The sequence below is a fragment of the Erigeron canadensis genome, chromosome 7 (genome assembly GCF_010389155.1).
Source record: "Erigeron canadensis isolate Cc75 chromosome 7, C_canadensis_v1, whole genome shotgun sequence".
Taxonomy (NCBI): Eukaryota; Viridiplantae; Streptophyta; class Magnoliopsida; order Asterales; family Asteraceae; genus Erigeron; species Erigeron canadensis.
In genome coordinates, this window is record NC_057767.1 from 38,022,094 (window position 1) to 38,166,272 (window position 144,179).

Here is a 144,179-nt window from a genome sequence, read left to right on the forward strand (position 1 = left end):
TATACTTTTGAGAACGGCAATTGTCGATATTTTAAACCACGGATCGATAGCTAGTTCTATGAAAACCAGTAGTATTTACTAGTTTCAGCTTTTTATCGAAGGTGTACTTAAGTAACCTAATAATTAATTTGTGAAAACAAAAAAAATGCAGCAATTCAAGTTAATTAGTCGTCAACTAAGTTTTAATATAAGAATCTGTAAAATTGTATAAAATGAGTGACATGTTGAATTTGAACTTAGATATTAACTTATTTTTATATGGTAATTCTAAAAAATTGATATATCGTAGTTAATCTTGTGTGTTCCTTCGTAATGATAAAATGTAATGTAATAGACGATCAGTTAACATGTATAAAATAAAGAAGAAAGAAACTGTTTAATGTCGTTTTTCGTAAGTTTTGAGCCTCAATATCTCGACAGTGTATGAGGAAAATTAAGATGTAGACATACCTTACGTCTATATAAATACAATTAACATGTACGTTAACTAAAAAGGATCGATGGTTGATCCCACTATTTACAATAATAGATAGAGCCTGTATATATTCCAAATAATTTACAAAGCCCAAAATCCCAAATCATATTATCTGACTAGTTTTCAAAGTTATAAGTCCCATTTTTGCGTTTAAACTTTTAACGAAAAAGAGAAAAGAATTAAGAACTATAAGGTAGGAAGGAGTGGAGTCGGAGAAGGCATCAGGTACGTGGAACCCGATCGGCTACACCACTCCTTGTGTTCGGGTAGGGTTCAGCTAAGGCCCGATCGGCTAAAGTGTTTGGGCAACAATTTTGAACGTTGGCAAGGAGTGGGTCCCCCCCCCCACCCCAAACGGCTAGATCTGAAAAAAAATTTAAAAAAAATATTTTTTAACCCACTTTTCTACCTTTTCACCCATAAAAACCCCATTCTTCTTCCAAAATTTACACCACAACTTTCATTTTCACCCAATTTTCATTTCATCAACAATTTCCTTTCAACCAAAATCACTACAATGAACCTTCGTGAGTGCAAAATGGCTATCCAAACTCACCTAAATCACGACTCCAAACACCTCTCAGATATCATTAACGTCATTCAGGGCGTTTCTGAGAACAAAGTGGCTTACGAAGCTGCAATCAACCGACTTACTGCCCCGGGTTATGCACGTAACATTGCGGAGAATGAGCATCTTGTATATCTTCGTCAGAAGATCGACTGGCTGAATCAAGTTATTTTTCAGTTAAGCGTCGCTTCTTCAACATTGACCCGGACGCTATACCACGGGGTATTCTCGCAAGCCAATGTGGGTGGTGGTCAGGATGTACCTTACTACTCTGACCCGGGTGAGGAGTACGTTTCTCCTCTTCCAGGCGCGGCTGCCGAGTCTCCTGAGCGCTACCCCTACATTCACCGTAATGACGGTGACAACACTGTGGACTCGGATTATTCCGATGCTTAGTTTAAGTTTTATTTAACACTGTATTCTCGAGTTTTTATTAAAAGAAAAGAAATGGGAAGATTGGATAGGGGAAGAAAAGATAGAAAATTACATAAAAAAGAGGCATTCTCGAGTTGAAAGAAAAGAAAAGAAAGTTGATAGTTGAATGTATTCTTGAGTTAGAAGGGAAGGAAAAGAAAGGATAAAAAGATACAATTTTACATTTATGGCCTTGTAGTAATTAAAACATTTATATAAGTTTGAAGGGTATAATAATAATTTCACCACTTTTCCTTCCAAATCTTGCCAAAAGTGGCAAGAAAGTTTTGGGATCAAAACATATTATTTTTCCCTTTATTTCCCTTCCCTTTCTTTTAAAACAAAAACTCAAGAATACAAAAACTAAAAGTTTCTTACCATTTCTTTTCTTATCTCTTCAAAATAAAACTTAAGAATGCACTCTAAGTATTTTAGTTTTATTTAAGTGTTTTTTAGTCGTATTTAAATATGTTTTATTATGTATTGTGGTTTTTAGTTTAATGAAATTATGTTTTATATTTATATGGTTTTAATTATATGTATTAAAATTAAATGAAAAAGAAAATAAAATTGGGTATGTATTGTCAGTGATTTGGGTAAGAATTGGGTAGTTGTGAGTTGTAGAGTTTTGATTGGAGGATGAATTGGGTAAGAATTGGGCAAGAATTGGGTAAGAATTGGGCAAGAATTGGGTAATGAAAAAGTACTCCTTCCTACCTAAATAGCTAGTCTAGAAAACAAATGAAATATAGCTAGTATTTTTCGAATTTACGTAACTTTATATCACAAGTAGAGTAATATATATATATATATATATATATATACATAATAAAACAATAGTTATCCTAACTTTATAAGGCTATCCACCTCAATTTAAAACTATGTTTAGACTTCGCCACGTAGGATTTTTCCTACATGGCATCTCCATGTTTATCTCTACAATATTTTTATCATATATAAATATCAATATCAATATATATATATATATAATAAAATTAGATTACTATAAATAATACCCCATATCAAATCTTATAAAGCTTGGCAATATATACTCAAATATATTTATTATCGATGTATAAATATAAAAATAAAACTAACTTAACTAAGTTAAATATTAAAGCATGGAAAGAAAATTACTATCATAATTGATAGTTCAAATGAGATCATACGAAGTCTTATAATTATATGATTTTAAATTTTGTATTATTTATTATTAGTTGCATATTTTATAAGGGTTATTTTTCACATAATATGTTATTTTTTAGGATTTCATAATCATTATTATGATTTTGTTTCATATTATATCTTAGTTTATATTATTGTTTTTTTATAGCTTTATTCGTAGTTTAGGATGTCATGATTTCTTCTAACAATGTCATCATAGTTATAATATGTATTTTTACATGTATTTTAAAGATTTTTGTAAGGTGATTGTGCTTTTTTCCGAGATGGGTTCAACATTAACGGTAACTTAATTTATTTTATTATATTCACATCTTCTTATATTTATGATTTTATTTTTTGATGAAGTTAAATCTTTTATGAAATGAATATGATGAAATTGCAGAGATCATATATAAGTTTGTCAAAACAATGTTAATTATAAATTATCTAAAAGTTGTCATGTTCTTAATTAAATTAATAATTATTGACTCGCGCATCGTGCGGGTAAAAAATCTTAGTATATATATATATATATATATATATGCAAACTGACATGAAATATTGTAATTGTAAGAAATTCTTATTCAAGAGATATAGCTAGTATTTTTCGAATTTACGTAACTGTTTTACAATCGATACAAACAAGAAAAAAGATCAAATGGAAAAGTGAACCTTAAAACTTGAACAAATCGTAATAGTTTATAAGTTTTTTACCGCCATGTGGCTGGCTTGGTATAAATAACAAAAAAGAATGGCTAGTAATAAATGAGTAGATTTTAGATTCATGTCCAACATTGAATACGAAATTTATGATATTATCAATATTAAATCTTCATATATTTAAGTCATAAACGCTTATAATTTTGAAGATATAAGGTTCTAAGTGTTATATTTTGCAAATTGTAGTACAATAAACATATGTTCTTCACTATAAGCTGAGACATATTGATGAATTTGTTTGTCGTATTCATTCCATATGCATGTTATAATAATTTATCTATTATATAACTTTTTAAAACCAGATGTACTCATAATATGATATTATTATGAAAGATAATTAAGATTTAAAATATAAACATACTTTTGATCATGTATTTGACATTCAAGTATATGTATTTGATCATGATACGGATCCATAACACTCATAGGTTTATTTTCAATCATCTGTCCTATGATAATTAGATAACAATTATGATTGTTTTCATACTCTTTGATAACAATTAGGTTTCTTGATTTGATTGACAATTGTACTTTAAACATTAATACGCAAACCTAATATATATATATATATAAAGAGAAAATTATGTACCTCTTTTATTTGAGAGATATAATGAAGCGTGAATGGAGTTAATATTGACTATGATTTAGTATTCAAGTAACCCTCTGTTGTAAATCGTGTTTTGTTCTGTGACCGTCTCATGTTTTCTGATTTATATTGTGTTTAAGATAAAGATGTTATATATCGTCATCTGTTATTATTTTTGGGATATGTATCTAAAGTTCAAATCGTGTTTATATTAAATATTAAACTAAATATGATTATTTATAATTTATAAAAATCTAATTTAATATTTGTTTATAAATCATTAGGTTTAATTTGGAATGATTTTTTAAGACAATAATAAATATGCTAAATTTTTTTTAAACTAAATTAAATGATTGTAAATTAATTTTTTTTTCTCAAGTTGATGGCTAAAAATAAATATAAATTAAGTATCCAGGGCTAAAAAGTGTTAATTATTAAAGAAAAATTAAAAAATGTAAATTAATGAGACTTTTTCTACAAAATAATATAAATACTAATATAACAATATATTTGTATAATGATTATTAGGAATTTTAATTTATAGTTAATCTAAATGATGACATAAGCGAAAAGTCAATTTGATGAAATTGAACGATTTGATTGGTTAATAAGTCATTAGTTTAACTGTCTCATAGTATATACTAAATTTTAGACCCGTGTCCAACACTGGACACGAGACTTACGACATTATTAAAAATAGATATTAATACATGTAACTCATAAAAGCTTATAAGTTCAAAGTTGAAGATATATGTAGATTTTATGTGTTTAATTCAAATGTCAAGAATGTTAAGCTAGTAGAAAGAAAACTAATGTAAAAAATAATATTGGAAGCATATACCCTCATTCGGCAGCTGAAAAACTTTTTTTTAGACGAAATTTATTGTAATGTCTTTTCTCTTCTCATATTTGTTACATATTAACACCTTAGAGCCCCTTCTCGACTTAACTCGAAATACTGCGATATACAATTATTCTTGTGTGAAAGTTGGACTTTGTAGATAGAAACCAATTTTAATAACATTGTAAAATAATTATTTAGTTATTTGTTTTTTATTAATTAAATAAAATTATGTAAAAAACTAAATGGTGACATTATCGAGAGTCAATTTGATGAAATCGAGCGATATAATTGGCTAATGAATCATAAGTTCAATTGTCTCTATTAATATTAAAATATTACAATTAGTCAATTACTATTAAGATCTTGATATATATATATATATATGTATATATATATATAATAGAACATATTATTAGATATATATTAGTTATTATTTTATTGGATAATATTAGATATTATTCTATTTGATATATATTAGGTATTATTATTTATTTATTTATTATATCGAAATTATTGGATAAAAAGTGTAAATTTGTAATGGAAAACAAAAAAGTGTAAATTAAAGTCAAAATTGAAAACAAAAGTCAACATTAAGAAATCGAGAGCTATGATTGATCGATAAGTTATTAGAGCAACTGTGTTTTAGTATAATAAAAGATTAAGTTATAGTATATACTAAGACACGACGAGGATGTTGCAAGTGGAAGAGAAAGTAACGACCCACTAATTTTGTGAGATCACCGTCCTCTATATAAAAAGGAGGTAACATTTATATTCATACAACAAAACACAACACAATGGTAGCAAATATAGTATATGAAATTCATGGTACTTAATTTGTTCATGATATGAACCCCATACTAACCGCTCACCATCAACAAGTAGCTATGCTTCCAATCCGCTATGTGTCCCAGGGGTGAGTTTACCCAAGGTTTCAAGTTCGAGTCTTGAAATTCTCATCTCAAATGAATTTTTCATGAGGAGGGTTTGGAGGCCTAGAAAATCTCTGGTTAAAATTGCCTCCAACACGTCTGAATTGAAACTCACTTTACACACACACAAAAAAGCACTATGCATCCAATCGTGGAAGCAAAATACCCAAATGAAAATGGCATTTCAAGATATATACGAGTTTGGTTATTCAAGATTAATATATTCACAACACCTACCAAATTGTTGTATGTCCGCTGCTTGTTGTTTTAGGCCCAAATAACACAAACAATGAGCTTAGAAACTATGGGCTTATGTGGGCTTATGTGGGCTTATGTTCCTAGTCGTTATTTTGAAAAATATTATAAGGCTATCTCCAATGGATGTGTCTTTGGGTGTCCTTAGGTGCCCTTAATTATTCTTTGACGTTGAAGTTTGTCCAACACTAAGGATTTTTTGAAGGATGCTCTTACCTAAGGGTATGTCCTTACTTGTCCTTACCTAATATATTTTATGTTTTTAGTGGAGGTAAAAGAATATGTAAGGATGTTTGTATGGTTGGAGATAAAATTATAAGATTTTGTAAAAATATAATGTGCCAGCTCAAAAACACCTAGCCCTAACATTGGAGATAGTCCAACTTTATAAGGAATTAAATGGAGTGGTGGCTGGGAGTTTGAACCGTCAACTGTCAAAGGAAAAGGAGGTTGGCCAATTGTCATCAAAGCCAAATGAAACTTAAATGACATATGGCTGGGCCAGTAAAAAAGACCATCAAAATTTAAGTTTATGCCAAGACTTCAAATTCAATATCCGGAAAACACCACTTCACTAGGTCACTTGTATATCATTTTAAACCATCTTTCATCCATTTTAACTCCAAAATAGCTCTATAAACATTCTAAGTCACATAATAAACCTACAAGGCTACACAAAATACATATGTAAGTAATAAGCAACTTAAATGCATCAAACGAACATAAAATGCATTCAGATAAAGAATATTAGCCTTAAAATAAATATGTAAAATATGCATAGTTAGGCTAATATCATTTGTATTTGTATATTTGGAAATAGCCCAAGACATATTTTCACAAGTTAATCACCACTAGCTCAAACGAAAAATTTACGTACAACCCAAACATAGATACCACCCAATAAACCTGTCACAACCATTATTACATACAACTATTTCTCCACGTTTATACATACAACTATCTCTCATAAGCCACAATTTACGTACAAACCCACATAAAATTTACATTACAATATGCCCACACACACAAATGGTTTTCGAAATGCGTAACAGGTCAGGTGTTTTCATCTAGAAAAATAAGTTGATCTTTCTATATTTTGTAATCTTTTGTACAATTTTTTGTTACTATATGTTGCAATATTTATATTTCTCTATCTTTAACTTTGATATTTTATTGTTTGTTTTTGTGATAGTATTTTTTTCTGGTTTCTTTTTTGTTTATGGCTTTACAATAATAGTTATGTATTTTAAAAAAAATACTGTATATGATTATCCTTTGTATAATTAATGAATAATGAAGTGTTTGGTTATCTAAGTGTAATACTACGTATATGTTCAACTACATATACAATACTTCGTTAACTATATATATTTTCAAATGTTATATGATCATACACAACTTTAAATACACGAAAACCAAGTTGGCCTGTGTATTTGTATATTTGGAAATAGCCAAATACATATTTATTCAAGTTCAATCATAACTAACTCAAACGAACAATTTACATACAATCCAAACATAAATACCACCTACCAAACCTAACACAACCATTACTACAGGCAACTATCTCCCAGACTCCCATTAACTACAACGAGCATGGTACTCGCGCAATGCAGCGACAGTAGTGGAGAAAGCGGTCTGCTTTATTAGAGATTGTGAGTAGTTACGTAAATAAAAAAAACAAAAAAGTCCAAGGGCAAATAAGGTATTTCAAAGACAGAAATATTTAATAGGGGGAGATTTGCTTTATTAAGGAGTAAAGATACTATATACAACACTTAAAATAACTACAATACCAGCTTTAACATTAATTACTTTTACATTATACCATCATCGTCGCCCCCATGACCGTCCCTATTGTCTTCCTCACTGTCGCCCCCACCACTGTAACCATCATCACTTCCACCATAACTACCATCATCGTTGCCGTATTATACAAACATACAAGTCTAGTAATAATAATGCCTTAACCCCAAACAACTAACCATTTATGGACTACACACCCAGTCACCCACCAATCCCATAGCTCGTGGTCCAGTTAATTTGTTTTAGTTAAATACACCTAAAAAAAGCAAAGTAAATATTTACTCCATCCGTCTTATTAAAAGTGTTACATTTTAAATATTTAAAGTCTTTGTTATTTAAATTTGACCTTAAATATATATTTTTTGTTATATAATTGTTAATGAAATTTATATCTAATGAAAATATATCTAAATTCAATCAATTCATATAACTTTCATCAACTATTATATAACAAAAACAAAAATAATTAAGATTGAAGTTGATAAATAAAGACTTTGAATATTCAAAACAAAACACTTTTAATGAGACGGGAGAGTATTTAAATTTTTGGATCTCAAAGTCCATATCCAATACGTTTTTATAGTTTCAATCTCCCCACTTTAAATTCATATTATATCTCTCTCTCTTTTTTTATATACTTTTATACTTACAAACCAAACCCCAATTGAGTTCTAGCCCAATCTTCTCTGAGAGTTTTTGGTGGTCATCTGGTCTTTTATTTCAGGTATACTATCATAATATATTACTTATTCAGATCGGTATGTATTCAGCCTGTTTGATTGGTCAAATTCTTGTTTGAATGATTATTAGTTTGGATTTAGTATGTTTATTTTATTATTACATAATTTGAAACTATTGTTTGGAGATGTGTGTTTTTGCTGGGCTTGAAAACCACCATACAATCAATTGATTTTAGGAAAAATTAGACTAATAAATAATAAAAGAATAAACCCATATATCTGGATTTTGAGCCTATATAATTTGTTGAAACTTGCAAGTGTTATGGTTTTGACTTTTATGTCTAACTTGTTAATCACTTATTTTTTTATCTCTCGTTCATAAATTATTTTATTCTTCTAATTCATTAAAAATCTTTTATCTCACAATCCGTACATCAATAAATTATAAAGGTTACGTGAGTGTTCTTAAAATTTCATGCTCTTTTATTAGAGAGTTCATTCGATATACTTTCGACGAATTTTTAAATTCGACGACGGAACCCGTACGACTAAGGCATTTGACTATCACACTCTATGACCTATCACCTCCTATAACCTATCACACTTTATGACCTATCCCCCACCATTTTACTAGACCGAAAATGTACTTGTGGATATATTTTGATTTTTTATTAGCCCTCCAATAATCTACCCCTACAAATATAGGAAGTGAGATGCTAAACATGGTAGAATATCCCAAGGTGAAAGACCTTACCAATTAGCCACCAAGCTCATTTTATACCCATCCATGAAGACTACAAGATGGAACAACATGCATGATTATATCTAAAAGATATTGTAGCCCAGCACAACGTTTCGGTATCGATCATATGAGACAGAGATAGCCGATTTACGTCACGATTTTAGAAATCTATGCAACAAGCTTTGGGAACGCAGATCGATATGAGCATAGCCTTTCATCCACAAACGATCATGTCTCGATCAATCGATCATGGTGAAACTATAAGGGTTATGAAACTAGTAAAAATTTCATGATATGTCAATCATTAAAGGCAAATAAAAGATAAGAAAGAGCTCTAAATGAAACATAATCTTGGGTGTAGGAAAAGAAAGAAGAAAAAAAAGAAGCAATTTAAACCATCCCAAATTCACAATGGCAACAAAACCCTTGAAAAAAAGAAAATTTCTAGAATGATTGTGCATCAAAATTTCTTGAAGGATTCGACATCGAGGGGTAAAACTACGCAAGGTGATGAGCACCGTAAGCTGCAATAATTGGAAAGTAACACGCCTTTGCGATTCCAGCAGTCCCATTGGCATTTTCACATTTCTTTGAACCCGGAAATATCCATTCTTTCCTATCTGGGTGCCATTGCTATCTTGACATAGCCAGAAAATCTATCACATTTTCAGTCCCAAAACCAGTGATTAGAACACAATGATCAACAGGTTCATTGGGGTCAACTTCTGAGGCCATGATTATATGTTGGGGATGAAAAAAAAACAAATTATTAGAATGATTTCTTTTAAGAAAGAAACATATTATTTGACATGTAACATCAAATTTTTACCCTCGCATCCCACATAACAAAACGAAGTGCCGAATGAGCAATCTCGCTAATCACAGGCTGAAAGGACACCTTTTTTATAAGTCGTGTGCTTCATCCCTCTTAACCACCCCAATTGAATCAATCCTGGCACATGAAGCTTTCTGCACGTTATAGTTGAATTGAATGTAGGTTCAGACCCTAAACAATAAAAACTCAAAACTCACAATATGAAAGAAAAGTTTGTTGTACATGCAAACAGAAAAAATACTGATAAAAGATGCTAACTTTATGATACATTAAACAATGAAAACATATGGGCTATATATAGCCTTACAAAACATCACAGGTAAACATATGCAAATAAAACTACCTAGGCCACTAAATAAAACTACCCATGTTTTACTCGTGATGTTTTGTAAGGCTATATATAGCCCATATGTTTTCATTGTTTAATGTATCAGAAAGTTAGCATCTTTTATCAGTGTATTTTTTGTTTACAAGTACAACAAACCTTTTCTTTCATATTGTGAGTTTTGAGTTTTTATTATTTGGGTCTCAACCTACATTCAATACAACTATGATGTGTAGAAAGCTCCATGTGCTAGGATTGATTCAATTGGGGTGGTTATGGGGGGATGAAACACGACTTCTAAAAGTGGTGTTCTTTCAGTCCGTGATTGGCGAAATTGCTCATCCGGCGCTTCGTTTCGTTATGTGGGAAGCGAGGGTAAAAAATTGATGTTACATGTCAAAAAAATTTGTTTCCTTCTTAAAAGAAATCTCACTAATAATTTGTTTTTTCCTTTCATCCCCAACATATAATCATGAACTCAATTATTAGCACCAATGAACCTGTGGATCATTGTGTTCTAATCATTGATTTTGGGACTGAAAATGGGATAGATTTCTGGCTATGTCAAGATAGCAATGGCACCTAAATAGGAGAGAATGGATATTTCCGGGTTCAAAGAAATGTTGAAAATGCCAATGGGACTGCTGGAATCGCAAAGGCGTGTTACTTTCCGACTATTGCAGGTTACGGTGCTCATTACCTTGCGTAGTTTTACCCCCCGATGTCGAATCCTTCAAGAAACTTTGATGCACAATCATTATAGAAGTTTTCTTTTCCGACTGTTGCTTCTTTTTTCCTTCTTCTTTCTTTTCCTACACCAAGGATTATGTTTAATGTTGAGCTAGAGCTCTTTCTTATCTTTTATTTGCCTTCAATGATTGATATGTCATGAAATTTTTACTAATTGCATAACCCTTATAGTTTCACAACGATCGATTGATCGAGACGTGATCGTCTTTTTTTGGATGATAGGCTATGCTCATATCTATCTGCGTACCCAAAGCTCGTTGCATAGATTTCAAATTTTTTTAACATAAATCGGATATCTCTATCGCATATGATCAATACTGAAACGCTTTGCTTGGCTACAATATCTTTTAGATATAATCGTGCATATTGTTCTATCTTGTTGTCTTCAAGGATGGGTATAAAATGAACTTGGTGGCCCATTGGTAAGGTCTTTCACCTTGGGATATTCTACCAAGGTTCGAATCTCACTTCCGATATTTGTAAGGGTAGATTATTGAAGGGCATAAAAAAATCAAGTTATATCCACAAGTACATTTTCCGTCTAGTAAATATTCTATAAACATGTTTGTCATCTTAATTTTAGTATCTATATCTCTCTATATAACTAAGAGATGATATTTTTTTTTCCTAAGTGGACATTGTAGTCGTGTTCAAGGTGTTCATACGGCCTAGAGACGATCTACTATCTCGCAGATAATCTGAAGGCGAGTGGTTCTACTCAACTTGTTTAGTAGTAGTGTATCTTATGATACATGATCGAGTCATTGTGTTAAGCTCTGGAGACATGCTTCATGATGTGCATCACGTATATATAATGTATAGGATAGGATTCTAATTCATTTTTTTTAAGAGTTAACGGCCAAAATCGTCATTGTAGTTTACCCTAATAATCAGGTTTCGTCCTTAATTATTTGAAATAACACTTACATTCCTTTTGGAGAGGATAAAGATCACATCCAGTACTTTATACAAACGTCTATTATTTTTCATCAGTTATCCCCTCGCGTGTTTTGCACGTGAGGGTACTATAATCATTTGCAAATCGAAAGAAGGAAACTCAACAATTTTCTCATGGTCAATCTAAGAAAACCCTATTTATATTATCATCATCACATTCTATTTTAGATCTGAGTCATTTTTTTTCTAGATCCAAATCCAATCTAACACAATAACTTGTTAAAAATATAATTCCCAGTTGCTAGCTAGTACATCTACTAAATAAAATTAATGTTCATTATACATCACACCCGTTTGTGAAAAATACAATTAATGAACCTTTGAAAAGGAATTAAACAACTATTGGAAGCATGTGTATTTCTTTCATGGCTGAGAATATACGACTTAAGCCAATGATCTTTTGCTAGTGGCTCTTTATTTGGTAAAGAAAACCATCGTCTCCGACATCATCTTCATCGGAAACGGCATCGGAGAAGACGACAGGTGACGGTGGCATAGATCTATAAACCATCTACTGATTGGTACGGTATACATCTAAAAAACAGAGAAACATGTTTGTAGGTGGTTGTAATAGTCGGATCTTGGTAATGGTGGTGGCCTTTGAAGCACCGGCGGCAGGCGGTTTTCTTCGAGTGTTTACTATCCCTTCAAGACTCCCAGCCACCACAACTATCGACCACCGCCACTATCGGCCATTACCACTACCCTTCAAACAACAATCCTGACCACCATTATTCTCACAATCTAATCAACACCACCTTTTTCACACTTATCTAATCAACACCACCATTATTCAAATGATACAAATGTTTCTTGATTTCCAAAAAACAAATGGAAAGTTATTTGGGAGTTGTTTTTCATATGATATTTGCCCATTCTAGTTCAAGCTAGTGCAATAGAGACATTTCCCACTTTATGCCACTTTTTTAATCCATTTCCCAAAGTATGCTTGTTTTTGTAACAATAGAAAAATTTATACCTCTTTTAAAGTCATGTTCCCATCTTATGCTTTTTCTCCTATATGATCAAACGTTCTTTAAAAAAATGTTAATTTTATCAAATTTCATTTACAGTTTTCTTTAACTAATTTTTTTATATATAATAGTTTAATATTTTCTTTTAGTAGTATTAATTACTTCTTTAGTTTTCTACTTACTACACATTACCACATTACATGAATACATTCATGTAAACATTAAAGGAAATTTTTAATTAAGACTACATCAATAATACTCACATTCATCATAATATAAAACATAGATAATTAAAAATACACTTAAAAAGAGATTACAAATCTATTATCTAGGTTGAGATTTTGGACAATTTCTTTTATTATGACCACTTAGACGACATATCCCACACTTACGTGGTTCATTAGGGTGACGTTGGTCCATCTCATTTTCTATTCGACTTTGTCGTCTTCTACCACGACTTGTAACAAGTTTTGAGTAATCTGCTTGAATCTTCCACCCAGGATCTGTCCAATAATCATTATGAAGAAGAGGAACAAAATCAGACTCATATTGGCACTTGAAGGTTGAAGTGCCATAAACCCCGTTCACAAGAGTAAGAGGATTGTCTCTTCTCTGTCGACAAATTGTGATTGCATGTGAGCAAGGAAATCTATGAGCTTGCCACTTACCACATGTGCACTTTTTGTCATGATAATAGACAATTTGCACATTTCCACCATGGCCATTGGTTTTTCTAGCTGTAACTATTCGATACACTCCCTTGGTATAGTCAAACTCTTCTATATGATGGCTTTGTGCAAGAGTGTCAACTTTCCTGTAAATTTTCCATATATTTGGTGGTAAAGAAGTTTTACAATTCAAACCAACCATAGTGTATCTTTTGAATAGTTGCACTGTCCTCTTAAATGTTAATCCAATACAAGCTCTAATAGGCAATTGCCTAGCACCTCGTAGCACATTATTGAAGCTCTCTGAAATATTTGTTGTTAATGAACCCCAACGAAGATTGTTATCGAATGCAAGACACCATTGGCTTTTGTCAATTTCTTCAAGATATTTCCAAGCACTGGGGTTAAGTGCTTCAATTTCTCTCTTATATCTGGAAAATTTACGCTCTTGAGTAGTGCTTCCAATTGCCCAACAGAGTCTTTTTAAAGTCAAGTTCTTGAATCTTGACATTAAATTACTCCAGACATGTCGTAAACAAAATCGATGATATGCAAATGGCTCTTTCCATTTTTCTAAATATTTCATTAAATGTATTATTCCCCGATGCCTATCGGAGATAACACATAATTGCTTATCTTGTACAACACACCTCAATTGCTCAAAAAACCAGCACCAACTATCAACGGTTTCCTCATCAACAATGGTAAAAGCAATCGGTAATATGCTGTTGTTAGCGTCCTTAGCTACAGCCACAAGCATATTTCCCTTGTATGATCCTTTTAAATGTGTACCATCAACACTAATAACAGGCCTACACATTTGAAAAGCATTTATTGCAGGACCAAATGCCCAAAATACATATTTGAATGTCATCACATTAGATGAACTATTTGGATGGTGCAACCATTTCAATATAGTATTTGGGTTGGTTGTTTGTAAGGCCATTATATAGGCAGGCAACTCTACAAAATTGCTCTCCAAAGTTCCATAGACACTCTTGCTCCATGACATCGTTGCATTTAGCTGCCCATGTATTATATCGACTTTCAACGACTTTAAATTCACGATTTTGAGAAACAGACCAATATGATATGGCTTTTTTGAGCTGCTTTTTACTTTCAAATCTCATTCCTAGCCGGATTTCATTTCTTGATTCATCCCATGAATCAATGTGAACGTTGTCGCAGAACCTTTGTGCATCATTTTCATTATCATCACCTACATCATTCATGAAGTGTATTACCCTTTCACTATATGGAGGAATGCTTACAATATTATGAGTTGCATTTTCACCTAAATCTTCATTTTCATCTTCATCGGATTCTTCTCCGACTTGACTTAAAGTATCGTTATCATCTTCCGTTGGCTGTGACTCTTCTGGTTCTGCAAATCCATTATCGACCTCATATGTATCCATAATGGGTGATGACTGCGTGCTTGGACTTGCCATGTAAACTCCATATTGAAAAGATGTACATGATGAAGATCCCATGCTTGACATAGGATTTGTGAAGTTGTTTAAAAGATCAAGAAAACTTGTATGAGCTTGTAGATTTAATTCTTTTTGAGAATGGTTTTCTATTTTTACAGGAACTAAAGAAAAATATAAGTGATGATAATGGAGATGGAGGAATGCATATTTGTAGTTAGATTTAATAAATGATGAATGTCACCATTCATGTAGCCTTCATTACTGATGGATGTTACCATAACATGTAGCCTTCATTACTACTTTCTTTAAGTTATACATATATTCATGTAATGTGTAGTAAATAGAAATATAAAGATGTAATTAATATTGTTAAAAAGAAATAGTATTAAATGTTATTTATAAAAGATAGTTAAAGAAGTATCTAAAATTGATAAGGTAAACTTTTTTAAAAAAAGTTTGATCAGGAAACATAAAATGGGAACAAAGTCTAAAAAGTGGTATAAATTTTTCTAGTGTTTTAAAAAGAGGCATAGTTTGGGAAGAAGATAAAAAAAGAAGCATAATCTGGGAATTGACTCAGTGCAATATCCTTGTCTTCTTTCAATATTTATAGATAATCAAATAAATTTTTTTTTTTGAATATAAGTCGGTAATTATATGTGTAAAACGATATAAGTAATCCCGACCACTCATTTTTCTTTGTTTCCTCAAATTTCAGCCATTCATTTTTCTCTCCGCTTTATAAATCATTTTATTACTTTAATTCATTCAAAATATTTTATCTCAAAAACCGTGCATCGATAAATTATATGGGTGTTCTTAAAATTTCATGCTCTTTCATTAGAGATGTCATTGGGTATATTTTCTACGAATTTCAAATCCGAGGGCGGAGTCCATAAGGCTAAAACATGTGGTTATGACACTCTATGACCTATTTCCTCCTATGACTGAAACGACACGACTCGAAAACACAAAAGTTTTTTTTTTTTTTTTATGTCCCCACTGCGCCGCAGTGAGGTCGAGTACTCCCACTGCGCCGCAGTGGAAATTCTCGGACCAAAACTGGAAGAACCTCCACTGCGCCGCAGTGGGCTAGGCCCGCTCCCACTGCGCCGCAGTGGGAAGAAAAGAAATTTGGGCAGTGGGATTCCACTGCGCCGCAGTGAGCTCGGCACGCTCCCACTGCGCCACAGTGGGAAGAAAAGAAATTTTGGCAGTGGGATTCCACTGCGCCGCAGTGGCCCACAACCCAACAACATCAAATTTTGCCCACATTAAGACTTAACCAAAACCTTTGAACCACAACCAAAATTATAAGGAAATTACGTTCCAGAATTGAAAGTAAGAGAGTTAACCCGAAAACATTCATATTTGTCAAATTAGTTTGATCCATGATCGACCACGCAACTATATGGGTCGATTACCCATTTGACATGCTACAACCAAACCAACTATCCTTATCAACTCCAAAAGACATGAACATGACCAGTTACAAAACATATCAAAATATGGCCAATAACAACCAAAATGTACCATGAGCCAATGTCAAGAGGGACAACTAGGTTTCTAACCGAATCATGCTATTCTTCCGAGAATAGCCAAGATACCTTCCAACTATCTACAGTCCCTAGCAACTTCGTTCTCTATTCTTCGAGACAAGCAAACCTAGTTCCTTCTTCCGGAACCACCTATAATTAAAAGGGTAAACATCTGAAAGGTAAGCGAATGCTTAGTGAATATGCTTGTATAATATCATATAAACGAAGGAGGGCAATGCTCAAGGGACTGTTGCATATGGACTATGACACCGTCGTGTCATATCCATAATACTCACCCTTGGGCTAGGCATTACATGGATCCATATAAGCAAATGATTACAATCACACAATTAAAACAATAACAGATGCTCCATATGAGCCTATGGCCACCAATTAGGCCTGTAATCAAACTCAACCATAAACATGGGACTTAACGCCAAATCAATTACCACCATGGACTCACTCAACATGAATGGTAATTGACCCGACGAATATACAATTTATGCAAGTATACTCACCTCCTTCGCGACACAACAAATAATCAAGATAACCGCAAATGCACAAAACCAAGCTTTCAACCTATCAACATATCATAATGCACATATAAGACATCATTCACATTTCCTAGCTATTTCACTATAGCTAAACCAACCTTTCACTAGCATTCCTAACCTTAACCCTTCCCATTAAGTCATTGAGTTGCTTACTTAACAAAACCTCATATTAACCCAAGGATTCATCATCATCATCAACATCATCATATAGCTAGTAAAGTCACCATTTCCTTATTTGGAGTTTTACTACTAACATTCTCATTATTAAAGATTTCAACATGCAACTCAATGACACAATCATAATATACAAGAATTTTGGGGAAAAACTCATATAGACACTCATTACTAGCAAAATCCCCAATTTCACCTTACAAGAACCCTAATTCAAAGAAAGGAAAAGAAATTAGGTTAAGAATTCTATACCTCAATGATGGAAGATAAAAGATTAGAGTTTTCAAATCACAAACTCTTCCCTTTTTCTTTAAATAATTCGGCCACCACCACTACTCCAACTCAAACCCTAACTTTTCAATTTCTTGATCATATGAGGTTATTGTTATGATGATTCTTGGATAAATTAGTAGTATTGCATGAAGGATTTAGTTGAGGTTTTCTTTGAATTAAGAAGAAATATGGAGATGAAGAAGAAAGGATGAGTTAGTGGAAATATGAATGACCCACAACAATGTGGCTGGCACTCCATATGGATGCCACGACCCATTTAGGATTTCTGATGATAAAACACCCGTTATCCGTTAACGTTCCAACTAAATTAACCCCATAATCAAAAATAAAATATTAGGAACTTATTTTAATGTCAAACTACAAAAAGGGTTATTTTATTACCTTAAAATTATTGGGGTGTTACAATGACTTTTCACACTATATGATCTATCGCCCCCACCATCTCACCGCCAATTTGAGGATGAATCTTTCGATCTTGATTTCTACACTTGCTTCATAATTTCATTGGCACTATTCTGCAAATATAGAACACGTTATATAAAGAGTGTATCTTTCATGACTTAAACCACGTAAAATCATTATGACACATAGTTGGAAAAACAGAACTTTAAAAGAGTATACCTTTTTGTTGTATCTAAAATAAATTTGGGAAGAAAAGGCAGGGGCATACTGAAAGAAGGAGCTTTGACCAACAGGAACAACTTGGAAGGTACTGCGAAGCTTCAATATTAGCTTTTGAGTATTGAACTCTCCCGTGTTTCTAAAAAATTATTCGACACATATCTGCATAAGAATCGGATATGGCACCTTTGGATACTAGTGTTCTGATGAACTGTTATTCAAGTGAAATCATTGGTGGAAAAAGATGGGCCAAATTTGACTTGCTTACCTATAGATAGTTTGACTTAAATGATGTTTTCTCTAATCGATCAAACGGGTTAAGCTAGAACATTTAACTAAATCCCTTCTCCTGCTCTTATTTTAGTAAACTCACAGATATCGGAGACGGCATTCTGTCCATGTGAAAAGCAGAGGTCGTACAAAAGTCTGAGCCTAACTGGACTAGCTCCAAGAACCAAAATGACAGCCTCAACACATGGGCATTCACTGAAGACCAGTTGAAGCGGTAAGAACGAATGTAACCCCTATCGAAGATCCATCATTCCTTTTTTGCAAAATAATGATCAAACATGTTTGATGATGTAGCCAATTAATACATTCATGCATGATTCAATAGTAAACCACTTGAAAGGTGTTCACAAGATATGATTAATCACATTAATGCAGCGTATAACTTCAGTTGAAAACTACCAGCTTTTACCCTAACCCGCTGTCCTGTTACCCAGCCTACCGACCCATCATTTTGCTACTATTAGCTGTCATTCCAAACACAGGAGTGACAAAGTAACCGAGAGTCATTCGGCCAGTAAACCAAGGTTCATTCATAGTTCATACAACAAGAGAGTATGTAACTAACTATCTATAGTGAGAATGTTTTTATCTTCCTCATTTTCAGTACCTTAAACTTTGTATTCTTCATTTCAAGTCCTTAAACTTGAAAATACTTTTCAAATATGTACCTGAATTAAACCAAACCAACATTACAATTAGTAATAATAGCTTCTTATCTTAATAAAATAATATTTGGTACAAGATTTTGATACACACTTGTTTGTAATTGTAACATCCCTTCTCTGTTCTTTTTCACTTTTGGTTCGTACAACTGTTTTATTCGTTTGCGAGCACACCAATTTCAACAATTGATGAGTCTGGACCTTCATGACCATTATTGGTTACATCCTCTTTATCTTGTTGCTGGAATAAATGTAACAAGTAACAACTAACCAAAATAAAAAAAATTTGTGAAGATCTCAGCCCTTTTGGTAAACAAAGTTCTTAAAACTTTCGGAGATATACTTTCCTTTAATAAAATGAATATCAATCACTATATTATGTTTTCTTCTTTCATTTACACTTTGAACAGAACCATTTTCTTTCATGGTTGAATTTATTATCATTTTATTGTACGAGAACGGTATCCGCACGTTGCGGAGGTGACGGAGATGATGGCAGGGATTATAGAAGAAAACATAATATAGTGATTGACAACTATTTTGCATGTCTTGTGTGTTGTAAATTAGTTCATAACTATTTTTTTCAGCTTATTACATCACTAAATTATTTGCACATCAAGGTTGTGTTTTTTTTTACTTAATATATTAAGAACTTGATGTATTCAGTCAAATTTAATTTTCTTTCTTCACTTAAAACAAAAATAACCGTCAATTATCTTTTTTTTACTTGATACATACAGACATTATTTATACATTCAATATTTAATTACTAAAAAAAACCCCTAAAACGGGTAAACATGTCATTTTTTCGCTATTTATATTACCTAGGACTGCAATTTTTTTTTTCCGACTAAAATGTATGCGGCTTAAATTTGGATATGCAATTTTCGTTTCCAAATCTTTCAATGACCACAACCAAGATTATATCTAACGAGGTTTAAATCTAAAACGTATCATAAAAATCTCATTATGTTAACCACTACGGGTTACACACTACTTACATTCTGACATGTAAGTTGTATATATATGTTTGTGTTCCAACGATCATTCTGTATCAATGATTTAGAATTTTAGATGAAGATCAAAACGTTAAAGACGAAGTTGTATGTGTACGTCATTCAGACATCATTAGGATGTCAGCCAACTACTCCCATTAAAAGATATAGTGGACGCTCAAATCATCTTCCACTCACATCTTTACAAAGATATAAATAATATGACTAATGGTTTAAGTAACTAAAAGTAATTGCGCTTATAATTTTACTCTGCATGCATATATAATGTGCGCCACATATTAATAGGGAAAGATTTATTATTCAACTTTGATTAAAGTATGTGATATTGTAATTATATTTAATTTGTTGGTTACAAATTCAACTCACGTTTATAACAGCGAACTGACCATAACATGTTGTGGTATTGTTGGAAAAAAAAAAGATTTAATAAAGCTCAGGCATTTGTTCGTGTTGTTACAAAGATATGACTCGATTACTAAAAACATAAAAGCTATAAAACAGGTAAACAAATGAAGTTTTTTTCTTGTTGAGTTTACATGGGTGGTGAGTCTGTTTTACTAAGATATATATTATATATATGCGGCCAACCCAAAGTATCTTGTAACACCCGTTTCTGTCTATTTTTTCCGTTACTTTCACAATGTTTACTTTAAAAGATTTCAAAAATGAGATATATTATGGAGATATAAGATAATTAATGATTAGTTATATGCTCGCACAATGCGTCGGTATAGTGGTGTTGGTGGTGGCAACGGGTGACGGCGACGGGTGGTGGCGGAGGTGACGGTGGAGGTTGTGGTGGTATTTGTGTGGTTATTAATGTTAAAATAATTGATGTAAAAGGTGGTAGTGTAGTTATTTTAAGGGTTGATGTATGTTGTAAATTAATTTTATTAATACTATTATACACATATTTCAAATGCAAGTATTCAAAATATTGAATAAAAAGAGAGACATTTTAGGATTATTAACTATTTAATTAAAAAAATAAAAAAAAACAAATATAGATAATTATTGATATAGATATAGATAGTGGTTATACAAATATATATAAGAAAAAAAAAAGAAAAGGAATAACTAATATGCTGCAAGAAACATTTAATTTAGGTGTTTTCAAAAGTAAAACAAAGATTACATGTATATTTTCAGAGAAGTTGGAGAAACAAATATATAAATTTGTTTTACAAATTTGCTTTGAAAACATCTAAGTTAGGTGTTTCCAGAAACGTATTTGATTATCTCTAAAAGAATATTAATTAAAAAAGAAAAGTTTAACCCTCCCTAGACAGCTATGACAAAACCTTATCACTAGTGAAAACCTTATCACTAGTGAAAAAGAGTACAGCATGAGTAAATTGAGATCTCAAACATCAAACTACACTTTTTGTGGAGTGGGGGTCACAATACCGTCATCATGACTTCCGCTATACTACCCAAAGTGTCATAGAAATGGATAACATTAAGAAATATACCAAAAACTTGTTTATGCACAAACATATCATAGGGCATATACGGAGTAATTGAATTTTTGGGTAAAAAAGTTTACCCGGATGAAACTATAATACTTTCAATTCTTTATTATACTCTAAATGATGAATAAATTATATATTACCAGAATACCAGTTACTATAAATCTAAATCTAAATACCCAACTAAAATAGAATTCAGAATTCTCATAAAATTAGGATATCTGAATGTAAATTCCATTAACATTAGACTAAATCATAACTTACCTATAACTAATTTTAATAATTAAATACTCCCACAAAACTTTATAAAAACAGTGGTACAGGAGAACATTATGATAACTAACTACAATGTTATTTGGATAGAAAAAGAGAACACAATGCCCCCTTTTATGAATGGGATACCAACACAATCACCTCCACCTTGTCCCTCCCTTAATTGTATATAAATAATATTACTCGTAGTATGTATGGGAAAAAGATAATTTGCGTACACTCATCTTAAATCGGACAAAGGACAAATCTCATAAACTTATTTTTCTTTCTTCCCTTCTTTCTTTTCAATTTTTCTTTTAAATTTAAGTGTGTACCCATAAGGCGAGAGGTGAAACCCATTAAGTAGATCACTTCATTACCAGTCATCTCTATGACTTATCATTTAGCTACCTTTTATTAATACTCATAAAGATGAGCCGTATCGTATCAAAGGAAAAGAAAATTTGGAATGAGCTTTTATTTAAAACAGATAAAAAAATGAAAAAAAATAAATAAAGAAAGTATAAAATCATATAAAAAAAAAGAAGAAGAAGAAAGGGGGAAATGAGAGCCTAAAATGTCTTTTGTCCTTTCAAAAGGGGTATCCTCATATTACCAACATAATTTATTAACATAATGTACAACAATAACATTATCCAATTCAATCATAAAAAAAAATATGAAGACGCTAACCAATTCCGTCGTAAAGATAGTATCGAAATGGTAAGATATAAATAGACTGCAATAAAACAATAATTTAATAACATAATTTTAGTTATAACCGAATAAAACCAAAGTTATATATAGGCTAGTGATGATTTCTTATAAAAAGTACAACAATTAAAAACAATTCGAACCACAACGGATTGAAAATGAAAGATCATGCCAACATTTGAGTGGGAAAACAAACACAATCATATACGCTTTCTTAGTGCCCCCCATTGGTTCAATTCTCACACTTAGCACACTAAACACAAACTAACTATGTGAAAACTACACCTCCCATATTTTCTCTCATGAACCTATTTTTCTCACTTGCATTACTCATTCATTTCTCAACTCACTTTTATGGCCAATGCACCACTGATAACCTTCAGCTTGGTGCCCAAACTACTCTAGTCATACCCGGTTTATACATTATTGGCTTTGTTGCACGAGCATTCGTGCTCGAGACTAGCCAACCCGTGCCTAATTTTCGGGGCGGTCTCAGCATTGAAGCCATTGAAGGAAAATATGTTTGTTCATTAGATATTTTTCTTGGGGACTTTAAGGTTTGGAGTTCATCTCATTTGTCCCGATTTTTTACTTCTGAGAAATGTGTACTTGGTCTTAATTGGGATGGTGACTTGCTACTAACGGGCCATGATGATGAGATGGGATGGCGAACCGCGACATATGGACAAGGTATAAAGGTAAATATAGTCTATATGTTTTATGACTTCAGAAATACTCATCTATCTTTAGTTTGATTTCCAATTAAATATTGGTTTGACCAGTAAAATATGACGTGGTCAGTTACCAATTTTCAAGACATTGCTTTACACTATTTTAAGTACAAGTGTTTTATGCAAGTCCGAAACTCATAGAAATGGAATTTACGGTATGATACACGATATGCAACATTTTCAGAATTGAAACCTCATTAACTTAAAAAATTGACAATCGTATACTAGTTCATCTTTTTTTGATAAAAGAATATTTGTACACATTTTTTACATGTATATATCTATAAAATATATGCCTTAATTTAAGTTGTTATAATATACGCATTAACAAGATAACATTAATATGATGTAGATTGTCTTTAGATTTTGTAAATCACTTTCTTAGATTGTAATTTATTTATTTATTTTTCAGAGGTTGCAATTATCAAACACTGGAAATCTTGTTCTTCTTGATGAGTTCAACAGAATCAAATGGCAGAGCTTTCATTTCCCCACAAATGTAATGCTTTGGGGACAAACACTAGATGTTGGAACAAAGCTAACTTCCTTTCCTACAAATTCAAGTTCATTTTACTCATTTGAAATTCATCTCGAAAAACTTGCACTTTACTTAAATTCGGGCAAGTATAAGTACTCGTATTGGGAGTTCAAACCCAAAGAATCGCAAAACATCTCATTTATTCGTTTGGCATCAGACGGGTTACAATTACTTAACGATGATAGTCACAAGATCGCTCAAATCCCTTCAAAGAGACTCCAACTTTTGAGAGTTATAGCGATAGATAACACAACGGGGCAACTAGGATTTTACTACTTTGATAGGACAACAAAAAAATTTGAAGCCTCTTTCCAAACTCTAAGAAGTAAATGCAATGAACCTAATTTTTGTAAAGTGAGTGAAATTTGTACATTTCATGAAAAATGTTCGGTTTTAGAAATTAACAAGGGATTTTTAGGTAACTTTTGTGGGATATCGTCCGGGGTTGACATGAAAGAGATACGGGGCATGATGAGCGTTTTGAGAGACGACGACAAGAAGATCATTAACGCGACAAAGGAGACTTGTGCGGCCTCGTGTACGGAGGATTGTACTTGTGTTGGTGCATTGTTCACAAATGGGAATAGGAATAGGGAGTGTTATTTGTATGGGGAGATTAGAGGTGTGAAGGAGGTTAATTTTAGTGAAGAAATAAGTTTTTTTGTTAAGGTTTTGAAGAGTGGGAAGACAGGGAATGGATTGAAGAAATGGCAATTGATTTTAATTGTTGTGGGTGATGGAATTGTTCTTTTTGTATGTTTGGGTGGAATTGGATTTTATATGTTATGGAGAAAGAAAAAAGAAGCAAATAATAACTAAGTTTTGAAGTGTGATTTTTTTGTTGGGACATCATTGTACATTGTAGTTCAATTTTGTTTTACAAGTTGTTTATAAATTTAAATCATCCTATTTAATTTTGTCATCCTCACGTAGTCACGTTGATCATCACCTAATTGTTTTTCTTTTAAAATAGATCACGTTTAATTCCCGTGTTAAATTCTTTTGGTATATTATTATTTCATGTGATAATGATATTGTTGTGTCATTTTCGTAATCATTTTCTATTTTTCTCTAACAACTTTGTCATGATAACTAACAAACATATGACTCATCCATATATCTGTTTTTTTCTCTTTTCCCCCTTCAATTCGTATTTCTCTTTTGTCTATTGGGTTGCAAAAATGCTCATAGGTATCAACAAATATACACAATCATGATAAGTTTCTTCCTTAGATATCATCATGGCATATTAATTTTGACCATCTAAAATTAAATAAAACTTCTTTTAGAAAACGACCACTTTTATTTCATATGTATTTGCATATTCAGGGGTGTTTTTCTCAAAATTTAGATTTTATCATTTATTTTTAAATTTTTTTTATAGATTTTTAAATTTCTCTTATAGGTTTTTTAACATTAGAAGTTTTTTGTTTTCATGAACTTTTTGATTTTATGTTTTTTGGGATTTTATTCTGGTAATGCCTATGAGCCTAATTAATTTATATGGTGTTTGGTTTTTTAAGCGACTACTCGTAATTTGAATTATTGATAGGATTATTGGAGTATCATTTTATGAGAATCGAATTGAAAATAAAAACCTGATCCATCGACATTTAGACTTTATTTCATCGCCGCACTTGATCGAAGTTATGTGTTGTTAGTTCTCAAAAGCTATACACCCTTTTTCTAATCATATGCTTACTGCTGACTCACTAACGCAATTCTATCACTATCTCTAGTGGTATATATTCAATTCGATAAAATTAGGATGATGTACAAGTGTTATCATAAAATATATCTTAAAAAAGGAAAAAAAAAATTCTACCTAAAAAACTTTTAACTTATATACTATAAAACGCATTGAATGATACAAAGTGACCCATGCTTCTTCGCTGTCCCTTTTGTCTTGATCTCTAAAATAACATATCATCTTTCTTTCTTCTTCATTTCCATATATCATAACTTCAATCGTAAAAAACTGATCATAACGATCACGAAAAATGCATCGATTCGTGACATCGAGTTTAAGGTTACGATCAGCAAGAGAACAACTCTCTCGATGTCACGTTCGTTATTTTTCTCGACTACATGAACATGTTACATCTTTATCAGACAATGAAGAAGAATCCATACATAATGTTCCTACGATACCGCCTTTTGAATACTCTCCACCGCGATATACGGGGCCTAAAGCCGAAGAGATTGCTCGTAAACGTAAAGAGTTCCTTAGCCCTTCTATGTTTTGCTTCTACAAGAAACCCGTGAGTAGTATATTTCTTTTTCAGTTACAAATTAAAATAAATTTTAGTATAATTTTATTTGACTGTTTCATATTGTTCCTTTGATGATCGATATTTAAATTTGACTATTGAGTATTGACCTATTGTGATAGAAGATCAATAATACTGATTATTGAGTTAGTACATATGAACGTATAGTATCTATCTAATGTGTTACATAGAGATAGTGTATCCATATGACCATATATTAGTATGGCATTTTATATATTCCAAAGTACCTAACAGCCCCTTATGGTTTGGTGGGGAAAAAAAAAATTCTTATTGTTAAAATTTGTAACATTGATAGTCAATATATTCCCAATTATTATTAAGGAAGGCGATCGACTAACCCCTAACCAATATAGACCGTTTCCAGAGAGACAATGGGTCTTCCAAGTGACCCAACCCGGTTTGTTATGTAACGTTGATAGTCCCTATTAAAGTGAATTTACTATTGCATTTACAAAAGGGATCTTGACACAATCTAATAAAATTAGGTATACTTTTTTTTTCGGAACTCAACATTTTTTTTGTAGCAAAGAAATTTATTTAGTACAATAAAAATTTTGTAAAAGGACTGTATGCCTTTTGGCTAATATTTTGTTGTTGAAAAACAGTTGAATATTGTCCATGGAAAGATGCAATATCTGTTTGATGAAAATGGGCGAAGATACCTTGACGGATTTGGAGGAATTGCTACAGTGAATTGTGGGCATTGTCACCCCGATGTGGTCCGAGCCATCATAAACCAAACCACCAACATACAACACTCGACCATTCTGTATCTTAACCATGCCATTGCTGATTTCGCCGAAGCCCTTGCCTCCAAGATGCCCGGCGATCTTAAGGTTCTGCTTCATACTTGTTTGGCCCATTTTATTGTTTCTAACTTTTCTACTTGACCCGGAATGACTATTTAAGTACCGCCTTTCAACTGGTTGGATTTTGGCAGGTGGTGTTCTTTACAAATTCGGGTACTGAGGCAAATGAGTTAGCCATGATGATTGCAAGGTTGTACACAGGGTGTCAAGACATTATATCGTTAAGGAATGCATACCATGGGAATGCAGCTGGGACAATGGGCGCGACCGCAATGTGTAACTGGAAATTCAATGTTGTTCAGGTAAGATGTGTTTAAGTTTGTAACACGAAACTTAGTACTTGTATATTGATTTACGATGTGAAACCATATTATCTCATGCATTTGACACCAAGTTTATTGATGTATAGTTTTGGGATGATTTCTTGACTTGACTGCTTAACATAAATGGGCAGTAGAAAGTAAAAACCATATGATTTTTACTTTAGACTAAGATACTATGATAAAACAGTTGTATACATCATATTTCTTATAATGTGCTCAATTAGAGTGGAGTGCACCACGCACAAAATCCGGACCCTTATAGAGGAGCATTCGGGTTGGATGGAGAAAAGTATGCCAAAGATGTTGAAGATTTGATTCGGTTTGGAACCTCGGGTCAAGTTGCTGGTTTTATTTTTGAAGCCATTCAGGTCATAAGATTTTCGTTTACATATCTTTTTATTTCTTTTGGTTTGTTTAACAATATAGGTGATATAGAAAATGTTTTTCATTCATTGTAGGGGGTGGGAGGAATCGTTGAACTGGCGCCGAATTACATGACTAGTGTTCATAGTACCGTTAAGAAGGCAGGAGGGCTTGTAATTGCCGACGAGGTTCAATGTGGATTTGCGCGAACTGGAAGCAACTTTTGGGGATTTCAGAACCATGACATAGTACCCGACATAGTCACAATGGCAAAGGTATTTTGCCCACTTGGAAAGTGGGTGGATCGGATATGTTGGGAATAGGCCCAGAAAGGATAGTTTGTTAGGGTTGGTCATATACAAATTATTGTAAATACATGAAATGGGCCCACGTTCAGCCCATATAACTCATTTCCTTTTTTTTTTTTTGAACAGCAAATTATTACACTATATTTAGTCTACTCCTAAATTATCCCAAATGCTCCTATGCCAAGATTTGAACCTTATAGTTTTCTCCCCAGGCATATGCCTCTACCAAGTGGGCTAGTCCCACATTTGCTAACTCAATTCCTTTTAGCCAACTTTTCCATTTAACAAATTGCCAGTTGGGCCAGTTTTACCCCTTCAATAAGCATAACCTTTTATTCTTACTCATATAGGGCATCGGAAATGGGATTCCCCTTGGTGCAGTAGTGACAACCCCAGAGATTGCAAAGGTTTTAACTCGTAGAAATTACTTCAATACATTTGGAGGAAACCCCGTGAGTACTGCTGCAGGTCATGCGGTTCTTAAAGTTATCGAGAAAGAAAAACTTCAAGAAAACGCACATATTGTTGGATCATATTTGAAAGAACGTCTCAATTCCCTTAAAGATAAACACGCAAGTAAGTTTGTTTTTCTTTTCTTTTTGGATGCTTTACCATTCAATTTAAGTTTTAATTCGTGCAATTGATGGTCTTTGAAAGTTATTGGAGATGTGCGAGGAAGAGGCTTGTTACTCGGAGTAGAACTTGTCACTGATCGCGGGCTAAAAACACCAGCAATTGCAGAAGTATTAGAAGTTATGGATAGCATGAAAGGTACAAATAATATTTTACTAGACATGTAGTTCTGTATAAAGAAACCTTATGGATCAAAATAAAAAATGTTACTCGTACAAATTAAATGACATACAGCACAAACACTTGCAACTTAAGGCCAAAAAAGAATAATTAATCCATTATTGGTTAATATAAAAAAATCTAAATCACTTAACACAATGGTTAAAAAAACACGGGCGAAAATTGAATCCCTAGCCTATGTTCCTATTTCTATGTTGTTTGTTGCTCATCAATAAACTATCATGATGAAAGTGAAATTTGATATGATTATATTGTTATGTAGATATGGGAGTATTGATAGGCAAAGGTGGGTTTTATGGTAATGTTTTTAGAATTACTCCTCCACTTTGCTTCAACAAACAAGATGCAGGTGTGTAATTTATTTTATTTTATTTAGTAGTAACTGTGATTAATTTAAATCAACTTACTTAAGTTTTGATATCTTTTTTCTCTTTAATTTTTGTAGATTTTCTTGTGGATGTTATGGACTATTCAATGTCTAAGCTTTGAAGACATTATGGACTAATGCATAGCTACGTTGGTTATTTGTTGGTTCTAAGGTGTTAAATTATTTTTATGTAACGAAAATGATGCATATATATAATTGTGTATGAAGAGCCGACATCTCGTCGTCTCTCTAAAAGTCTTTGTTTTACTGGAATAAAGAAGTCATTTCAATATAGTATAACCTTTGTGTATGGGACATTAATCGACGTTTTGTTCTTTTTTTTTCTTCTTTTTATACCAAAAAAAAAACACTAATTAATCACGTAACACAATGGTTAAAAAACATGGGCGAAAATTAAGGCGCCTGGTATCCCGATCATGATTTTGGTAACCTGATCAGATTATTAATGACAGAGAGCCCGCTTTTACTTTACCATATATACCATTATAGACATGGGGGTCCACATTATTTTGGTTGGGATACCAAAAAGTGTGATTGGGATATACCACCTGTAAATTAAATATCTAGCCTCTATTAATCACTAAGTCAACGTTATGTGTATGAGTCATTTCAATCTAGAATCTTTTTTCTAAAAAAAAGACGTTTCTTTCTTTAGTTTAGAGATATTAGTATCGTAAATAAACGTTCTTTTACTTGTATCCCTGAATTTTGTGGTTTGGACGAACGATGCATAAACTGAGATGAAGCAATAATATCCAAATCTTTAGGTGTTTCTTAAAGTTAGTTTTCCCTACTCCTGCTTTTCTATAAAAAAATAAAATAAAATAGTTATACTAGTAATTTTTACAAGTTTGTCATAAAGCATAACAAGTAGAGTTTGCTAGTCAAAATACTCAAAAATATGTCATTATTATAGTGTATGTTATACTAGTGTCAATTTGTAAAACTTCGACGTTTTTTATACAATCCCATACAAATCTTCGACGTTTTTTATACAATCCTAAACAAATCTCGAGGCACAATGCTCCAATAACAACATACATATAAAACCTTGCATTCGCTCAAATTGGATTGGATTTAGTAGCCACCAAAAAAGACCCGTTGAAATTAGCAACAACAATATTGGAGCTTCCAACATTTATAAGTCCCGTCCTTATAGTGACTTCCTCCGGCGTCCGCTGCACGGCACTCGGAGAACGTTATTAGCACGGCGGCGTCTCGTTCGTTTCCTCCATTTCCGGACGCGCTGCTTGAGTGGTTGTGGGGTCCGACTTGAACGTTTGAACCAATAAAAAAAGAAATTCAAAGATTTTTTTTCAAAACAAACGGCTAGTAGCCTTTTTAAAATTTTTTTTTTCTTTTCTATTAATACCACTTTCACACTACCATTTCAAAAAACAACCATCTATTTCTATCACTTCCAAGCCATTTGATCTTTCTCAAACCATTCCATAAACCATTTTTCATAACCATTCCATTCACAATGTCTAGAAGTGTGTGGACTAAAGCAGAAGATCTTTGTTTGTCGAGATGTTGGGTGACGAGGAGACCGGACCCTATTACGGGTTGGTGTGAAATGAGCAATCCCGGCGTCTCCTTTTGGGATGACGTTACTGAAATGTTCAACGCAGAGACCAATGGAGGACCACGAAGCAAGGCTCAACTGCAAGGTCACTGGACGAAGATGCGGGAGGAACGTAAACAGTTTGAGGCAATTTGGACACGGTTGATTGCACAAGGAGGCAACGGAGAGGATGAGCAAAATTATGCAACGGCGCATCAGATATATCGGGAGAAGCATCGGAGGGGATTCAGATATGAGCACTGCTTCACGCAGCTTATCTTTGTTCCTTTTTAGTTGTTCTGGATTATGAAGTAGACTTTTTAGTTTGATTAAGTGTGCTTTAGGTTTTTTTAAGTGTGTTTTGTTTGTTTGAAGTGTGTGTTGTCTTTTACTATTGTAATGTTCTTAAGTATTTTAATAAAATAAGTCTACTTTAATAAAAATAAGTTTATTCATAATTTTGATAACATTACAAACGGAAATAAAGAAAAACATACAACATAACATTAAAACAGCCTACTTATTTTTCTGGGCATAAACTGCTTTGGGTTGGTTAATGAACTCATTCAAGGTGATGACCGCACAAGCAATTTCTTCCACAGTTTCTTGAATCTTGTCAAACTTCCCCTGCAAATAAGTAAAATATTGACACTCAAGCTCAGTGCAATGCCCCATTTGTATATACTTGATTTGTTCTTGACACCATTTATTTTTCGCTTGAAGTTTTAGACCAATTTCAACAAGCTTGTCTTTGCACATTTGGTGGTCGAGGATATCAGCCATGATACTGTCATTCACTTGATCGACAGTCATTTGTGGTTTTTGGTTAGGGGCACTTGATGAAGAAGCCATTGCAGATGTATAAAAGTGTGAGTTTTGCAATGAAATATCTGGTAAGGATACTGTATTTATAGCTGAAGTCACAGACGTTCCTCCGACGTTCAAATTTCAAAATATTTACATTTACAGTCCCTCAAACGGCCAAAAAATATTTACATTTACAGTCCCTTAACGGCTAGCTACATTATCATTCTATAAATAGCTACCCAGAACCTTAACCAGTTTCATCACCATTCCACTTGTGTCTAATCTACAAATTTGTTTCATCTGCTAACTCACTCACCAAATGGCTTCATCATCGTCATCAAATAAGAATGTTTACCGACCTCGTCTCACCGAAGATGAGATGAAAACACGAATCATGCCTGATATCAAAGAAGACACCCTCCTTCAAAATGAACTCTCTGGGGAACTGCTTTACCCACGGAAGAGGAGACACCAATGCGACCAACACGCTCAGGAAATAAAAGCACCAGGCCACAGGGTATCGAAACACGAAGAGACATATTCTTATTTTCTGCAGGATGAGAGCAAAAGGGTGAAGAGGGCGATCGATCATGTTGACCGGCCAATGCACTTGGGAAGAATCATACCACGACAACTGCGGAGAAGGAAAATCAACGTGGGAAGTGAAATGCCCAGGACACGACAAGTGATGGGCCAATGAAACGGCTTACCGTGGATTAGGAAAAATGTCAATCAAAGATGATAACGATGAAGAGTAATCGTATCATTATTATATATTTTATGTTTTTTTCCGAGTATTGTCTTTTTTTTTATTGTATTGTCTTTGATTTTAAGTAATGTAATGTGTGTTTAAGTATTAATAAAATGTGTTTTGTTTTTAATTTTGTGTAAAAAAAATGAAATAATAAATTAGTGAATGAATAGTGAAGAAGTGGGGAAGAAGTGGGTAGTATAAGGAGGGGGTGTTCTTGGAGAGAGAAACCTGATGAATAGTGGAAGAAGTGGGTAAGAAGTAGGAAAAAATTGCATCCTATAAGGAGAGGACTAAGTATTAGAGGAATACTTGTGATGTAGTGGCTTTAGATATGTCGTTAAAACTTATTAATATGGTGCTGGCGTATATAAAGGACAGTGGTGGTGATGGCAGATACGGTTGGATCCGACCGAAAGGAAAAACTGAAGTAATTATCTCTAACTCTATCTTTATTACATTATAAAACATTTGTTCCTTCCATTTTTTCAACTTTACACAAGTGAAAACCCCAAAATACTCCTATCACTTATTCATAATACCCTTAGAATAAATCTCAACCACTCATTTTTTTCTCTCTCTTCAAATATCAACTACTCATTTTTCTCTCTCTTCCATAAATTTCTCTAATTCATTGAAAATCTTTTATCTCAAAAACCGTAAATCGATAAATTATGAAAATTATATGGGTGTTCTTAAAATTTCAAGCTCTTTCATTAGAGATGTCATTCGATATATTTTCGACGAATTTTTAAATCCGATGGTGGAGCCCGTACGACTAAGGCATTTGACTATCACACTCCATGACATGTCACAACCTATGACCTATCACCCTATCATCTTACCACCGCAACGCGTGGGTACTTACTCTCGTTAAAACAATATTGGAAAGGTATATGTATTAAATAAGTAATATAAGAACACAAGTGGCTTTTTGGTTTAGTATAAAAACACTCATTTATCGTTTTGAAGGTCTCTCGTTCAGCTGTTTGCTCAAACATTCAAAGAAAGCGGAATTAAACTTTAAAAGTCCAAACCAGCAAAACCTGTTTGGTTTGTTCGTTAAATGGTGTTACTAGCCATATCATCAAAACAAGTCTAAATGGAAATCCATCGGTTGCCCAACATTAAACAACCGACATTATAGTAGATACAAATCGTAAATATCTAAACATAAATGAACATCTAATGCGAACAGCCACTATGGGTAAACTACAGTCAGCTTCAAGATCATCTACTCATGCCTCACATCTTCTCACATCTACATGCTCACTATGTTGGACCTGAGGGCACAACACATTTTAAAAGAGCAAGTGTTAACTAACAAATTAGCTAAGTAAGATAACACATGGTTTATAAAACGTTTGTCCATTTAAGACATTATATAAAAGTCATAATTACATCGTCAAGGCACATATCACATCAATGCATCACATCATCCATAACATATCACCGCATCAAACATCATCATCATAGGTTGAATCACCTAACTGTGCCTAATCATCTTTTACTTTACATATAACATATAAGCATCATCGTATAGTGTGACATAAGTCACTTACATTAGGCGTGACAAAAGTCACTCATCACATATAGGGTATAAGTTTGTGTGTAGGTGGTCATAAGACCTAACAGGGAACCTCACACCCGACTGGATGGATAAGCTTTTCAGCGGTCCATCAGTGTCGTTAAGGAATGGCAAACCAATCCAGGAGTAGTCCGTATGTTCAAAGACATTGGTGGGTAATCACTCCACCCGGAGATACTCAAACCACGTAATTACGTTGCAATGAGCCACCCAAGCAACCATATACGCACTCACCGGGCAAGGGCAAGTACAGGTTAAGCTTAACACTTTCATATTATATACGAGCTCGATTTTCATCACATATAGTTTAGGTGTCCACATTACCTAAACATCATCACATATCATCTTTTACGTTTGGGCCCTTAAACGTGCACGTGTCATGGCAACTTAATAAGTCTAGTGAACTAGATGAACAAGCCATGTAATTATGCACATTTCACATATCATCAACATATAACACATTTCAATTCATCTCAAGATGTTACATAGCATTTCATAGCATATCATTACGTCGCATACATTGTTACATCACGTACATCATCATATACCATTGCATATCGTATATCATTACAACATTGCATATCATTTATCATCTTAGACCGTACATCATTTCATATCATCTTTCGCATCATATTATATATATCATTTCTTATCATCTATCATCTCATGTCTTATATCGTTGCAAATCATTTATCATCTCATATCATATATCATTTCATAATAACTCAAAACATTACATATCATATCATAACGTCACATATCCTTGGGGTAGCATTTCAGGCTTCAATATGCATATACATAGCCCATATCACCTCCTGTATAATCCCGAATACCCATAAGCAAACAAGATACCATTTGGGAAGTTATTATATGAAAACTATGTTTTTGTTGAACCCTGAGCGTGTCAAAGTAGTGTATCTTACCTCGTAGAAGCACACAACAAATGATAACGTAAGTTACCGAGCTTTGCAAGTATTCCCGACTACCTATAATCATTAAAAGACATAATGAGCTATCAATTACCCACTATTAATAGTCATGACTCAAGCCTAGATACCTATAAATATCACCCATGACAAGACTTGATGCATCGGAGGTTCGTTTAATACTTTAGAGCTTACATAACTCGACGGAACATGGAAATCACTCACTAAATTAACCTTTCTGTAAACTTGAAATCATCCTCAACTTTAAAAAGCATTACCATTAGAAATTAGACTCTCTCACGATTTCGTGGATAGCTTATTTCTCAAAAACGGAGTTACGGTCAAAAGTTATGGTCGTTTAAAAATGTTAACAAAAATCAGTCCCTAACGGGAGTTACGAATATTTGTAACGGGAGTTACGCACCTAACGGGAGTTATGAAAATTTGTAACGGGAGTTACCGTGGAGGTGTTATCGCAATTACCCAGCTAACGGGAGTTACACAACCGTAACGGGAGTTACGACGACCAGTCGTGAAAAACAACCCCAAAACCTAACCAAACACATCTCAAACGACTTTAAAACATCTCCATGTCTTATGAACATCAAATACACTTAAAATAAGATCAAAATCACTCATTGAGAATACCAATTAATCTTTGAATCATTTACCACATAAATCAATCATTGAATCACCCGAGTAACATGAAATCGGTAACCGTTTAATCAATTAACCCAACCCAAACCCCATGGCCTGGATTGAATACTCATCTATGACTCATAAGATCAGATTTTAAGGAGAATATTACCTATATTACCTGTAGATTACAAAAAATATGCAAAAGGCTTGATCAACACACCCGAAAACGTATGAAGTCGCACAAGAATTGATCAAGGAGAGGAGGGACGACCTAGGGCTTGAAGAATGTGTTTTTGGAACTGAATAATGACAGGGATTAGGGTAATTACCCCTAAACCTGCTGTACACACTTTTCTAAACTTACATTCAAGCCCCTTCACTTCACATCTTTACATCTAAGGTTTAAACAACCTAACGGGAATACTTACTAACACTTTAATCACAATTAATCATCTTAAACACATTAACACATGAATCATTAAGGCTTTAAAACCTTACACATAATGCACATTAATCACACATAAACATTAAATCTCTTAGAGACTTAACGGACACGTTGTGTTGACTTAACAACTCAAGTCAACCGTTAATTAAAAGTTCGGGATGTTACAATTATCAAATATAGTTGAAACACCATATTATTGATACCAACTAACTCTTAGTTCACTTTAGTAAACTTCTAACACCAACTAACTCTTAATCAGCTTTAATACTTTAAGTGACCAGTTATCAAATATATTTGATATAATCACAATTCTAACACCAACTCACTATTTGTTTAATTGCCAATAAGCCTATTTCTTAAGCAACGTCTAAATTTTGAATCTTAGTTAGAGGAAGGATAATGAGTACTTTATAATATTATATATAGCTAGTTAACATTTAGTCGGTTGTTAACATCTTATAGCATTTTATATAACTTTGTTATAGGCATGTTTTTGACTATAAGAACAAAACCCCCCATTGAGTCAAGACAAAGTAACTATTAAAGTTGTAAATAAATAGTTTTATAAGTAATTTACAATTAAAAATATCTTAAAATGAAGTTTAACGATTGTGATGTAGTGAAACACCCCAACCATGTATTCTTTTCGAAAGAATAATTTATTTTAATAGTGAAATGATAATGCATGTCTTGACTTTTCCCTTCCTTAAAAGTTTTATTGTAAATGATGATACTGACATTCATGATATTGATATTTTTAAATATGGTTATTTTAGATGAAGATGAAAATTAAGTTAAGTAGGCCGAAAACTTTCATTAGATAGGAAACTTTGGAGATGCTATCCATACATACAATTAAGTAATGATGGAAGTATTAGCCATTAGCCATTGCTTATAGTTACACACTACACAGATTTATGTGATCACATGTGAATGCTAACTATTTGAAAGTCTTTCGATTGGTATTAGGAGTAATTTATCACTTATGAAGTTTGAACATAAATTGCTATAAATGGTAGGTGATTCTCGTATTCGTTATTTCAAAACATTAAATTTCCATACCAATCATCAATAGATAGATTGGTATATGGTGGAGTCTGAGACTGAGAGGTTTTAGGTTTAAATCTTGATGTGAGCAAAAATGCTCCCAATAATGGAGACATGGGTTTTCCCATAATGAGTTTCCTATGGAATTGAAGTTGGGTATATGAAGATGCACGTCACTTAACCCAAATTTGCCGGTAAAAAAAATATATTCCAAATCTTCATAAGAAGAAATACTAAAAAGGAACATTTACAAACCGACTCAACAATTTACATAATCCATATAAAATAACTGTTCGGTATAAATGAGACATTTCCATATGTCCAACTCTTACCGACATGACGTAAAGTAACCGACAATTACATCACATATACTATTAATGATTGATAATCATGTTCACAGTATTTCCAAAAACAGATTCACAATAGTCTAGTAGTTGGGAGTATGTGACATGAAATGAATGTCAGACTTCAAAGCTCAAAATGTTACGTAATTTACTCTGATATTAGTTATAAGACCGACCCATCTTTAATGTGGTATTGGGACATCCTGATATTTTTACAAGAGGTCTTACAACCAATGATGACTAGTCCAACTGGTGAGAGACATCTCACGTTTACCCAAGATCTTGAGTTCGATCCTTATGGATGACAAGTTTTGGGGTTTTTCCTCCGAATACTTGTAAGTTGTAACAACCTATGGTCAACATCTCGTTGTTTAGGGTATGTGCAAGGTTTCACCATCATATGGTGAGGTTTCCCTGATGTTGCATACCGACTATATGTTTGGGATAAAAAAGAGGTGTTACATTTGATTTCTATTATATACAATTTTAGAGGTAACCAGAGATACTAAATTAGTCTATATATGTAGAAATATAAAATTGATAAAAACACTGTATGTATAACCTTTTTGTTAGCCAGAAAAGCGATATGCAAGATACTCTTAATGCATCGATTATATTATAAAAAAGAATCAATTACAAGAATAAGTCAAATTACCATGTGTTTTATATCAAACGTCAATAAAAGAATCTCATTTGTTATATATTATGTATACAAAAAGTTTCTCAATATATCTTTATTTCCTTATTAAAATATTTGAAACCCCGTCTAAATAAAAGATTAAAAATCTCAAATAATGAATCGATCTCCTTTATATATTCCTATACGATTAACATACCTAACAACACATTCTTTATTAAAAAATAACCTTAATGATTTTTATTTACAACATATATATCATAAAACTCCTAAAATAACTATACTATTTCTTAAAACATTAAAACGTACATTACTCCGTCACATTGATACCACCCTCCCGCCATCATATCTTCATCATTATTTCATGATACAAACGTCCATCTAACATATATATATATATACATATATTATAGGTTTTGTAAACTTATGTTTTTTTTGCAATATGAAAATATATATTTTTCATTCATATAAATTTTATTAACTATTTTTTTTAACATTTAATCTTTTTAATTATTAGATTAGATTCGAAAAATATACGTATTTATGATTAGTTATTTCTTACACACATCTATTTACTTATGAAAAAAAAAAAGTTATAACCCCAACACAAAACAAAACAAAACAAAACAAAAATTAAAAAATCCACCATCTCAACACCACCTTCCTTTCTTCCTCTGTCTCTCTCTCTTCAGCCGCACTCACTGATACACCACCTACACACACGCACACACAGCTTCTTCTTTCCGTCACACACACACCTGTATCTATCTATATCTATACACATATATATATACACACATCTTTTAGGGTTTCATCCTCATCATAATCATAGTAATCAATTTCACCTAGGGTTTTCAATTTCACCAATCGCTTCTTATAAAAATCAATCATTTTTTTATCACATATATAGATATTTTTATATCTATATTTATATCTATCTGTATATATACATATTATACTAGGGTTTTGGAACGATAGTTATTACATCATCATCAGAAGAATCTCGATGTGCCGCTGGTTTAGCGGCTTTGTTGATTAATTCATTAATTAGGGTTTTTGTATTTCATATATACATACATATATCTGTATCTATATATATATATATTTATATATCTGTATATATAGATATTTGTGTAGAATTGATGAAATTGATGGCATTAGGAGATTTAATGGAATCTAGGTTTTCGCAACATTCGCATTCTCATGCTCATATAAGTAGTGTGTATCGGACGAGTTCGATTGATTCGTCGCAGTATAATGTTAATGTTAATGTTGTTCAAGATGTAATTGTGGATGCTGATAGGGATAGAGAAAGGGATAGAGATAGGGATAGTAGTTCGGAATCGGTTGTTGGAGTGCAACGAAGGGAAGATTCCGAGACGGTTGTTAGTAGTAATATTAGTTATGGAAATGTGAATGGGAATGGGATTGCAGCTACAACAAGTATGGCTTATTTGCCTCAAAATATTGTTTTGTCTGAGCTTAGACATGATGCTTTTGAAGCTTGTACTCCTTCGGGTCCTGCTGAAAGTGGGTTGGTTTCGAAATGGCGACCTAAAGATCGGGTAATTTTTACGTCATTGCACTTTTAGTAATTTTATTTATTGTTTGTGCTATGTAACGATTCCCTGTTTTTGTTATGAAATTAATCGTTGCAATACCTTAAAGTTATTTCCTTTGATATGTAGTAGGGGTGTACGTAAGTGGTAAAAATATTTTTTGTTTAAAGTGCATTGTTTATGATAGATTTCCACTTTTTGAGATAGTAAGTCGTTATTGGTAGTGAATCTTTATAAGAGTCCGCTCCTCAGTTTGATTATAGGTGGATATAATTTGACCTGTAACAATAAGATAGTATGTAAGTTTATGTTGTTTCCGATGATAGGTACTTATTGATTGCAAAAGAGAGTTCTAGAGAGCTGCATGACACCTTGTTTAGTGTTTACAATGAGAATTGACCAAGAATGTAGACTCTTTTGTTAGTATGTATAGTTTATCTTGAAACCTTGGTAGTTGGGTTTTATGAAGTTACAAAAATTAGTGCTTTTTCTGACCTCCAATTAACCGATTGGAAATTTGCTGTTTTTGATCAAGGGACAATAAGAATGTCCATGTGGTGTATGAAGTATAATGGTTAAAAAGCCTAAGGTGAGTAAAGTGATGGAGTTGTGAGACCAATCAAGTTATCAATCATATGAAAATATGAATAAAATTCATAAGTGTTGACATATTAACAAGTGTGACATCATGTGATGACAACACAACTATTTTTAGTTTGGACTATATGTTACTGGGCATATTTATTTACCCATGCTTTAGTTTATGATAAGTTCACGATGGGCATTTAAAATGGTGTTCTGTCATCAATTAAAATATGTTTATGAGAAATATGTTTGTGTAGCTGTAAAGAACCTCCTTGTCATCTCAATGTGTTAGATTTTTTTATTAAACTGAACTCGCTGTACATGACGTGATACTTAAGGTTTTAATCTATAAGCACTAGATGCAATAGGAATGTATGCACTGGAAGCCCCATAAACATCCTTTTTCCTTTTAAGGATTGCTGGAGCAAAGGCAGGATTGCTTTTTGCGGGTTAAATGTTGGGTAAAGTTCCACACATTTCTGTGTGCATGTTAACAAGAATAAGTTTGACCATGTTTAAGTATGTTGAGATTACAGTCTTAGAATGTGATATGCATGTAGTTTAGTATGGCATTGTGCATATATTGAAATAGTGCAGGAAATTTAAAGCTGTTAAAAGATATCAACTAATTTAGTCTTATTGAGTACTTCTAATGTTATCATTATTTATTGATGAAACTTTTATTTTAGAACGACATTCTATCCTACTCCTACTCCTACTCCTAAATCACGCATGCCTGGGATGAAACTCAGGACTCTCAAAAAACCCCTATTAATCCACCCTCACAAATGTGGGAAGTGGGACTCGAACCCAGGTGGATCCTCCCAAGGGCAAAGGCCTTATCAATGGGCACAAAGCGAACTATTCATTCTCTTTTTACTACCAATGGGCCACCAACCCCATTGGTATTTATCAATGAAACTAGTTACAAACTTATAGGATAAGTTACGGGAAGGAGCTTTACATAGTTAAACTTGTTGAGTTTAAAGTTTTGTCTTGACTTGCAGATGAAAACAGGATGTGTTGCTCTAGTTTTATGTTTGAATATCAGTGTGGACCCACCTGATGTTATAAAGATCTCACCTTGTGCCAGAATGGAGTGCTGGATAGGTATTGTTTGAATTCCTTGGCAATTTATGATTATTTCTTAAAGCATCTTACCTTGTGGCATATTTGATATATTTGGCTTCAGATCCATTCTCTATGGCCCCACAAAAAGCACTTGATACAATTGGGAAAACATTGAGTTTTCAGTATGAAAGGTGGCAACCCAAGGTAAGATTGTTCTTTAACCACACAATACAACACTTTTAATATGTTTCCTAAGGACACTTTTCAATGCCAGCAAATTTCAATACGAGGTTCATCTGAACTTAATAAACCATGAACAGGCCAAATACAAGACGCAGTTAGATCCAACTGTGGAAGAAGTGAAGAAACTGTGTACTACATGTCGCAAGTATGCCAAATCTGAAAGAGTTTTATTCCATTACAATGGTCATGGCGTACCTAAGCCAACTGCCAATGGTGAAATTTGGTTTTTTAACAGGGTAATAATTCGGTTTTTTGTTTAAGTCATGGAATCTCTTCATAGATTTTGGTAGATTAATGATGTCTTTTGTTGAATGTTGTAGAGTTATACACAGTATATTCCTTTGCCTATCAGCGACCTTGACTCATGGTTGAAGACTCCATCCATATATGTGTTTGATTGCTCTGCTGCTGGGATGATTGTTAATGCTTTTATAGAGGTATCTTAGCTTTGCTATATTTCATGACATGGATTAATATATTCTTATTAAGACGTGACTAAATCTTAATTTAATATCAATGCGTAGCTCCAGGATTGGAACCTCGCAAGCTCTTCTGGAAGTTCACCACGAGACTGTATTCTTCTTGCAGCTTGTGAGGCTCATGAGACCCTTCCACAAAGTCACGAGTTTCCTGCTGATGTGTTTACTTCATGTCTCACGACTCCTATCAAGATCGCATTGAGATGGTGAATGCGCTATAAGTGAAATTAAAATTATAAAGATTAGAGGTGGCAATATGGAAGTGGTTTGTGCACCACCAGAATTACCATGTATAAAATCAAATTAAATAAGACAAAAGGTGGTGCACACATTGCCATGTGGCAGAATGGGGAGGGTGGGGTTGGTTTATTTGGATCATAATGGGTTATTTATGTTTAAGTAGCCAGGAAAGGCTGGGTAATTATTTTATCTCAACAAATGATCTTATTCTTTTGAAAAATTTGATATAGGATATTTTATGCATAGCATATTTATTTTGGTGGACATAAATTTACTTTGCTTGCTAATCTTCTGTTATCATGCTTTTTTCCAGGTTCTGCACCCGTTCGTTACTACACGAGTCACTTGATTACTCGCTTATAGACCGAATACCTGGCCGTCAAACTGACCGTAAGACACTTCTTGGTGAGCTGAACTGGATTTTTACTGCCGTTACAGACACAATTGCCTGGAATGTTCTTCCACATGGTATTAACGACAATACTCTTATAATCATGCACTAGGTCTATATAGGATTGATGGCTGAAAGAAAAACTCGATTTTATACTCTGCAGATTTATTTCAAAGATTATTCAGGCAAGATCTGTTGGTCGCTAGTTTGTTTCGGAACTTTTTACTTGCAGAAAGAATTATGCGTTCTGCAAATTGTTCACCTGTATCTTATCCAATGCTGCCTCCAACTCATCAACACCATATGTGGTAGGCACATGAGCTTGTTTATGATATGATTCTTGAATAATATGGTTATGGTCTGACCTCTCCTGTCATCATGTCTATTTCAGGGATGCATGGGACATGGCAGCTGAAATCTGCCTTTCCCAGCTCCCATCGTTGCTTGAGGATCCTAATGCGGAATTTCAGGTCAGAGAATTGCATAAACAAATTGGTTTTCTTTGAGATTTTCTATATCTATCTATTAACCTGTAATGTGGTATATATTATTATAACAGCCAAGTCCGTTTTTCACGGAACAATTAACCGCATTTGAGGTGTGGCTAGATCATGGGTCTGAACACAAGAAACCACCTGAACAGTTGCCTATTGTTCTTCAGGTATGTACAATGTTTTTTGCTTCTATTTTATATGCTTCTTGGTTTCATGTACTCCAACTGTTGACTAGCTTAAATGTCTTATTGTTCAGGTTTTACTCAGTCAATGCCATAGGTTTCGTGCTCTTGTGCTTCTTGGAAGATTTCTTGATATGGGTCCATGGGCTGTTGATTTGGTAGGCTTTTCATTGGCCATATAATCTTAATGGTATATTGTATTGACTTACTGTATAATAACTTTTGCTGTTGTAGGCTTTGTCGGTTGGAATATTTCCATATGTCCTGAAGCTATTACAAACAACTACACCTGAACTTCGACAAATTCTTGTGTTTATCTGGACAAAGATCCTAGCGCTTGATAAGGTATGTTAAGAGTTACATACATACTCTCTAGCATTGAAACTTGAATGTTACCCACAGTTAGAAGTGGCAATATGTGCAGTCTGGGCAGGCTGGGTAATTTTTCAAGAAGTGTTACTTTTGGTATGTGTTTTGTTAAGTTGAAACTAAACACATTTTGTGGAAATAGCTCAAAGTTACTCTCAAGCATTGTATTGATTTGATTACAAAATTTATGTTACTCTAGTTGTAATATACTATGAATACAATGATCTAGATCTTATGCTAAGTAAGACACTTTAAAACTTCGACTTTTTTTTACATATTCTTCAACTTACTGGTATTTTTTTGCTTGACTGCTAGGGTTAAAACATTACCAAATCAATACTTGTTCTTAATATTTTCTTCTTCTCCTTAAAGTTTGATGGCCTTGACTAAAGTCATGCTTTTGAGTTGACAGTCATGCCAGGTGGATCTGGTGAAGGATGGTGGCCACACATATTTTATCAGGTTTTTGGATAGTGTGGAAGCATACCCTGAACAACGGGCTATGGCTGCATTTGTTTTGACTGTCATTGTGGATGGACATCGAAAGGGTCAAGAAGCGTGTATTGAAGCTAACTTAATCCATGTGTGCTTGAGACATCTTCAAGGCGGTTCAGCCCCGAATGACACACAAACTGAGCCACTGTTTTTACAGTGGTTATGTCTTTGTCTGGGAAAGCTGTGGGAAGATTTCACAGAAGCACAGATAATAGGCCTGCAGGCTAATGCTCCTACTATATTTTCACTTCTACTATCCGAGCCCCAACCTGAGGTTCATTACACTTCTTTGTTTAATGTAACGTGCACTTAGTGTTTCCTACTTTTTATAACTAATTCAAAAGCATTTGTTTCCAGGTTAGGGCTTCTGCTGTTTTTGCGTTAGGCACTTTACTTGATGTTGGATTTGATTCATCTAGAGATGTCGGAGATGATGAACGTGATGATGATGAAAAAGTTGGGGCTGAAATTAGTATTGTTAAAAGCCTTTTAAATGTTGTTTCAGATGGAAGTCCGTTGGTCAGGGCTGAGCTGGCAGTAGGTATGTTTTCATGTATTATTTAAACTTGTTTTTTGCACTGATAATATTGATACGTTTAAAATACAATTTAACTGGCTTTTCAAAATTTCAGCTCTTTCACGGTTTGCATTTGGACATAATCGACATCTGAAATCTATTGCTGCTGCATATTGGAAACCACAGTCTAACTCCGTATTAAGCTCCCTGCCTTCATTTACTGTCAGGAGTTCAGTTAGTGGCTACAATACTCCTAACCAGTATTCACAAATTGGTCCTCTTTCAAGAGTGGGTGTTGACAGCCAACCTGCTTCAAGAGACGGCCGGGTTTCTTCTAGCAGCCCTCTTGCTACATCCGGGATAATGCATGGCTCACCACTATCCGATGACTCATCACAGCACTCCGACACTGGCCTGCTGAATGACTGCGTTACAAATGGTGTCGTGAACCACACGAAACCCCGACAGTTAGACAATGCCTTGTATTCACAATGTGTATCCGCCATGTGCACATTAGCAAAGGACCCTTCACCACGCATTTCAGGTTTGGGCCGACGTGTTCTTTCCATTATTGGGATTGAACAAGTGGTAACGAAGCCTGCCAAACCCAACTCTGGCGGTTCACGGGTGGGTGAATCTTCTGCTGCCGCAAATAGTTTTGCTGGATTAGCTCGTTCATCTTCTTGGTTTGATATGAATGGAGGTACAGGTAATTTAATGCTGCCTTTGTATAAACTTCCATGCATCCCCCAATTCAGAAATAAGGTGTTCTGGATTAGGGATTAGCTCGTTTCTCTTTTTGTTTTTTGATTTTTTTGTTAATAAAAATGGGATAATTAGGTGTAATTTGAAGCAGCATTTGCTTAGTGAAGTAGTAATAAGCCATTATGATGCCTGTTCTTTAAATTATCAAATTTTCCGTGTTTTGTACCTTCCCAAAGTTTCTAAACAGACATAATTACAGGTCATCTACCGTTGACATTCAGAACTCCTCCTGTTAGTCCTCCAAGACCAAGTTACTTGACAGGATTAGGAATGCGGAGGGTGTGTTCTCTTGAGTTCAGGCCACATTTAATGGATTCGGGGCTAGCCGACCCTCTTTTAGGTTGCCCAGGAGGTTCAGGGTCTTCAGAACGCAGTTTTCTTCCCCAATCAACCATTTATAACTGGAGCTGTAGTCATTTTTCAAAACCGCTTCTTACAGCAACTGATGGTACTGAAGAAGTTCAAGCTAGACGTGAAGACCGTGAAAAGTTTGCTCTTGAACACATCACCAAGTGCCAACATTCTTGTGGGTCAAAATACTTATTGTGACAAATTTTGACCATTTGACTTGCTTATTAATTACTGTTGATTTACATTTTCAGCTGGTAGTAGTCTTCACAATCCAATTGCTCGATGGGACACAAAATTTGAGACTGGAGCTAGAACAGCTTTGCTGCAACCTTTTTCCCCATTAGTAGTTGCTGCAGATGAGGGTGAATGCATCAGGTATGCTGCCCTTATTTTTCATTTGTTTATGACATACGGATTGCTTTATATCTTTGAGATTCTTTCTACTTAAGATCAGTGGATTACTTCAACCAAACATGTTTCCTTTCCAGAAATTATGGTGTTTTATTATGTGACGTGTTTTTAGATTTTGGTTTGGTATAATAATTAAAATATAATTGAACTGCCACGTTTGTGACGATTAGCGAACAATGGTGGTAATCTAACAATAACCTAGGTGTTTTCCATTTTATTTAATCATATTTTTTTTTCAAGTACAATGATAAATGAGATGATTCACAAGGATATTATATAACAATCTAAAGTTGGGGGCCTTTTAAATGAAGTTAATTGTTAAAATTTCTTTCAAGAGGAATACTGTATATTATTGAGTGATGGTAAATGGTTCTTCTATCAGACCATCTAAAAATGATATATGTTTTCGAAGCCATCATTAAGCGAAATGGAGCTTCTAGCTTCGCAAAATCATTTTTTGCTTTTGAACAAAAATCAACATAAATTGACAAATTTAATCAGTGTAAAAAATAAAGTAAAAATAAAAGTCAAATTTTGGGATACTTTGTTTTGAATCTGCTCAACCCGTGTTCTTATGATTTAATTGGTGCCTTGCATGAGCATGCATGTATGTGCTAACTCACTAATATTGGATCCGTTTATACCATCGTGAATTGTTTTATTAACTCATTTGTTCTCGTCCTTGTTGCACTTACAAATTAGTTTTATCTCGGGTTGTATAAAAGGCAAAACGGAATTATAACACCCGAAGATGCTTATATATTAAGAATCATAGTTTTCAAACTCGTATGAGTCGTGTCAAAATCAAGTGAAAACGAGGTGACTCGGTTTTACTCCACACTCGTAGCATGACTCGTGTTTTGTTGTGCGAGTCGGTACGAGTCGGTACGAGTCATGTTCTGAGTCACGAGTCACAAAAATAATTCTTTTTATACTTAATTTTTAATTTTTTTTTAAACATAACTCTTTCATATACTTTTAAATTTGATTTTGTTTTATTAATGTTTACTATTTTTAGCTTAATATAACATTGCAATACTATATTTTACAATAAAAACTTATATATAATCATAAATTTATATATTATTAAATATCCTGACTCTTACGATTCGAGTCACGTTTCGATTCACCAGTGGAATAATCAGATTTCGAGTCGACTCAAAAATACCGAGTCGATAACTATGTTAAGAATCTATAGAAGGTTGCAAATGAAAATTTGAGAACCTATTTGGAGGTGGCTTTTTTTTAATTGTAATTTTATCTGTGACAAATGTTGTTTTTCATACATTGTATCATAGGCAGTGTTGTAAAACTCGGCCGAGTACCCAAACTCGGACTCGGTCGGTAAATGGGTCAATATTGGCTGAACTTGCCGACTCGGTCAAACGTCACATTTATTATTTTTATTTAAGTATTATATTTATGTTTCTAAACAATTTAGTTTCATTTGAAGTATTTTGTTGATTTCCTTAAACAATCATGTTTAAGTTTGAAGTATTTAGCCTATCTTTAATTTTCCAATACATATAATTTCAAAATTTACATTTTTTTAATGTAAATTCGCATTCGGGGTTTTGACTAAGTCGAGTCCGAGTTTCCAAAATCTTGCAACTCTTTTCTTCGTTGAGTCAAGTCAGAGTCATGACTTTCCCAACCTTGATTATTGTTACCTAAGTTTCTTTTACTATCTTTTCCCAAGAACTAGAATTAACTAAAATTGGAGTATCTTTTGTAAATAGAAATGAAATTTGGGCTCCGTGACTTAATATAGTAAGTTACTTTTTAATTCCATTCACACCATTTCTTGTGATTTAGCTACCATTTTTTGTATTGATGCAATAAACCGTTGAACTACCTATAATTACATTCTATAAAAACATATACTTAGATATTTGTTATGTATCATACTCAAGTTTTGACACACCTTATATTAAAGTAATGTCTAAACAAAGACTCGATATTTAATGTTTATTTAGGATACTTTAGAATCTTGATTACATGTTAATAATTTATTTTCTAACTTGGAATTAGGTTTTACTGTTTTAGTTATGCTCATGATTCCTTTTAAAATGCTTATTAATTAAAGGTTAATCTTCTAGATTTCCCCTAGCATTTGCTGATGTTTTCACTTCTTCGAAGTGATTATCTGCATTTGGTTTGATGGTTGGCCAAGGTACTACATCTTATAATGCTAAGCAACAACTATGTTTGAATAGTTGAGTTGTCTTTTATATGTTTCTACTTGTATTTGGTCTTAAGTCGTTCAAGGGAAATATGTAAATATCCATTCCAAAAAAGTAGCCATGTTGTGCTCTTTAGAAACTGAAAACATAAAAGGAATAAAATTTAATAAAAAGAATATGTTAAATTCTTTGTATGCCTTCAAAAGTAGATCATCTATTTCAATGTGTTTATACATTTTTTCAGTAATTTTGGTCTATATTTAAATTTGGGGAATCTTATACATAAGGTGTTCATATCGGTCTCATAATATTTTGTATATGCATTCATGCTTGCGAGTACACCGTATATTTTACACAACTAATACAATTTTACATGTTGCTCTTGTTCCTAAAAGTTTGTCCACTTTTCTGTTTCATGTTGCTCCATATTAATTGTCAATCAATCTTGGATTGTTAAGTTTGACCATATATCCCATTATACCATTAATTACCTTTTTTATTGTATGTCGCAAGTTTTCCTAGTGAATTTGAATTGTACATACATTAAGGGTAATAATTGGCGTTCTGCTAATTGTCCCTACAATGTGCTTATCGTACATTTTGTATTTTTGGCTCATGGAAAATTATTTTGGGATCAAGGAGTATGTTGTAGAAACTCATCAAGTCTGGTTTCTTGAAATTATATTACAATGTTCCGGTTTTTCAATATATAGATGTATAATTCATGTGGAAAGCATCAACTAGTACTCTAAAGTTGATTTGACCAGATATTTTTAATATTGGGCTCATTTTTTGGCAATAATCCCTCTTTACATTTCAAGTTTTGACATTTCTATTTTAGCCTGTCCCAAGCTAAGTGTTCACTTCCATAAATATTGTATTGATTTTACTATTTTATCCTTACTCATCTTTCTCAAAGTTATATATTTAGAAGTGTGTGCAAAACGCAAGGTAAAAATGTAATCAGGCTATTATGTGACGGAATCATTTTGTTTTTCTAAAACTTTGTGTTTTCAAAGTGGAGCTTAATACTGGACCGAGCAAGTATCGTTTTACTATATATGACGGCTAAGAATTATCCTTAACTAGTAGTGCAGTTATTACTCCTTTTTTTTTATTCTTTATCAGTTATGCTACATAAATAGTAAGCAACATAATAAGAGGATATACTTAATTGCGACGATAGGGATACCACTATACCAGGTGCACAAATTCTCACAACTTTGTGAGTGCTGATGAGGGAGATATCTGTATGGAGATCTATCTTTTCTTTTCACGTCTAGATCTGAAATCATATTCATGACCTGATTTGTCAGATGTATGAATTTATAGATTTCTGAAAGGTCTGCATAAAAATCTTCTTAATAATTCACAGAAGTTACATATATCAAAATGATTAGAATTTGAAATTAGTAATCAATATCATGGAAATAAAATCCTCATTAATCGGACGATTTTTGTTTGCATTTCGTGACTTTTACATCTACCGAATTCCTTAGTAAGATATTGCTACGTTTTGCACTATAATGGAGAAAATGAGAATATATATATGTATATGTATATATATATAGATATATATATTTGTGGATATGTGTGTGTATTGCTCTTTAAATAGTGTCATCTGTAATTGAGTCACGTCCCTGTGGAATGTGTATTTACGCTGTGTATAATTTTATTTATATATTTACTCCATCCATTGAATTTGTCCTTTAAATGGTATTCACTGATGGATTGGCATTTTTATTGCAGAGTTTGGAACTACGAGGAAGCAACATTGCTTAACAGTTTCAACAATCATGATAATCCTGACAAAGGGATATCAAAACTATGCTTGGTGAATGAGCTTGATGAAAGCTTACTGCTTGTTGGCTCGAGTAAGTTTCTATAGATTCATGGTATAGTGATACAGTTCTTAATATTTCTATATTTATATGTTCGCCTCTGGTGTGCTGAAGGTGATGGAAGTGTACGCATATGGAAAGATTACACTTCTAAGGGTAAAGAGAAACTTGTAACTGCCTTCTCTGCTATTCATGGTCATAGACCTGGTGTTAGGAGTGTCAGTGCGGTTGTTGATTGGCAGCAGCAGTCTGGCTATATGGTATGACCTCTTCAATCATATTTGTCAGCCAATATTTAATTAATATAGTGTCACTTTGTGTTATCGTATTTATAAATTATTTTTACCAGGCCTTGGCCACATTAAAAGGACCTTTTTTCTTTAAAAAAACATGGACGTATTTTGTCCTTGTTATCTGACACATACCGTGTTCATGTAGCGTTTATTTAATATCTCAGGTACTCATAGCAGTTTGAGTTTTGTGAAAAGTTAATCACAATCTTTAGTTTTTTTTTTTTTAATAATTTTTTGCAGTATGCTTCTGGTGAAATTTCATCGACCATGGTTTGGGACCTGGATAAAGAGCAACTTTTGAGTTCTATTCCTCTAGCATCAGATTGCAGCATTTCGGCACTGGTAGGTCGACTATTTTCATCTGGATAAAGAACCATAGTTTTTTCCTAATGTTGCATAGCTGAAATATCAATGGGTGGTGGGTACAAGCAGGTTCAGTTATATCATATGATAGTTATTTATATTGTTTGGTGTGTGACGCATGGCGCTATTTTTTGTTTGATGGTCCTAGGCTGCTTCTCAAGTTCATGGTGGTCAATATGCAGCTGGCTTTGTAGATGGTTCTGTCAGACTATATGATATCCGAACACCTGATGGGTAGGCACTTGAAGATATAAATTGTAAATATCATATTATGTGAACATATGAGAGATAAAATTTTGATCGTTTGTTAATTTTTCAAGTATTAATCTACTTGTTCTGTCAATGCATTCTATTTGAAAAATTTATAAATTAGCACTGTGTTGATCGAAATCAGCTGATGAAAACAGTTAGAATGAACCATCAACAATCCCAAATATATATCTTGAAGTACTTGAATGCTAGCCATAACTTTAGGCGCATATTCATAAAAGCATCAATCTAATTTCTCAAGTTTTTATGGGTTTTAATGGTAATGTTGTTTAATTCCAGGCTTGTTTGTGTCACCCGACCGCACACTCATAGGGTAGATAGAGTTGGCGGTATAGAACGAGTTGTGGGAATTGGCTTTCAACCTGGACTTGAACCAGCTAAGGTAAGTTAAAGCATCTTTTAAGTTTTAATGGTTCTTTTGAAGGTGATGTGTGTTGATCCTAGTCTTGATTAATCTCTTATGGGGACTAAAAATATATTGCTTACAAGGAAGTGGGTCATGTAGGTAGTAGGTTGAATGATATACAAATTGAAATTCTTTCGACGTATAACCTTAGCTCCGAAGTTAATTTATTGACAAGCTTAGAATATTGTTGAAATGAATCGTACTCTATATTATCGATTTTGATCAAAACCCATTGTGACATGCTTAACTTGAATAATTCTCCACTTATAGTCATTTTTTTGGCCCACTTGAAAGATTTAACCATTGGTTTCTTCTTGTGCAACTATTCTATTACAGATTGTGAGTGCATCTCAAGCAGGAGATATTCAATTTTTTGATATCAGAAATCAAAGTGATGCCTACTTGACCATCGAAGCTCACCGTGGCTCATTGACGGCTCTAGCCATTCACAGGCATGCACCCCTTATAGCCAGTGGCTCAGCCAAACAATTGATCAAAGTCTTCAATCTTGAAGGTGATCAATTGGGTACCATTCGATACTCTCCAACATTTATGGCCCAAAAAATAGGATCTGTAAGTTGTCTAGCTTTCCACCCCTATCAAATCTTATTGGCAGCCGGGGCTGCCGATGCCTGTGTTTCCATCTATGCTGATGAAATATTGCCACCAAGATAAACTGCACATTCTGGCGGAATTCCCCTCTCATAGCCTGACTTTTATACATTGAAGAAAAGGATCAGGCTGACGGGGAGTCGAAATATACATTCGTTAAGCTTCCTGGGTAAAGACGGCTCATGAGTCGAAAAATTCAAGTATATTTGGTGGAGGCTTCAGCAAATAATCCTGATGATACATAGGTACAAAAAATGGTGTAAATATTTTGTTTTCTCTAAGAAAGTTTTTTTGTTTAGCGTGTGTTTCTATTCCTCAACAGTCCTGCTCTCTAATTTGTAAAAATGCCCTTCTATCCCCTCCTTTTTAAATCTTGCATTTATATATAATTGAAATTGAAATTCCTTGTGATTATGGTAAGCTCTTGAGTTTGTTTTTATTCCAATGAATGAACAAATTCTCGTCTTCTTTTTGGGTTTTTGATGCGTATTTGGTGGTTGTAGTCTTTGTTGATCAATTTGAGTTGCAGTGTGAACAAAAGTCGTGTATTATCTACTCCAAAGATTCCAAGGATTGTATAATCATGTGATAACTTTACCATCCATACAAAGGGATGGTTATTGGTTAACATTCTATTAATAGATTGGGCCGATTCTTGTAATTCATATTCATGTTGGGGTTATATAAAGAATATTAAGAAAGTTTAGGAAAAGCAAAATAAAAGTCGAGATAATGATAAATGTTGTCCATTCAAATCCTTCTTTTCAATTAAGATAATTATCATTTTCTTTTTCATCAATTTAAAACTCTCGACGTGACATATAATCTATAATTAATTCATGTATTTTAGCTCTCAAATTTTTAATTTTACTTTTCATATTTTATACTTATTTAATCAACCAAGTATTATAACTTAATAAATATTGTAGTTATGTTAACAACATGTTATATGTTTGCAATATTTAAATTTTTGTTTACTAATCATGTTTCATCAAAGAAATAAATTACGAATGCAAAATTCCTATGTGTATGTGTACATTTAATTGTGACATACTGTTTTGTATGTATAATGATTATTATCTTTTAAGTATGTTATTCAACTTTAGTTAAAATCAAATTTCTACATTTAAGTTGTGATTAGACATATACGAGTATATGATATTGTTATATTCAAAAACATAACTTATATTGGAATTATATATATATGAAAAAAGTGAAGGTGTTGCTGTTATGCAGTATGCACTCAAGTTGGGTGAAATCCTTCTCACAAACTAATTTATTAATATTTAATGTATAATGAATTAATAATTGTCCCTCATGTTTTTTATTGATAAAAAAATCAATATGTGAGATGGATTTCAACAAACTTGGGTGCATTCACCTTCACTTCCATATATATATAAAAGTGAATATGAGGCTGTTATGCACCTAACTTGGGTAAAACCTTCACATATTAATATTTTAATATTTTAAATAAATGTTTGGCCCTCATGATTTTTATGGTTTAAAAAAAGGTATATGAGAAGTTTTTCACCCGACTTAAATTCATAACAACCTCATTATAGATTACACGCCTATTTTTTCTTTTGTAAAATTTCTATAAATTACATAACATATATTGAAACAAAAGTTATATAATATGTGTTTTAAGGCCAGCCAATCATCCATCAAACGAGTCCTAAGATCAGTAATAATATAAATCAAACAAACTATATTATAAACTGTTAAGAAATGAGCTTTCATGCCACTAAATCATCCGGTGATGATTAACACCTAATAATTTAAATTATGATTACGAAATGCAGAGGATGAGCCGTTATAGGTTGTGCCGGGGAGAGTTGGACCCATTGGGGTAAAAGTGTAAAACAACGGATGACTGGAGCCCTATTACTAAATTTTCCCATGCCTAGCAGCAGCTTGACAATCATCACGTTCATGGCATTTCCTGAAAACCAATTCACTGTGAACTAGTAGTTGGGAAATATGTAGTAGTTAGGAGCTATGCTCTATATATAGATATAGATATCTATTTTTATATGTATATTATACATATTCCTCTAGTTTTAGAATGAGTCCTTGCCTCTGAGACAGAGATCATGAGTTTGATCCTCATCCCATGCAAAGGTTGGAGGGCCTTTTCTACCATTTAGGTAGAAACTGGAAGGCTCTACTTAAGTAGAGGTAAGATCCGCCTACATACCTCCCCCATACACCGTCGAGGTATTGAGGCTCAAAACCCGCGGAAGGCGGCACTGAGCAGTTCCTTACTCTAGTTTTAGAATGACAATTCTTACATCATCAGAAGAAGAATCTCGATGTGCCGCTAGCTTAGCAGCTTTTGTGAATTAATTCAATAATTAGGGTTTTAGATTTCACATATATAGATAAATCTGTAAATATAGACATAGATATATAGATATAGATAGTTGTGTTGAATTGATGAAATTGATGGCATTAGGAGATTTTATGGAATCTAGGTTTTCGTAACATTCGAATTCTCATGCTCATGTAAGTAGTGTGTATCGGACGAGTTCAATTGATTCGTCGCAGTATAATGTTAATGTTAATGTTGTTCAAGATGTAATTGTGGATGCTGATAGGGATAGTAGTTCGGAATCGGTTGTTGGAGTGCAACGAAGGGAAGATTCCGGGACGATTGTTAGTAGTAATATTCGGTATGGAAATGTGAATGGGAATGAGATTCTAGCCACAACAAGTATGACTTATTTGCCTCAAAATATTGTTTTGTCTGAACTTAGACATGATGCTTTTGAAGCCTGTACTCCTTCGGCTCCTGCTGAAAGTGGGTTGGTTTCGAAATGGCGACCTAAAGATCGGGTAATTACTGCATTTTTCTTTATGTTGCATTAAGTAACGATTTCCTGTTTCTGTTATGAAGTTGATTGTTGCAATACCTAAAGTCAATTCCTTTGTTATGTACTAGGGGTGTATGTAAGTGGTACTGTTAGCTATTAGTAAATTGTACTAATAAGAACATTTGGATATAATTGGGCAAATCTCCTTTTAATTGTTTTGTTCAAACTGCATTGTGCTTTATGGTATTACGAGGGAGTTTGATGAGATACAAGATTTATGTTCATTTGTGTTAAACTTGTTGAGTAATTCTAACGTTATCTTTTTTTTTTTATTGATGACTAATTAGAAACTTATAGGATAAGTTTTCGCGAAGGAGCTTTGCATAATTCATTAACTTGTCGAGCTTTAAATTTTTATTTTTGACTTGCAGATGAAAACAGGATGTGTTGCTCTGGTTTTATGTTTGAATATCAGTGTGGACCCACCTGATGTCATAAAGATTTCACCTTGTGCCAGAATGGAGTGCTGGATAGGTATCGTTTGAATTTCTTGACGATGATATATGATTATTTGATTTATTTCTCAAAGCATCTTTTTTATGGTTCCAGATCCATTCTCTATGGCCCCACAAAAAGCACTTGATACAATTGGGAAAACATTGAGTCTTCAGTATGAAAGGTTGCTACCCAAGGTAAGATTGTTTTTTAACAACACGATACAAGTATACAACACTTGTAAGTTGTTTCCTAAGTTCACTGTACAACACCTGCAAGTTTCTATATATGAGGTTCATCTGAACTCAATAAACCATGAACAGGCCAAATACAAGACTCAGTTAGATCCAACTGTGGAAGAGGTGAAGAAACTGTGTACTACATGTCGCAATTATGTCAAATCTGAAAGAGTTTTATTTCATTACAATGGTCATGGCGTACCTAAACCAACTGCCAATGGCGAAGTTTGGTTTTTTAACAGGGTAATAAATTTGTTTTTAAGTCTTGGAGTCTCTTCATACCTTTTGTAAATAGATTTTGGTAGATTAATGATGTATTTTGTCATATGTTGTAGAGTTATACACAGTATATTCCTTTGCCTATTAGCGACCTTGACTCGTGGTTGAAGACTCCATCCATTTATGTGTTTGATTGCTCTGCTGCTGGGATGATTGTCAATGCATTTATGGAGGTATTTTAACTTTGCTATATTTGAATACATGAATTATATTATTTTTAACACGTGACTAATACTTAATTTAATATATAGCTCCAAGATTGGAACCTGGCTGGCTCTTCTGGAACTTCACCATGGGACTGTATTCTACTTGCAGCTTGTGAGGCTCACGCGACTCTTCCACAAAGTCATGAGTTTCCTGCTGATGTGTTTACTTCATGTCTCACAACACCTATCAAGACCGCATTGAGATGGTAAATGCTCTTTTTTTTCCTGTATAAGTGAAATTAAATTAATAAAGATTAGAGGTAGCAAACAGGAAGTGATCAGTGTACTACCAATATTAACATGTATAAAACCAAATCGAATAAGACAAAAGGCGGTGCACATTGCCATGTGATAGAATGGGCGGGGTTTGGTGACGGGTTAAAATGGGTTTGGATCACAATGGGTTATTTATATTATAAGAGTAGACAGGGAAGGCTGGGTGTACTCTTTTATCTCAACAGATGATCTTACGCTTTTGAATAAATTGATATAGGCGATTTTATGCATAGCATATTTACTTTGGGTGTCTTTCAACCTGTTTTACCGCTTGTAAGTTATTTCTTAAACGCTAAAGATAAAAAACATTGTTTGCGTGGAGTTACAAATGGAAGTGGACATTTATTTACATGCTTGCTGATCTTCTGTTATCATGCTTTTTTCCAGGTTCTGCACCCGTTCGTTACTACACGAGTCACTTGATTACTCTCTTATAGAGAAAATACCTGGCCGTGAAAATGACCGTAAGACACTTCTTGGTGAGCTGAACTGGATTTTCTCTGCAGTTACAGATACAATTGCCTGGAATGTTCTTCCACATGGTATTTACAACTATATTCTAATAATCATGTAATAGTTCATTATTGGATTGATGGCTGAAAGAAAAATTCGATTTAATACTCTGCAGATTTATTTCAAAGATTATTCAGGCAAGATCTGTTGGTTGCTAGTTTGTTCCGGAACTATCTACTTGCAGAAAGAATTATGCGTTCTGCAAATTGTTCACCTGTATCTTATCCAATGTTGCCTCCAACTCATCAACACCATATGTGGTAGGCACACACGCTTTTTTATGATATGATCCTTGAAATATTCTAGTTATGGTCTGACCTCTCCTGTCATTATGTCCATTTCAGGGATGCATGGGACATGGCAGCTGAAATCTGCCTTTCCCAGCTTCCAACGTTGCTCGAGGATCCTAATGCGGAATTCCAGGTCAGAGAATTGCATAATCAATCTGGTTTTCACTGAGATCGTCTATATCTATCAATTAATCTGTTAGTTGGTGTATATTATTTTTACAGCCAAGTCCGTTTTTCACGGAACAATTAACCGCATTTGAGGTGTGGCTAGATCACGGATCTGAACACAAGAAACCACCTCAACAGTTGCTCATTGTTCTTCGGGTATGTACAATGTTGCTTGCTTCCTTTTTTTATATGCTTCTTTGATTCGTAAAGCAACCGTTGAGTAGCTTAAATGTCTTACTGTTCAGGTTTTACTCAGTCAACGCCATAGGTTTCGTGCTCTTGTGCTTCTTGGAAGATTTCTTGATATGGGTCCATGGGCTGTTAATTTGGTAGGCTTTTCATTGGCACATCTTATGTTCTTAATTATATATTGTAATGACTTGTATCATAACTTTTGTTGTTGCAGGCCTTGTCAGTTGGAATATTTCCGTATGTTCTGAAGTTATTGCAGACAACTACACCTGAACTTTGACAAATTCTCGTGTTCATCTGGACAAAGATCCTAGTGCTTGATAAGGTATGTTAAGAGATACATCCCTACCCTTTAGCATTGAAACTAGAATGTAACCACAGTTAGAAGTGGCAATATGCCAGTCCGGGCAGGTTGTGTGATTGTTAAAGATGAGTTACTGTTGGTATGTGCTAGGTTAGGTCAAACCTACACACATTTTGTCAAAATAGTTGTGATATGCTACGAATAAAATGATTTATCTTATGCATTAAAAAACATTTTGGGGGCTTTGACTATTTTTTTTACCTGTTTCTTAAGTTACCGATTTTCTTTACTTGACCGCTAGAGTTAAAACATTACCAAATCAATGCTTGTTCTTAATATTTCCTTCTTCTTGAAGTTTGATGACCTTGACTAAAGTCGTTCTTTTGTGTTGACAGTCATGCCAGGTGGATCTGGTGAAGGATTGTGGCCACACATATTTTATCAGGTTTTTGGATAGTGTGGAAGCATACCCTGAACAACGGGCTATGGCTGCATTTGTTTTGACTGTCATTGTGGATGGATATCGAATGGGTCAAGAAGCCTGTATTGAAGCTAATCAAATCCATGTGTGCTTGAAACGTCTTCAAGGCGGTTCAGCCTCGAATGGTACACAAACCGAGCCACTGTTTTTACAGTGGCTATGTCTTTGTCTGGGAAAGCTATGGGAAGATTTCACAGAAGCACAAATAATAGGCCTGCAGGCTAATGCTCCTACTGTATTTTCACTTCTACTATCTGATCCCCAACCCGAGGTTCATTACACTTCATTGTTTAATGTAACTTGCATTCAGTGGTTCCTACCTTTTTGTAACTAATTCAAAGGCATTTTATTTCAGGTTAGGGCTTCTGCTGTTTTTGCATTGGGCACTTTACTTGATGTTGGAATTGACTCATCTAGAGATGTTGGAGATGATGAACGTGACGACGATGAAAAAGTTGGGGCTGAAATTAGTATTGTTAAAAGCCTTTTGAAGGTTGTTTCAGATGGAAGTCCATTGGTCAGGGCTGAGCTGGCAGTAGGTATGTTTTCATGTATTATTTAAACTTTGTTTTTTGCACCAATAATAATTATGATATGTCTAGAATGCCATTTAAGTGGCCTTTTAAAATTTCAGCTCTTGCACGGTTTGCATTTGGACACAATCGGCATCTGAAATCTATTGCTGCTGCATATTGGAAACCACAGTCTAACTCCGTTCTAAGCTCCTTGCCTTCATTTACTGTGAGTTCAGTTAGCGGCTACTATACTGCTAACCAGTATTCACAAATTGGTCCTCTATCGACGGTGAGAGTTGTCAGCCAGCCTACTTCAAGAGAGTGCCTGGTGTCTTCCAGTAGTCCTCTTGCTACATCCGGGGTAATGCATGGCTCACCATTATCAGATGATTCATCACAGCACTCTGACCCTGACATGCTGGATGACTGCGTTACAAATGGTGTCGTGAACCACAGTAAACCCCAGCAGTTAGACAGTGCATTGTATTCACAATGTGTATCAGCCATGTGTACGTTAGCAAAAGACCCTTCACCACACATTTCAGATTTGGGCCGACGGGTTCTTTCCGTAATCGGGATTGAACAAGCGGTAATGAAGTCTGCCAAACCCAACTCTGACGGTGCACGGGTGGGTGAATGTTCTGCTGCTGCTGCTGCCAATAGTTTTGCTGGATTAGCTCGCTTCTCTTCTTGGTTTGATATGAATGGAGGTACAGTTTATATAATGCTGGCTTTGTAACATAAATTTCTATCTATCTCCCAATTAAGAAATAATGTGTTCTGGTGTTTTTTGATGTTTTTGTTGATAGTGATTGATAAATTAAATAAATCAGATAATCAGGTTTAACAAATCAGGCTGTGTAATTAGAAGCCGCATTTGCCTATTCAAATAGTAAAACTTCATTATGATGCCTGTTCACTGAATTTTCAAATCGTTTTCTGTGTTTTGTACACTTCCGAAGTTTCTAAGTAGACATTATTACAGGTCATCTACCATTGTCATTCAGAACTCCTCCTGTTAGTCCTCCAAGACCAAGTTACTTGACTGGATTAGGCATGCGGAGGGTGTTTTCTCTTGAATTTAGGCCACATTTAATGGATTCGGGGTTAGTCGACCCTCTTTTAGGGTTTCCAGGAGTTTCAGGGTCTTCAGAACGCAGTTTTCTTCCTCAATCAACCATTTATAACTGGAGCTGTAGTCATTTTTCAAAACCGCTTCTTACAGCAACTGGTGATGCCGAAGAAATTCAAGCTAGACGTGAAGACCGTGAAAAATTTGCTCTTGAACATATCACCAAGTGCCAACATTCTTGTGGGTCAACATACCTATTCTGACAAAAGTTTGACCATTTGGCTTGTCTATTAATTGCTGTTCATTTACATCTTCAGCTGGTGGCAATCTTCATAATCCAAGTGCTCGATGGGATTCAAAATATGACACTGGAGCTAAAATAGCTTTGCTGCAACCTTTTTCTTCATTAGTGGTTACCGCAGATGAGGGTGAATGCATCAGGTATGCTGTCCTTGTCTTCCAGCTGTTTATGACATGCTTTATATTGTATCTTAGGGATTCTTTCTGCTTTAGATCAGTGGATCAATGATTATCTTATTACGTACCTTTTTTTTATTTATTAAATGTTGCATGTTTTCCTAGTGAGTTGGTATTGTACATACATTAAGGGAAATAATTGGCATTCTGCTAATCAGTAACTGCATCAAATATGCTTATCATACATTCGTACATTTTGTGTTTTTGGTTCATGGAAAACCTTTTTAGGATCAAGTAGTATGTTGTAGAAACTCATCACATCTAGTTTCTTCAAACTATATCACATTATGGATATGGAACTATTCACAATGTTCCCGTTGTTTCTGTATTGATCTATAATTTGTGTTGAGAGCATGAGCATCACCTAGCACTCTAAATTTGATTTGACCCGACATTTGTAATATTGGGCTCATTGGTTGGCATTTATAACCCCATCGATACATTTAGAAGTTTCGACATTTCTATTTTAGGTAGTCCCAAGTTAAGTGTCCAATTCTAAAAATAATGTGTTGATTTTAATGTTTTACCCTTACTCAGTTTTTCGCAAAGTTAGATTCTTAGATGTGGGTGCAAAAAGCAAGGGTAAGAATGTAATCAGGCTATTATATGATGTAATCATTATGCTTTCCAAAATTTTGTGTATTCAAAGTGGACCTTAATATGGGACTAAGGGAGTATCGTTTTTCTATTTATGGCGGGCCAAGAGTTATACTTAACTAGTAAGTTGCAGTTATTACTCTTTTTCCTTGTTTTTTTATTCCATCATGCTACTTAAAAAGCAAGCAACATAATAAGAGGATATACGTAATTATAAAGAGGCGACCTGGTCCACATATTCTCACAACTTTGTGAGGGTTGAGGAGGGAGATCTCTCTAAGTAGATCTGTCCTTTGTTTTCACGTATAGATCTGAAATCATTTCCATGATCAGATTTGACTGATGTGTGAATTTATAGATTTCTAAAAAGCCAGCACAGAAATCTTCTTAATTATTCCCAGAAGATACGTGTATCAAAATTGATTAGATTTTGCAATTAGTAATCAATTTTTTTGGAAATAAAATCCTCATTAATCGACTATTTTCGTTTGCATTTTGTAAATTATACATCTACCTACATATGCCATATTAAGATATTGCTACTTTTTGCAGTACAATTAGAGAAAACGAGAATATATATATTTGCTCTTCTTTAACAGTGTCATATTTAATTGAGTCTCGTCTCTGTGGAATGTGTATTATGTTGTGTCTGATTGTATAATCATACAATTTTATGTACATTTACGCCATCCAACTGAATTTGTTCTTCAAATGGTATTCACTGATGGATTCGTCTTTCTATTGCAGAATATGGAACTATGAAGAAGCAACATTGCTTAACAGTTTCAACAACTATGAATATCCGGACAAAGGGATATCAAAACTATGCTTGGTGAATGAGCTTGATGAAAGCTTACTGCTTGTTGGCACGAGTAAGTTTCTATAGATTCATGATTTTGTGATACATTTCTTAATGTTTCTATATTTATATGTTTGCCGCTGGTGTGTTGAAGGTGATGGAAGTGTACGCATATGGAAAGATTTTACTTCTAAGCATAATGAGAAGCTTGTAACTGCCTTCTCCGCTATTCATGGTCATAGACTTGGGGTTAGGAGTGTCAATGCGGTCTTTGATTGGCAGCAGCAGTCTGGCTATATGGTATGACCTCTGAAATCATGTTTGTCAGATCAATATTTGAGTAATATAGTTTGTGTCATCATATTTATGAAGTGTTATGTGTCAAAAAAAATAAATAAAAAATAATGGATCAACTGGCTTCGGTCTGAGCCACAATAGATGGACCTTTTAAAAATAAAGTCGGACCTATTTTGACTGCGTTATCTGACACAAACTGTGTTCATGTGGTTTTTATTGATCTCTCAAGTACCCATAGCAGTTTGGGTTCTGTAAATGGTTTAATATCATGAGCTTGATTCTATGTTTTTGTTGCAGTATGCTTCCAGTGAAATTTCTTCGACCATGGTTTGGGACCTTGATAAAGAGCAACTTTTGAGTTCTATTCCTTTAGCATCAGATTTCAGAATTTCGGCACTGGTAGGTCGACTATTTTCATCTATATAAAGAACCATCATTCTTTCTTAGTGTTGTTTACTGAGTTATATTACTTAGTTTTTATATCAATTGGGTATAGGCAGGTTAAGTTATGTTATTTAATAGTTATTTACATATTGTTTGGTGTGTAACACGTGGCTCGATAACCTAGATTTTTGTTTGATGGTCCTAGGCTGCTTCTCATGTGCATGGTGGTCAATATGCAGCTGGCTTTGTAGATGGTTCTGTCAGATTATATGATATCCGAACACCTGATGGGTAGGCATTTAAAGATATAAATTGTAAATTCATATTACGTGAACATATGATTGATAACTTTGATGTTATGTTAAATTTTCAAGTTACAAGTTTCATTATTCCATCACTGCATTGATTTTTGAACTACTTAAATAATCATCCACGTGTTATTTCAAGTCAGCTGATGTAAACAGTTAGAGTAATACCATCAACAATCCCAAGTATATATCTTGAAGTACTTGAATGATAGCTATAACTATAGTTGCATATTAATTTCTGGGTTTTAATGGTAATTTTGTTATATTCAGGCTTGTTTGTGTTACCCGAGCGCACACTTCTAGAGTAGAAAGAGTTGGCGGTATAGAACGAGTTGTGGGAATTGGCTTTCAACCTGGACTTGAACCAGCTAAGGCGAGTAAAAGCATATTTCTAGTATTTTGTTTGGTTGTACAATATTAATGGTTCTTTTGAAGGTGGAATGTGTTGATCCTACTCGGTAGTCCATATTACCTGTTTTTATCAAAACCCGATATGACCTGCGAAAAATTCTGTACATGTAGTATTTTTCTAGGCCACTGACCAGCGGTTTCATCTTGTGCACCTATTGTTCAATTACAGATTGTGAGTGCATCTCAAGCAGGAGACATCCAATTTCTTGATATCAGAAATCAAAGGGATGCCTACTTGACCATAGACGCTCATCGTGGCTCATTGACGGCTCTAGCCATTCACAGGCATGCACCCCTTATAGCCAGTGGCTCAGCCAAACAACTGATCAAGGTCTTCAATCTTGAAGGTGAACAATTGGGTACCATTCGATGCTCTCCAACTTATATGGCCCAAAAAATAGGATCCGTAAGTTGTCTAGCTTTCCATCCCTACCAAATCTTATTGGCAGCCGGAGCTGCTGATGGCTGTATTTCCATCTATGCTGATGAAATATCGCCACCAAGATAAATTGCTCATTCTGGCAGAATTCCCCTTTCATAGCCCGACTTTAATACATTGAAGAAAAGGAACAGGCTGATGGGGAGTCGAAAGCGTTGGTATGTGTCTCTATGAACGATTGAATAACACAATAGTCAAACTAATCTTTATTGATATAAAACCGTTAATTTACCAAGTAGTTTACATGGGTATATATAACCCTTTAACAGACACATAAACTATCATACCGGTTCAGTAATTGATATGACTTTTCCAAGAGACACAACCTTTCAAATTAAACTGCTGCAACAGAAATTAACTACCTTTCAGTAGTAGACTTTGACACACTAGGACCTTAACTTATATATAACACTAAATATATTTGACTTACATGGATTAATAAGTTATTATCCAATACTTCCCCCTAAGTTATTAATCGATGCCTTTTAATTCTTCAAGCCTTGTCATCTTTCATCTTGGGCAGGTTGTAGCAAGTCTTGGTCTCTGAACTTTGGCTTGTTCCACTTCCTCTGTGTTTGTCTTTAACATGAACTATGTGTTGAACTTCCTCGTTGATTTGAGTACTTTCTTCTTTTTCTTTTTCAATCTCATCTCAATCATCTTTGTCAGCTTTGTCAGCATCTTGGTTTTAAAAGGCGATAGGCGCACAAGAGCGACATGGTCCACTTCCAAAGCGCAAAGCGCAAAAACGGATAGATTTTCGCATGCAAGACACACTTTTGTCATTCCCTTGATGTGTGAACAATAACTTCTCACTATTATCTTCCTGACTTCCTTTTCTAAACTTACTCCTTTCTTCATAAGTCTTAAGTTTCATGATAATCTCTTCTAATCCAATAGAAATCTAATAATAGTTGAACTTAACTTTTCAGTCTAACAACAATAGTTTTCAAACAATTCTAACATTCCCCCAACACAAATTGCAGAAGCAAATCTAATTCATCTATCTTTTCATCCAATAGATATAATAAAAATAACAAGTACTTAAAAGGCAATATTAAGCATAATAAGTTTATTATATCCTTGTTCTTTTTCCTTCTTAGGCTCCTTTTATAGAAAAGATGCCGCCTCTTTTCTATCCCCAAATAAAACTTCTCCCTTCCTTACTCTGGTTTTGATTAACGACAAAAATAGGGCAAGAATTCCCCTTTCATACTTCCGGTCTTCTAATCAAACGGTGGTGGTCTCTCTTTGCTTCTCCTGCATGCACCTCTGGAACTCCCTTCTTCTTGTTCATGATTTCACAATCAAATGAACGTTATGTAGCTTTTCTTCTCCATAGTTTTATGGTTTTCCTAAACATTAAGTTTTCTGATTCAATGTTTCTTTTAATCGAATTGTGCTCTGAGTTGATCTACTTCCGATCATATTTTCCTTCTCTTCTCTGAATCGATTATCTCCTTCTCTGGTTCGAGCCGAAGGCTGTGATACCACTGTTGGTATCTGTCCCTACGAATGGTTGAATAACGATAGTGAAACTAACATTTATCTAAATAAAACGGTTAATTTACAAAGTAGTTTACATGGGTATTTATAACCCTTCAACCGACACATGAACCATCATACCTGTTCACCAATTGGTATGACTTTTTAAATGAAACTGCTATAACCGAAATTAACTACTATTTGGTTGTAGACTTGATTCTTGACACACTAGGACCCTTAACTTATATATAACACCAAATATTTGACTTACATAGATTAGTAAGTTAGTACCCAATAAAAAGATATACATTCTTTAAGCTTCCTGGGTGAAGAAGGCTGCTCGTGATTCGTAAAATTGAAGTATATTTGGTGAAGGCTTCAGCAAGTAGTCCTTGTGATACATAGGTATGAAAAATGGTGTAAATATTTCATATTCCTTGGGAAGTTTTGTTTTGGTTTTAATTCTTCGTTTACAGTCCTGCTCTTAATTTGTAAAATGCTCTCCTGAAATCTTGCATTTATATACAATTGAAATACCTTGTGATTGTGTTGAGATTTTGAGTCTTAACAAATTCTTGTCTCATTTATGGATTTCTTGATGCGTATTTGGTGGCTGTAATTATTCTTGATCAATTTTAAGTATTCGATAGTTGTAGATGGAACATAAGTGGTGTATTCTTCAGTGCAAAAGAGTGGCTTATTTTTTTGTCAGGTTGAAAGATACTATTTTGTTTGGTGAATCAGGTATTAGCAGGTTGTGTAGCATATCAAAATACATGTAATATATGGTAGAATGTCAACTTTTCTAAAGTTTATATAATCATGTATTCATGTGATGACTGGTAATTGTGACTGGAACAAAATATCATTCATACAAGGATGGTAAACAGTAAATTCTATTAGTTAATGTCAACTTAGTTATTCAAGTATAAAGATAAAAATGTATTTTATGTATGTTTAATCGCAGACACAAGTTCATGATTATTCGGTTACATACTCACGGTATTGTTTTTGTCAAAAAAAATGTAATTTTTATTTCCAAAGCAGTGAACACGACATAAGGATGCTAAAATGAAACTTATTCTTCACAACTAACAAAACTAGCCCAATGTTTTTGGGGCAATTCACTTTCTGGCACCTAGCATGCCCGGCCCAGAAGTTCCAGGTGTGCCATTTGTCCTCAAGTTTCCAAGAACGTTAAGATCTTCAAAGAGTCTATATGAAGGAATATATGGGTTTAAACTCGAACCAGCTACTGAACTGTTGTTATAATATGACGGGGATGAATAATTAGAGGCGTATGGGTTACAATAGTAGCCAGGAGTTGGTGCCCATGGTGGTGGAATGTAGGTGCCTTGTTGAGTGGATTGGACCGATTGTTGTGATTCATATTCAAGTTGGGGTTGATTCTGAGCCCAAGGCACCACATAGGTATTCATTTGTTGAGCCTGTGGGAGGGTTTCTGCAGCCATTGGTGCTGGTGGTGTTTCGTTTGGGATTGATGGTGTCAATGCAAGACTCAACAGATCAATTAAATCTTCTTCTGATGCCTTTTTGCTTGGAGGAGGGAGTGGATCAGATGGAACTAGAGCCATAGACAAAGATGGGTCTGATACGGGCTTTTTGTCATACTGAGTTGCAACAGTTTGTGTTTCCTTATGCCTGCAAATAAGAATTCAAATAACAGTTTAGTCACTCAACAGATACGTTCTTATCAGCCACGCGTGGCCAGTTTTGACCCCTACTAAAAGTAACCCGTTTCAATCCCCTTGTATTGTCCCTAAACCCGCCTAATCGGACTACCGTGTCACCTTTTCAAGTAATATAAATATAAGCAACGAAAGGGGTATGATTTTAAAACTGACCTACTAGCTACTGGAGTGGAACTCTCCTGGTCTTCCTGTATTTCATTAGTTGAAGAAGACGGTGTTGGTGAAGATGCAACAGAAGTTGATTTCAGTTTGACTTCTGTAGTGTCGATTTGTTTCCCATTTGAGCGGGAAGTCATCAAATTCGGCGGCTCAACAGGAAGGGGAGAACCAGAGGCTATAGCATCATGTTTCTCAATGACATATTGAACAGCATCATTAAACTGAATCCCTTGACAAAGAATATCCTCATCACTGTACAAAACACAGAAAAGTTAATAAAACTTAAAACAGTTTATTCGAGTTGTTTTAGATAAGATTGGCGAGTATTGTACGTTGTTGAAGCTAGCGTTTCTCCCAGTTTCTTCTGGTTTGATCGACATTGGTTATAAAGATCAACGATTATTTCATCTTTCACTGCCTACACACACGAACAATAAGTAAAAAACGAATTATATTGGATTAAAACTATAAATGAATTTGTCATCCTTAACCATACCATACGGTTTTTTGGGTCGACTGCTTGCAACATTTCAGATAAGAGATCCATAACGTCCCTCATGGACTTCAAAGTCGACAAACTATCAAAGACATCAATCAATCGATATTATTATCATCATTTATATAAATAAATTGTAAAACTTTTTTTAGCTAAAAACTAAGTTGGGTCAATCTAACTTGGCCTGACCCATCCCGTTTATAGTCCTGTTTCTGCCACCTCTACGATAAAATACCTCACATTTTCTGTGGATTCATTCCTTGATGAGGAAGAGGAACCAACTCCTCCTTGAAGGTGTCCATGGGTCGCCGGAGGCGTGATGACAGGGACCGAATTTGGTGACCGGTGAGGAAATTGGACTCCAGAACGCTGTTACCCAATCGAAAATATAAGTCGTTATTGTCATAACTCATCAAGTAAATTGCCAGACTTTTGAAACACGGGGCTCGTGATGACACCATGAGTACACTTACCCTTAGTTCCTCATAAGCCCGGAAATATTGAGTCGTCGTTTTTCCTCCTCGACTACCAAACGCTTCTTGCCAAGTATCTATAAGCATCAAGATTTTCTCCCTAACTCGCATATGTCCCTGCAAAATTTATTTTTCTCAAATTTCTAGTGTATGCCCTTTATACTTCATGGTCACACTTTTAATAATCTACAAAAAAGAGAAGATGTAAACCTTTTTTTTAACAATCCTGATCATCTCATTAAGCATTTTCCTCTCAGCCATTTGAACATGAACAACTTCGCCACAGTTCTTTATGATTGTTTCCAAAAGCTTCAATCCATCAACAAAGTTTATAAAATGGCTCAAATCAGTTGCTAAATGGTCTAACTTATGTGTAACAAAAAGTATCATGTCATATATAAAAAGATGAGATACCGTTAGAGAGAGTAACTGAATATTTGGAATCTTTTGTTGTAATCTACCTCTTATAGCTTTCATATAGTCTTTTGCAAGCCTGAAATCATAAACAGTGACATTTACCTTTATTAGGGCTATGGTTAACAAACATTATTTTTTAACACAAAACATATCTAACATACTTTATTTCTGTACATATATGTTTAAGTGAAAACCAAATTTGTTGCCAAGACCAATAATTCACAAATACTACAAGGGTATGTTCAAATTTCGCATAAAATGACATAAGTCCACCAATCACATTATACACAATGTAAATGTAAAAGGGAAAATGATAAATGATGATTCGCCTAAAAATCATCTTAAAGTTGTAAGAAGGTAACATGTGGTATCTACTAATTCTATTTTTCTATTTTGTCCATTGATTTTTCCACATGTCATCATCTCATGGTTAAAATTATTTTTAGGCTATTAAATTAGAAAGATTAATCATTTCCCATGTAAGGAAAAAAAGGCATTCTATAGCATGGTTTATTTCATCTTTTAATGCAAATCAAGGATCAATATGAAACATTGAAACAAGATGCATACAATTATGTACATTTATAAAAACACCTGCCCAAAATTAAAGAGAAACATCTTTTATAAACCAACATGATTATAATCTAGCGGTATTAAGGCGACCTAATCACGAACAGGTATTCAGTCCATATTAGGAAACATTTTTGTTAAAGACGTGTGATGTTCGTTAATAAGTGTGTGAGTCTTTGTCGTTCTAAAAGAGCATTTTGTTACAAAACGATATAATAAATATTAAACGTTTTGGTGATACATAAGGATATACATATATTACCAAGGATTAGTATTAATGGCATCACATATTGCAATATTGATTCTCCAATCAGGAGAGTTTAAGAATTCGCTTGTAGCCTTATCAACTCTAGCATAAACATTAAGAACCGAAGGTGGTGGTGAAAATGAGAGCATTGGCATCATCTTGCTCAATTTGTTTTTCTTTCTTGTTTATAATGTGCAAATTTTATTTGATGGTTGATTGTCGTTTCAACAAAAGTCTTTTAAAATCTTGATTGTTTATATGGAATGTGGGAAATGAAAGGAGAAAAAATGTGCGATTTTTATGAAATTTTGATGGAGGTAAAAAAAAGTGAGAAAGGCCTTTTTCATGGCACAAGCCCACAAATGGCAAATGATGAGGAGGGGTGTATATGTCAGACATATATTTGATCCTATTATCATACTAGTTTATTTGAAAAACGGTTTTATACATATTTAAGTTTTTTAACTTGTGTATCTTTAAAAAAAAAGCTCATAAATATATAATCATACCAATATAAATATTTGATCCTATTATCATACTATGTTTACTGTCCATTTCGAGATGTTAACCAGAAAGCAGTTTACATCGTTGCGGTTTTCTACCCAACTAATCTTAACTTGTATGTGACAGGTAATAATGCACACTCGTAAAGTTGCAAATTTAAAATCTTCAAAAATATAATGATACAAAAACACACTAATCAAGCAAAAGTATGGTTTTTTAAACATCAAGTGTTATCGAGCAGATCTATTCTACATCATTCTTCTCTTCGTTGATTTCGTGGAGGATCACTACAAGTGCAACGATGAAAGCATAGTCAACATTGGGATACACCGTCACAGCAAATGTGTCTTTTCCGAGTGCAATGCTTTGAACGGTGTGTTTCTTGTGCATCTGCATTTCACAATTCATAGCAATGTATTAGTATTATCTATCCAGTGTATTTTAATATGACTTCAAAAGAATCACCATATGAGAGATCAGTTGATCAATATACATGGACCCAACCGGATATGTTTTATCTCTAATACGTCAAGTGAGGTAAGCTAAACGACTAAAAGGTGGTCTTGGGTCGAATTTAACTACTATGACCCGTTTTTACCCATTACACGACCCATCTGTTTTGCCACCTCTGGTCACTAAGATATTTCGTCTTGAAACAGAAATACCAGAATGGATATCTATGGGCTAAATTTACTTGCAGGGAAAACATAGCATTTCACGACCTCGGAAACTTAAAGGCAGACAGTTATTTGAAGATGCAGTATAGGGTGGTGTACCTGCGCAACGATGGTTCTGCCATCTCCTGCATAAATGGTGCAAGATCGATCAAACCAGCTGCCTTTGACTTTAAAGTCACAGTTTCCATGTTCATTATTCCCCAAGAACACATCAAGGGAAGTCTTGAATTGGACCAGAGAAGATTGTTTGGCACTGAAGATTATATCTTTTGAATCCGAGCTATCTCCCCTAAACACTACCCATCTATTGTGAAGACTGATCAGCTGTGCATAACATCAGTCAACAAAAAACAAACACTATTTTTGTTAGCAACCATTTTTTTTAAGGGCCGGATCGGGTATCCGGACTGAATACTGTGGACCTACCGATCCCTTCCCTGCCCGTCCCACCCCACCAGTAAAAGCTCAACAATTGGCAACAAACACAAAACTAATTAATTAAATTTTGTTTGTCATAATTTGTTTTATTTTTCTTATCGATTTTTTAATTTTGTCCCCTGTTGTTTTTTTTTTCTTTTTTTTCCCATAGATTTATATATATATATTTTTTTTTATTTTGACCCCCCTATTAATTTTTTTACTAGCCACCCCTGATCCTATATTCACACTTCTAAAAACAAAAAAAAAAATCTTAGTAATTGACACAAAAGCATAATTGATAGAAGCATATAACTTAATTAATTAAAATACACAAAAATAATACGAGTAATAATTATTATTATAATAATACGGAGTAAAAAAAAGAAGGTTTCACTTAATTAGATATGATTAAATAAAGAGAAATGAAAAAAGCAAACCTTTTTTTGAAAGGACAAGACGGGAATACCGGAAGCATCAAGCAAAACACGGCGATCACGAAGACTTAAATGTTTGGCTTTGACTTTAAACATGATGTTACCATTAACATCAGTGACTCCAAAATTTCCATCAGAAAGAGACATCAGTTTCCTGACAATTGTCAGATCAACTGGATATGGAGCCAAGAATTTCGGACCCACTATCCCCATCGCCATGGGGTTCGCCATGTGTGATGGTTGTGCGTAGCTGCTGCTTGTATATGCCATTTTTTATTTTTATTTTTTAATGTAGTTTTTGTTATTATATTTTGTTTTGTGTTTGTTTAGGGACGGTTTTATAGGAATGGTTTTGTATGTATATAAAAGGAAAGGAAATTAAGAGCAAGTATAGCGTATACGTGTTGGTTTAAGAATATATTCATAGCGCGTATATTGCCGACTTGTAGTTTGTATAGGATAGGATGCTTCCATATTTTGAGTAAAATAAATATTACCCTCCGTTCCATTGAACTTTGAGCGTAATTACTTTTTGGTATGGTATATAACACTTGATATAAAATATATGAATGAATTCAGTTGTTGATTTATTTTTTAATGATATAAGTTTCATCAACTATTATAAAATATATATAAAGTTAGTCACGGTCAAATTTAAAGGAAAATGACTTTGAAAGTCAAACAAGGACACTTAGAATGAAACGAAGGAAATATAAGTTATGCTAACGACAATCTAAAGGTTGTTTTTTATTGATAATTGTGATTAGCAAATTCCAGTAAAGATATATGTAAGATGTGATCTAAAATAAAGTTTGACTAATATGTTTCAGTTGACTTCTATTTTCTTTTCTTATAATTGCTTTATCATCTCTTTTTAATATATCTACGGCACAACAAAGTTTATCTTTTTCAGGCTGTTTTTATTTTGGAGATTTGCATAAGTAAATTATTAAGTTATTTATACATGATGTGATCAGGTAATTCGTACTTGTTTATAGACAACATACTTATGTTTAAAACACAAAAACTACTGATTTGGAAATTTTGAGGCCGTGCGGTTCATATTGCCAAAATGCCCAAAGACGGATATGTCTTTTTGTACCAAGTTTTGAATTTTACCACAAACTTTTATCCAAAACTATCTTTTCAATTATTTTTTAGAAACAAATTAAATCATTACAAACATTCTATAATAACAATGATACTGAATCCTGGGTTGAGGTATGAGTGATTATTACAAACGTTTTATTTTTGTAAATTGCAATGCATTTGGAAACAATTAATTTCTTTATTAATAGCTAGATGTGATACTATCTATAAATACCACATTCCTCCTATTCCTCCTAATCACGAGATTGATAACGTTAGCATTTGATATTTACATTCTAAGTTTCAAAACATTTATGATTTACCTTTCAAATTTCCAAGATAAAGTTATGACATTATAAGAGATTGATAGATGTATATCTATATCTATATCTATATATTTATTAAAACAATACTAATCCTAACTTTTTAAAACCCTCCAAAGCTATTTTTAAAATTTGGCACATAGGTTTTTATCCTATGTGTCATTATCACATTTTTTTGACAATATTTATCTATTAAATATTAAATAAAAAAGATATTTATACACAAACTTAAGAAACCAAATCCCTTATATTTAAGAAACAAATCCCATATGCAAAAAAGAAAACTAAAACCGTATAAACTTAAATATGAGTTTAAATTTTCTATATTTCTTTTTTTTTCCCTTGTAAAGGCAATATTCTTTATCTAACTTTTTTGATCTTAGATTCATTTAATCAAATTGCATATTATCAAAATCGTTTCATTATAGGAATCTAAATATTTCTAACTAGATAATGATATCACAATTTGATTCATTGAAGTTACGGGTTATGCAGGTTCATTTCTTTCATGGGTAGCAATTGTTTTAATAAAAACATGGGTTGTAATTAATTAATTACAACTATCCCTGATCAAATACGATATTTAGAGCAAATATGCAGCCACAATATACTATCAATCTCATTTAAACTAATTTTCACTATCCAAGTAGCATAACACCATTAGGTTTCTAAATATGTTCAACTAAGTTTATTTTTTTTTTTTTGTATTTAAATGTTGAACATTATATATATTATTGATTTCAATGTCAATATTAAAACCCTTTTAAAAAATAAATTTAATATCCGCACATCGTGTGGGTAAAAAACCTTGTATCTAATAAAACAATAGTTATCTTAGCTTTTTAAAGACATCCAACTCAACTTAAAACTATCTTTAGATTTTGCCACATAAGATATTTCCTATGTGTCATCTTTATGAATTTTTCCCATTTAATATATACTAAATTCTTTTTTTGTTACAATATCAATAAAATAAAATCACAACATATTATGAATAAAATAATCAACTTTTAATTTGTTTCCAAATAAATAATTGCTAGCACCTTTTTTCCAATATATAAGTTTGTTAATTACTAACATATATAAGCGTCTATATGAATATGTGTTTTATACTAAATTAATATAACAAGTTTATTTCACAAAATTGTTGCTAATTGTTTGCATGTATTCTAATATTTTGTTTGTCCACTCATTTATGCAGTGAATTTGACTATTAAGAAAATTTTGAATATTTGAATATTTGATTTTTAAATATTTTTAATTATTTTATATATTTTTTTTATCGAAACGTTGCTTATTAGAGATTTTATTGATTCAATACTAAAAGTTTTAAAAATATAATCGAAGAGCCGCGCATCGTGCGGGATAAAAATCCTTGTATAAATATATACTGAGTAATTATTAGCAAAATAATTACAAATATAATAATTCAGTATATCTCTATGGGCTCAGGCCCGGTCCAAAAAGATGGTTGGTATCTCCTCTGTTCTATAAATTTATAATTATAAATCCGGCCCGTGGGCCAAACTAGGCTTCGAGCAAATGCAAAGTTTTCAATTACGGGTGGGCAATTTTGCTTCTGGGATGAGAATGGGGTGTGAAACAATTTTCGAGACTTTTATAATTAACATGATAAATTGATAACTATGGTCTATGGTCATGTCATATTGTCTCACAAAAACAATCACAATCAAACTAGACAAAAGTTGTAACATTATTGATGCATTTCAACCTAGATACATTTGACGAGATACATCATATAGCATAAAACACACGATTGATAAGCAGAACGAAACATTTATTTCGCCTCTTATTGAACATAACATCATTATTTTGAGGCTGCTTCTGTATGGTTACTTCAATACTTCATCATTTTTCATCATCATCAGATTTCTCTTCACATATCTCGTTAAGAATCGCCATGATTGCAACAATGAAGGCATAATCAACATTTGGATACACTGTAATAGTATATGTGTCGACTCCAAACGCAATGTTTTGAACGTTTAATTTCTTACTCATCTACAGTTTACCATAAACCTCGATTAGTTAAAAGTAGGGATATGATAAACATAGCCTCGAGACTTTGGTAGGTTAAGAAGTTATGCATAACATATTAAAACTAATAATAGTACCAAAATGTATAGTTGTTACCTCTGCAATAACAGTAGTACTTTCTCCAGCAAAAACAGTACATCTCTTTTCAAACCAATTTCCTTTCACTTTGAAGTCAGCAACATCTTGATTTCTGTTGGAGGCCAAGAACACATCAAGTGAAGTCTTGAATTGGGTTCGATTTGATAGTTTGGCAGTGAACAAATGGTCTCTAGAATCCGTGCCATCTCCTCTAAAGCATTGCCATCTTTTGCGAGCACTTGTTAACTGAACTTATTTAAAATAAAAATTGTCTTTAGTAACAAATTATAAAGGATTGTAGCTTAATCCGAAGATAGCAAACACATAAAAATACTTCAAAATCTTTATTTTGGTAGGATCGAGAATAAGTAATAAATAATAAAAATGTGAAATGAACATATAAATGAATTATTTAATTACCTTTTTGTGGAAAGTGAGGATACGGTTGCCAACAGCATCAACCAAGAGACGTTTACCGTGAACACTTAATAGCTTCCCTTTAACTTTGAATATCAAGTTACCATTGACGTCAGTTACGCCAAAATTTCCATCAGAAAGAGCTAGCAATTTTTTCCCGCTCAACATGTCAAAAGGGTGTGGACACACAAACTGTGGGCTCACAACACAAATCGGTTTACTGACTTGTTGTGGCAAGTAGCTCGATTCCTCAGTAAACCCCATTATTCACTACAATCAAACGGGCCCTTAGCGAGGAAGACAAATTATATATGTTGTGTGCTTATAAGTGACGAGTGTAGGTACCATCACTCTATTTATGCTATGATTTGGATAATTCGACATTCATATTTTATTGAAAGAATTACATAGTTGAAGAATCCCACACTAAAAATATAAGAAATTAAAAATGAGGGCATCAGTTCGTAATTTGACATGAAAAAGTTACATTACTGGAAATGGAATATATATATTAAGGCATGCAAAATAATGTCAATTCAAATAAAGTCTTTAGTAATGCAACATGTTCACTTAAGATAAACTAAATGAATAATGTAAATGTTTCGATATCATGAACTTCAGTAATGCAGCATGGTTGGATCAGTGGTAAACACCCTTGTCTTTGAAGACAGAGGTCATGGGTTCGATCCTCATCCCATGCAAATGTTGGAGGGCCTTTTCTACCATTTAGGTAGAAAGTGGAAGCAGCCTCTCTACTTAGGTAGAGGTAAGGTCTGTCTACATCTTAACCTCCTCCATACACCGTCGAGGTATTGGGGCTCAAAACCCGCAAAAAGCGGCACTGAGCAATTACTTACTTAGTTACTTTTTCGATATCATGAACTTCACTTAGCCTGAAATAATTCAGGACCGTTTGTCCTTAATTCACTTACGTAAAATTCGAGAAGGTATATATGCTTAGAAGTTCCTAATTTCAATCTGTAAAAGGTGTAACTGATGTTGATTTTTTGTAAAATATATATCCATTATTGAATTTCGTGTTGGTTAGTTTCTAGCTAGTAATTTTGGTGTTGTAGATCATTAAAAAAAAAAAAAAAACTAATTCTTAATTTCTTATATTTATATTTCATTTTCTCATCCATCGAATGATGAATCTCCAAAATCCGGTTAAACTTTTCCCAACTTCCTCTTTCAAGATGGTCCACATGCCCGCTATTTCACCTCGTGACCACGCTAACTCTTAAAATCATTGATTTTGACGATTCTGGATGAAAATTTTCCACCCTGTCCATACCACAATCATAGTAGAATGCTCTTATGGATGGTGGACAACCGGTGAGCAAGCTCGTCACCATTAGGTGTCTATTCCAAAAAACTTATCTAAGTGGTATAGGACGTGTTAGACGACCATTTATAATAAGTTGCGACTATTTAAGTTTGGTTTTTTTTATTACTTTTTAACGAATTATGAGGAAAATATTATCATAAAATCAAAAATGATACAAACACAAGTATAATGTTTCATTAAGTTACATAAAACCCATATATATATATATATTACAATAAAAATAATATTAAACTTTAAAAAATAAAGACAAATATTTAAATAATATATAAACTAATAATCTAAATGGGCTTGAAAATATAGATACGAAAGATTGTTGGGTCAACTTGAGGAGTGGGTTAGAACCCCCTAGTACTACTTTGCATCCGCAACTGGTCTATTGGAACACCGGTTTAATTAATCCTTTGGTGCATGATTGGCGCCTTGGCAGGTGACCAAATATGTTCAAATGGGGAGATGGAAAGAAAGCGACGAAACTTTAATTTTTTGCTAATGGGAAAAAGACAATAAAAAAGAAAATGGAAATAAATACAAAGAAGGAAGCAAACACTTTCGGTTAAGTTACAAAAAAGTACTTTTTCTTAAACTTTCGGTTTTCAATTTTTTTCTATAAAACAATTTTGGTTTTTATTTTTATTTTTAGAAAACCGATTAAGAAGTTGAATAGGCATTTACAAAGTTACTTTTATCAAGTTTTATAAAATCAAGAAGCTTTCCATTTATCTTTTTTGGAATATAGGTAATTATAAAAGTGAGAGTTTTTTATTTTGAAAAACGTGACTAATCTACTTTAATAAAAACTTTTATGAAATAATCTCATTTCTATTTATATATTCTCTTGGTTAAAGTACCATAATTTTTGCTATGATTCGAATTGTTCAAAAGAATATGTCTTATTGAACAGAATGAAGGATATATGATGAGTCCCACTCTAAGAAAAGAAGAAAAACGAGCATATCATATCATGATTTGACATAAAAAAAAGTTGCAACGAATATTGTGAAACCATGTCAATTCAAAAGGGGGACTACAATTCCAGCATTCCATACTATTCCAATCACTACATTATAAAAGGCAGTGGGTGACACCACCAGGTCAACAGTCAACCCCACCAGGTTATTAGCGACGACGTCGTCGCTAATAGTAGGACCCTCGACCCGGCTGACATGACGACTGACTAAGCTTGTGGTTGATGAAAACGAGGTGTCACGTCATCGGCATTAGCGGCGACGTCGCCGCTAATACCGATGACGTGGCACCTCGTTTTCATCAACCACAAGCTTAGTCAGTCGTCATGTAGTACAATAATGCATGCCATACTGTGTCGACCTTGGGAATGAAAATTTGCCATACCGAACCATTATTTGATAGGATAAAATGATGGTAGCCCATCATTTTTAGATAGTATATATGTTGCGGAACTATATTGCAATAATATAAGTTTCTGAAAAAAAATTCTTGAGTATAGATATATATTTTTTCAAACGTATTGTTTCAAGCGTATTGTATTTTTTCAAGCGTATTGTTTCAAGCATTTCAAGATATATATTTTAACAGTATTTGTAGTTGATGGTATTGTGTATCTTTCTTTTTCAAGCGTTTTGTTTATATATATATATATTGAGTATAGATGTAAATATATATATATAGAGTATGGACACCATTAATAGTTATTGAGGTTGATGTTTACTTGAATTGTTTCAGATGGATAGTTTGGAGGATATTTGGGCAGACCCAGAAAACGTACGTATTGAAGTGCCGGATAATGTGTTTGAGCAACCTGATGCAGACGGTGAATATGAATGCGAAGCTGGGGACTTTGAAACTGATGAGGTGTTCGGTTCCTTTGAAGAATTAACGGAGTGGGCTCAAAGAACAGCAATGGATTTGGGTTATGTTCTAGTTATACGGCGGACGAACAAAAACTCAAAAGAGGTGGTGAATAAAGTGACACTTATATGTCACCACGGTGGAGCGCGCGATGCAAGGTTAATTGGCCCACCCAAACGGTCCAGTAAGATAGGTTGTCCCTTCACTTTGATAGGCCACCCTGAGCGTGATGGTGGTTGGAGGTTAACTGTCAAGGATTGGAGACACAATCATGATCCAACTACCAATCTGCAAGGGAATGCATACGCTAGACGGATGACGGATGAAGAAAAGGAATTTGTGGGGACCCAATCGGATCGCGGTTTGTACCCACATCAGATCCTGGTAAACCTCAAACTTGAATTTCCAGGAAACTTGACTCGCAAAGGAGACATTACGAACTTCCTAAAAGCGAGAAGAAGGTCGGGCCAAGCAGGGCGTACTCCAATGCAGGTACAAACATTAAATATTCTAGTGTACTACGTTGTTGGAATTGACTTATTTACTCTATCTTGGTCATTAATCGCAGGTTATGTTTTCACTGTTGCAAGAGAAAAGGTACTTTTACCAGTTCACCACAAATAACAAAATGGACGCTTGGAGAACCTGTTTTTCATTCATCCAACATCAATGACCCTATGGCGCGCATTTCCCTGGGTTATTGAAATAGACTCCACGTACAAAACTAACATCTACAACATGCCGCTAGTTGAGATCGTCGGCGTGACTTCAACGGGGAAGACCTTCAGTTTAGCGTATGCGTTTATCGTAAACGAGCGGGAGGCAAATTATCAATGGGTTTTACGATGTCTTCGGTCCACCCTTGCTGATAGCTTTGCCGTTCGTGTCGTTCTTACTGACAGGGAGCTGGCCCTGATGAGAGCTTTGAAGGTTGTTATGCCGGAAGCGAAACATCTGCTTTGTAGGTACCATATATGGCAAAACATAATCAAGCACTGCGAACCAGCATTGCGGATGAAGAAAGATGTTAACATTGACAGGCTTAACGTTTGGTGGAAAAAAGTCTATCAGTCTCGGACTTTTGACGAGTTTAAGTCAAATGAGAAGGAGTTAAAGGAAAAACTTGGGGGTTTTCCAGGCGTCTACAAGTACCTGACCGATAATTGGTTGTCCCCATACCGAGAGTAGTTTGTGTCTTGTTGGGTCGATGAACACCTCAACTACCAAAACCACACCACAAACAGAGTGGAGGCCGAGCACCATCATCTGAAGGAAGAATTGAAGGGGAAATGCACATTTACTAGAATCCTCCAATGTGTTGATTCTGTCCTGATCAGTCAAGAAGCAGAAATAAGGGGCCAACTGTGGTATAGCAACGGGACCCGGAAGGGGAAACATAATTACAACTGTATGAAGGACCTATTGGGAAAGGTTTCACTTAAAGCTTTGGACATCATGGCTGATGAAATTGTACGCTTAGACAAAGTCCTTAAAAGACATGTTAACAAATGTGGGTGCAAGGTTCAGTCCAGTTGCGGGCTACCATGTGCCTGCAAGATTGCCGAGTTCATGCAGCGTGGTTAGTACGATTTATTACTTGTATTTTTTCATCAAAAGCACATAATTTCGTACACTTATTTATATAAAAAAAATGCAGGGACTCGTATACAGCCTCATGTCATAGACCCGTTTTGGAAAAAGCTTGACTTAACACCGTGGACATGTGTAGAAGACGAAGACGAAGAAGACGATGTCCATAAAGTCGTTGATGGTCTTACGAATTTCTTGGATCAGCAACCCAAGGCCCAAAAGAAACATTGGTTGTCAAAAATTAAAGACATGTTAAAAATTAAAGACATGTTTAAGCCTGGTAAGACACAAGTGAATGATCCTCTTGTTCAAAAGACCACACGCGGAAGACCAGTCGGCTCGAAACAAAAGCCGCCAAAGGTATACATAATACATCTAAAAAAATATTTGTCTTATTCAATAAATACAGTATATATAACTACCTCAGGTAAGGAAACTGATTCTTACTAATGGTCTAGGTGCCGGATCTCAACACCAACCCACCTGGGCTACGAAAATCCAAGTCCAGTCGACCGAGGGAATACAATGTGCCAGATTTGAACAAACCCCCACCTGCGCAGCCCGCCAGACACAGTACGTACGAGCCGTCCCAGTCCTGTCGTTATCCCGAGAACCGAAAATTGTTCGACGATCAATCCCACCCTGAATCACAATGGGTCAAAGATAATCCTGACATTTTCGGAAACCTGCACCCATATCCCTGTAGATCTTCAGGGCATCCTGACGTATCATCCTGGTCACGGCCTCTCGTAACGGGTGATTTTCTGGGTGACCTAGATATGGTTCTAAGTAGAACCGTCTCTGCAATAGTACCAAGTAAAAGTTAGCATCTACCATTTTTTTTAAATAAAGTATTTTAAAAGTAAAAAAAATTAGTTTTATACCATAAGCCAGTCAGTAAGTCCATCCTTGATGGGCTGGGGCACCTGATCCCACGACTCGTAATTATGTGGGACGGTAGCGACATAGGTCCCCAAATAGCTCTTGTACCACTTGGTGTGGTCCCCGATTGCCTGCCACCTACTGAGATCATTATTTAACATAAGCGAGATTCGGCGTCCCGAATTCTGAAACTCGCGCTCCAGATCGTTGTTAGCAGCAGCAGCTCTCCCTGTGCTAATACCTGCAAAACAAAATAAAATAACAAATATATATATATATATATATATACTTACCACCCGTACGCCTACAACCCCATTCGGGATTCCACCCCCAGTTTGGAGGGTCGTTGCCACCATCAGCCGTCCCAATTTATAAAATAACATAAACAAACATAAAAGTCATAATAAAGGTGCGACCTAAATTAACATATTTTCGACACAAAATTGTTTTCCAAAATTATTATACCTAAAATGACCACTTTTTTGCAACTTTTTTTCAAACATTCATTTATAACATTAATACTAACCTAATAACAACTATATTAACAATTACAATCATACTAAAAAGTGTTTTCTAACTAAGAATCATACTTTGAACTATAATAAACAATAATTATAACTACAAATGTTTTCTTAAATATTTATGAATTTCTAAAAATCATATCATTCCTAACTATAATAACATAAGTTATCTTTCCTAACTATAAAACTATAACATTTCTATAACTAATACTTTCTAACATATATTTACTAACACTTGTTCCTAACATATATTTTATATAACATTAAACTATAACATTTATATAACTAATATTTTATAACACATATTTTCTAACACATATTTTTTCTAACTTTTTTTTTCAACATATATTTTCTAACAAAAAAATATAACAATTCTATAACTAATAATTTCCATAAGAAATAAATATTTGATAACATTATTATATATAAAAAGGTAAATGAGTGTTACCTCGTCTAAAAAATGGTTTACCGGAAAAAAGAGTAGAACAAATAACGGATGGCTGGCCGACAAAAATATTAGTCGCCGGAAAACAATATCGTCGGAGTAAACCGGAAAAGTTTCAAATCTGTTTTCCCGTATATCAATGGTGGAAAATAGGTTCCCCGCAAAACTGGCACGCCGGAAAATATAATCGCCGGAAAAATGTCGCCGCTAAAAATACGCCTGAAAATGGCCTCCGGGAGGCCGAAAAACGTAGATGGTGTAAAAAAGAACGTTGATAATGATGATGAGGGGATAGATGGTCGGATTTGTGAGTTATACTAATGGAGAAGAATGGATTTTTTGGAGAAATTAAAAGTTTTTATGGAGGAGTAAAATGGAGAAGACGAACGAAGAAGAAGAAGAAGAAGGGGGCTGCCTTGTTTATATTGACGATGGATCTGTAGTGGGGGGGCCCACTATTTGCGGCGACGTCGCCGCTAATAGTGGGCTCCACACCCACGTGATTCGGCCAGTTACAGTCGTTGACTGACAGATGGGGGACCCACTATTTGCGGCGACGTCGCCGCTAATAGTGGGTGGTCGGGTTACTGCTTTTTCCCTGGTCGGGTTACGCGCTTCGTTATAAAATGATACCATGCCTTTGTATTAATTTGTACGTTATTTTTTATACTTATTTGTTATAAACTTTCAAGATGTACACATAATATTTATTAAAAAATGGAAAATGATGTGCAGAAATAAAATATATACATTTCAAAGTATACATAGTAGTATTTGTCTACAACGAGATAAATTTTGTTGTTTTTTTTATAATTTTGTCATTTGGATTCTTTGTTAGCAATAAGATGGTTATTTTCTTTTTTGCCAATAACATATTTAATGTACACATTCATACTCCCTATTAGAGCTTACTCGATCAAAAGACATAAAAATTGTTCAAAGTTCAATAACAAATAAAGTCTATTATCTTCTAAAATATATTTATAACTTTTTTTAAATCAAATACTTACACCACTTAAGATCATCACAACCATCAACAGTCACCACCACTATTACAGTCGCCGCCATCACCACACGGCCACGAGTACCATGCTAATAAGTAATAACCGAATGTTACGAACTTGTTAAATGTGTATATAAAGTGTTGAAGAGTTACTGTCTTTAATCATTTTGTAGAAAAATCATGAGCTAAATAATAATTATACCATGCAACACTTTTTTCCTTTTATTTATGAAAGATTCATTTACTTTGATTAATTATAAAGTGTAATAGTTACGTAAAATAGAGGCGCGCACACACACACACATATATATATACGAGCATAGTGCCCGCGCATTGCAGCGGCTAGAAAGTGATGACAATATAAAAGGGAGGCGGTGGTGGAGAGCGAGGTAGGCGGTTGAGAAGGAGAGCAGCGGTGGAAGAGGGTGATAGAAAGTCGATAAGAGTGTGTAATGATTAGAGAGAATGGGGAAAGGATGATATATAAGGGTATTATGTTTAAGTAGGGGTATTTTGGGAAGAAAAAAATGTTGAATTTAAGAAATTCAATACTCTTTATAAGGGAGTATAGAAGTATAGATATATATATAGGGACAATCAAATAAGAATAGTTTTAAAATAAGAACGGTGAGAACACCTTAAAATCATCATTTTGATGCATTAAAAGTCCATAAAACTGACATAGTGCATAACTAATTATCATTATTTAAGTGTTTAACAACACATTGATTCATCAAAATCGAAAAAATCACGTTTTTTATTGGATGCATCATTTTGATAAATATGCATACAAGATGGATGCACAAAACAAAAAAACATGATTATTTCAATTTTGACGAATGAATGTGTTGTTAATCACTTAAATAATGATAATTAGTTATGACTATGTTAGTTTTATGGATTTTTAATGCATCAAAATGATGTTTTTAAGGTGTTCTTACTATTCTTATTTTAAAAGTATTCTCATCATAGTGTTATCCATATATATATATATATATATATATCTTTCATATTGTGCAGACTTAGAATTTTATTGATTTCATCATCGGGTATAATACAAAAAGCTAATTATTATAGAACATTAGAAAATCCCTTCAAAAAAGTTTTATTAGAAAACATATAAGAAAAGGGGATTGCAGATTATAAGATCCACACAATGCTTAATAATATATTACGCGTATAAGTTAAAGATATTTTAAAATTTAAATCTCGAGTCATGCAAGCCAATCTCAAGTTATCTTACATTGGTATCTCAAGCACAGGAAGACTTCTTAATCCAGCCCATTTGCCAGTGCATATTCTATTGGAGGCCCATTACATATCAATCCAAAATTACTACTTAATCCAGCCAACTTGTATTTCATTATCAAAGTATCACAATTCACAAACGGGGCATTTTTTTTTTCATCCGGTTGATAATGATTTCATTATGAAACTATATTAAGGGCACAAAGTTATATTAAGGTTTACATTCATCTAATACTTCAATGAGGTGGATCACGGTGGCACTATTACCAGTAGAAAAACCATAATGAGGTATCCGTGAATTACATAGATTTTTTTTTTCTGGGGAAGGGTATATGATGTTGTTAGGCAAGTTGGGTGAAAAACCCCTTACATGTCACTTTTTGAAACATAAAAAACATGGGAGCTCAAATATTTATTCGAAATATTAAAAAATTAGTTTGTGAAAAGTTTTTCCACCCAAGTTGGGTGCATAACAGCACCATACTCACTTTTCCTTTTTTTTTTCCATGTAAAAATTCGTAAAAGTTTATAACATTTTTTAAATGCATCAAAGTCTAACAGAAAAATACATATGATGGTATTCGATCTTGAATTCGACACAGCATACACTCATAAAATTACTCGTGTGGTAGATGATGACATGATGTCATAAGAACAAAAGAGACATTCAGCTGCAACTAATAATTTGTACCTCAAAAGACGTTTGGCTGACGTTGTATTCGACATTTAGCAAACACTTTATGCGTGGAACAATTGATCAAAAGTGTTCAGCTTTAACGTACGAGACTTTTTGGCAAATAACTGAATAAGACGAAATGTTACATACTCACTCTATTAACTCATATCTTACCTTGGACCCGCAATCCATTTTATACATAATATAGTTATTGTAAAGCATTATGCCTCCCATATGTAATCGAATTAATTAACATTATATAAAGCTCAAAGTCTTAGAAAGTAACTTGTCAATCTGTATATACACAAAGTCTCACGCGAAAAATTAGGATATTTAAATTTCCATTTGCCATGTGATTTCTGAAAATGAATTAAAGACTGATAACAATATATCCATGTTAAGATTCAAACACCAACAATAATAAATAAATAAGTAGCCATATTAATAAAGAAGAAATGGTTTTATAACAATCCACAAAGCTGAAGATAGACAATCCTTTGTAATAGAACAACAAGAATTACATAAACGAACCACACCGTGACCACATTTTCTTGAATATAAACGAGTAAATTTCTTGGAGAAAAGGATATATAGTTATGAACCTCCGCGTCGATATATATGACAAATCTATGACCATTGCAAGAGCTTCAAGTACTAACGGGTATGTTGAAGTTATATGACTAATACTAAAGGCAAAAGGAGGCTCAATCCGGTTTTGTCTTTATCTAAAGCTCGCTAGGCTTACTAGGGGAAAGCTTCGCAGGAATGAGCTAGGGCTCTCCAATTTAGGCCTTCCATAGTTTCCATGAAGCCTCGCTAGTTTTTGTCTTTTTTCAGAGCTCCACTGAAAAGCTCTCGCTGGAGGCTCGCCTCCACCACCCATTACGCTCACCCCTGCCTCGATCCTTTTTCTAAGTTTCAACAGAGGCCTGTTGTTTCAAATTTCTTTAGAATAAACTACTGTTAGACACACCATTACGTTAATATAGAAGATAATTTTCATATTGTGCAAGACTTAGAATTATTGTTTTTATTATTTTGTAAAACAAATCGACCGAGTTCGATCAAGTGGTTGGAGCTCTTACCTTTAGACACAGATATTAAGGGTTCGATTCTCATGTTCGACAAGGCTGTAGGTCCTTTTCTACCTTTAGTAGAACTTGAATCCAATCTTTCTATCTTAGGTAAAGGTAAGGCTTCTACATCTCAACTTCCCCACACACCGTCGAAGACAATATTGGGACTCAAAACCCGTCGTAGACGACATTGAGTGTTACTATCATTTTGTAAAACAAAAGGCTAAGTTTGTAAAAATTTGTATATAACTCGAGTCCTTGGAGCCGATTTTAAGTCATCTTAAACTATTAGGTATTCTAGCCAAGTCATCAGCATTAGGAAGACTCTTTGAAGTATTGACCTGACTCGATCAACCTTATAGGAGACCTGAATTCAAGTTCAATATCTTGACCTTTTTACGTACAGCCTTGACACGTAATACTTTCCCACGGAAAGAAGAGTATAAAATTCTTTGAGGCAACATATGTTATATGTATGTAATTATGTATCAATGTATGTCGCCCATTGGCCAGTGCTTGTAGAATGTTTGGAGGCCCATCACGATTCAATCCGAAATGAGTTAATCCAGCCCACTTGTATTCCAACAAAAATATATCACAAACGAGCAATGTTTTAAATACCGGTAAATACCGGCCGGTATTACTGGTACCGGAGACCACGCCGGTATTTTAAGTCCGGTATTTTCACTATTCAATACCGGCCGGTATTTCCGGTATTCCCGGTATTACCATACCGGTATTTCCGGTATTTTCAAAATATAAATTTTGATTTTTAAAAAAAATTATTTTTATGATATTTTAATGTTATTTTTTGTTATTTGTAAACTTTAAAACCTATATTTTGTTATAAAATACATATTTGGTATTATTTTTGAGTAAATTATAATTGCATTTTGACTTTTTTTTGTTAAATTGTAACAAGTTTTGTAGGATTTTTACACAAAAAAGTATAATAAATTAAAAATAGTCGTACCGGCCGGTAATTCCGGTATTACCGATAATACCAGTAATACCGGAAAATTTTTCAACGCCGGTATAACTAAAATACCGGTTTTTAAAACATTGCAAACAAGGTATATATTCATCATTTCATCCGGGTTAATAATGAAAATACATTGTGGTGATATTTATGATTGCTTTTATAGTTAGAAATTTAGCTCTTTTTTAATATTTACGTCTTAGTCTATAAATATAACACTTGGCCTATAAATATCGAGTAGCACATATCGTAACCTTATTTTTTGAACCTTGATGAATGGAATTACATTTTTTTTTTCTCTTTTTAATCTTCTTCTTCTTGTTCTTTAGTTTTAAAATAACATTATTTATCATTCAAAGTTAAGTTACTTGATGTTAAAATCGTATAAATAGCTTTCTTATTGTTACTAAATCTCTCCCAAGTCCTAATTAAGTATATGTTAACTTAATCATTTTTACTATTAAAAGGGTGAGAACGATAAAGTTTTAAAAGTATAAGAGTTAATCAAGATAATTTAAAGATTTTGCTAACTAGAGGCTTTAGTTAACATTCAAATTTTGACAATATTCTATATTTAAAGCTTCAACATTAAATTTATATAACTCTTTTAACTATTATGGTAGCCTATTAACAACTCTAATTTTCTTTAAAAAAATATTACACATGCATTCTTATTGTGACCCAATTACTGAGAAAAAAAATATATTTTCTCCATCCCAAATTAATTGTTTAAATTTGAGTCGTTAAGTTTCTAGTATTCAATTTTGATTGTATATATTTTTTTTTGTATTTTATAACATTTGATATAAATTATATGAATGAATTGATTTTTAAATATATATTTTTGTTGATAAATTTTGTGAGTTGAATAAATTTTATTGGTTAATTTTGAAAAAGTTGATAAAATTGATTTTATCACTCCTAACACCCTTAGACCTTAAGATACTTGGTAATGAGTATAGTAACATATTGAAAACATACTTAATAAATACACCAAATTACATTTTTTTAATGATGTGAATCACATATATGCACATATATGTATGTTGATAACTCGGATGTAATAATGTAGCACTACCGCGCGATGTTTCAGGGGGTGTTCGTGAATTACATCCATGATGCACGGACAAATTTCATAAAAGTTTTTAATAATTAACTTCTTCAAATTGCGTCAAGATATATAGTCTAACACTATAATTAAAAAATATATATGGTGGTATTCGATCTTGAATCCGACACATCATACACTCTTCAATCTTCATGTTACTCGTGTGGTGAATGTGATGTCATAAGAACAAAAGAGATTTAGCAGCAACCACTATATTGGTGTACGTATGTTATTTTTGGTGTTCAAAAAAAAAAAAAAATTGTACCTCAAAAGACGTTCGGCTGACGTTGTATTCAACATTTAGTGAACACTTTATGCGTGGCACATATCAAAAGTGTTAACATATGTTTCCATAATGAGTTGGTGAATACACGTGGACCTGCTTCAATTCCTCATCGGTGCTCGCCACCCCCCACCTCGTAAAAATAATACTCTCACATGCAATGAGAATATTTAGGAAGTTATAAAAGCTTTTTACAGTATAATATTATTGCAGAAAACAAGAAGTGAAATAGTATTTTGACTCATTAAAATATGTTTTGCATTATTTAAAGCATCTAAATATATAAAAATCATTTGTTCCATGTTTTAAGTGTTTGTATCGTTTTGTCCTCTTTGCTTGTCCGATAGTCAATTAAAATATATAATTCATGTGTGTCTAACATGTTGCAAAGATGTAATGTATATACCTAATGAACGGGTGTATTTCTAACTCGGCAAAGTTTAGCTAGAGGGTGAGGGGCCCACCCCCTCTAAAACTTAAGCTATATCACTAGTAGCATGGGAGAAAAACGGTTCTAGTTAAGTCTTATTTTCAATCTTATTATATTTCATTTATGAGGAATAGAGGTTAGAGGTTTAGAAAATATATAGTTAAAATTGCTTTTGAATTAAAACTTACTTTATAAAAAAAATAAAAAAATTGAATCGTTTTGGCTTTATAATTGCTCATCTACATGTTAGCTTTCATTCTTTTACTTTCCTTCGAAATATGAAAAAGACAACTCTATCTTTAATTCACTCATCTTCTAGAGTGAAAATTTTAGCTAATTAACATCTACTGCTTGACAAATGTATTGAAAGGAATTATTGCAAAATAGTTAAGCATAATAATCACAACGTAGAACACTAGAGCGTACGTACTACTACCAATTAAGAGGATATACTCGATCGGTATATAATACGCTAGCTTTAATTCGCAAAAAGAGGCTACATATATATGTTTATACAAGGTTTTTTACTCGCACGATGTACGGTTTTTAAGTTATTTTTTTAAAGTTTTAATTTTGACATTGAAATCAATAATATATATAATGTTCAACATTTAAATACTAACAAAAACTTAAACTTAGTTGAATATATTTAGAAACTTAATGGTGTTGTGATACTTGGATAGTAAAAATTAGTTTAAATGAGATTAAGTTTGTATATAAATATCTTTTTTATTTAATATTTAATGGATAAATATTGTCAAAAAATGTGATAATGACACATATGATAAAAACCTATGTGGCAAATTTTAAAAATAACTTTATATTGAGGAGGGCTTTAAAAGATTAAGACTCCTATTGTTTTAATAAATATATAGATATATTTTATATGTAGTATGCTTATACCTGACATCATTCATATATATATATATATATATATATATATAATCAGGTCTTACGTACATTAATTAATATTGTGGACTAATCGATGTGTAATAAACATATATATGAGATTTCAAACAAACCCGAAATAACGATGGTTATCTAGTCATGTATAATTGACAAAACCATGTCATCCCCATTTTCTATTAGTTTATAGGGTACCAGCAAAGATCTTCTTTTCATACACATCATACAATTCAAACATTCTGTTTGCTTAAATCTTTTCGGATTCAGCTTGGAAATAAATTTGTTAATTACACGATATATTGAAAATAATTAAGTTAGTTTTCTGGGTAATTAATTAAGCATTCTTTTTAATTAATATATAAGTACACACACTATAAAGTTACCAACTTACCATGACATGCAAGTTAATTACCTCGCTCTTTAATTATCTTTTATGTTGTATGGGAGTGTAAACTTAAAGTGAGTATATAAATCTCCACGTACACTTCCAAAACATAGAGGGGGGAATTTGTAATTCAATGATTTGTGCGACAAAAGTTATGCTACAAATTGCAAGTGTTGACTTCTTTTTTGACATAATTATAAGTGAGACAAAAATTGTATTTAGCAAATTAGCACATTAATTTGCATTAGCGCCCATAATATCATGAAAAAACTGCCTGAAATTATTAAATACTCGTATGTTATATTGGTAGTGAGACTTACATAAAAGACAAACAATATATTCTTTTCCAGATAGAGTCTTCGATCAAAGTGCACCAATATTACAAAATTGATGTCGATCGATCTTCAACATCAAGGTTCAGGTGGTCACGATGGTGAAGATGGGTACATGAACCACTAACTCGATCTTTGTGCCTGTGTGTTTAGCATTATTCAAGCTAAACACACAGGTGTACACAATTTTTCGCCCAACATTAACCTCTAACCAAACGTTAATGGTTGGTTAGTAGAGTTCGGATGCATAACTCAAAATTAACACCACTTTATTATTTTACTTTGATCAGAAGGGATCAAAGTGGTTGTGTTAATTTGTTTCAATGATATATGATCGAGTTAGTAATGCACGTACCCTGCTTCTCCATCTTGATCAGCACCCACCTTATAATTAATAAGCTTGTACATTAAGTAAACTAACTCTGCACAAAAGTACTATTTCTTCAAGACACTAATTAGTAGTATTATCACACACACGCACTAAGGAATATATGAGACATTATTTATAACAAAAAGAATGAAGGAACGGTATTGTCTACAAGAAGTTAATTTGTGTCTTAGTTGGGTTTGGGACCCTTACCAAAAAAAAAATGAAACCCTAACAGGTTGTAAACCACTACAACATATACTAGGGCCACATCTCAATGACCACTAAAGAAAGTTTGGTCTTTTCTATCGAAAGGACTAAAGATAGAATTAGCCCATTATGGTGTTTCTTCGGATGGGACTACAGTGCAAGTCGTTGGAACAAATTAAGTAGGATTTAATATCTTTTGAGGTTAAAGTAGCGTTATACACGACCATTGGTTGGGGATAACAAAAGCTAAAAAAAACACATCGTTGAAGTCAACAATTCAAGGAAGACCATATGTAGTGTCACCCAGAACAAAATAAAACGCAACAATATTAATAAAATTATATACAATGTCCACAAGAAGTTATACGCAATATTCATTTAGATTATTAGTTGAAAATAATACTCCATTCATCCCATTAGCTACAAGTTTCTTGTTTTGAATTTTTAAAGTTTTTGTTTTTAAACCATAAATATATTTTTATGTTTTACTTAATATTTGAATATATCTATGAAAACACACATTAAACTCAATCAATTAATATAATTTTTTTAATCAAGTATTGTATAATACATATAAAAATTTAAAGTCAAATTTAAAAAATAACACTATAAAAAATTCAAGATTTAGACACTTTTAGTTTTAAGTTTTAACAAGACGAAGAGTAAAATATCAAGAAACTAAACTCGTGTAGCCCAGCCCAACCCAATAGTATCTCAACCTCATTAAAGGAGAGCGTCAACAACTTAACAACTATCAAGTATCAGCCAAACTCGGTCCGGGTCCCTATACTTTTAGCGAGGACAAAATAGTCCTCTGAGTTACCTTTAAGTACAAAGCAAGTGTTCAAAATCATCTTGAGTACAATTCAGGACTTCCCCTTTTTCCTTTCGTGTTTGTATTCACAATGGCCTTGTATAGGATCGTCAAGATCCCATATATCCGGATCTTTTCAACAGCATCGTCCGGTTGCATTAATTTTATAGTTCCAATTTCTCGAATAAGTTTGAAATAGCTTTTGTAAAAAGTCGAGTTAACGGTTGATCACTTGTGGTGATATAAAGATAAAGTAGTATAACGTAACGCGTTTGAGTCTTTCCGAAAATGGAATAAAAAGGAATAGTCTTTTGACGTCGTAAAAAATATATATATAACCTTGATGATGAGACTAAGTAATCGAAATCTTTCAAACAAATAAGGGAAAACTATGAAAATGGTATTTTTCGTTATTTCGAGGACAAAATATGAGTAATAATCATTAATTGATTATCATGATATGATTTTCGTCAATGTTCTGTTGCTAGCTAGTGGCTAATTAATGGCACAATGCACTTAGCTTTTGGCGTCGACTAGGTGTCATTTCAATGCATTATATTGGAAGTGATAATCCAACGGTGTTCGAATATATATAATTAATGTGTTTTTTGTGGAGTTCGGACCAAGAAAACTTCCTTTATCGTTTTAAAATAGTTATTTTTGGACCTAATTTGTTAGAGAATTACCATACAATTAAGGTAGTAGCTAGTAGCATAACGTCTGATTATCATTTCACAAGCTAATTAACATATTCTTTTATGGTATGAAAGATGATAATTAATTAAATAACTTACTACATATTATAATAATTAACATATCACGATTATGTATATATATAACCCGTTTATAGTCCTCTAAAAATTATACATGTTGATAGATTATATGTTTATCGCTCAACTCCCCTTTTTATCTACTATACAATACTGAAAATCGTAACTAATAATCTTTAATGATATGATAAAATGATATAAAATCTTGTGACACTTGCTAATACACGTGGTTTTGCATAATATGGGTCAGAAGGTGGAAGAGCCATAAGTGGAAAAGTTTATGTTTTAAGAATAGTTTGATTAGATTTGGAGTGATCGAGATCGAAGATAATGTCCATTTGAAAATAACGCCAACAATGTGTGTGAGGTATCAATTGGAAGGGTGGCGTTAGTCTTTTAGTGGCTGCTTTGTTTTTTAGAATTTAGAATACTAGCTTTGATATAATCACTTATCATTATTACGGAGTATGTTTTAAACTTTTGTCCAAATATATCAATTGCTAAAGTGAAAAAGTGAACCTTAATTTAGGGAGTGCATTAATTAGGGGATTCCATGACCCACCCCCATTTGATTAGAAATTAATAATCACTATAAAGTCATTAACAATTTCTGTTTATCTACAGACAAAAGCGGCTATATGGACTATTTACAATAGCATAAATATTGGGTTAATAGTCCTGTGATAAGAAAGTTATCCATGAGATTTGGATTTGAGAAGTTTTAAATTCTAAGTCTTAAAGTATAATTGGAATATGGATGAGACGCGTTTGATTCATGGATTGTTTTTGTAAGAAATGAAATCAGTTAAAGGAATTGGAATATGATGGAATGAAATTTGACGGAATACTTTTAAATTATTTTTGAAGATTTAAATAACGAAAGTAACGAGATTCTTACCCCCATCCTCATATAATCCCCATTCCATCAAATGAGGGAATGTATCCATTCCAACAGAATTAATCATTGAACAACTAAACGCGTTAAGGAATGAAATTCAATCCAAATTTCATCAAATTCTATCATAATCTGCGAAACAAACGCAAGATTTTTTCATCATATATCATCATGTTTTTGTATGAATTATTAGGGGGTTGTAAATTGTAAACCCATCAATCCATTTCAAATGCTAAATGTTACCTCCCATCGATAGATATTTTTATTCAACTTTAACGCGACTTTTTGGCACAAAATACTCTGGTGGCTGTTCAACCATGTTTTTCATCAATCTCCCGAGTAAAAATATAAATCAATAGAAAAAGTGAAATAAGATCGATGAACATGTTACATACTCTATTAATTCATATTTTACCTTGTACTCACAATTGACTTTATTCATAACATTGTAGTAAATATTGTAAAGTACGTTTCCTATGTAATCGAATTAACACTACATCTATATAAAGCTCAGAATTTTAAAAGTAACTTGTCTCATTCTGCTTATAAAAAAAGTCTCACGTGAAAAATAAGGATATCCAATTTCCATTTGCTATGCGATTTTTATAGGTTATAAAAGATGAAAGGGACGAAACATGGCTCCCTTTTGCTTCATGGATGGCTGATGTCCACCGAACATGCATCCCATGATTTCATTTTCGGACTACGATGCCATCTACAATAATAACAACATTCAAGTGTGATAAAATATCCTAGTGGCGAAGGTTCAGACGAAAAAGGGCAAAATTCACTAAACAAAAAAATAATTGACACTGTGAATAGAAAGGAGAAAAGGGGGAAAATATAAGTAGATTTTTTTTTGAGAAAAAAAAAAGTAAGAAAAAGGTTTCAAATGAATTACGAAAAATGAGGAAAGCTCGACGAGCCAACTAATTGATGATGGCCGACTGTGCCAAATGTCGATGACTTGACTAGTGCAGTGGTAGTTGTTGCAATTGAGTAGAAATTTGCAATGCCATTCAATAAGTTTTTTTCAAAGGTGTTACTTGCTGGATGGTTTCAAACTGTTAAAAAAGTTATTTTTGAATTATATTTTTACGGTAGGTAATTGAAATTTTTTTAACATTAATTAATAACATATATAAAAGTGACAAACACTTCTAATCGATATTTTATCCAAACACCAATCAATATCAAAATGGAATATCTTATCATGCAACTTTTCGATGGATCATGCTTACCGGGCTCTTTGTTAATAGTTTGTCCCTTTCGAAATGTTGTCTACTTTTTAGTGGATCCTAATATGATACACGCCATGCCACATTGCCACCATGGGATGATTCATACTTATATCAAGTAAAAATGGTATGAAGGTATCACCCAGTTTATCATTATTTTGTCACGTTATATTCACACAAATTTATATTATTGGTTTTTGACTAAAATAAAAATGGAATTTAATTGTCTGCACATTGACAGATATGAGCTTAGTAAATATGATTTGTATATGTCAAAATTAATATTTTTAGGTTTTTATTAATGTAATCTTAAGTTTGTTTTTAATAATGTATATTAGGTTACTATAATATTAGTGTATTTTTTTTTTTACTAATATATAACGTCTTTGACTTTTTATTATTCAATCTTTCTGTTTTTATGTCATTTGATAAAAAGTAGTTAAAAAATAATTTATACGATTTATGAAAAGTAATAAAAAAAATGAATGAAAAGTGTTGTTCTGCGTTCTGAATGGTTCCACATCTATAACGGCTTAAATCTTATGAAATGATAAAAGCTGATGTAGCGTTAAGATGTCGTTTTGGATGATTTTGTATACTTCAACCATACCTGATGCTCTAAATGGAGGCCAAGGCTTTGATTTCGAAGTTATCAAATCAACACACCTTTTCCCCCATCTCTTGTTTTAAAGGGTCTAAGATATGAGTCAAATCTTTAAAATTTGGCTGTGTGTCGATTTAAAAGAAAAACTTAACATTTTCAAAATAATTGCGTATTTACAATATATAGTTTCATCTTCTTTTTACTTTTAAATTTTAAAATGGTTTTTCATTGGTTGAATTTTTAATTAAGAATGGGAAAATGTTATTTGATGTTACGATCATGGTATTGTACCCACACTAATTTTCACACATACTAAACGATCTCTTTTCCAAAATTTAAGATTTGTATAGAAAACATCATATCAGTTATCTCATTAAGAATCTTTGAAAATGTTTCCTGACATTCTTTATAAATAAAACGGTATTGCTTAACAATACAAACTACTCTTGCTTCGATTATCTGTCCTTTGTATGACAATGTGTTGGGTCCCGATAACTTATATATGCGACATCTATACTAATGTTTTTAGTCACTTTTATAGTTTGATGACAATTTACTTTTCCTCAATGTTCACAGCTTCTTCTTCTTTAACAAAAATTTTATGCCTTACTTACCTATCATACTTTTAAAAACTAACGATATTACCATTTACATCAATTACTTTTAAATTAATAACCACATCGTTACCACCATCGTCACTAGCATCACCCGTTGCCGTCACCGCAGCCGCATTGCGTGGATACCCATCTTGTCATTTTAAATAGATTAAGCCCCATTTAACTTATATAAATCTCTAAATATTATATATATATATATAGAAAAGAAACCTTAACTTTAAAATGAAGAAGATTAGACTTTTAGCAAACATTTAAGTATTAATAAAAGTCATTAGATTAAAATGATAATGTCATATTTAACTTTAATTTATTAAACTTAAATATGGTCATTAACTATTAACTATGAAAAGTAATTCATACATTTTATAATTATAAAAATAATTATTTTAATGATATAATAATTATAATATTATATTTTTTAAAATCACTTTTTTTTTATTTTCTTTTACATTATATTATTTCCTTTTGTTTTATATTGTACAACATAATAAATTCATAAATATTTAGTTTTACATCGTTAATATCTTATGATATTTACATATAAGATATTAACGATATGTATACGGTGTCTAATATATAAAAATTTTAGTAGGTAATATTTACATTTAGCATTATATCGTCACAAAAGATGTGTGGGTCGTGTTATCGTACCCTTCTTCTCTAGGGGTTCCTTTAGGTTCCAATCTCTATCATAATACTCGTTTGAATGTCACTGTTAGGGTTCGAACCACTAACCTACTGACACGTCGTTCTAAAAAAACATTCTACTAATAACTTTTGATACAATTTTTTTTTTAAATAATAGTATCATCAAATTTTAACATGTTGTAAAAAAACATTCTATTATAACTATTAATTATATTTTAATTCATAACGACAATTTAATATGTTTAATTAGTATATTACGCGAGAAATAATCTAAGTATATTAAAAAGAAAATTATTTAGAAGCCTTTAACCGATAAAATGGGAGTTCACATAAATGTTCCAGGAAGCCTGAACCAAAGTCCAGCGGCCCAAGTTCATTTCTTTTTGCTTCACAATAGATATCATATTTTTAAATCAAATACTTAGTACATTATATTGTGATCCGTGTATTATATACTTTATTCAAACAAAGTCATAGGGCGAGTTACTATTCGTTTATATTACAACTTGTATCATATTTTGATTTTGAACAAAATTATGATTTTAAACAAAATTATGTAAATAGTAACTCGTCTGTGTAGCAAGTTACTATTCATTTATGTTACAACTTTTATCATATTTTGATTTTGCTATATCGTATTCCATTCAGTTTTTCTATCACGGGTTATTTCTTGGTTTTTTTTACACATTTCATCAAACCCTTTCGTGGCCACACCTCGTACCACTATTCGCATTTTGTTACATAAATATATTGATGATTTTGCCATATCGCACCTAATTCGTTCTTTTTTACTACGAATTACTTCTTAGTCTGTTACACATTTTTTAAAAACTTGGGCGAATTACAGTTCATCCACGTCATATCTCGTACCACCATTTGGGTTTTTTCACATCGCATTCTATTTGGGTCTTCTACCACGGGTTATTTTTTTGTTTCTTTTTCATGCATTTTTTTTCTTTTGGGTCTGTCAACCTTTTTGTGACCACACCCGTACCAATATTCGGATTTTGTCAAGTTGCAATCTGCTTGAATTCTAAAATATGTTGAAGATTTTGTTACATTACATCCAATTCGGATTTTCAAATACGAGTTAATTTTTAGTTTTCAGCACGCTTTCAGACAAATATATTTATGATAGAATGATTTTTTACTAAACGATTTAAGGTTTAACACAAATACACTAAAAATATAACGTAACTATTTCAATAAGATAATTGAAGTCCCGCAACGCAAGGACCCAAATTTCACTATATTATTATCATAGTATACGAATATAAAAATAATTGATACGAATATGACATTGTCAATATCCGCTGCCCGAAACCTCCACGTTACATAGCAACAAGAAACAAGGTTTGTAGATGCTAAACTTATGCTAGGTTTGACGTTCAAGGCGAATTAATTGCTTAAAGCTTTTGTTCTTTAATATTCATTGAATTGTCACATTATTATATATGTATATTGCCACCGGTGAGTTTGATATTTATTAATTTATGTCCATTGGATCAAAAGAGTATTTAATCACAACCTTATAAATTATCCATTTAAAACGGATTGATAGTTACTGATATAATATAAACGTGGATAAAAGACGTGAAAATAAGGGATGGAGATCCTCTAAAGTTGTTTTCAACTTTATAGGTAAAGTTGAACACATCTTGACCTTTAAATTAAAATTAAAGGCCAAGATTCAAATATGACTTTTGAATCTTGACCTTTGATTTTCATCCAATAGTTAAAATACCAACTTTATTCCTACTTTTCAGCCCTTTAATATTGTTCTCTGAAGTCAATCTTCTATCTTTTTATTTGAACACGGACTCTTTTAAAGTTTTACACATAAGGTTATCTTGCTTAACAAACCAAACATGGACTCCAAAATACTCGGTCAAGATTGGACTAAGGGGGTGCTTGGTTCACATGGAGGAATGGCAAAGGGAAAGGGAAAGGGAATATAAAGGAATGCCAAGAAATACTTTTATTGCATTAACGTTTGCTTGGTTACATTCAGGAATCAATACTTGATATATAATAATAATAATAATAATAATAATAATAATAATAATAATAATAATAATATTATTATTATTATTATTATTATTATTATTATTATTATTATTATTATTATTATTTACAATATATATAAATACACATACAAAACAAAATTCTAAAACGCATCACCCATGATGATTCAAGAATATGAATATGAATAAAGTGCTTTTCTTTTTCAGATTGTCAGAAACAAATTCAAGAATACAACATACTCGTATACAGTATATAACTTTATGCCATAGATGTAACTTCCCTATCTCTCTTGTTTTTCTTTAAACGGTCCCCTCTCTCTCTAATAATACACATCTCCACCACCACCACCCACCCACCGTGGTGACTGTTGGAGATGATGTCGAATGGTGAAGTCGGAGGTGATGTGTGAAAAGTGGGTTAGTTGTATTTGTTTAGAGGATGTGTGGCGGCGGCTGTGGAGGTGACTTCAGGTGGCGGAAGTTGGAGGTGATTTTGGGTGGCGGCAGTTGGAAGGTGGCAGTGGTGGCCGGATTCCAACCGTCATGGGTAGAGAAAAGAGAAGAAGGAAGAAAAAGAAGAAGAGATTAGTGAGTAATGATTATCTTAACCCCCAATTTATTGGGTAATACTCCAATACACACTTTTTGGTATTAAATACATTTCCTTACTACTACCAAACATGTGTATTAATTATCTTTCCCATTCCCCACCCCCAAAACCCCCAACCAGACACCCCTTAAATCTCTACAATATTTAACTATTCAACTAAATCCCACTTATATATTTAGCAAAAGTTTCATATTTCAAATGGATAGATAGATGCTAATAGTTTTGGTGTAACACTACGTGTTAAGAGACTCAGGAGGATACAAGATATATATCATCTGAGTGTGGGTGGAATCAACGGATTTTTAACACGAGGTGTTTGGTATGATGGAATGGAAAGAGGATAAAGAGAATAGGAAAGACTTCCCTTATTTGTTTGCAACAAAGAAAGGGAATGAGAAAGGAGAAAGGGGAATCAATTCTATTTTTTTCATTCTCTACAAAAATGGAAAAAAAAGTTTTTTTTTTTGGAGTTGTTATATGTAATAAATGTATTATTATTTAAAATTTTTGTTTTTTTATATATTCATTCTCTGTGGGTACCAAACGACGAAATTCATTCTCTTTCCAAATACTAATTTTCTTTCTCACTATTTTCATTCTTCATTACATTTCCATTCTCTATGATTACCTTGTACCAAACACCCTTTGGGGTTAGGGTCACACGTTAGGTTGAGAATTCACTAATTAAGGGGGTGTTTGGTACAATGGAATGGAAAGGGTAGAAATGGAAAGAAAAACATTTCTCATGTTTGGTTGTAATGGAGAATGGGAAAGAGAAACGAGAATAGGGAATCGATTCCATTCCCTCAATTCTCTATGAAATGTATAGAATTGATGGGAATGGAAATTTTTAAATTTTTTTTGTTTTGTTTTAGTGATGTTATATGTATTAAATTTGATTATTATTTAAAATTTAGTATTTTTTATATATTCATTTTCTGCTTGTATCAAACGACGGAATCGATTCTATTTTCAAATATCGATTCTCTTTTCCACTATATTCATTCTCTATTACATTTCCATTCTCTTTGATTCACTCCTACCAAACACCCCCTAAGTTAAGATAACGTAAACTTGACGACTTTGAAAACAAGCTTTTTTTTATAGCGTTTTTATAATTATTTGTTATATATTTTGATTGTTGATTTTTGGGTATGTAGTGTTCATGGTTTAGTACCATGCATAGTATTACATGGCTAGGCAGTAAGAAAGAATACAAGACATGTGATGGTGGGATCGGCTACAATTTCTATCACGGGTAGCAACGTACAGTGTAATGGAATTAACTAAGACGGAGATTCGATACTTTGCTTGTGGTACAAATGAACATTGTGATTAGGGTATGAAAGTGAAGATAACTACCTGTTGTGACTTCTTCTTCTTCTTCGGTTCATCATCACTATCGGCGTCATCAAATACAACAGTATAGTGACTTCAACATCGACTCCAGTTTCAACTTCGGGTTCATAATCTATTTCGTATCAATTGTGTTCGCCGTTGTCTTTTTGGTACATGGCTCCTTGATGATCGTCTTGCCTTAGTGTTATTCTTACGCCTATTTGTTTTGATATGTAACTATTATTGTTTAGTTCATGTTATAAACGCATTGAAAAATAGGATACAATATGTTACATACGATGTGGTTTTTCATGTTTGAATATATGTGAAGTATATGAACTGACTTGTTTTCCACCAATATCGCTATTGTTACTATAATATGATTGAAATGAATTCACTAACTCTATAATAATTAAAAATTAGTTCAGGAAAAAACCTTTAGGCTGGTAATCAAAAAACTGAATTTTTATCTTAACAAGTGGGGAGTGAATGAAAAGAGCTTCTTTTTTTTTCAAGTTGGGCTAACCACTAATAACATCAGATGAGTAGTCACATGACACCGTCTGGCACTTCATCGATATTGGAACCATTGGCGGAGCCAGACACAAAAATGACCGGTAACACAATTTATTTTCCATTAGTCTTGTATAGGCATAAAGTAACAATAACAATGATAACGACCAAATTGTTACGACTTGTAGCGTTTTAATTATTTTTGGCTATTTATAATGGATTTTTAAGATTTTTTTTTGACACTTTTAGTAGTTTTTATTTATCATTTAGTTGTACATATGCATTTATACAAGTTTTATTGATACAAAATTTTTCAAAAGTTTAAAGTTGGTCACATTGACCGGTATCACATATTTATTTGACCCGTTGCACCAATAAAAAATACATTATTTTTTAAAAAATTGTACTACATGTATTTAGCAGATATGTAGCCTCGGCTACCCCTAAATTTAATGTGGTTCCGCCCTGACTAGAACATTAATGACGAATTATAGTTATTTGACGTTTTTGCGCTTCGATCAAACTTACTTTTACTCATGGAATACAGTATGATCCTAGTTAAATAGCATTTGTACCCGCACATTGCATCAGAAGGTATTTTTTTACACGACAAAGTTTTATATACAATCACGCTAGAATTATTGATAGGTATTAATTTAGGATTATTGACGAGGGTACAATTACTGCGAAATTAACATGTATCACAAAAATCATTAAATAAACTCAAAGTCCTTGCTTCTTCTCTTGTATAAAACAAGTTAGTTTTTGGTAATATACATAAATAATATAGACGACTTTTTTTAATTATTATTTTTTGATCTGGCTTCATTGTCAGAGGATCTTTTAACTTGATAAATGTAACATATTGTATCCTATTTTTCAATGCGTGTATAACATAAACTGAACAATAATAGTTACACATCAATGATGTTAAGTGTAACACTCGCTACTTAAACCTTTGATGCAACAATCTAAGTGTAATAATAAGTTTTATTGCATGTACGCCTAACACATATGTTTGATCTAAGTTGTTGTTTTCGGTTTAGCTATCTTCAATTCATGCAAATGTCCCTGTGAATCTTATGCACAAATTTAAGAATCCTGTCAGCTATTAATTTTATTTTTGGGCCCGTATTTGGATCTTATGTTTATTATGTATTTGTGGATTATTTTCATCTTTATGTAACTTATGACTTTTTTTTTTCTTGTATGGTTATGTTTAATGTGACATATAAAGTTACTTTAATAACTTTGACCCGAGAGTATTTTACTAGTTAGGAGTAGTATTATTAATTTAATTTCTATAAATTATATCGTCATTAACCAAAATTATGTAGCTAGTGGAAATTAAAGTACTCATCACCAGGGGTGAGTTGTTTTAGGAACAATTTTAAATTAGAACCATTAAGACCAAAATTTCAATCATTCATTTTGCTCTCTCCCCTCCCTTCTCAAATTCCGTTTTCCAGAATCCGGCGACATCTCCGGCGACGACGACATCTTCGGTGACGACAACGAATTCTCCGGCAAGAATCAGTTTGTTTTCCAGTGGATACAATACGAGCATTGCCCTCATCCGTTCTAAAGGGGTTGTCACTAGACGCATATGGGAATTGTATGGATTTGATGAGCGGCGATCCAAGAGATAGTGACGGTTTGATAAGGTACGAGCATAACCCTTGTTGTCGATCGGCGACGACGGCTGTGGTTGGGGTGGTCGGAGATGACGGTGGTTGTCTCGCCGGAGAAGAAGGAAGCTGGGAGGGGGAGGAGGTGGTGGCCGGAGATGATGGTTGTGGCCGGAGAGAAAGGAAAAGGAAAAAATGAGTGTTTGAGATTTGAGCAGAGTGAAAAAAATAAATAGTTAAAATTTGGTCCCAATTTAACTTTCCCCCTTGTCGCCATATATATGTATTCAAGAGTTACTCATTACATGTTGATTCCCTTGTTCTACAATCACACTCAGGTAGTGTTTGATAATGTCTTATTTAAAAAGTCATGACTTAATTTTGATTGACTTATTTTATTAAATCAATCAAATATGTTTGTTATTGACTTAATAAGTAAAAAAAAAAAACTATACTAACTTAATTCATACATACATTATGTTTTCATTCAGTCACTTTCTACATTCAGTCACTTAATTACTAAATAAACAAACAAGCCAGCCATACATACAAATTATTAACTTTCACGGAAGTTCTTTTTAAAACATACTTGTATATCGTCTTTACATCGGGTAGTATTATACACTTCTATATACACTACTATCAACAAGATTCAGTAGTATTGTTGTTCTTACGATCTGTAACAAATGTTTCATAATATTTTTTCAAATGTATGACAAACAGGGTTTGTTTTCCTAGAATAGAGCCAAAATCCCACATTGTGTTTGACGAGACATAACTCATAACAACGTTAATTACGAAAATCTTAACTACTACATCTATCATACTTGTTTCTAGCAGCCGAACTTTTCTTCACTAGGCACAATTTTTCTTTATTAAACGGCTCGGCTTCGTATAGAGAAATGTATATTGTGCAATTTATATAATTGCGTATTATATATAGGCTAGTCTTTATTTTTGACAACTTAATTAAGAGATTGAATTGAACAATAACATATTGGAAATTATGCGAAACTCCGGACTTCGTTTGACTAATTTATAGGGCCGGGCGCCTCGTATGTCAATTTATGCGTGCATCAAACCTTAAAATCTGATTACTTTAAACATTTTTAATACAATAAGACATGATTTTGGTTTTCTAAAAACTGGATTTTTCTTAAGTTTATTATGGAAAACTTACCTACGAAACATGCATGTACGTTACTGTTATTATCAACATAATCGAACCTTTTGTTAAGTAAGAGTACAAAACAAATAATTGTATGGTTCAGATTAAAAAGGAAAATATACAACAAGATCAATTCGGTTAAAAAATTATAATTGACAAAGATGATTAGTCTATATGTAGATACCTATTTTGGGATGGTGGTGGGGGAGGATGCTGGGAAATTGAAAACTACAAGTTTCTCAAATAAGTACCCGGCTAATCAATTGATGATGACACAGTGGATATTTCGAAAAGAGAGATCGATTTGAACGTATCATTCATGTTTTTTTTTTTTTTTTCCATCTATAAAAGGTAAAATGAATTTACGCTCTTCGGCCATTTTTTTTTTTTTTTTGCAGTTTTAGGTTTAGAAAAGAAACAATCGCGACAAAAGAAATGGTCTTTATGGTTCAATGCAAATGACACTTACTCTATCACTAATTATTATTATTTTCTAGACAAATTCGAAGGACTTTAAAAAGCAACATAAAATGACAATATTAGCTAGGTTCAATGCAAATGACAATTTTAATTCTCACAAATATTTCATGATACAAAAAGGGTACATTTTTGCCTTGCTCTTTTCATATATCAATACTTGTTCGCCACAATCATCTATTCATCAATATGTCATATACGACCACCATCATCAAATGGCAAGCATGAGCCCTGGCAATGTCCTCCTGAAAAGATCTCGAGGCTGGCTTCGCCACACTGTGGACCTCTTCTCCTTCCCCGCCCAACCAGTGGGTCTAACTCTCAACTCCTTCACTGTTAACCAAGTGTTGAAATACTCCCTAAAACGGGTTATCAACCCGTCTTTTAGGGCCCAAACGTGTACCCAGTACACGTTTGCTCCCTCATAACCCTCGACAATCACTATGTGATCATCAATGGTTGTAAAACTTCTAGGTTCAAATGGGAACTCGGTATGTGGAGCCTCTCCGGTGAGCATTCTCATCATGTGATGGCAACTTTGAGGGCCATGGAACCACCACTCAAGGTCGGGGGCTAAAATTCCTGCGATCGTCTTGGTATCTCCCGCGGCCAGTGACTTGTAAAGCGCATTGACGATGGCCTGGTTTTGGATCTCTTGCTCATCATTTCTATTGATCTCTTCCATTTGTTAATTAGGCTTGTATATGAACAAGTTGAGATACATGATGACATTGTGTATGGTGGATATTTATAGGAAAAATTATAAAGGAAGTGTGAAAGAGGGACCCACTCTTTCCAAAATTATGGGTGATATATGTATCAATGGATATACGTATCGTTTCATTTATATATTCTTACGTGACAGTGAGTGACACCTAATATCAAACTATGTATATATTCACATGACATAAATGGTAAGAGTTAGAATTCTGATGTTGTATGCAACCTTAATTAACAAAAAAAACAAGCAATTCATGTGTATTGCAAACTTGTAATAAACAAACAAGACAATATATGTCAATTTATAAACTTTATCAACATGCCAAAAGTTACACAACAGTATATTTACATGTCAAAACTAATAACGTCAAGGTATATATATATGAATATTAAATCAAGAATTACAACATGGTATGTTTACATATCAGAGTATATTTGTATTTATTTAATTTAATTCAATCAGGATATAAATACAGGTCAAAATTTATATTAGAGTAATTCACATGTCTAAAGGTAAGTATATACTGTAATATAAAATTACATGCCAAAAGTAGTTTATCAGTTTTTAATGTCAAAAAAAAAGTAACCCATTGGTATATTAACATATTACGAGTACATGTCAGATATTAAATCCATCATATTACATGGTATATAATACTAGACTCTGAGTACCATCATGTTTATGAAGTTGAAAACGCGTTATATATTTTTAACAAATTCATCATAGTTTGGCTCATAAAATATTTACGGTAGGGAATGATATCACTTGGTCCGAGTAGTTAGTTGTATCAATACTATTTTACATTGAAAGCAGTACTATACATTGAATACTTTAAAATTATGTGCTGTGGTTTATTTGGTACCGATGAAAGTATTACTCGATCAATGTGAATACTAGAATGAATTGGGACAAATGATTTAACATTTTATATAAACATAAAAAGAACTTGTGGTTTTGACCAAAACTAGGCAAACTCATATGCGCATATGTTACATCTTTTTGATACATAACTTTAAGAAAGCGAAATATTCAAATTCTTGTTCCTGTTTTTGAGTAAAAAACCAAAGAAGCTAGAAAAATACATAAAAAGTCCAAAAATACGCTTAGTGAGTCAGTTATGTCGTCTTTCATAAATATTTTCTTACTTTCGTTTCCCAATTTATATGATTTTCTTGTGTGAAAGCATCTTTATTAATTTGTGTTAAGAAAAATGTTATGTTAGACGATTTATCTGATGTTTCCAAGTAACATAAATTCATATTTAGGTGGCATATGTTTATAATTTCTATAATTGCGAAGAGGGATATTATTGGTATCAATTCTTTTCCTTCTTTTAGGTTAGATAAAAAATATATATTTTTTATTAATCCGATGCTGCTATCTAAAATTATTCCAAGCTGGATACGTGGTGTCGTTGGTCCATAGGGAGAACATGAAGTTGATGGTTAGCCAAGTGATAATAGATAACAAAGGATGTATATATAAGACTACTAGTGGTCAGGCCAGTCCAATGGACGGTAGTTTTAAAATATATTAATCAAAGTTAAAAATTTAGAATTCAAATATATTAAGTAGATATATCGAAATTAACTTAGAAATTTGCTAGCTGAATAGCCACTCCATCGGTTAAAAGACTCCTAAAATTTTCCGTTCATTCACCATTAACCGAGCCATGTATGATAGTGTACTGCAAATAAAAAAAAACATAGAAAAACTGGTAAGTTCTTTTAGTGTGTTTCCATGTATTTAATCCAATTTTAGAAAATAAACCCCAAACAAATCAACCATAAGAATCGAATAAATATCTTTGCATACAAATCCAGGAAAATTGTTCAGGATAAAAAAAGGAACCCAACCAAGGACATTCCAAACGTGGATCAAATGATTTTATCCGCTAATGCAAGAAAGATAGAGAAACAAATTCTTGATAAAAAAAAAGTCAAGCCAAAAACCTTGCAAAGTCATCTCCTGTTGTGTTAAATCGTAAACATAACGTGGTTCAAATGGTTTTATCTAAAAATATTATTTAAAATTGATATCATGTTTTTCATAAGATCCGAAGTATATTTGTCAAACACAAACTAAAATGATGAATTGTTCCACCATGCTAAATAATTATACTAAAACATTAAACACAATCTTAATATGTAGCATTTCCCCTGATATAATACAGTGGCTAAAAAATTACACCAATAATGAGCTAGTTTTATAACATATTCAAAATAATCATAGTCGATATATTAAAGTAATCATAATCTTACACATAGCAAAATACGAATTTTTATCTAAAATCTTATAGAAAGGTATAATTGTAACTCTTAAGTATAAACCATTAATAAGCTACTTTCAAAACGATATCAAAATAATCAAAGTCAAAATATTAAAGTAATCAGAACCCTACTCATAGCAAATTTAGACTTTATATCTAAATGGTTATAGAAAGATATAATCGTAAATCCTAAGAGTTACTATAGGTTACAAATACAAAATTTAATATATAATATTTAGATTAGTTTAATCATATATCACAATTTAATCAATACAAAAGCTAAAGAAGAAATATATGAAAATTAACTTCATATAAATATTGATTCCAATTTACCCTTTTTTTTCAACTTTATTTAAATAAAATTTTTACAATTTTTTATATTCTAAAAGTGTAAACTATATAATTTGAAAAAGACATACCAATTCATCAACAAAGACCATCTCGAACGTTTTGATTTTCTTCGGGTTGTTCGACTCCGAAATAGTCCATACATGCACAGCACGGAGTCGTAAATGATGGTTAACATGTGTTGACTTAAGATCTTTAAGATGAACTAATGTGGTCATAATTTTTGTTATTGAAGAAAAAGCCATAACGAACCTATAATGGACAACAAACTAAATTAAAAGAAATAATAATAACGATAACATAAGAATTCAATGTTAAAAAATAAGAATAATGATTCATTATGTGCAAAATATATAAAAAGAAAAACCCTTTTGTAATTGATCGTAGCTTTTTTTTTGTCGTATGTGACTTATATTATAGATTACTAATAAAACCGAAAAGTGTAAATTAATTATTTTTAAATTTGATGAAATTGTAAATTGGTGATGAAAACCAAAAAGTGTAAAATAATTATTTTTAAGTGTAAATTGGTGATGGAAAACCAAAAAGTACAATTAATTATTTTTAAATTGGGTTAAAGTGTAAATTAATTATGGAAAATCAAAAAGTGTAAGTTAATTATTTTTAAATTGAGTTAAAGTGTAAATTAGTGATGGGAAAACAAAAAGTGTAAATTAATATTTAAGATTGGGGTTAAAGTGTAAGTTGGTGATGAAAAACCAAAAAGTGTAAATTAATTTAGATTAATATTAAAAAATTAAAGGATTAATAACAATGTAAGATTAGGCTAAAAAAGAAAAATTATGGGTGTCAATTGTACCCCTAACCCCATTTTTTAATTATATTATAGATAAGCATATATATATATATAGTTACTCTTAAGTAGATCGACACATACGTTATAATTGGTCGAACAATAAGGTTGAGCAAATTTATGCTCCATGACTTTATCATAAAGATAGATAAGATTTAAAAGCGTGACATGAGCATCACAATATCGATATTCATATACCAAGTACGAAGGCGAGGCTCAAAAGTCAAACCACATACAAAATGGAAAAGAACATTTACAATATTTTGGATAAAAAAATGGATGGTTTATTTGTGTTTTGTCTCTAATTTTATTTTGTATTTTAGAATCGTAAATGATAAAGGCATGTTTGTTTGGAGAAAACATCCATTGTTTAATATTTTTGGTTATTTAAAAAAATGAAAAACAGAAAACTTGTTGCACTGGTGTAGTTTATATGAATGAGAATGACCCGTTAAAATTGTCTAAGTTAGCTATGTGCATTTGTGCATCAGTGCTTATAACCCAAAATGGGCCGGGAACTTTAGCTATACCCAAGTTAGAGCCCATATGTGGCCTGAATCAATCCAAATCCCTAGCACCCATTTTTTTATGACGGCAGTTAGCACTCATTCTTTTTCCTTATGTACATTCTCAATTTAGACACAAGTCTTTTTCTTGTTAGTATGCTTTTAGACATATTCATTTTCTCTTTAGAAGTTTACTATATGCTTTTACGGGAAAAAAATTATAAAGAGAAAGAAAACAAACCCCGATTACAACAGATTTTAGGGGAACAAATTAAACTAGTTAAATTCTAGTAACCAAACACACAGATTTTATATTTTTTAAAATTCTAATTTCATTGATAGATCATAATTTTTTCAAAAATATAATGTAGACCAAACGGTTTACAACAGAATTCATACGTATCTTTATTATCCATATGTTTGTTCGAAATGCAAATACGGCAATTGTCCTATGAATGCGATAAAATGTCACACGTTTACTAACGGACTTCACATACACGTAATAATTATATTTATATGGTGGCAAACAATTACGAGTATAAGATAGTTAGGAATGCATTGGTAATTTGTGACAGGCACCAATTAATCCCACCATTATTATTGATCAAATGGCAAGCATTAGCCCGGGTAAGGACCGTCGGAAAAGATCTCGAGGTTGGCTCCTCCAAACGGTAGATCGGTTATCCTTCCCTGCCCAACCAAATGGCCACCCAACGGGCCTTACTTTCAACTCCTTAACCGTCAACCATGTGTTAAAATACTCCCTAAACTGGGTGATCAACCCGTCTTTGAGAGCCCAAACGTGTACCCAGTATACGTTTGCTCCCTCATACCCCTCAACCACCACTATCTCGTCACCAATAGGAGTAATGCTTCTAGGAGCAAACTTGAACTCGGTATGTATAGCCTCTCCGGTCAGCATTCGCATCATGTGATGACAATTTTGAGGCCCGTGGAACCACCATTCGAGGTCGGTGGCTAGGATTCCAGCTACATTTTTGGTGTTTCCCCTGGCTAATGCCTCGTAAAGAGTAGCAACGATGGCTTGATTATTGATTTCTTGTTCACTTTCGTAGATTTCTTCCATTTTTTAATTTGGTATAAGATTCAAAGTTTATAACTAGAGACTTGTGAATACGATATAGCATTATGGTTAGTCAGGTTTTATAGGAGAAATGGTAGAGCGAGTATGTCATGTATAGTGGGACCTGGCTCCTATCAATCTCTTCCAAAGATATGGGGCCTTTTTTTTTAATCTATTTTTCATTGATAACAAAATGTTCTATGACAAGTCATCATTCCAACAGTTAAAATAAAAGAACATTGATTGAAACTAAAATATATGACATGATATGATGCAAAACAGTTTATAAAATATAAAGAAAAAGAAACAACATTAACTCAAACAAAAAACCATCAATTATTTTTATTTTTTTTGAACGGTGAATTTCAGAGGAAACACGTGATGGTAAAACTTTCGTCTTCATTTTTAGAAACATTTTTGTTCATACCAGGATTTAAACCCACAGTCTCTTAGTCTCAAACTTTATCATATACCAATCCATCTATTAATATTAATAAAACGTACACCACTAATTTTAATTCAGACAGCTAGCAACCTAATCGTCTTTGTACTCATCCATTGATAGATAAATATTGTTCTATAAATATCACTCCTCATATTTTAACTCAATTTACTCTACGTGTTCTCCCAACTAACAAAAAGGAATATAGTTGTCGGATTTGTTACAAACTTGAACTTTCACTAGTCAAAACCTACTACAGTATACATTAGCTATGAAACTTTATTAATCACAACTAATTTGAAAAATTCCCTACTAATAATATGATTGATGATTTATTGGTAAAGTTTCTAACTTATGGTTTTTACACCCATAACATTTTATACCCATCAAAATAAATGGAATGAAAATTGGTCATTTTATTATATTTATAAAAGTCATCTGAATTCTTAACTTTAATTTTAAACATATGAAAATAACATATTTATTTGAAAGACCATCATCGATCAACAACTTCCAATATTATTACGCTATATATCATCAATCATAGTCTTAAGCTAGAGGTTGGACGCCTACACCCCTAATCTCTTGTCATGCTAGAAATTAAATGTAAACAATTTATGCAAATTGTCATAGTATATTGAACTTTTCAATCTATGTATATTTTATTTAATGAACTTTTAAATTATTAATCAATAAAAAACTTACAAAAGTTTATTACATATGATGTATAAAATTGAATTTTATCAATTATGACAATTCGTGTAAAATTATATTGTTTAAATTAACTTTAAAATTAGCAATAAGATTTTGTCTAACATTTAAATTTATAAACTATAAAACCACATGTTGTTGCATACCAGTATGGATATAATTAAGTATGATTGAGTTTTTCCTTTTTACAGCAAATGCTACTGACTACCCCTAAATTTGAATATTCACCAACATTATTTGATATTGTTAACTGAAAGATAACAGGGGAAAAGTAATCAATTAAGTTGCTCTTATTTTTAACAAGAAGAACAACAATAGGACCAAATCCCTAATTAGGATATGAAGGTGTGAGTTATAGACAGTTTTATCTTTAATTAAAGGTTAAAAAACTACTTCTATAAAGACATCCGAAAGCTCACTTTTTTTTCATTTATGTGAAATTATTGATTTATTGATCAGGATAATAATTTCATGGACAAAAGACAAGAGAACAAGGGATGAGAGAGTTTGAGCATTAAAGGTTCCAGTTGGATCCAACAAATTTCCATTCGTGTGTCCATGTCATTTGTTTTCGACATTCTCCACCATTATACCCTACATAATATTTCTTTCATGATTCATGAATGTACGAATATTTTTAACAGAATTCATTTTATATATAATACTTAATTTAAGGCCGCTATAAATTTTGAACGCGTTTTGCACTTTTGCTTCCCTGTTAGCCGTTATTTGAATGAGGCTCAATAATGGTTTTAATTATATATATATATATATATATATATACAAGGATTTTTACCTGCACGATGCGCGGCTTTTGAATTATATTTTAAAAATTTTTAGTATTGAATCAATAAAATCTCTATAAGCAACGTTTAGATAAAAAAAAATTGTATAAAATAAAATATTTAAAAATCAAATATTTAAAATTTTCTTAATAGTCAAATCCACTGCATAAATGAGTGGACAAACAAAATATTAGAATACATTTAAACAATTAGCAACAACAATTTTGTGAAATAAACTTGTTATATTGATTTAGTATATAATACATATATTGATATAGACACTTTTATATGTTAGTAATTAACAAACTTATATATTGAAAAAAAGGTGCTAGCAATTATTTATTTAGAAACAAATTAAAAATTGATTATTTTATTTATAATATGTTGTGATTTTATTTTATTGATATTGTAACAAAAAAAGAATGTAGTATATATTAAATGGGAAAAATTTATAAAGATGATACATAGAAAATATCTTATGTGGCAAAATCTAAAGATAGCTTTAAGTTGAGTTGGATGACTTTAAAAAGCTAGGATAACTATTATTTTATTAGATATATAAATATATATTTTAATTCTATTAATTTGATGTAATTTTGTTCTAATCCTATTGTGTCTATATCCTAAATAGTGTACGTTTTTTTGAGGCCCCTTTTTCCATAAATGCATAGATGCACACAAACTTCCATTGAACCTAACTAGCTAGCAACTATTCGATAATATTGTTTTCAAATAGGTGATAATAGTGTTTGGGAAATAAGGTGCATCTTCATTATTGACAATAAATATAAAATAAAGGAAAAAAAGAGGTATGGATAGATAATGGATTCATATATTTATAATGAAAACAATGAAGATGGATTTGTGCATTAGTTTTTCACATAACCAATCATAGAATTATGAAGAAATATACCATGGATAAGCAAATCATATTGGTTTTACCCATATTAAAATCAAGCTTAATTCAATATATAAGATGTACTAACCAAGAGATCGATCAAATAAAAAACCATATATACATAGACACTGTATGACACATGTTGATCAATTATTGTATAAACTAAACATATAATGAATTAGGGATGTGTATCTGATCATCCAGAAGCCGTAGAGAGAAGACGACATGACCCGGTAGAGGGTCGGGTTCCCGTTTAAGGTATGCGCCAAGGATGAGGTTTTAAGTGACAAAGATAAGGCCATAAGAGTTTAGAGAGAATTTAGAGAGGATGATTTATGTTATGGTGTTAGGCCCCTCATGATCTCTATATATAAGCACACCCAATGGGAAACCTAATTAATAAGTATGGTAATTACGTCTATCAAATAATTACCTATTAATTATTTAGAGGTAATTATGTCATTGATTATTATAATTAGATAAATGATTATAAGGGCCACATATATATATATATATACATATATAATATATTTATTCTTATATTCTCCCACTTGGCCGAGTAATCATTTATTATGAGTATTAGATTAGCCTGATCAGAAGTTAATACTCATTTTAGTTTTCAACCAGAACTGTAGCAAACAAATACAGTCGTTGAGTCAGTTATTCAACTCAGGACCCCCATTAATCATACTACAATCCCAAATTTAAAACTTAAGTAAACATTAGGATCAAATGACAAATAAGCCTTAATGTAGATTTGTATAATTATTGTCTATACATCATTAGGCTAGCAAAACGTATTTAGAGACGAACAAATCTAAACGGGAGGAAAATTCTTAGCTAATCATTCATAGTACGATATGCAGTTGCGCATGGTTATCAGTAACACTCGTCTTTATTATGAGCTTTTAGAAAAGACTTATGGGTGCATGATAGACCTTTAGTTATAAATACCTTAAGCATATCATGAATGTATTCAATACAAGTATTTAGTTTCCTATACTTGTTTAAATTGTTACTGTTTGAAAACAATAATCTCATATTGAATCTAATTTAGTTCAACCTCGCACGCTCATATATGTTTGAATATGATAAAATGTTTGAATGATAAAGGCAATATAAGTCATTAAAATATTATTTTGGTGTAGGTGTTGTAGTAGCAAATCATTTATATATATGAAAGAGTGATCGATCCCACACTAGATCGAGACTTTCTACCAATCACATGAAATGTACTTGTCATTCTCGATCATGCACGTGCACATCTTCATTATTGGCGATATAGGTTCAATTCATGGCACGTATATATTAATTCATGGACTTTCTAGCTACGTACCATTATTGTCGACGTGGAATGCGTACGTACTATTATATATACGAGCCGTTAATTATCATTTTACCGAGTTAATTAAAAGCAGTAGTGACTAGCTAAGACATTCAAGTATGCAACAATTAACACGTGAGAACACGTCATGTAATCAAACCGAATAACTAATTAAAGTGACTAGCTACCATTACTGTATTTAGTTACGAAAAAATCCATTGGATTTAAAAAATATATATTTCTAGATACAAATGAAAATTAAAAAACACGATCATTTTTGTGTAATCTACATTACTAAGAAAACTGAAAACATCAACTTCAATTATATAACTTGAAAATAAAAATTAATCTTTGGTGAATGCCGTTCAAAAAACAATAACCTCTGGTATATTTCATATTTTGAAAACCACATATTCAATTCGAAGCTCTAAGCTTAATCACTTGGGATTGTTCGGGTGTGTGACGCACTTGCGTTGTGGTGAGGGTGTTAAGATTGGTATCAAAGCAATCGGTTGGATTGTTTGGGTGTGTGTCAAACTTGCTTAACTCAACTAGCTAGAACGTTGAGTCGTGTTGAGGGACTATGTGTGAAAGCACACTTTGGTAATATACAAGGAGATAATGGATATGAGTAATATCAATAACCTAACATAATAAAATGTGTTTTGGGCATATCGATTGTGGATGAACAAAGAACTCCACAATTAAACGTGCTTGAGTGGCAACAATGCTATTTGTGTGACCCTCCTCAGAAGTTTGCATAATGTGTTGCAGTGAGACAGAGTATTATAAATTCTTAATTCGTAGAACATGTTATTTTTATTCCCTTATTTGTTAGTGTACGTTATTGATTTTTCAGACTAGTCAAGTTGTCATGTTGGGGTAATCTTGACCTTTAGATGAAAATTTAAGGTCAAAATTCAAAGATATCTTTAAATTAAATTTTGGCCCTTAAGTTTTATTCAAGAGTCAAGATTTCTCCAACTTTACTTAAGTTGAGGAAATAACTTAAGGAAATCTCCTCCCATTCATTTATTCGGTTGTTTTCATATAATCTATATATTTTGGATATAATTGTTGGGTTATTTTGGCATAACAATATGTACACATGTAACTAAATGTAATTGTACACATCTTGACATCTATACAATCTTATAAAAGGTCTTCTGACTTTTTCTCTTTTTTTTTATAAATAATTTTAGAGAAATAACATATTAAAAATGACTCAATTGTTTTCAATTAATGAACCACACTCTTATAAAAGAAGTACTTATTTTATTGCGAATGAACTAATTTATATTATAAATCACTATTTTACCAATTTACAACATAAACTTTAATCTCCTAACATATTTCAACTACCACTTTCACGTCAATAACTATAATATCAACTTACACAACTCATCACCAATTGAGTTGCATGACTTGCATCATTAATTTGACACTTGATAATTTGGTATCATAATTAGAATGTTAATACACAACCATGAATCCATCGAAGAAATATCAAATGCTACTATACTAGATAACGTTAGTTATGGATGAATATCAACAAAAACTTAAAAAGAATAAAAATTGATGGATACTACGATTTGGGTTTTCTTTGACCATGGAACGGGTCCTATAAACATTAAATGGTTAGGTAATGAATGCCAAATCATTTACAGAATGCCTTAAACCCCACATGAGATTAAGATTTTGATGTTGACTTGAATTATTGATCAGTAGTTCCAAACTATGAGATTCGATTTTTTTTTTCTTATCACTCGAATAATGTTTCTAGGGGCAAATGGATTTTACTTCACAAAATTGTACGGAAAAAAGTTACCCAATATAAGGATTTGTGTAAAGTATGTTACTTCAATATGGATTTGCACGTATAAATGTATAATTAACTGCTCGTAATAATTGTCAGATATCCCAGGTTTTACCTAAGGGCTTGAGTTCGATCCTTATGGATGGCAAGTTTTGGGGTTTTTTCTTCCGAATACTTGTAACAGCCCATGGTCAACATCTCGTTATTTAGGTTACGTGCAAAGCTTCACTATTATACAATTGGCAAACAAAAATTAGTGGTATGGACCTATGGTTAATATAACGCAGCAAAATGAAAATAATTTAACCCATTGATATTTTTATGTACATATTTTAACGCGCGTTAACCACGAAATCCATATTTTTAACAACTTTGCTATTATTTTCATTCATGTTTGTAACTTCTAAATTCAAAATAGCAAATTCCATCCACTAACAATTTTTGTGATGTTAGCTTAGTGTTGTGGTTCTTGAAGAAGCCTAACACCTTTTATTAGCTCTTAGCATCATTACTCACTTATTCAAAGTATTTAATATGAAAGGTAATTGGATGGAAACCCTCTGATTTCATATACCATTTGGTACCCACTAATCTTTAAGATTAGTGTCTAGGTGATTTTCAACCACTTAATAAACCCTTGATTATCTCAAATTTGCCTTTGGTAAAACTCAAACCTAAACTTCCCCTGAAAAGTGACAGCTGGAAAGTATTCAAAGTATTTAATGGTCACTTACAAATTATGTATCATCGATCTTAAGCCAAATATGATTAGTTTAGAAATTCAACCAACTTAGCAACTCATATTTATCAATGAGATGTACTTGTCATTCTCACGTGCACCATTATACTACATTAGAGTATTAGACAGCTCACAGAAGTCATTCAAAGACATACATAATATAGGGGCTGTTCTCTGTGATTGATGAAGACCAAAGAGAATAAATGTAGGTTTCATTTGTTCATTTTCTTGAATCTTGATGGTGGGGATGCAATCCGTTCCAACCATTAAAATGTAAGAACTTGTTTAAATGTTCACCACACCCTGTTGTTAATAATTCCATGTATTCAATTACAAATTTATCCACAATTTTTCATGATTTTATAGTATTACTTATTGTATGCGATTAAAGATTGTTGTAAGTTTATAAATTGTCCCTTTCAATAATAAGTTTATAAATTGTCGTAGCAATAATATATCTACATCTATTATCTATACTTCTATATCTATATCTATATCTATATTCTTTTATAATAACTTTTTAGAAAATGTTAGAAAATGATTAGATGCAAAAATACTAAATTACCTTTAATAAACTCATCATATGGAAAGGATTATTAGAGATTACCAATTTTGTCCTTAAATAATTAATTTACTCTTTAAAACCAATACATCAACTTGCACGGTTATACCACTCGACACCAATTGTCGATGTCATCACCACCTGTCACCGACACCACCAAACTACCGTCACCGTCACCGTCACCGCCGTCGGGTACAAATGCTATTTTGTTAAAAAGGTATCATTTAGTTACCGTTAGGCTTCCACATCAGATTGTCCCAAAAATAACGAGTGTTAATGGTAAAGGGTATCCATATGAAGCCCGTCATTCGAAAAACTACTACAATGAAGCCCATCTTGAATTAGAATTGAAGTCAACTTTGTGTAAACAGTTTTGGCCTTTAGACCCACCGACTTGAAGATGACCCAGAAGCTTTACTTGAAGCTGTTGCCATGGCTGGTCTTGTTGGTGTTCTTCGTCAACTCGGTGACCTTCCTGAGTATGTATATATATATCCCTGTATCTATACATATTTATATGTTTGTATTTGTTTTGGTTTTTAGTTAAATTGGTGAAATTCAATTGATTCAAGATTTAGTTATATGTTTGATTGAATTTGATAACCATGATAGTGTAGGATTTTAGGGGAACTTTTGTTTTATTAAATTAAAGGATGAAGTTTGTATTTTTAGGTTGTGTATAGTATCATTAAATTTGGGTTTTTATTATTTTTATTTTTAAATAAAAAATAAAATAAAATTTATTTGATTGATATCTTGAATCAGTGTGAAGTTTGAGTAGGTGACTTGGTAAATTAGTTACGTATCCGTGAAACATGCCACATAATCGTAACTGGATTTTTATTATGTGTTAACAAAGTATTCCGCTTTTTTGTTAACATATATTGCGCGTCTACTCAATTCGGAAATTGATCACCACCGGGGTGGCCTAGTACTTAGGCGTCATGATGTCCTTACAATAGGTCTTGGGTCTAAGTCGAAGACTCGCCCTCCCTGGGTAACCTAAACAGCGAAAACTAACTCCGTTTAACCGGTAGCTTGGTTACCTCTCGGTGTCACATTATGCCCTGGATTAATCATTTGGGTAACATAATGCATGTTAATTTTACATTTGGTAAAATGTTAATATGCACGCTCTCTTTTAATGTGTATATCTAATTACTTAATTTGAGGAACTTTCTTTTACTTTGGTTTTTCAAGTTTAAATCTAGTCAGTTGTCATTTCGGATGTCACATAACCGGATACTAGTCAGAACTTGTTGGTAAATTAAGTAAAAAAATTTTTATCATTTTTAATATAAAATGAGTTACCCAATATTTGAAAATACATGTAGTTTATTACCCCGAAATACAATTTTTCTCTTGAATTAACATCAAGTAAAATCACAAGGTTGTTCTTTTGCTTTGTATGAGATTTGGGGGTGCAACAATAAAAATGTACATACAAGTTCAGTAGCATGAGTGCATGACATCTTTGATTAAATCTGTAATCTTTGGGTTGTTAAACCAGTAGAATTAGAACAAACTGTTGACTTTGCAAGTTGCAACTTCATGTTTTTTAAACTAAGTTCCTGTTTATTTCTACCATTTGAGGTTATCGAAAAAGTATATGTGATTAAAACCCGGACTTATACTTTTCATTTCATGTTTTGTAAGCTAACCGGCATTGTAAGATATACTCACTGTTAATCTAATGCTAGTTAAAGTACGTAAAGTTTTTGTGTGATTATCGACATTTCAAAATAGCTGATATTTATAATAGAATATTATGATCCATTGGTATATGATATTTTAATGACATGAAGCTTGCATCCAATTCTGAAGGTTTGCAGCAGAGATATTCCATGGTTTGCATGAAGAAGTGATGGTAACTGCTGCTAGGGGCCATGGTCTACTTGTACGTGTTCAACAGGTTGACTCAGATTTTCTTGCAATTGAAAGGGCATTCCTGTCCCAAACAGACCATTCGGCATTCTTCTCCAGCTCAGGTTGAAAATTTATCCTACATTTTTTTACCAGGTTTACCTTGTGCATTTTGTTACTACCTATTTATTATACAAGAACCCAAAACTTTAGGATATCAGTTTATGCTCCTGCTTGTAGTAGTCTAGTAGATGCTCCTGCTTGTAGGCAATATCTATGCAGAGGCATTTGTTGGGGAACATTTATAATAGAGTTTAAGGTTGAAAGCTTATAGTCTGGAATAACTTGAATTTCTTGAGAATAAAAAAGGATGTAACCTATGGCCCTAGTCCCTTTCACATATGCGGTTGATTGCTTGACACATTCATAAACGGGGAAAAAATCATTCACTCAATATGTCTATGTATTACTTAATAGTTGTGCCTTGGGGATTATGATATATTATACATACAATAACCACCCTGATTTGATCATCATCGATCTTACAGGTATTAGTTGGCATCCTCATCAGCAAATGGAGCAAAGTATGATCACCAAAGGAGATTTACCTCGGTTTGTCATGGATTCTTATGAAGAATGTCGTGGTCCACCTCGGTTATTTCTTCTAGACAAGTATGAAACTATTATATTCTCTCCAGCCTACCATACTTAGTACCTTTTAAAATAATAAGATCGATTCAACTATTTTTACTTTCCTATCCCAATGAAATCATTTACTGCTAAGTGACTAATTTAGAGATGAAAAGTAACTAAACCTGTTGGATCAGGGATTCGCTGAGGGACTCAGCGAGTGACTCGTTCAGCGAGCTCTCAGCGAGCACATGCATCTGCAAGCATGATCTATCTTCAAAGTCTAAAGGATATGTTCAATGACTCATCGTCCAGTATTTGTAAGTCAAATATGAGCGGGAATTTGAAGAATAGAAGAATGGTCCCAAGGACACGTGTTGAAAGATCAAGATGAAGCCATGTGACCTTGTACTACTTCTGTACAATGGAGTTTCTCTTTCATACCGTTTCTGGAAACAAACAAGATGAAGGAAAGAGACCTCTGCAGATCTGAATGATCCACCAATAGATAGTTGACAACCTTCATGTGTCAACATCTACTAGGGTAGTCATGTGATTCCTTATCTGCCTATAAAAGGAATCACTTGACCTAGCCACCATCTTGTTGGTGTGTTCCACAGTTTTTACTTTATTCTCTTTAGTTATTTGTTAAGTTTTTGTGTGTTCAAAAACTTAACTAATCTTTTCTGTTTATTGTTGTTGAACAACCATCCATGTTTTCATCGTTTAGTTTGAAATACATATAACTAAACAAAGTTCTTTACTTCTCGTCTTCATTCTTGTTATTACATATTTATCTTATAAGTTAGTTAATCAAACACAAGTAGTGCATTCGTGGACCATCAAAACCTAAGAATAAAATGTGGCTTTCAACAAGTTTGATGTTGCTGGTGCTGGTGCTGGGGCATGCCTAAAACGTTACACTGATCCGTCATTTAATAAAGTGGGAACATCTCCCTGTGAAATGATGAATGGAGAAGCTCAAAGGGACAAAAAAGTCCGTAAGGCAAAGGTTAGTTTGATGAAATGAATTAATTCAAATATTAGATACTCATTACTACATGCCAAAATTTATCGTGGTTGACCATGCACATAATTTACAAAACTGTAAACTCATATCTTCAATATCTTTCAATATCAACAGAAAAAGGAACCGCGATCGAAAAATGGAGAGACTCCTAAGGTTTTCCAGCCGTCACATGTGAAGTAAGTTCTAGTTAATCGATTATTTCATAAAAATGATTACTTTTTTTCAGGTTTGTATTTTTGGTACTCAACTTCTTATCATTTGCAATGCTTTAGACTCCATCAATTATTCCTTGAAGAGCATGTGCAACCATGGAATCAGAAGTTGAAACATATGCTGAACTTAAAGCTAATTCTGGTCCAACCAAAATTCAGCTTCAGTCACGATCATCAGATCTCAATCTGCATCAGATGATGAAAGTAGCCAATTAATAAGAAATTAACAAGTTTTTTATATACTGATGTCAGCAGAGAGCATGTCTCCGCATGGTGTAGACTCTTCTCAAGCCTTTGGATCTACTCAGATCCCGTTCCGTCCACGAGTTCCGCCCAGCCAAGCCTCTGATAATTGCCTTGAGATGAGTAATATGACGAGTCAAAAGTCAGCAGCAGATGGAGCATTGTCTGTGGATCAATTATCAATTTTCAGAGGAGGTACTTCCAAAGATTCAGATCTGAGTGAAACGTCGGCCAGCAGTTGTGTAAGTCTTGATAGGGACCAAAAAATTGGACAAATTGACATTGAACCTGAAGACATTATAGCCTCCTCATCATTTGTTGGAAATCCTCAAATTGAAGAAGAGAATGAGGATGATAAAGACAATTCTAGCAGTATAGCTAGTTTCAGGGGTGGGATTTAAACAGAAGCTGACATGTCGTATTCAAGTGATGATGAATGAGAACTCAAAGATAAAGAAACAGTATCAGTCTCGGAAAGTATAGCTGAAAATGTTGCTGTTTGTGATCCCGTGGATGATTGCAATGGAGATGATAGTCTTCATACTCTTGAGGAAGAAAAGGAGTTGGAAGAAGAACCTGAATCAGTTAAGTCCGAAACAGAAGATTTGATTCCTGTTACCGTCCCTGATGATGTCAATATTCATGAAAGTAAGGTTCTTTCTACTTGTGACGACATAGAGTTAGATAACAACAAAGATAATGATCTCTCTACTGATCATGTATCATTCCTGATATGATAATTGACAATAACTGAAATCCCTATGTCTAGGTTAATATATGATAGGCGTATTTACTCTTACAGACGTAGTATAGGGTTTCGCATTAGGTGATTGTAACTAAGAGGCTAATGATACACACATTAAACACCAGAAGGGTTGAATGTGTAAATACTAAAGGGTTGAATGTGTAATTACTCTCATTATAAATAGAGGGTAATTAACCCTAAGTTAAGGTTAATCCCAACACATAATAAACCCTAAAATTCGTGTGGGTATTCCTCTCAAATTCGTGCATCATGTTCCAGCCGAATTACTCATCCCATTATTACTCAATCACCTTATTATGGGAACCCGAAATCAATAGCAATTATGCTTTAATGTTCTTACAGGTTCCACAGGACGATTGGGGATGTTTTATCACTCGAATCGAATCATGTTTATTCCAACAGAAGAAAAGGAGTTGGAAGAAGAACCTGAATCAGTTAAGTCAGAAACAGAAGATTTGATTCCTGTTACCGTCCCTGATGATGTCAATATTCATGAAAGTAAGGTTCTTTCTACTTGTGACGACATAGAATTAGATAACAACAAAGATAATGATCTCTCTACTATGGAGGAACATGCTGAAAATGGGTTGGTGATCAACGAGTCTGCTATTGCTCAAAGTTCTCTTGAATCTGCTGAAAAGATGTTGAGTGAGCGATCAATTGTATCTCCAGAATTAGACTCCATGCCATCTGACTCTTATAATAACTCAGAAATACAATTTCTTGAAAGAGTAGATAACACTGGGATTGCATATCATGTCGTTAATCCATGTGAAGATATGGAATCGTCTGAATCTGTGGAACAGAAGGAATCAAGTGAGGAGTCAGTGGTCCCCAACCATGATAACTCTTCGGAATTTCGGATCTGATGACCCCAACCATGAAGATTAGAAGGAAGCAAGTTTTGGAACTATATAACGACCCTATGGATGATTTTTACAAGTTTAGTATGTTTAGTATGAGCATTGCTATTTTTTCCTACGTATCAGCCTGAATATCGACCTAGGTGACTTATTCTATGCATTTAAAATATCGGCCCGCTTACCTATACTCACTAAATGAATGCCACTTACACGTAGGAGAATTTGTATCTTGTTCATCACATCATTTGTTAGGGCATTTCATATATCTGTATAAGAAAAGTGACAATACAATGAGTTTTTTTAAAAATGGTCAATAATATTTCATGCGTTTCAAGTTGTGTAATAAGAGAAGAAGATTGATCATATATTATTCTTATGGATGATTATACAATTGATGGTTTTAGGCATTAAAAAGTAGTGTCAATAAAATCACACCTAAAAATGTTGAACAGACCTGCGATTGAGTACCATAACAAAGTCTCGGACAGAATTACAAGGGACTGCTGTAATCGAGCATATTGTTAAAGGACATCCTTTCTAATTTTCATCAAAATTACTAAAAAAAACTTATAAGAAAAACAACATCAGATGGTTGTTAAAAAAAGGGCCGTGGCGGCATCGTTGAGCAAAAGTTTTACATGCAGGTGGAATGGATGATTCAAATATAGCAGCAGGAGTTCTGAGTACCCAGAAAATCAGGTTATAAAAATGGAATTTCGATAACAAAGCTAATAAACAAAATGACGCAAACAAAAAACATAGCATAAATGTCAAACGAGTTCATAATTTGTATTGCTAAATGAATTTGAGTAACAAAAACCTCGAAGTTCCATGTAAAGTTTAACAAAGTATTAAAAGTGCCATCAATCAATAATTAACCTCGTCATCCTCTGAATCTCCACTTTCAACTGCGTCACTATCAGATGCATTCGTATCAACTGAGTCACTAGCAGATGCATTGGTATTAGATGAGTCACCATCAGATGAGTCATTATCGCAGCAATCAACCACCGCCTTTGATAGATACTCAAAGTATAATGCACCATCTAAACCCTTGTGGTGTGAAGGTTGTAAGATGCCTTTAGTTTCCAAATAAGCGAGAGCCTTGCCAATGAGAAATATACATCAGAACACAACAAATAAAATCATAACTGTAACATCCCTATATGGATTAGATAATGTTCCGGCAATATGGGCGGGTTGGGTAAGATGCTAGAGTAAGTTCCAGTTAAACAAAGTCAATTTTCAGAATGGTTTACATTGACACACATTCTTTTATTATCCTAAAAATTTTAAGCTATTTACATTTTACACATCTACCAATAATTACCATATAATCAATCTTTAAACAAAAGAGGCACCCAAAAACAAACGAAGAAGAAACAAATAAATCCATCGCCTCTGTTGTTTCCGAGAAAGGATTTCATCGATAATCAAACAATCAGGTAACCGACTTATTCGATCTTCTTCTCCTTCTCCTGCTTCTTTTACTTGTAGATTCTCCATTGCAGTAGCAGAGCTCTTATTGGTTGTTTCATTGGACAAGTAAACCCTAAATGGTCAAATTGAAATGAAAGGTCAGGACTCATTCAGACATTTAGGTTAGACCATTTCAAAAAATAGCAAACTCATGTAAACAACCTTAATTTTATTCCTACTCTGTCAAAAGTAAACAATTATTCGATTATATGGTATTTCTTTACATCATTCAGACATTACACTATGAAATATCACTATCTACTAATTTAATTGCCTTGACTAGGAATGGGATTTTGGTTATGATTCGTCAGACAAATGATTACAAGGTTACACAATAGTACAATAGATGTTGACATTCGAGGTCAAAGATGACTAGTTTTCGACATCAAATTAGTTAACTACTATAGTTGACAGACAGCTTAGCTTAAACTAAATGGTTACCCACTATCAGAATCGCAAATAACCGAGTAAACGAATTGTGGGAAACCGACTAGTAATCTACGGTTTCGGATAAAACAGTTAACCAAACTGTTAAACAATGGTTCAATTTTCGTATCAGGCAGCCCACATATCCACAATACCCCTTCTTGAAAAGTGGGTTGACATTTTGTCCAATTAGCCCAACTGGATATGGGCTTGTAATAGTGGGTGAGTTTAACGATGTGTCGCCTACTCGCCTCTTTGATTGTACAGTACTAAGAATAAACTTGTAATATCGTTTAATTTATTTTATTACTAACACTTTTCATCTATAATTTACAAAATAGTAATTATAAAACAATTAATTAAAACTCTCATATTATAAAGGTTTCTATCGAAATTTTATAACTAAAAAGGTAAATTTATCTATTTGTTGCCGTAAGTTATTACTCGTATATGTTATCCTCTAAATTTAATATGGTAAAGTTGATAACTAAATTAAAGCGAAGAAGTTATCGGTTTCAATAATCTGCTAATCTTCTTTTAACATACTAGCACGGTACCGCGCTATGCAGTGGTGGTCGTGGCGACGACGGTGTAATGGTTGGACGACTGTTGGTGGTGGAGCGGCGGTGAGTTGTGTATATAATTTATGTAAAAGGTTAATGGACATATTTTAAATGATAAAGGACTGGCAGTGTAATTTAATCATTAATGTTAAGGGGATAGTGTATATGAAAGTATTTTAAGGGGTGTTAAGTGAAAATTACCAAGAATAAAAAGGGTTATTCCTTTTATAATATAATATAGATGAGATGGGTGCCCGCACAATGTGCCGATGGTGGCAGCAACGGGTGGTGGTAGTGACGATGTGGTTATTAATCTAAAAGTAATTGATGTAAATGTTAGTGTAGTTATTAAATAGTTAACGGATATATCTTTTGTGTATAACTTTATTAAGAGTTTTCTAAAGATATTAGGTGGAAATATGTAAATTAATAATTAAAATAAAGATAGTTTGGATAAATATGGTTGGAAAATATTTTAAAGATATTTTGGGTAGATTTAGTATGTGCGTAGAGAATGTGTTAAGTTTAAGGGTATTTTGAGTGTTTAAAAGGTGGAAAGTTAAAGATGGGAGAGATAGTTTGTTTTATAATAGATTATAGATAAAATATATTTTAAGAGTTTTGTTGACAATTTTTTTTTTAACAGTTAGTCGGTTTTTGATATTAGGGAACACCTCACCATATAATTGTGAAGCCTTGCACGTACTCTAGACTACGAGATGTAGACCATAAGCCGTTACAAGTGATTCAGGGGAAACACCCACAGACTTGTCACTCCTAGGAGTCGAACCCAAGACCTGTAGGAAAAACCAGCTAGCTTCATTTGCATTTTAAGAGTTTTGTTAATAATCAGTTTAAAAGAGAATTTGTTTTTTCCTATGTAGCACTTCTATTTTCATGTCAACTAGGCTTTTTGCTTAAGTGAAATTTTCTGATAAGGGATAACTGCAGAAAATAGAAAGCACCTTTAGACCAATTCACGATATTAGCAGTGACCTTTAAAAGTTTTAGTTATTAGCAATGACCTTTCATTTATTGACGTAAATAGAAACATTTGATACGTGTCTTTGATGACGTGGAAAATTTTGATGACGTGGCAAACTTTTACTGATGTGTATTTTCTTATTTATCTATTATTCTTATTTTCGTTGCCTAGTCAGTTCCCCCCAAAATAAAAACTCCCACATCGTAACAGTGACACACATTTAGGGTTTACAGAGTTCATAAACCCAAAATTGATTACGGGCGATAGGGAAGCAGTTGAGGGTTCTGATGGTTATATTTTTTTTTCTATTTAAATATAATAATGATTAAGAGATTTTGTACATAAAAATACAATATTTGACCCGTTTCATTCGGCCTCATAGAGATATAATATGATTCCCAGTGTCGTTCATCTGTAAATGTGTTGAATATGTCATGACTAATTCTTTTGATTTATGTGATTTATTTTATACAGGTTTGGGATTTGAAGACTACTGATTATCTACAAACATTCAAGCCACCACCTCCATTGAGGGTATTGCTAGTTTACTAGTTACTACCATATTAATCACAATGGGTCCTTAATTTGTTTTCTTCCCCATGTAATTTTGCGTTTCTTTTGATTATGATTTACAGGGAGGTGATGCTTCTGTAAATACCATTCACCTTTCCCCCAAAATTTATGATCATGTAATAGTTTGTAACAAGACATCATCCATCTACCTTATGATTTAAGTAATCGATTTTCGGTTTTATGAATACTATAAACCTATGTCAATGTTAGGATTTGGGGGTTTTTATTTTGGGGGAACCGACTGGGCAACGAAAATAAGAATAATAGATAAAAAATAAAATCCACGTCAGTAAAAAGTTGCCACGTCATTAAAATTTTCCACGTCATCAGAGACACGTGTCAAATGTTGCTATTTACGCCAATAAATGAAAGGTCATTGCTAAAATCAAAAACTTTTAAAGGTCACTGCTAATATCGTGAATTGGTCTAAAGGTGCTTTCTATTTTCTGCAGTTATCCCTTCTGATAATGTTAACGTTTTTTTTATATATTGACATGTAAATTTATATTTTTAGTGCTCATGTGTCACTTCATTTGCCACGTCATCATTTGTCTACGTGGACATTTTTTTATATCAATTTTAAATAGTAAATAAAAAAAGCCAAATACAATATTAGAACTCATGACCTCTAACTTTTAATATTATGTACAAACCATTTGATCTAATTTAGTATTTGTTAATTTTTTGCAAACTACGGTAGATATTCTTTGAATATTAACATTAATTAAAAGACGTTGATAATATATTGTCGATCATTGTAACTTATCGGTTTCTATATTCCTTTGTATATAATTAACTTTGTACGCGGAATATAATTTAATTTAATATAATATAAAACTAGATTATATTGATAATTACATCCAATATTTTACTAACCGATGATATTATCAATGTTAAATTAGATGTTTACTTTATCAATTTCACGCATATATTTTTAATTTTTAAATCTATATTTGTAACTTATCTCTATATAACTAAGATTCCATATTTTGATCATATATGAGCACAAAAATGTTTATATATTTTGGACCACGTTGTTTAATAGTTCAATGATAATTATCATTGTTTCAAATTATGGGATTATTTATTATATTATATTAAATAAATAAAAAACAGATCATAAATACGAAATTTTATGATTTATAAATATTTTTCTCATTAGTTATGCTTTAACAATTTTGATATATATTATATTTTTATAAATTATAACTTTATTATTGCATCACTTATAAATTGATTATTTTTTATATTATCATACACTATAAATAATAATGTAATTTCTAATTAACTTTATTAGTTTACGATTTTAGTTAGTCCTGCACAACGTGTGAGTTTAATCTAGTTAACGTATTCAAAGGAGGGACTTTTCGTATTTAAAATATCATACTTTATGCATGTTAACGAAGGGTTATTAACAAAATCGTTCTTTTACCTCTTAATAAATGAATATTGATATTCCGGAATCGTATGAAGCAAACAAATGTTCTCACTCACTAGTCACTACATAGGTATTAGAGTACGTCCAGCCCCGACTAATAGAAAATATCTTCTTAGTGTTCGAATTATTATTACTCTCATTATATATACAAAGTACATTGGTGATGATGTATGACAAGCCCGCTTTGCACATGAATCACGACTCTTGAATTCAAATCTCACGATTTAATTAAATACAACTGTTGAAATTGTCAGTTTCATCAAATGATTATTGTATTCGTATTTTTGTATGTTATGTACTTGTATTCTAATAATAATAACAATAATTTTAACTTACTTGTGGACAATTCTATACAAATATGATTAGTAATTTAGTATCTCAAAGATGAGACTCTTATATGAAAGCTAGTTCAACTAATCTAAACTTTAATAGAGTGGTGTACTAATATGTAAAATTTGTAATCACTAATAACTCAATTAAATAATCATTTTAAGCGCTTAAATTAAAACACTTTAGACATCCCTTAGATAATATCGAAACTAGCCCCTATTTTCCATATCATAAATTTCTTTAAATATTTGGTCAGTTTTGATAAGGAAGTAACTTTACATTTGCTAATCATTATTAATAAAAACCACACAAAGATTATACGCTTTTTGAATGATTAAACTATATACGGAGTAATTTTTTATTGAGTAAATAGAGTCAATTTGTTTTGTACACATGAAGACATGTTATTTTTTCATTACAAAATAAAAGTTCATTTGAAAATGCTCTAAATTCTAAGAAACAATTATTACAATGTCAATAAATAAGATGTTAAATACAAAGTCAACTTTAATCTATACTACTATATAAAGATTATACAACCCTTGTTGAGTCGCGAAATAACAATTTTACTCTTAATAAATTAATTTACACCATGGGTTATTTATTTTCTAAATATTTTTACAAGCACCTTAAATTTACATCAACCTGCATTATTCGATATTGTCATCACCACCAATAATCGTCATCATGACCACCCGTCGCCGACACCACCAACCGCCATCACGGCCACCACCGCTGCATTGCGCGGATATCGTGCTAGTTAATTGTAAGTGAAAGTAAACATATGAATATCCAATTTGATATTGAATGGAGAAAATATATATTTATAAATTAGGTTACAGCCGCTAATCTACTTTGATGGTGGTCTACTAGTTGATCTATAATGGGTGAAACAACTTTTTGTATACTATATAAAAATGAATTTCAAAAGGTCTGTGTAAGTATGTATCCTTTAACGCGATACATTCGCATACAATAATGAAAAATAATAAAATATTATAATTAAAGCTTATATACAATAATATAAATGAAGTAACGTGCATTTAAAATGTAATCAATTATTCTGTAATTTGTATTGTATGAAAAATGCATGATTGATATGTTTAATTATGTTGTTTCCTTGAAACTTGTTTGGGGTAACATCAAAAACATCAGGATGCGAAAACCGGTGGCTCGACCTTCTTTGATGGGTTTTTTCTTTGGTTTTGGTCTCTTAAGTGGCGGGAGGTTTTTCTACCATTTTGCTATCTTTGCAGTTAAAGTTTTGAGATGGGTCTAGAATGTGTAATTGTTATATTTTTAGACTATTGTACTAGATCATTAGCATCTTGCTAGTCGATTAACACCTATTATTAATATACTACTTCTGGCTGTTGAAAAAAAAAACAAACTAACACACATATATTGTTGTAAAACCAAACAAATACGAATATTCATGTTTTTTTGTTTAATTTAATAAATAATTTGTGAACAATATAAATAAAGATAAGATGATGTCTATCTACATATATACATTATTAAATTTGAGTAATTTATGTGTGTTTATATATATTCAAGAACGAACAGAAATGGTCAACACATTATTAGAAGTATGCATTAAAAAATATTAATTCTTTATAGTAATATCGATATGAGACTATGAGAGATGATATTAGTGTCATATTTATGCGTGGATTATTATGGGGGGTTTCTAGATGTCATGGGTTTCATCCCAGACAAGTGTGTTTCGTGCATCGCATACTGCCTAATTGGATGAACTGTGGTGTTTCGAATGCTAACTGCTAATTACTAACTGTTAACTCGCTGTTAAAAAAAAAGTACCATATTCATGCATCCTCTACTTATACAGTCTGTTGTTTCAATTGTACAGTGTGGTAAATTAATCAAAATGAATAATACGAATATCAATTCTCTATCGATATAGATATAGACGTACTGTTCATGTTTAACATAGAAACGTATACAAACGAACATAATTATTGTACCTAGGCTATAATTTTATAAGGCATATATGTACTCCTACAGTCCTACTAACAAGTGCAAAAGGAAAAGTAGAAACACATTCATTGACTACCTTTTGAGAATTTTTTTTTTCGTTGGGGATTTCCTTTTCCGAAAATCCAATATAAATTTGCTGTAATAGCATACAAGAAAACAGCCACCACACATATGTATACCATAAAATCTCATATGTCGACCAAATCTTTAAAATATAAAATAAACACCTATACTACTGGACCTTCTGTCAATAATATGCTTTGATTTTGATGAACAAAAAGAATTAGGTTATTAAAACAATCTCATATAAACTCAATATTATGCTTTAATTTTGAAGAAAAAAATGAATTAGGTTATTATATCAATCTCATTCGTTGACAAGTTGTAAATAATATGCTATACCATTGTTGTTCTATATGGTGTCACTCATTGCTGGCGTATAATTAAAGCTTCATAGTTTGATATTGGTTTAATTTTGGTTAAGGTTTGGTGATAAGTTACCTTAATATATAGGTTTAACAATGTATCTCCCAATTATATTGTGTCACAATTAGTATCTCTAACATGTTCCGATGGCAAAGAGATTTGTTTTCTCACAAGATATATTACGCTCGAGTCCTACCTTAAGCATATGCGGCCATGCGGGAATAGTCATGTGTATTTAATTTCAACCGAATGATAAATGTTATTTTTCATCGAGAGGTTTAAATTGAGGATTTATTTCGCGAGAGAACTCTCTAGCGCAAACCTCGTTAAGAATATGTATGTCAAACCTCTCGTCATCGCGAGCAGTTCACACATTTCCAAAGAAACCTAATACTTCTACCCGGTACTCAAATAATCTGATATGTGTGTTTCGGAAATTTCTCATGCGTCAAATATCTAAAATTTGTACCTGAAATTCTAATACGTAATTTTGTATATCCGATTTTGACCTCCATAACTATTGGGAGCTAAGTCATATGTAATTGTAGATTTTAACTTTTTTTTTGGGGAAGGCTTTTTGTAGATTAATAAACTTGTTATCATATCCGAGTATATATTAAGTATAATTTTTATAACAGTACAAGTTAGTATAATAAGTACATATGTGGTAAGGTAAATTAATCGTATGGTATAGTATATATAGCACTTCTTCAAATAACATAGGAAGTATATATTATGAATGATGTTTAGCTAGTTCAAACAAAAATCAAGATCAATTGTATATAAAATTCAGATTTTTTACTTTTTTCTGTTCGATCAATTAACACCCCTGGCTTGCCCCCAAGGAAGAAATACGTTACATGGTAACCAGAAGTACTTATATGATTGCTTTTGCTACGCTAATATAAAAGAGAGTGATGTAGAAATAAAAATTACTTATGACATCGATCTAATAATACAATATTTAATGTCATAAACACCACATATTATTTAAATTTATAATCGCGCGATCTCTATGCCAGGACCACCAATCTTGCATATAATTAAATTTCTTAGTGACGATATGAGTGGTCAAACTCGCGTTCAAGATACCATATTGGTTTGATATAATATAGTAGTTATCTTTTTCAAGAAAAGTACGTATAAGTTTACCATGTATCATGAGCTAATTTTATACGATTAGCAGCCTTTGATCTTTGATTTTATACAATGACACATAAAGTTCATGTTCCATACTCTTCAATAACAAAATGACCATGGTTGTTCAAAAATAAATAAATAACAAAGCATCTACAAACAATCATCGTGAATTCGTGATAACTATTACAGTAACATTTAGGATGACCATAACGTTTCATGTTTAATGCAATTCAAAATTTAATTTAAGGTAGTTTAAAAAGTTTTTAAAAAACTTTATTTAAAATTTTTTAAATGTTGTATTCATTTTTTATACTTCTAATACCACTTAATTTATTTTTGAAATTGTTGAAAAATATGTAATATTTTCATATATCACCCCTTAAAATATTTTCACTTACACTACTTTTTAACATTAATGATTAAATTACGTACATTCCGTACTATTAATTCTTTATCTTTTAAAACATCTCTAATAACTCTTTACATTAATTATTTATACCACTCGACGTCTCATCTACCACCAACAATCGCTCCCACCAACAATCGTCGCCACCACGACCACCGCCGCATTGCGCGGGTAACGTCTTACTATCTTATAAAAAAAAATAGCCCCCATGTTGAATTAAAGTTACATGGAAAAAAATGTTTAAAATATCCTTAATGATTATATTAAACTATCAGTTCTTTATATTTTAAAATATCTCTATTAACCTTTTACATCAACTCTGTACATCATTCAACGCCACCAACAATCGTTCCACATCAATTCTATGCGGATACCGTGTTTATATTGATTAAAAAAAAATAGAGAAGGATACTTAAATAGTTAAATGTTAAAAATCCAACGATGTTAGTCGTCTGTTAGATAACTTTTTTAGAACACGACAAATAGGAAACAGGATTGGTTTCGTGTTTACATTTTTCAATTTTCACTTATGATATATGCGGTTATATATCTTGGATTATGGTGGTGCTAAACTTTAGTATTATTAGACTAGTGTAATTGTGTTCAAATTAAATTTAAATTCTTTTGATATTTTTATCATTTTATGTTACATGTATATTTCTTTTACAAAACATATCACGTGAATCACCTCATTTTTTTGACTTTAGCCAATGAAAACGGTAGACTTTTGATTTTTGAGGAACAACTGCTGTCGATAATAACATGATGTCCTTTACAGCTGAGGAGTTCGGAGATTTTATTAAATCCAACGACCATCTTTGACTTTAACTAATAATCATAGATCGACATGTGTTACTTGTAAGAAGACTACCAACAGTAAAACGAATTTTTACCATTACTACTGCATTACATCAATGATAATCATATTTGCATAGAAATCGATTATTGTAAAATAATTAATGTTAAAGTAAAATAGATGGTATATAAAGCCCACCCTGTGATTCTAATGAAAAAAAAAAATACTCGTATAATTTTTTATGCACATTATAAACTACCCATAAAGGTTCTTATAAACAAAATCAATATATATATAAAACTTTATATATGGGAATAGCCACACATTTGGACCACAACTTTTATCTTAACGACATTGACTCATTATATATGGGAATAGCCAAATGAAATAATATACGTACTGTTAGTGTTTATATGAAAAATACGTGGCTATCATGTGTGATTGTTTCTGTTTTTTTTCTTTTTCGATCATGTCCGCTACAAAGATTGTACAAGAGAAATATATCGAATAACATAATCCAAATTAGATTATTATAACAAGGTGTAGCATCAATTCTTGCATCTTTTGTAAACATGAAAGTACGTGTTTACAATAGGAAAAAACCAATTGCAACAATACAAAATTTTCAGTAACTCGATGATCTTCAATTATCCTACAAGTTGACACAATTTCTAGATGTTGTAACCGCGCCATCTACAACAAGGTTATGACCACTCACATATCTTGACTCGTCGCTAGCAAGATAAAGAGCCGCTTCGGCTATATCTCTAGCTTTTAAGGTCGTACCTTTCAAGTTCCCTAAACTATTTACAAAGTTCTCAGTCTTTTCAATTTCTTTTTCGCTAGGTAACTTGAAACGCATTTCCAGATCATCTTCAGCTTCTTCAACGTCGTCGTGTGATCTCCATGCATTGACAAGCATAGATGTCGCGACCCCAAAAGGTGAAATGCAATTAACTCTAATCCCATGTTTTCCCAATTCACATGCTGCATTCTTTGTTAGCCCAACAATCGCATGCTTTGAAGCTGTATATGTGTGTGGCCCCATTCCACCCATAACGCTGGCTACACTAGCGGTTGAAATGATGCATCCACTCCCTCTAGGGATCATAACCCTAGCGGCGTGTTTCATCCCTAAGGCGACTCCTTTCACATTCACATTCATTACTTTGTCAAACTCATCTACATCGAAATTAACAATGCTTTTGTGCTTGGTCTGGTTTCCAAGCACGCCAGCATTGTTAAACAAGATATCAATTCGTCCGTAACGAGAGATTGTTGAGTCAATTAGGTTTTGAACTTCGGTTTCTATGCTTACATCGCAATGAACATATGTAGCTAAAGGAGACAATGAACTAGCGAGTGCAAGTCCGAATTCATCATTGATATCCGCTATGACTACTTTTGCACCATGTTTGATAAACAATGTCACGGTGGCAGCACCAATCCCTCCGGCCCCACCAGTAACAATTGCAATCTTTCCTTCCAACCTATAAAAACATTTGGGTGTTCGTACGTAGACATTAGTGTACGTATATACTGTAATATGGTCCAAAATCCAAAAAATTAATCAAGATTTTGAGAAAACAAAAGAAGCACAACACTGAGTAGTACATGAACAATAATGTCACTTTTTAGTCAGATTAATTTTAGGAACCAGACGAAACAAATATGATGATAAGGTTCAATTCTAGATTCTAATATTATACGAGTATGTTTTTTTTAACGGCCAACAAAAGCCTAAAACTCATTCCCAAATGATCCAATAATAAAATGTTATCGCTAGCTGACCCAATCGGGTCATATGGAGCCCCGAACAAGTTACTCTAATTGGTTCCGAGACAAATCTCACATAAACCAAAGCCGAAGTTTGAACTCGGACCTTGTGAGTAAAATTTAGATGCCTTACCATACAAACCAAAGGATCATTGGCATTAAAAATGAGCCATGGTGTAGATATATATATATACAATACTATGGACGTATTGCACTATGTTATATAACTTTAACATATGTGCACCATACATGATTATGTTATAGTAGCAATACTAGTGGATTAAAGTATGACTATTCTATTATAAGGGTTTAATTGTCCTTAATTAAGAACGTTATTTTACGCAACAGAAAAGCAAACACTTTATTCTACTCGTATATTAGTTAGTCAATACAATTAGTCAATTATACTTGGCTTTTCACAAAAAATAGTTTTATGGCACTAAAGTGACAGTGATTTATAGAATAATATCTAATAATTATGAAATATTCATTTGCTAACTAGTGCTTAGTTGTCTTTGCAATGATATTCATTAATTAACTTGTTCTTCACATGTAGTGACAGAATTCGAGATATATAAACTATCAATAGCTTCGAAAAGTCGTTGAAAAATTATTTTATAATTCAACTATTTGCATATTAAGTACGAAAATGTTTTTGCTATCCCCAGATTCAAGAATATACGATACACATCTAATTAAAGAACAGATCGATTGAAGATTTGTTGGTGATAGTTTTTTTTTTACTTTTATAGATAGGTATAGCGTTTACTACAAATCATATTGCACTTGTTCACATTTTTAGATAAGTATGAACAAATTAAAAATTTTGTTACACTTTTTAGTGTGTAGAAATATAATGAAAAAAAAGTGTGAAAATTTCTCCACACTTAAAAGTGTGTACAAATAAAAGTTCACACTTTTTAGTGTGAACTTTCATAATTAATTTGTCACACCCTATTTGTCCATGGTAACTAAAAAAGTTACCGTGAATAAATGAGGTGTGACAAAATAATTATGAAAGTTCACACTAAAAAGTGTGAACTTTTATTTCCACACTTTTTAGTGTGTAGAAATGTCTATACACTTTTAACTCAATATATTTTTACACACTAAAAAGCATGACAAAATTTTTAATTTGTTCACACTCACCTAAAAGTGTGAACAAATGCAATATTATTTGTAGTGGTTGCTAAACCATTACTCCGTATATTAGTATAAGTTTGAGTATATATTAATTGAAGAAGAATTTAAAAATGGAAAAATGCAAGAATTACAAAATTTATATTTATAATATTAATTACTACTGTATATAATATTACCAACGTACTACGTTAGAAAGTAAAATTCTACTTTCTCTGGCGGGCAGCATCGAGTATTTACAAAAAGAAAAACTTGCAAACTTTCAAAGGTTATTTCTTTGTTACAAGATAAAAGTATAAGAATAGTAAGAGCAACGAGTTATTTTACAAGGTAACTTAGCAATTAAAATGAGTTTACATGTTTTAAAGAAAGAACGAAATATTCACTGACAAAGTATATAGCTTAATCATATCCAAAGTCATGTATATATATAAATGACTCATTATTAATTAAATGTTTATAGGGCAAGGCTTCACCATTATACGGTGAGGTTTCTTGATGTCGTGTACCGACTGAATATTCGAAAAAATTCAAAAAAAAAAAAACAGAGAAATGATTATAGCATATGTAACAAATACATTTTTATGGGAAGTAAACAGTTACTCGTACTTTGGACATAAAAAAAAAATAGTAAAGTGGAAAATTTAGGAAAAAGATAAATAGGATGCAGAGTATAAATACTAACACTAACTAAGAATATGAACAAGGAAGAGTATAGCAAAATTTTATGACAAATTTAACCAAAATGGTCACAAATGAAGAAGGGCGAAAGAAGTGTACCTTCTAGAGAAGAAAGAACTGGTTTCTTTTCCATGGGCATGCAAGCCTTGGAAGGTTTTTTCTGGCATAATTTCAGCAGGCATTGTTATATATATTATGTATAGTGGGAGTATAGAAAGAGGGGGATATATAGCTAGTGTTGAAAGAGAAGACAGAATTGAAGAGAATTTATAAGGAAGGAGTTATGTGAGCTACTCAATATCATATTTGCTAAAACTTTGCTTTTCATTTTCAACCAACCATCTCCACGTACACATTCCAAGAAGGCAAGAAGCTTCCTTTTCAACAAAAATTAAGTTTACAAATGTAGTGTTTAATTAAAAACACCCTTATGACGCGCAGTATATTTTTTTTTTTAAGGAATGTAAACCTTCAATAAAATTGAAATTTGAAGGAATGAAATTTGACAGAATGTTTTGATTTTTAAAGATTCAAATATTGACAAATGGAATGAGATTCCTTCTCCCATCCTCAAGGAATGGATAATATACCAAATGATAGACCGTTTACATTCCAATGGAATGAGATTCATTCATCTTTAAACAACCAAACAGACTAAGAAATGAAATCTCATTACAATTCCATCAAATTTCATCAGAATATGTGAACCAAACACGACCTTATTGATTATTGATTAATATCAATTAATTAAGTCGTGCGTTAACACATTTGTTATTGGAAACAAAGATCTAACTCCATATATAACGGGAGGTTTTTTTCCATCTTAGTTAAGGTAAGGTTTTCTATATATTAATCTTCTTCATACACAACTCAAAACCGGTAAAAGATGATACTGAATATCACTTATTATTTTATTTTTTTTATTTCTACCCTTATTTTGATTGAGATGACAACATATTATCTGTATTGACAATTTATATTTTAACATTGATTTTGATCAAAATTAGAGAAAAAGAAGAGAAAAGGAAAAAGATACGCCAGTAATAGCAAAATGCATAAATAAGCTTCACACTGTTAGGCCTATAGTCACATAGTAACAGTTCCATGGGCTTCATGCTAGCGGGCCTCTAGTGGATCAACTTGTAGTATAGTAGTTACTAAGTGGGATAATTAGAAGAGTAGTGTTAGTTTAAAGTTTGTTGTTAATTCACTTTTTTGTGACAAATTGTGGTATTCATTTGATAAAATATTAGGAGTATGTGTTAGTTTAAAGTTTGCTGTTAATTCACTTTTTTGTGACAAATTGTGGTATTCATATGATAAAATATTAGGAGTATTAGCCTTCTGGTTGACCATGGTGATTCAGATCGTTCATTTTTCGTCATTCCGAGCTTCACATTAACTACAATCAAATAATACACAATATGCTAGAACGGTGTTTTGTCATGAAAATTTTGTCAACTAATGATTCTCTTACAATTAATCAAATCGACAGATATAGTTATATGACACGACCGATTGTGACCAAATCCCAATATCTTATTATGTTTGAGACTCTAAGAGAACGAGGGAGTGTTTATAAGTTCAGGCTAATAAGTAGAAAAAAATGTGATAGACGATGCTTTGTTATTTAGACCAAGATTATATTTGAATACATATGCTGATTGTTGTTGTTGTTAAGTGTAGGTTTATGGACTAAAGCCAGCTATGTTGATATAAGAAGGACTAAAGGTGTACAAAGCTGAAAGATATCTCTGAAGGACTAAAAGAAGAAAGAGATAAAAGAGAAGGGGGCATTATGATTCTTTAAGATATCTCTTATCGATTATTAGGGTTAATCTTTGATCATTTTTTGTTTATATTTCTCTCAAACTTTTTTTTTTGAACGACAGTGGTGACTGGGCTCAGTGGCATGCCTCTTCATCGTCCGGTAAAGAATGACCACGTCACCAACACAGTCAATCTGAGGGCATGACTGGCGGTGGAAGTCCCACTACCTGTTTTGAAGTAAACTAGCTATTGCTAGAGAAACCCCCTCATGCTCCACCTCATTGGCAAAGACTTTCCAATATGCATTTCAAAGGTTTTGAACCCGTAACCAACATTTGGCTGAAAGACATAAGAGACATTAAATGTCCAGTTGGATTAAATCCCAAATATTTAGCTTAGATTTTTTTATCTTACTTAAAAGATAAACAATACTTTTGTGGCTTATATAGAAATAATACTATTTTGACTTATTAGAAAACCACTCATTTATAACTGGATTTCTATTGTTCAAACCTCAATGGCTTTCATATATATGTTATTAAAATAAAATGTGCCAACATATTACATTGATGAATACATGTTTCAGAGCTTATATTTTAGTTAATGACCAAAGGTTAGGCTCCTAAAATTTTAAGGCCTTAATATTTTCTATATTAAATTTATTATTTGAATTTTGGACTAAGTACTATAATACAATTTGCATTGCAGTAACATTTTTGTTGGTTTTTGCATCATATGCATCTTTTTTTAATACTAGTTGTACAATAACAAAAGTCGAGCTACTTTTTTTTACACTTTTTATTTTAATTTATATGATAATAAACTAAGTTCTCAACATTGATCTCATTTGAGGTTTTGAAAAATCTTAAGCCACCACTGGTTATGACCACATGTCTACATGGTCTTTCAAATTCAAGAAATGACCCCAAGACCCAAGTCCCTAACCATATAGCTTTACATGATAAGAGTTACGTTTGTTCAAATGATCATCTAATTATATCAAATTCATCACCTACGAACTACGATCTATTCATCTATGATCTATGCATTAGGTGGCGGCCCAGCCCAATATGAACTACCCATTCTGAAGTTACATGGATAATGGATTACAATGTACTCGTAAAGGATTGATTGGGTCCAAAGCATGCCACACGTTGCTTTTATGTCATTTTTTTAGTTTTTTCTTTTCATTGTTGATTTTGTATAAAAAAAAAAAAAAAATTTATTTTTAGGCACCAAATGTGTTATATGATATTATGAAAATGATAAATCAACTTAAAAATCTTGTCAATAATCCTCTCACATGACAAGTGTAACCCATTAAGAATCTCTCTAAATCTCAATCTTTGATTCAAACAAATGTCATGATCTTGGCTTAGGAGGATTTTTTTAGAATATCTATCATTTCTTTATTATTATATTGTACTATACAACACTGTGAATAATGCTTGGTAGTGTATTATCAAAATTTAATTATGTATAAATTACTAATGCCTAGCTTCAGTTTGTATGGTAGCCTGTTAGGGGTAGTTTTTAACTCATCGTTTGTATTTGAATGCACTTATGTGAAATGCTCCTTTGGTTCTAAATTTTATATATTTAAAGTCTCTAACTTCAGTTAGAGAATTAATTACTCCATTGCTATTTCAAAATTCAAATTGTGGTAAGTTTGAAAGATGATTGTTGGAAATCAATTTTTAATTCACGAGGTGAAATGAATTTAAAACAGAAGTTAGCCCAGCAAATTAAGTGAGTGGTGAACTTGTATCTCGTATTCATTTGTTGCTTAAGTTATTTATATTTTTGGGTGTTTTATAGTTCGTGCATGTGGAACCTTGATATCTTTTCAAATTTATATGCCCATATATGATATACTATGAGGAAGTGGAGATGGTAATATTGTTACACATTTAAGTTGGTAATATTTTTTCAAAATTAAAATGATAAATTTGTTTTTTTGGCAAAATATATTATAACATTAGGATGTGAAGAGCACCAATGAAGTGTGTGATAGCACCATCCTCACTTTTCACATATATTATTTAGTTTTATAGTAGACATTAATCAATTATTAGTAGTCTAATTTGTTAAGATTTCAAAACTTCAAAAATAATGTGGTGTTTGTTTACAAAAAATTGTTGGAGCATACTTGGACTGTGTCATCATCCTAAAACTTAAACCGACCCGAGATAACCATCGCGTTGATCTTAAACAAATAAATGTAACTTGTGGATAAAGTTTTGCTAATCAAAAGTTTTCTTAGTTTCGATGCACTCATCACATGCGGACAGCAAATTATAAACGTGAATTTACATCTTTGTTTAACTTTAATGCTAGACAAAATATACATAAAAGTATAGTGATATACCGAGATTTTTATTGAAGTTATAAATGAGTTTAACTAGTTGGAGTCATTCTAGTTTAAGGCTTTAAGCTTGATTCAAAATTGAAGGTGAAACTCTATTGAGTTTGGCTAGAATACGAACATAAGCTCAAAACGTAAATATATACTTACACTACATTCTCGAGATTTATAGATAAGAAAAGATAGGGTAAGATAGAATTGGATAAGAAAAGAAAAAATATATATACATGTATAATGACATCCTTGAAAGAAAAAAAAAAAGAAAAGAAAGTGGATAGTTAAATCAAATGTATTCTTAAGCTAAAAAAAAAGAAAAAAAAAAGAAAAAAAAAAGAATAAAAGATATAATTTTACATTTATAACCTTATAGTCATTAAAACTCATCTATAAGCTTGAGGAATATATTGGTAAATTCATGATTTTTTTTTTCAAATCTTGCCAAAAAGTGACTGCAAAATTTTTAGAAGAAAAAGGCCTCACTTTTTTTCTTTCTTCCATTTCTTTTTTTTTTTTAATAAAAAAACTCAAAAATACAAAATCAAAAATTTTCTTACTTTTTCTTTTCTTATTCCTTCAAAACAAAACTCAAAATAAAGTTTTTGCCAAAGTTTTACGGAGTTGCCGAAGATTAATCAACCGGTGTATTTTTCATTTTTAGCTCAAATCAAATATATTTTATCGAAATGCGGACAAACAGATAAAGGTTTTTTCAAGTTCATGCTATTTGAGAAGAGTAAGTTTTTTTATTCATAATATGTTACTAATGAAGATTCGAACATAATAACTCTGACAAGAATTCACAATGTTAACTACTTGATGGTTATTTTATCGCACGTAGATATTCTACGTATTTTAAGCTATTTAAGGTTGTTGTATCATTTATCAAGTGATAACTTTAATATATATATCTATTCTCCAATAAGTAGAACTCTAGTCAAATTATAAAATTGATAATTGTACATAACATACTAGTACTAATACCCGTGTGTGATGCATGGATCGACTCATAATAGTTATAGTGTTTTCATCAATAGTAACTACCATGTCTAACCACTACTAAAAAAAATTATGCGAATAACATGTAATAAAAAAAATTGACAACGAAAGCTAAATCCATTAGCCTACATAAAATAATTCTAATCATATGTTTTTAGCCAAATTAAACATATTACCTAAAATTTCATAAGGTGAAAATCTTACAGAATATAAAAACAACATGCTTTGTTGTGAATGAGTAATTCTTTAAGCCCCTCAAAATCACAATCAGTGGATTAATTTTTGGGGAACTCGAGAAGGATGCAGTGACCCTATTAAAGCGAATCTGAAGGTTCTCTATGGCTCAAGACACTGGTGTATGTGTTTCCACTCATATATTTAGTAGGATTAATTTTGCTATTGCTAGAGGGTGAGGGATCAGATAGTATCTCAGATTCCTTCCAATTTCTTGTAAATCTTCCGAATTTTAATGAAACTGGTTTAAAAATATAAAAAAAACAACAACAATAATAATAGTAGTAGTAGTAATAATAATAATAATAATAATAATAATAATAATAATAAAACAACAACAACAACAACAATAATAATAATAATAATAATAATAAAGTCAAGTGTAAGGACTAAGGAGTAGAAACTTACCCGGTATTATAACTATTAGATGTAAATATATAAGCAATTGTAGAATGATTCTGATAATATATACTCCATATATCATTGAATTTGTGAAGTTAAAACTTTAGTGCCGCTTAAAAAAGAAAGTTAAAATCTTGGAAACTGATTAGATAAATCATACCTATTTGTAGATGCTTTAACAATTAGGAAACTAATAGATGTGGTCATGTGGGAATTCTATACGGATTAGAAACAATATCTTAGTTCGAATACGAATGTGATTAAATAATGAATTTATTTAAAAGATTTATTTAATGAATAAAATTAAAAAGGCACTTGTCGTTTTAATATAGTGGCATGTATCGATTAAAGGAGGTTATAATCCTGTTTTAGTTTATTGATAGATAGTTTCTATATGTTTGTGGACGATCAAATATATTTCTTATATATAAAAAAGAAAAAAGTTCTCATACTATCTATTTATAGTATGTGTTTGGGTAACTGTTGTTTTGTTAATTGTCTTAAAGTTTCATGATTGTAATTTGTAAGTCTCATATTAACTGTTTTTATATCTAAGTAAAGTCACAACTTTTACAGATTACTTATTAAAAAAAGAAGTCATAGGCTACAAACAAGAAAATAGGGCATGGGCCGTGATATTGGAGGTCATGTGCTTTCTTGCTAAAAGAGGGCTAATGGGTATTGAACACGAAAAAATTCAATAAAGAGAAATGACTCGAAATGACTGGTAAAATTTATATATTTGTCAAATTATTTATTAAATGATTTATGACAATTTTTTAGCTTTTTAATATTGTTTCCAGTTTTTTTTTTATGTGTCATTCGACTTATCGATAATTATCGAATCATTCGACTTAGATATGATATACACTATATGAAATAACCTATATTATATATTTATCGATTATTTAACATGTCAAATGAACAAAACGGTTGTAAAAAAGAAAATACAAAGTGAAAGCCGTAACATGTTTTAGTAAATGTAGGTTTTGTATTTACTAAAGCTTTGTGCTATCAATTGATGTATCGAAGAAAAGTTCAAAACTAAAAAAGATTAATATCAATATTTACTTTTTCCCCCCCTTAAATGGCAAATATTGTTATACACTAGGTAGCACCTAGACGGGTATGACGAAGGGTACGGGAACGATACAGGTACGGAAAACGGTAAAAATGAAAAAAACAATACACGGGGACGGCAAGGATACAACAATAAAAAATATATAAAATAAAAACATATTAAAGAAAATAGAAAATAGATAGATATTGATGGTGATGAATATTGTTCGATAATAATAAATGGATGTATATGATGATCAATTGAGATTTGTTAGCCTAATATGTATATGTATATATGTCCCATAAGGCCATAATAAGTCGGTTAGAGTTTTTAAATGGGCCGGTTATCTA

The 144,179-nt window shown here is 32.5% G+C and overlaps 13 protein-coding genes, 3 long non-coding RNA genes and 1 pseudogene across 19 annotated transcripts; 6 read left to right on the forward strand and 11 right to left on the reverse strand.

The window, feature by feature from the left end:
* Window positions 1–13,351: 13,351 nt before the first annotated feature.
* LOC122609490 lies at window positions 13,352–14,569 on the reverse strand. Its single transcript, XM_043782533.1, has one exon. The coding sequence runs from the start codon at window positions 14,567–14,569 to the stop codon at window positions 13,352–13,354; it is 1,218 nt and encodes a 405-aa protein (XP_043638468.1).
* Window positions 14,570–16,439: 1,870 nt separating this feature from the next.
* Window positions 16,440–18,124, reverse strand: LOC122608587. The gene is made up of 2 exons (XR_006325265.1): window positions 18,067–18,124; window positions 16,440–16,816 (listed from the first exon to the last, which is right to left on the reverse strand). It is a non-coding gene; the product is annotated as an uncharacterized LOC122608587 (long non-coding RNA).
* A 4,850-nt stretch (window positions 18,125–22,974) lies between these two features.
* LOC122608490 (PAN domain-containing protein At5g03700) lies at window positions 22,975–24,826 on the forward strand. Of its 2 annotated transcripts, none has more exons than XM_043781595.1 (2): window positions 22,975–23,408; window positions 23,854–24,826. In XM_043781595.1, exons 1-2 carry the CDS (start codon window positions 23,013–23,015, stop codon window positions 24,796–24,798), a joined length of 1,341 nt encoding a protein of 446 aa, XP_043637530.1. In that variant the 5' UTR covers window positions 22,975–23,012; the 3' UTR covers window positions 24,799–24,826. The 2 variants fall into 2 exon arrangements, with proteins under 2 accessions (XP_043637530.1, XP_043637531.1); XM_043781596.1 differs by having other exon boundaries at window positions 22,975–23,400.
* Window positions 24,827–25,897: 1,071 nt separating this feature from the next.
* LOC122606897 (alanine--glyoxylate aminotransferase 2 homolog 2, mitochondrial-like) lies at window positions 25,898–29,545 on the forward strand. The gene is made up of 9 exons (XM_043779784.1): window positions 25,898–26,240; window positions 26,876–27,106; window positions 27,211–27,381; window positions 27,627–27,770; window positions 27,861–28,040; window positions 28,424–28,649; window positions 28,731–28,844; window positions 29,149–29,235; window positions 29,332–29,545. Exons 1-9 carry the CDS (start codon window positions 25,980–25,982, stop codon window positions 29,373–29,375), a joined length of 1,458 nt encoding a protein of 485 aa, XP_043635719.1. The 5' UTR covers window positions 25,898–25,979; the 3' UTR covers window positions 29,376–29,545.
* Window positions 29,546–38,956: 9,411 nt separating this feature from the next.
* LOC122607579 (regulatory-associated protein of TOR 1) lies at window positions 38,957–52,579 on the forward strand. 2 transcript variants are annotated; one of them, XM_043780585.1, is made up of 23 exons: window positions 38,957–39,587; window positions 41,174–41,276; window positions 41,359–41,441; window positions 41,558–41,716; window positions 41,801–41,917; window positions 42,005–42,165; window positions 42,513–42,667; window positions 42,754–42,898; window positions 42,982–43,060; window positions 43,150–43,251; window positions 43,341–43,424; window positions 43,501–43,611; window positions 44,048–44,404; window positions 44,488–44,671; window positions 44,763–45,356; window positions 45,612–45,938; window positions 46,015–46,138; window positions 50,107–50,231; window positions 50,313–50,458; window positions 50,732–50,833; window positions 51,003–51,088; window positions 51,404–51,506; window positions 51,867–52,579. In XM_043780585.1, exons 1-23 carry the CDS (start codon window positions 39,165–39,167, stop codon window positions 52,203–52,205), a joined length of 4,209 nt encoding a protein of 1,402 aa, XP_043636520.1. In that variant the 5' UTR covers window positions 38,957–39,164; the 3' UTR covers window positions 52,206–52,579. The 2 variants fall into 2 exon arrangements, with proteins under 2 accessions (XP_043636520.1, XP_043636521.1); XM_043780586.1 differs by having other exon boundaries at window positions 44,763–45,350.
* A 1,685-nt stretch (window positions 52,580–54,264) lies between these two features.
* On the forward strand, window positions 54,265–65,738 carry LOC122607580 (annotated as a pseudogene).
* Window positions 65,739–66,302: 564 nt separating this feature from the next.
* On the reverse strand, window positions 66,303–67,555 carry LOC122609491 (TOM1-like protein 6). The gene is made up of 3 exons (XM_043782534.1): window positions 67,548–67,555; window positions 67,051–67,308; window positions 66,303–66,847 (listed from the first exon to the last, which is right to left on the reverse strand). Exons 1-3 carry the CDS (start codon window positions 67,553–67,555, stop codon window positions 66,310–66,312), a joined length of 804 nt encoding a protein of 267 aa, XP_043638469.1. The 3' UTR covers window positions 66,303–66,309.
* Window positions 67,556–69,911: 2,356 nt separating this feature from the next.
* On the reverse strand, window positions 69,912–71,629 carry LOC122607502 (protein LURP-one-related 15-like). The gene is made up of 3 exons (XM_043780488.1): window positions 71,298–71,629; window positions 70,540–70,764; window positions 69,912–70,153 (listed from the first exon to the last, which is right to left on the reverse strand). The coding sequence occupies exons 1-3, from the start codon at window positions 71,562–71,564 to the stop codon at window positions 70,007–70,009; spliced, it is 639 nt and encodes a 212-aa protein (XP_043636423.1). The 5' UTR covers window positions 71,565–71,629; the 3' UTR covers window positions 69,912–70,006.
* A 2,814-nt stretch (window positions 71,630–74,443) lies between these two features.
* On the reverse strand, window positions 74,444–75,564 carry LOC122609541 (protein LURP-one-related 15-like). The gene is made up of 3 exons (XM_043782575.1): window positions 75,263–75,564; window positions 74,861–75,088; window positions 74,444–74,728 (listed from the first exon to the last, which is right to left on the reverse strand). The coding sequence occupies exons 1-3, from the start codon at window positions 75,521–75,523 to the stop codon at window positions 74,576–74,578; spliced, it is 642 nt and encodes a 213-aa protein (XP_043638510.1). The 5' UTR covers window positions 75,524–75,564; the 3' UTR covers window positions 74,444–74,575.
* Window positions 75,565–80,719: 5,155 nt separating this feature from the next.
* Window positions 80,720–81,015, reverse strand: LOC122606580. The gene is made up of 2 exons (XR_006324950.1): window positions 80,909–81,015; window positions 80,720–80,825 (listed from the first exon to the last, which is right to left on the reverse strand). It is a non-coding gene; the product is annotated as an uncharacterized LOC122606580 (long non-coding RNA).
* A 4,209-nt stretch (window positions 81,016–85,224) lies between these two features.
* Window positions 85,225–88,460, reverse strand: LOC122608559. The gene is made up of 2 exons (XR_006325251.1): window positions 88,228–88,460; window positions 85,225–85,744 (listed from the first exon to the last, which is right to left on the reverse strand). It is a non-coding gene; the product is annotated as an uncharacterized LOC122608559 (long non-coding RNA).
* A 15,826-nt stretch (window positions 88,461–104,286) lies between these two features.
* LOC122608666 (wound-induced protein 1-like) lies at window positions 104,287–104,920 on the reverse strand. The gene has a single exon (XM_043781758.1). It carries the CDS (start codon window positions 104,902–104,904, stop codon window positions 104,431–104,433), a length of 474 nt encoding a protein of 157 aa, XP_043637693.1. The 5' UTR covers window positions 104,905–104,920; the 3' UTR covers window positions 104,287–104,430.
* Window positions 104,921–109,257: 4,337 nt separating this feature from the next.
* LOC122607749 (wound-induced protein 1-like) lies at window positions 109,258–109,999 on the reverse strand. Its single transcript, XM_043780780.1, has one exon. It carries the CDS (start codon window positions 109,962–109,964, stop codon window positions 109,482–109,484), a length of 483 nt encoding a protein of 160 aa, XP_043636715.1. The 5' UTR covers window positions 109,965–109,999; the 3' UTR covers window positions 109,258–109,481.
* A 7,367-nt stretch (window positions 110,000–117,366) lies between these two features.
* LOC122609492 (protein SCAR2-like) lies at window positions 117,367–120,076 on the forward strand. The gene is made up of 5 exons (XM_043782536.1): window positions 117,367–117,510; window positions 117,623–117,717; window positions 119,063–119,226; window positions 119,650–119,773; window positions 119,929–120,076. The coding sequence occupies exons 1-5, from the start codon at window positions 117,367–117,369 to the stop codon at window positions 120,032–120,034; spliced, it is 633 nt and encodes a 210-aa protein (XP_043638471.1). The 3' UTR covers window positions 120,035–120,076.
* A 1,445-nt stretch (window positions 120,077–121,521) lies between these two features.
* Window positions 121,522–123,123, forward strand: LOC122608376. Its single transcript, XM_043781474.1, has 2 exons — window positions 121,522–121,864; window positions 122,325–123,123. Exon 2 carries the CDS (start codon window positions 122,345–122,347, stop codon window positions 122,849–122,851), a length of 507 nt encoding a protein of 168 aa, XP_043637409.1. The 5' UTR covers window positions 121,522–121,864; window positions 122,325–122,344; the 3' UTR covers window positions 122,852–123,123.
* On the reverse strand, window positions 122,692–124,617 carry LOC122608377. Of its 2 annotated transcripts, none has more exons than XM_043781475.1 (4): window positions 124,487–124,617; window positions 124,176–124,397; window positions 123,725–123,949; window positions 122,692–122,777 (listed from the first exon to the last, which is right to left on the reverse strand). In XM_043781475.1, the coding sequence occupies exons 2-4, from the start codon at window positions 124,239–124,241 to the stop codon at window positions 122,745–122,747; spliced, it is 324 nt and encodes a 107-aa protein (XP_043637410.1). In that variant the 5' UTR covers window positions 124,242–124,397; window positions 124,487–124,617; the 3' UTR covers window positions 122,692–122,744. The 2 variants fall into 2 exon arrangements, with proteins under 2 accessions (XP_043637410.1, XP_043637411.1); XM_043781476.1 differs by lacking the exon at window positions 122,692–122,777 and adding an exon at window positions 123,078–123,111.
* Window positions 124,618–133,914: 9,297 nt separating this feature from the next.
* LOC122608744 (short-chain dehydrogenase reductase 2a) lies at window positions 133,915–137,184 on the reverse strand. The gene is made up of 2 exons (XM_043781837.1): window positions 137,102–137,184; window positions 133,915–134,895 (listed from the first exon to the last, which is right to left on the reverse strand). The coding sequence occupies exons 1-2, from the start codon at window positions 137,182–137,184 to the stop codon at window positions 134,058–134,060; spliced, it is 921 nt and encodes a 306-aa protein (XP_043637772.1). The 3' UTR covers window positions 133,915–134,057.
* Between the last annotated feature and the right edge of the window lie 6,995 nt (window positions 137,185–144,179).

Bases quoted from the DNA above. Each gene is read 5' to 3' on its own strand.
- LOC122608744 (XM_043781837.1), bottom strand. From the start codon at position 137,184: ATGCCTGCTGAAATTATGCCAGAAAAAACCTTCCAAGGCTTGCATGCC. The intron at 134,896-137,101 runs GTACACTTCTTT...ATGTTTTTATAG, and splicing joins AGTTCTTTCTTCTCTAGAAG to GTTGGAAGGAAAGATTGCAA.
- LOC122607749 (XM_043780780.1), bottom strand. From the start codon at position 109,964: ATGGAAGAAATCTACGAAAGTGAACAAGAAATCAATAATCAAGCCATC.
- LOC122609490 (XM_043782533.1), bottom strand. From the start codon at position 14,569: ATGACATTCAAATATGTATTTTGGGCATTTGGTCCTGCAATAAATGCT.
- LOC122608377 (XM_043781475.1), bottom strand. From the start codon at position 124,241: ATGGATTTATTTGTTTCTTCTTCGTTTGTTTTTGGGTGCCTCTTTTGT. The intron at 123,950-124,175 runs GTAATTATTGGT...CTCATTGGCAAG, and splicing joins GTTTAAAGATTGATTATATG to GCTCTCGCTTATTTGGAAAC. The intron at 122,778-123,724 runs GTTAATTATTGA...TCTGTTCCACAG, and splicing joins GAGATTCAGAGGATGACGAG to ATTCAGACGATTCCATATCT.
- LOC122606897 (XM_043779784.1), top strand. From the start codon at position 25,980: ATGCATCGATTCGTGACATCGAGTTTAAGGTTACGATCAGCAAGAGAA. The intron at 27,107-27,210 runs GTTCTGCTTCAT...GGATTTTGGCAG, and splicing joins AGATGCCCGGCGATCTTAAG to GTGGTGTTCTTTACAAATTC. The intron at 29,236-29,331 runs GTGTGTAATTTA...TAATTTTTGTAG, and splicing joins CTTCAACAAACAAGATGCAG to ATTTTCTTGTGGATGTTATG.
- LOC122609491 (XM_043782534.1), bottom strand. The intron at 66,848-67,050 runs GTCAGTTTTAAA...TCTTATTTGCAG, and splicing joins TCCACTCCAGTAGCTAGTAG to GCATAAGGAAACACAAACTG.
- LOC122608490 (XM_043781595.1), top strand. From the start codon at position 23,013: ATGAACCTATTTTTCTCACTTGCATTACTCATTCATTTCTCAACTCAC. The intron at 23,409-23,853 runs GTAAATATAGTC...TTTATTTTTCAG, and splicing joins CATATGGACAAGGTATAAAG to AGGTTGCAATTATCAAACAC.
- LOC122609541 (XM_043782575.1), bottom strand. From the start codon at position 75,523: ATGGGGTTTACTGAGGAATCGAGCTACTTGCCACAACAAGTCAGTAAA. The intron at 75,089-75,262 runs GTAATTAAATAA...AAATAAGTTCAG, and splicing joins TCCTCACTTTCCACAAAAAG to TTAACAAGTGCTCGCAAAAG. The intron at 74,729-74,860 runs GTAACAACTATA...GGTAAACTGTAG, and splicing joins GTACTACTGTTATTGCAGAG to ATGAGTAAGAAATTAAACGT.
- LOC122607579 (XM_043780585.1), top strand. From the start codon at position 39,165: ATGAAATTGATGGCATTAGGAGATTTAATGGAATCTAGGTTTTCGCAA. The intron at 44,672-44,762 runs GTATGTTTTCAT...TCAAAATTTCAG, and splicing joins CAGGGCTGAGCTGGCAGTAG to CTCTTTCACGGTTTGCATTT. The intron at 50,834-51,002 runs GTAGGTCGACTA...TGATGGTCCTAG, and splicing joins ATTGCAGCATTTCGGCACTG to GCTGCTTCTCAAGTTCATGG.
- LOC122608376 (XM_043781474.1), top strand. From the start codon at position 122,345: ATGTTTTATCACTCGAATCGAATCATGTTTATTCCAACAGAAGAAAAG.
- LOC122608666 (XM_043781758.1), bottom strand. From the start codon at position 104,904: ATGGAAGAGATCAATAGAAATGATGAGCAAGAGATCCAAAACCAGGCC.
- LOC122609492 (XM_043782536.1), top strand. From the start codon at position 117,367: ATGTCATCACCACCTGTCACCGACACCACCAAACTACCGTCACCGTCA. The intron at 117,511-117,622 runs GTTAATGGTAAA...TTTGGCCTTTAG, and splicing joins TTGTCCCAAAAATAACGAGT to ACCCACCGACTTGAAGATGA. The intron at 119,227-119,649 runs GTTGAAAATTTA...TCGATCTTACAG, and splicing joins GGCATTCTTCTCCAGCTCAG to GTATTAGTTGGCATCCTCAT.
- LOC122607502 (XM_043780488.1), bottom strand. From the start codon at position 71,564: ATGGCATATACAAGCAGCAGCTACGCACAACCATCACACATGGCGAAC. The intron at 70,765-71,297 runs GTTTGCTTTTTT...TGTTATGCACAG, and splicing joins TCTTGTCCTTTCAAAAAAAG to CTGATCAGTCTTCACAATAG. The intron at 70,154-70,539 runs GTACACCACCCT...TGTGAAATGCAG, and splicing joins GCAGAACCATCGTTGCGCAG to ATGCACAAGAAACACACCGT.